A 125,445-nucleotide genomic window follows, 5' to 3' on the forward strand; every position below is an offset into this window, starting at 1 on the left:
CAGATATTTTAAAGGTTCTACATTTGGGTATTTTGGTCAGATAGTCATTTAGACTGACTTGTTCTAATACGAAAATATACCAGAATTATTGTTAGGACACCATAAATATTGTTATTAAAATCGCATCCAGAAATATTTGACATTTTAAACCTAAGAAAACCGTACAGGTGTCTTAACACTACAATTACTCTCGTAAAAATCAAGCTGTAAATGCAGTACTTTCGAAGGACAGTACCTGTATCACACTATTAGCTTCAACAGCAACATATTTTCAAAGAGGGCTTCTTTTCAAGAAGTTTCAGCATAATCCAACAACAACCTGTATTACATGGTTTCATAATCAGTTAACAGAGGATCATAATTTTTTTAACATACATCAACAGCTATTAATGGGAAAGTGCTGAGAGAACTATACATCACTACACTATTATTATACAATCTATATTATAATACCAATAAAAATAGAACTTTTAACAATGAAAAGTTTTCAGCAAATTTCATTTTATACAAGAATATAAAGTTAACCAAGGGGTCAACACTACTGGATGAAAGCAGCAACCAGAAAACATCTACTGCAATGGCATTTATCATTAACATTTGCTGATTGTTTTGTTACATAATTTGAAATGTCAATATTTTAACTGATTGCTAAACTGTGAGAAATAAGAAACATCCAGCAAAGATAGTATTTATTTCAATGGGAAAATATATTTTTGTTTACATTTATCCTATTAAAATCAGCATGGGTTCAAAACTCAGCTTTGATAATAAAAAGTTAAAAGTTTGTTTCCAAGGTCCACAATTTTATTAGGGCAACTTGTTGAAAATGAAAACATTAGATAAAAAACTAGATAAAAGTCCTCAAAACAAAAGTGAGAAAGAATATTATTGTATGTCAACTATAAACTTTTACATGGATATTACTTTCATTTATTTTGGTAAAAGATGAATATAAGTATGAAATAAGGAAAATGCCTGCTAATAATATCCTGTTTAATATTTAACTGATATTGAGATATTGATATGAGAGAGCCAGTGGTTAAGGCATTAGACCACAAATCATGAGATCATGAGTTCTAGTCCCACCGTAAGATACAAAGCCAGCTGGATAACCTTGGGCCAGTCACTCTCTCAGCCTTAGGTAATGCCAAACCACTTCCAAAAAAACCTTATCCAGAAAATTGCATGAACTAGTTAATTGCATGGCAATTAATTTTTCCCTTATATTAGATGTATTAATTGTTTGGCTTAGATATAATTGCACCCACCACCAATAATATCTTCTTGTATATTTAATTTTTAAAAATAATCTTTCCTCAGAGATGCTGCAATGGATTCTGTATTGAACACTTCTAAGTTTCCTTCCAACTCTACGACTCATAAAACAGCAATAAAAACCACATCTTTCCTATTAAAACATCCACTAAATTTTATGTTCATATTACAGCCATACAAAAAAATCATTTGAAGAATTAAATATAATTTCTGACAACTAAAAAGGAATATTAAAAAAAATTGTTTAAAGAAAAATGAAAATGCTATTACTCCTGATAGTTATGTAGACTAACTAAAAACAATAAAGAGGAAAATGCTACCCATATAGGTATGTTTTCATATTTGTCTGGTACATATTTCTATGTAACTATAAAGTATGCATTGGTACAACTGCTCTATTTCTGTAGTCTTAACAGGTTCTATATGCAATACAAGATTTCAGATAGCACATTTATATTAGGTTCCTGAGTGTAATGCTGTAACACAATACCCTTGATGAAAAAAGGAAAGCCAAATCAGTTCAAATATTCAAAGTTATCTGCTTAATGTAAAAAATAAAAACTTCAAAGTTGTGCTTGATTTCTGGTGATTTCATGCACATGTAGCTTTCTTATTAACATGAAAGTGGTCTCCTCTTGCCACATTCTGAAGGTTTTTTTTGTTCAGATTTGCAGCCCATTCTAAACTGACAGATCCCTATGATAGAACTAACCCAACCAAGCTGTTTAGCTTCAAAGCCTAGACAAGATTAGCCAACTTTGCCAGATAATTATAAGGCTTTTATCTTCAATATTTCTGAAATAGGATCAAGATACCAATGTAACAAAACATACACTAATTAATACAGTCAAAAGCATTGGCTTGGAAGAGGAGAGGCACAGAAAGTTAAACTGTTTCTGAGACACTTTTATCACTCTTCTCCTAAGAAAATATTAAGAAGCTCAGTGAGTACTGCCTCATTGTACTGATGAGTACTGTCCCAAATAAATGATTTGGTTTTCCATACTGAGGAAATTGCCTACTCATTGGCAATTGGTTTATTGCTGACATTATGTTCTCTGATGATTCATTAAAATTGATATAGACAGTAGCTTTTATTACCTGTTAAATTATCAGAATAAAAAGCTATAATTGTCTACAGAAAACATGGTGCAGGTTTTTCCATTACAATTTAAAAGTAATGCTACCGTACATATAGTCTTCAACTTACAACCACAATTGGAACCTAAATTTCATCATTAAGCAATGCACTCATAAAGCAAGATATCATGTGACTGCATCACTTAGCAACTGTAATCCCAGCACTTTATTAACCGAGAAACACAGGTTAAGCAGAGGAAATCCGAGATAAGGAGTGGGATGGGGGTGGCCTGGCACAAGCCACACAAAAGTTGGAGGGGGAGCCTGTAGTGTGGGGCAAAACTGAAGTTGCTCCTAGAAGTTTCAGCAGCATGACACCAAGCTATTGTACCCCGGGAAGCCTTAGGTGCTCCACTTGGCCCAGCAGCACTTATGATAACAGGGGTATTGCAACTTCTCTCACCCACATCTCTCCCCCCCCTCCCATCTATTCATTTTGGGCTACACTGGACAGCACATGGCAGCAACGGGGCTGAGACTGAAGCAGAGGCATGGGTTTTTCAAGTCTCAGCCGGCTGCCATCAATTCCAGGTCTCTACTTCAACCCAGAACCACAGCTGCAATTGATAAATGTTGCCTCAAGCCCCACTCCATGGCCAGCCAGCCCAGCACCATTGCTCAAAGTTCCAGTTGCCCCCACAATCCTGTGCTTCACAGGTTCTGCCATGCCCAATTGATCTTCCCCATTTTATTCCTGCTAATGAGGCATGCCCTAACTGTACTGCTAATGAGGCATGCCCTAACTGTACTATATGCAAGGCTGGTGCTGGCAGTTCGAGGCCTTCTTCCTGTAGTCATACACCATATTCTCATGATTTTTTGGAAATCTACCCCAGGTCTCACAAGAATGGATGCATTATTTGAAGAAAGGCAGGAACCTCATTTTTCCCCATATCACCTGTGATGGGAAGTACCACTGCACAGAACAACCAAGAGAGTATAAATGATGGGGAGACAGGTGGGCGGGGGAGTTGCAGCACAACTACAGTCATAAGTGTGGGTGGGCTGCCAAGCACCCTAATTTTGTTCCCATAACTATGGGAATGCTGCAACAATCATAATTTCAGGCATGGGCATCCATTTTTTTCAGTACCATAATTTTAAACAGTTGTTGAACAAATGGTTATAAATGAGAATTAGCTATGGTAGTATTAATAGTACTTATTACCGTCTGGGAATAGGAACCACCTCAATTAATTAAGGAAAAGCAATTATGTGGGTGTATTTAAACAACAAAGTGCACATATTCAAAGATATCTCAGTGCCACATAAGCAAATCCATTATTGAGAACTGAAATGATGTTCAAAAAATTTAAAAATAAGAAACAGGACTTGCTATTCAGAGAAAAGTAAAATGTCACAATAAACATCAAATTTTTGATACAGCTGTGTTATTTTCCTTCAAGGAAAGATTTCTTATTTCCCACAGTTTTATTTACCAAGATAGGCCACAGTCCCTAAACAGAATCTGAATTGCATGTGTGCTTAGTATTTTAAATAGTTATATTATCTGGCAATTCGAAACAAAGTTTAAATTTTACCATAGCGTTGTGGTTGAATAATCTGCTAACCAATAGCATAGCCCCCTTATTAACTTTTTACAAATACTTAATTCTTCATTCCAAAGCCTACATATTAATAGTACATTTCACAATCAAAGCACTATCTATAAAATGCAACTTTTAGATAATAGTTAAAAGGCAAGCCAAAGCCTAATATTAATAGTACATTTTCACAATCAAAATGATACCTAAAAAAATCCAACCATGTGGTAATTATTAAACAGTCAAATCTTGTTTCATATTTAAAATTTGCTAAATACTCTACCTTGGTAAGTTTCCCAACTTCCTGCCATTAATGCCTAAATTTTCAAAAAGTATACACAGCAAATTATACACGTCATTAGAAATTACAGAGAAGTACAGAGTAAGATTTTTGTACACTTTCATGCAGTTTCTTTTACTGATGCAAACAATATCCCTGTTAAGCTTTGCAGTTTAAAAAAAAAAAGAAATATATTTTGAGTAATGCCATGAAACCTGAGGAACTTGCCTGACAGGTTGCTGCAAAATTTCATTTTTTTAAGTTATGATCCTTTAGACAACATTTACATTGGAAAATCTATCTTACATACAACCCAAATACCACAATGTACAGGAGAGAAACAAGACTTGGAATCTTCCATATTATACTGTTTTGTTCTAGGGATATAAGACTGGAACCATATGCAAGCTGATTATAATGGGTACAGTCTACCATGGTATTCATGACATGAAATCAGAAGTATTGTAAGTATCCTTCTTGACATGCTTGTGGTGATGATGCATGCAGTATGCAGTCAAGGTGAATTGCAAGTCTGAGATTTTTCAGAGGGCCATTTGATGATGCCGATGTGGTGCATGATGAAGTGTAGAGTCAGCCTGCTGGAGTCCTCTATCGTTCTTAATGCCTTGTCCACCATATGGGAAAATTCCTTTCCATGGAGAAGCAGTGTGCAAGTTTGTAGTTTGTAAGGAAAAGTCTGCATCAGTGTCCTCTCCTCCAAAGAGTGAGAGCTGCTTGGAGAAATGCAAATCCTTGTACTGCAAACATGCTTGCATGTATGGGTTCCTTCTTGGCCTAAACAATTCAGTATACCACCAGGGGATACTAACGTTGAAAGTTATTATTTTCCAGGATTACAAAGCTTTAATGAAAGTTCCACCAGCAATATTTGGCTTGAAATGACTACTGAATTAAAGAAACTTTCTGTATATGTATATATATATATATAAATATAGATGTAGATACAATTACCCAAACACTTACCTCGTCTGCCCAGATATGGCTTAGTATAATCCCAACTATCATTGTCATTTCGAATTACATTAAGTCGAGTTGGCTGTTAAGATACAAGCAAAACAGCTAATTTTAATAATTGCTTTTTCTTCTAGAAAATAGAGAGGCTTAAGAAGATATAAACTTTACCCTTGCATATTCAATTTTCAATGTACAGCATCCTGCATATATATCCGCTCCATTGAGTGCAGCTTTTGCTTTCTGAGCACAAAGAACTGATTCAAACATAAGACATGTTAAGGATCTTTAGTTAGTCTTTAAAATAAAGTGATTACAAGACAAAATATTTCAGAAAAGAACTCTGTAGCTGTGCTAGAAGTCACTCAGAATCCATTTAATTGAGGTACTGACAACAGTAAATCTAGATTTGCTGGTAGATTTCTTGTTGATTGCCAGGGTTAAATAGTCTCAGTTGTTTTCAATACCAAGAATGAAATGACTTTCAGCCTACATTATATTGCTAAAGAAGAAAGTCTGGGGTGGTTTTCTTTTGTTTCTTTATGAACAAATTAAGAGCTATAGTCAGTGCTTTTTCACATTTCAGAATTCATAATTCTGTTTTAAACACGTTTTCTTTATTTAACTTTAATTAGATTTTAAGATTGCAGGGGGAAAATCTAATCAAGCCCTATATTCTTGAAGTCCTCTCTTTCTTATTTTATAGTTGGAGTAATTAGATAAACTTGGAGACAAATTTGAGGAAAGTCATAGTCTTTCTTCTAAGTTTAATTGTATACATTATTTTTTCATAAGCTGCACGGCTATCTACTTACTTTACTTTTACTTTATTGTCATTGCACCTCGTACAACAAAATCAAACACGATCTTCAGTGCACACCATGACCATGACCATGAAAATAAAACACACACACACACATCCTTCACCCTTCACACATTCAACCAGAAACCCCATTGAACCGGAAACCCCCCCAACACCACAGCAACACTATACAGCAGAATTCAAAAGAGCTACTGCCCTGGGATAGAAGCTATTTTTCAGCCTAATTTGTCCTTTATTGTTCTGAACCATCTGCAAGATGGTAACAGTTCAAAAAAAGGGTTCCCAGGATGAGATGGATCTTTGAGAAAGTTTTGAACTTTCTTAAGGCAGCAGGAGCGATAAAGCTGTTCCAAAGAGGGGAGAGGACAACCAATGATCCTCTGGACAATGTCATTAACCCTCTGGAGTGCTTTCCTATCTGCCACTGTGCAATTGGCAAACCATACAGAGGTGCAGTATGTTAAAATGCTCTCTATGGTGCAGCGGTAGAAGGTCACCAGCAGTTTCTCATTCAGTTGTTTTCTGAGAAGCCTCAGGTAGTATAATCTCTGCTGGGCCCTTTTGACCAGGGCTGCAATGTGGGCACCCCAGGTCAGGTCTTCTTTTAGGGTAACACCCAGAAACTTAAAACTGGCCGCTTGTTCCACTCGGTCTCCATTGATAAGCAAAGGCTGGATGTCTAATCTGTTCTTTCTATAATCCACTATAAGCTCCTTGGTCTTATTGGCGTTGAGGACCAAGTTGTTGTCTCCACACCACGAAAGCAACTGGTCCACCTCATCTCGGTAGGCAGACTCATCTCCCCCAGCGTAAGTCCCACCACTGTTGTATCATCCGCAAATTTAGCAGAAGTATTACTAACGTGAGTGGGAATGCAGTAATGCACATAAAGAGTATAAAGGACTCAACACGCAACCCTGTGGTGTACCAGTGTTAAGAATAAGGGCTGAAGAGATATGATTACCTAATCTGACCCTCTGTGAGCAGCCAGACAGGAAATCCATAATCCAAAGGCAGATTGAATTAGAAAGCCCAAGGTCCAGAAGTTTAGACACTAGTCTATGTGGAAGAACTGTGTTAAAACGCAGAACTAAAATCCACAAAAAGCATCCTCACATAGCCCTCCCGCTGTTCTAGGTGAGTCAGAGCAGTGTGAAGAGTGATGGCTATAGCATCCTCTGTAGATCTATTTTTTCTGTATGCAAACTGGTGTTTGTTTATCAAATGTATGCGGAAGACCAGAAATGATGTGCCGGCAGACCAATTTCTCAAAGCACTTCATGATGATAGGAGTGAGTGCCACTGGTCTGTAATTGTTGAGGTTATTGATAGGGAACTTCTTTGGTAGCAGAACAATGGTGGAAGCCTTCAAACAAGATGGACTGGGATAAAGACCAATTGAAGATCCTGGTAAAGACTCCAGCCAACTGATCAGCACAGTCTTTAAGCACTCTGCCAGAGATACCGTCAGGACCGGCAGCCTTTCTAGGGTCCACAGCCCTCAGAATACTCCTTACCTCCTATTCCTCCACAATGAGGTGGGGGCTACAATTGGCTGGTAGTTGTGTTTTATCTGTCTCTGATGTCTCAAAGCGAGCAAAGAAATGATTCGGTTCCTCTGTCAATGAAGCATCCCCCGCAGCAGGGATGACATTGGTCGGTTGATGGTTTGTAATTTGTTGAATCCCTCGCCATGCCTACCTGTTATTGCTATAAAAATTATCCTCAATCTTCCTCTTATAATCAGTCTTGGCCTTCCAAATACCTTTCTTTAGATTAGCTCTGGCAACACTGTATCTTGCCCCATCACCGGACCTAAAGGCCTTGGTCCTGTCATGCAAGAGGCGCTGGACTTCCTTGGTCATCCAGGGTTTCTGATTGGGATAGATCCTAATACATTTATCCACAGTGATAGTATCTGTGCAGTGTTTGATATAGCACAGAACAGTTGCAGTGTGCACCTCTAGGTCAGGGTGGTAAAAGATGTCCCAATTTGTGTTCTCAAAACAATCCTGAAGTTGTTGGGAAGCATCTTCTGGCCAAGATTTCACTGTCTTTATTATAGGCAGAGCCCGTCTCCTAAGAGGGATGTAAGCTGGTGCTAAAAGCAGTGACATATGGTCTGATTGTCCCAAATGTGGTAATTGTATAACCTTATAGCCATGTTTGATGTTGGTATATACTTTGTCCAATATGTTTGCTCCTCTAGTAGCACACTTAACATGCTGATAGAATTTAGGGAGCACTTCTTTTAAATCAGCTTGATTAAAGTCCCCCGCTATGATATGCACAACATCAGGATACTTATTCTGCTGATTACTAACAATGTTATACAAGAATCCCAAAGCTACGGTAGTATTGGCATCAGGTGGGATATAGACTGCACTAATCAAAACCACACTGAATTCCCGTGGAAGATATATGGGTCTACATTTAAGTGTCATATACACCAGATCCATGGAGCAGTGGCTGTCTACAGTCTTTGTATTGATACACCAGCTTTTGTTCACATAAAGGCTTAAACCTCCCCCTTTGATCTTGCCAGAATCTCTACTCCTGTCTTTCTATCTCTACTTAGTCAGGCCTTCAAAGGCCCAGATCCATCTTGATCTCACTGACAATAAATATCAAAATAAAACTGTTCTACAGAGCATTCAAGGAATAATTTATGGCAGTTATTTATATCTACAGAGATTTTTATTCATCCAGGTCATGGATGTCCCAAAGGTGCTTTTCCAAAAGGCAACTATATTTTCTTCTTGTTGTTTTTCTTTGAAAACATTTCACTTTTCATTCAAGAAGCTTCAGTTCAGTTCAGTTCAGTTCAAACACCAAGAAAGTTCAGTTGATTTTTGAAAAAACATCTTTGGGCTGTAATTTACATTGGGGTTGGTACTTGTATTTAAACTACTGCAAGTTATTCTAATTTAGTGGTTGCATAAATATAAATGCAGAACAAACAAACAAATAAGCGTTCTGGAAATTCCTATGCTATAGCATAACAATACACTAATAAAATTGGGTAACAAAACATCTGCAATAGGAGAACCAATCTCAGAAAACACCAAGGACTCCACAATTAAACATTAAGCTACAAATTTATATTGTATTAGAAGAGTAATAAAAGGATATTCAACCATGGCTTGTATTCCATTTCTCTTGAATATGACAATACGTTGTACTTTCCCAACAGGATTGCATACTGTATACAAGACATCCTACAAAACAAAGCAGCTGTTTTATCTTACAAGATTATTCAAAATGTTCAAATACACACACACACACACACACACACACACACAACTATTAAAAAGCCATTTTGACAAAATACTGTAATGCAATTCAGAAAAGAAAGCTTAAATTCAGTTTCACTACACACGCTTCAAATATTTTGTATGCTACACTAAGTATGCAAAGTTAGTATGTCCACTATTTGTACCATTTATAAAGTAGAACAGAACAAAATGAGGGGAAAATAATTGTTTCCCTTCCAAATTATGCTGAAAAACACTGAACTAATCTATTATGACTTTATCACTATTTATTTATTTTTTTATTTATTTAATATGCTGTCAATCTCACCTACAGCTCTAGGCAGCTTACAATAAATAAAAGCAACAAAACAAAATTTTAAAACATTAAAATAATAAATGCTAACATTAAAATTTAAAAAATAACAAAGGAGCAAGATGCGTATGGAAAGGATATGGGGTCTTATCCCAGTCCATTAATCACCTCCAGTATGATATATCCCATCAGGACCTTGTTTTGGCATGTGTTATGGGAATAGAGATATTACAGGACTGTTCTTAGAAAAGTTACAAGATCTAAGCGGCAATATGTTAAAAATATACACATTTATACTGAATATATTTATACTATCATGAGAACTGAATTCAACTCAAATTAAACAAAACCCTGTTTCCAAAAGTAGACTGTCTTGACCCCCTGGGAAATCTCTCCACAACTATCCTCACTTTACATATTGTGCTGTCCAGACAGTTATAGTTAATGGGATTTGGGATAGTTAGTTCGGAATTGAAAGCTGTCCCCTTAAGGGAATGCATCATGGTAAATGTAGTTAAGGTATCCTGGAAAATGTAGTACATGTCATGTGGTCACATCTGTAACCCTGATTGGTCACTGAATTGACCCTTGGTGGGTCGGGGGAGGTTTCTTCACTCTTGCCTGAACACAGCCTCGTGGTAGCAGCTACCCCCTGCCTCTACGATATGGGATGAAAGAGATAACCATCTTTTTACCCATAAAAACAGATATGCAAAGGATTGGACATTAAGAAGAACCTCGTCATAACTGTGAGTTGATGGGATGCCTGATGAATCAATAAAAGGCTTTGTATGGATGCTTTGTGGAGTTTATCTATCTGCCTTTGTACAGTATTTGTACAGGACAGGCAGAACACATATTATAATTGTATCCATTTTACACAAGAAAACTATGGTTCACAATTATTCATTTTAAATAATGCTAAAATGGGATTACATAATGGTTTTCATCCTCATGCTTCCTATATAGAAATGCAGTTAGTTATTGATGTATGGAACTTACATACTTTCATAACAGACAATGAATTCAGTAACGAGAAGGAAGTGTGCAGTCCTCAGTGCATTCTGAGCTCAGTTGTTTGCTTGCAGATATTTCACAACATCAAAGCTTTGATGATATTATCTAGTTGGGTAATGAAATGTCTGCCAGTAAACAACCAGGTTCAAAAAACATCAAAGACTCCACAGTTCTGAGTCACATATGTTCATTTCCATGAAAAGGAAGATAAGACAAAATGAAAAACAGTTTTCCATACTAAACCTGTATTAAATATTTACTTTTAAACCATTTAGCTTTGACTTTTGTAGAAAAAAATGTTACTTACAGAAACTTAAAACTATCTGATTCATTAAGACTACTAAAATTAGAGGACAGAATCTCAAAAGTAACGAACAAAAACAGGAAATGAAATCTGAATATAGAAAAGCATAAGATACTAAGAACTCTAATAAATAATATATTACAAGACACAATTACTTCATCACTATCTCTTTCCCCATAAGCTATGTATTGCTTAAGTGGCTTGGAAAAACTGTAACACAGGCAAAAAAAGAATTAAATGCTAATTTTATAGTTGAGCCAAATAATTTTCTATAACCAAAGTAATAGTTCTGCTGCATAAATGAGACCATACTTTCTCAGTTTTACACAACAAAATATATGAAAAGAACACATGCATATATATGAAGATGCCTTCACATTCAATATAAACCAGGAGGAACTATCAAAGATCTTGCCAATGTAAAGGTAGGCAGGGAAGCGCAAGCTTGCCACAAGCAAGCATAGCATAGGGCCATGTTGGCGAACCTGTGCCGCATGTGCCAGAAGTGGCACACAGAGCCATTTTCCCTAGCACACGAGAGGTCGCCCGGAAGAGCCCCACTGTGCATGCACACCACCGCCCGACAGATGATTGTCGGGTATCTGGTGCGCATGTGCAGGGATGGAGGGGGGTGCATGGGAGACTCGCAAGGGGATTGCGCATGCATGTGCAGGGACACACTGCACACGAGGGGATCACGCATGCATGCATGGGATGAGTCACGTGCGCATGCGCAAAGACGCGCGAGGGGGGAATTGTGTGCGCATGCGTAGACATGCAGCACGAGTCATGTGCGCATGTGCAGATGCGTGTCATATGAGGGGTGTTGCGCGCGCATGCACACGGGGCGTGGGAAGAGCCAGCACGCATAGCCTTCTGAGTGCTGGCACATGAGCGTGCGCAAGCAAGAGTGTGGCCAATTATCGGCACAGGAGTCGAAAAAGGTTAGCCACCACTAGTATAGAGGAATATAAAGCACCAAGTATTTGAGATTTATGCTGTAAAACAGACATACCACAGTAATTGGATATAAAGGATTCTGAATTGATAACAGCAGAACTTTATTCCCACCAGATGGGTCATCAGTGTTTCCTGGACGAGTTATTCTTTTGCTTGTAGAGTAATTGAAAAACGCTTGTTGTCCTGCTATGTATACTGGCTCATCTGCTGCAAAAGTAACACACTTTTTGGCACTTTCAATATCCTCAAATTCTACCAAAGCTTGGCGTTTAAATGGCATCATCATCACATAACTACAGGGAAAAAAGCATCAAAACAACTAATTAGTTATCATAATTTAATTTAGCAATTAAACTAAAGCAAAACTTATATAACTTCATATAAAATTCTTACTGCCAAATGCACAAAAAAGGCAATTTCATTTCTTAAGTCAATGACAACTCTGAGTACAACATAAACTATTAAATTTAAATGATACCTTTCAAATAACTTTAACTATAAATAGCCTATTAAAAATTTGATGATGAACAATTTAATATGTTGTTTTTAATTAGCTGCTATGAAACATAGTTATAAAAAACAATATATATAAAACATACATATATAAAATTATTTCACACAGCTTGTCATGGAATATTTTTCACTAATCTGAGAAAATCTGCATATGTCTGGGAACAAGGATCAGTGGACATGAATTAGATTGGTTCAACATTCAGAAGATGAAGAATCTTCCTAAACATATTGTTCCTTATTCGGTTTAGAAAAATAATTCAGTACGTTACAAGTTCCACAGTTTTACATTATATCCAAACATGCCTTGATTTTGTATATTGTTTAGAAATCATTAATCATAGCTTCATCATTCAAATCTATTGACTTGGTCTGTGGATAATGTTATATCATAAACATGATGAACTTCATTTAACAGCTTGAGCTATGAAGTAGATCATTTCAACAAGACATAAAAATTGTCTTAGCCTTTAATATAAATATAGCCACAGAAAAATGCAGTTCCCATTCATAACTTTTTAAAAAAATCATTAAACATACCATATGGTCCCAAATTTTTCAAGAGCTTCCACAAGGTCTGCCTCCACAACTGACTCACAAAGACCACGGACATGGACCACAGGAGAAACGGAAACTTTGTGATGACTGCCTCCAGCATCCTAATAAAAGCATGTTAAGTTTCTTTTTAAATCTTACTATAAGAAATATACTATTGTGAACTATGAAGTTACAAACTACTTTCATGTTTAACCTCATCTATTTATAACCTAAATATAAAATAGTATGTCTAAATTAACTTGTTATAATAGTAAATTTTTCTCAAGCTCTAGCTTGAATGTTGGATACTTTAAGATTTGTCTTTTTCACAAGCAATGGCAATTCTAAATGTCCTTGTGTATATTAAAAAGAAAATAGAGAAGAAAATAGAAAAGAATAGAAGAGAAGGGAAGAAACTATGGTATGAAAACCAATTTTAAACCACAACTTTAGATTCCAACAAACTTTACATTATTATTACTTTTCTAGTTTAACAATTACAATTAATTATAGATTACTTTATTATTTGGAAAGAACAACAAAGTTGTGAAAGACATAGGAAATTAATACATTGTAATTGCTAGAATACAGCCAGAATCTAAACAGATAATAGGAGCCATTCAAAGATAATTCTCTGCATTTCTTATTCAAAGATTATGTTTACAATAGTATCATCCTGGCCAACTTAAAATTATTACTGCCTGGAAGTCTATCACCAAAAATAAAATGGGTGATTTTATTGTAATACATTTTCCACTTTTATGAAACAATGTATTTATAAAATTAAGACGTTATCAGAAGTTTAATCAAAATATTCATATATATTAAATGAAAAAATAAGTTAGCAGATAGCTGTCTTTAGAATAGAACTATTAATGGACCCAACTCTTCTGAAAATAGTTTTCAATACATTTTTATTCTTTAAAATCTAAACGTGAGAGAAATTATATTTGTTTAAAATATGTACATTTCAAGCCAAGAAATAATATTGAATTAGTTTGACATTTGTTCTCTGAAACTAGAAAGGTTAGTTCAGATAATGGACTAAATAAGCCATGGATCGTGTTATTTTATTAGTTACATTTGCTCAACAAAAAAAGTGAATAGAAATAATGCTTAGTGTAGATAAGCTATATTAATTTTAATTATTTTTTAGATAAATAGATAAAGTTTTGGAATTAAAATCATTTGAATTATTACATATTTCATTACTATCGACTAAATTACACAGTGAAACAATTTTACATATGTAAGAAATAAATTTACATCAACATGTTTATGCTTTCAGACACTGCTGCTCTTATTATAAATGCTTGTCTAATTGAGCCCAAAATTTATGTTGCTAAGTGAAACATTTAAGTGAGTTTGCCCTATTTTACAACTTTTCTTGCCAGTTGCTAAGTGAATCACATTTGTTAATTTAGTAATACGGTTGTTAAGTGAACCTGGAGTCCCCACTGACTTTGCTCAGATCACAAAAGGGCCTTTTGATCCTGGAACACTGCAACCGTCATAAATATGAACCACTTGCAAAGCATATGAATTTTGATCATGTAACCACAGGGAATGCTACAACGGTCATAAATCTGAAAAACAGTCATAAATCACTGTTTTCAGTGTCATCGAAACTTTGAATTGTCACTGAATGAACAGTTGTAAGTCGAGGATTACCTGAGTACTGTTGTCTGCAGGATGGGCAAAACAGCATGATTTTTGCTTATGTGTGGAATTATGCAGTTACATATACTTGTTGTACCCCTGCAGTTTCTTCACTATAACAATATTGTACATGTCTGAAACTTAGTTGGTTATTGCTTGAATAATATGCAAATACTGTACCCCGCAATTCTATGATTCAAGCTAGTGCATATATCTCAATAAGAGGGCCATTTCTAACAGTGAGGCATTGAATTAATTCCCTATCCTACCCCTCCGTTTCTGGGATGGATCTGGATCATTTTCAAACTAGATATTACTCTTGCTGACTGCCTTGTTGCCAAATTAGGTCCTGTTTTACTTTGTTTTTGAGTAGTTTAGTTGATGGATCAAATTTCCAGCTCCTTTCTGCGGAGTGAAAAATTGTAAAAATGAAAAGTGATAAATTCTGTAGTCTAAACAAGATAATGAGGACCAAATTGTGAGAATTCAAGCTAACTGTAGTTCAAACAGTAACTCATAGATTAAAAAAAACAAACCCGTACATCAGAATGATGAACAGAACAAATCTATTGCAGACCACTGCTTAGATAAAATTTATTGCAAAATATTTTGCAGTTAAAATGCCTAATTTGAAACCTGAAATAGCCAATATCACTTGGACAATTTTAACATGATCCCAATTACTTCAGGTATTTTGTTTCTGGGCTCAGAGTACTTCCAATATTGTACTTTAAAGCCAAAACGGCATGGCTATAATGTAATGCATTTTGAAGTTGAATTGTTCTGCATAGCCACAGTTGTAGCTCATCTGAGCCACTGGCTTGAATGGCTCTGCTGTAAGCAGTATTATCCTAGATTTATTTATAACTATGACGTATATACAAACAAAACAAATATATATACTCTGTACAATACTGCAGGAAAAGATGAAGAACCCCAGACGACTGTAATATACTCTTGTCCTAATCTATTATTCTCCCATCCCACAAGAGCACAGAGTCCCACAACCCTCGGCCAAAGCTTAGTTAGAAGACTGAAAAATACAACTCCAACTAACAAAGGGGAAAAAGGGCTGCAACAATTATGCGCTTCCAATTCCCAACCCTCTTCCCTTCTCGAGATGAAGGATGATACACGGAGGTCCAGGATTAGTTGTCGGAACAAAGAAAAACCGCAACTTCCATCTCCTTAAAATTTGAAAGCCGGTAGCAAACACATTTATGCATAACGCAAGTTCCCAATTTGTGGGATGCCAAGAGACCGAAAAGGATTTAAATACGCTCGCCTTGTGAATATGCTTAGCCTAAGGATAATTCGGAAAGAAAGCCTCTCTGGAGTCACAAAAATGAAGATGGAACATATATACTTAAAGACAATACACGGCTTATTGGAGGTGAGGGGGGGGAGGTAGGTTGTATTTAAAAAACGAACAAACGAACAACCAGCCCTTTGCAAATGCGTTAAATCCCTGGCCAGGGTATCTACAGGCTCCTCAACGAACATCAACATCACCCCGCTCTTTCCCCTACTTGGGGCGGAGAGGCCCCCGAGGCGGCACCGGAGTAAACCCGTCCTGGACATCTGCCTCTATCCACCCCCCGCCCAGCCTGTGAGCGACGGGAACAACAACAACAACAAAAAAGAGGGTGCGCCGCGCCCGCTTTCCTTACCCCTCCGGAGAAGCCCCCCGCGCGAGGGGCGGCCTTTTCCCGGCGGCTCTCGCCCTCCTCTGCCCCATACTCGATCTCCCCCTCTTCGGCGGCGGCGCTGGGTTTCAGCCGCTTGGCCTGGCTCTCGTATGCGCCGTCCTCCTCCTCCTCATACTGTTCCCCAGAGGACGGGGAAGACATGGCGGCGGCGGCGTCTTTGGAGAAGGGATGCGTGTGCAGGGCGCACAATTGGCGCGCGGAAGGGGGGAAAAAAAAAAGCGAAAAGATCGGTAAAGTAAGGCCTGCCACAAAGAGAGAGAGACAGAGAGACAGAGAGAGAGAGAGAGATGCCCCGGCAGGATGAAAGACAAGACCGCAGCGACACACGCTTACCCACACAAATCGCAGCAACGCGGAGGAGGACCGGCAAAGGCCCCGCCTTAAGATAGGGTCGATTCTTAGATTGCACATCTTGATTGGCTGGAAGGGAAGCTTCTCAGAAGCGCCTCAAAATGCTAGTGGAGATCTGGAACGCTTATCACGCCCAGAATATAAAGACCTCCCCCCACTTTTTTTTTTTTCTTTTTCTCTAAGTTGGTTCTGTTCTGCGTCTCCGACCCGGCTGTCGCGATCGCATTCAAGGGAAGCGCGGTCAGGCGTGCTGATGTTATCGCCCCTCCCCCCCTCTTTTTGAGTGTGTGAATACATATAATGTGGTTTGCCAAATAGGAGAGGCTGGAGCAATACGATTTGTTTTTCAGAAAGGTCACTTGGAAGTCAAGGGTTTTCCTTTTTTTAAAATGCCTTCACCAGGCAGCGTTGGTGTTTTGCTTTTTTTTTTTTTTTAAGTGAGAGGGTCAAGAAAATGTTGCTGGCCAAAATTCGGGAATATCTGTCATGTTGAACATGGTTATATCCAGATAAACCCGAGTACTGTATGTAGGCTTACAATTTCAAATAAGGCCGAAAGGGTAACAAGCTAGGACTAGGTGCACACACAAAAAAAGGCTTCTGGTTCGTCATTGATTTCAGAACAAGCACTCTTAAAAATGGGCAAGCCACAGTTTTCTTGTAGCACTGGTTCTTGTTCTTTTCCTCCCTGCATTATTACCCCTTCAAAATTATTGTAAGTACTGATCCATATGTCCTATTTAATCTCAGTTCATATTATCCTCCGGTTGTCTCCAGCCAAAGGCAAAGGCAACTCTGGTCTTAGTTTAAGAGCAGTGCTTTCCTATTTCTGCTGGCCCAAGCAGTACTCTGTAGTCTGCCTGCTATTCTTCATTTCTTTAAGACAAAGGTTTCTTATTTCAATTGAATATAATGGCAGAACTACTCCAATCACTGATTTCTGCCCTCCATGTCCATTCCATTTTGGGCTACTGGGTTCCTGTTACTGTTTAAACAAGGCTGGTCTTCTCCACAGACCAATGAAACATTGGACCTTTTTCCTTTTAACAGGCTTATCCATGGGATGCTAAAAGGATAGACATTTTTTTAAACCAAGTGAAACTGACAAATATTCTGCCAATATATATCTTCTTTTAGACCAAGTAATAGAAACAAAGTAAATCTGACTCCACGCTCCCCAGTCTGGTCTATCAGAAGATGCTTCAAATGGAAAAATGTCAAATAAGTCAATAGATGGGGACTCCTACAATAGCTCCATCAATAAAATCATATGTCTTCAAAGAAACAACACCCCCCTGCCTACACACAAAGAAACATCACAGGTATTTACTTTTCTTATATGAGTGGAAAGTAAGAAACAGAGGATTCCATCAATCAGAGAATCATGGTAACTGTTATCAGGAAACTGCCCAGCATCATTGCCAGAACTGAAGAATTACTGAAATCTGGATAGCACTTTTCTTAAGCAAGCTTCGTTTCCAGTGGAGTGTTTGTGTGTCAAAATAATCAAGATGGTGAGTACAACTGAATGCAATTAAAGCCATATCCCTTTTTAAGAAGTATTGCACATATCACACAAACATAAATGGAAAGGAGATTCAAATGTGTGGCTGTAGTCTCCATCTTAACTTCTTTCACCACTTCCTTTCCATGGATGCTCCTGATTTCCATTTAACCCTAAGGAAGATAGATTATATAGAACTAAGGAATTCCCCATTAATTTTACACAGATTGGTTACTGATGATTGTTCAATCGTAAATGCTGTTCAATCGGTAATCACATATGACATTTTCAAAAGTTTACATTTTATATTATTATATCATAGTCCTTGACTTATGACTAGTCAATTAGCATCTGAAGTTACAATGGACCCCTACTGTCATGCCCCTGTCAGAGTCTGAATCTGAGGAGGAAGACGAATAGCTGACAGGAAGTGGGAGTGTGGCTTTGTTGGCTGTGGAGGACACTGGGGAAGAGCAAAGTCCGGCTGGGCAGAGCAGGAGAGAGATAGAACAAGGGAGAGGGAGTTTAGAGGAAGACCCAGGCTCATCCCCTCTTCATCCTAGGGAGATGCAGGGAGGAACGGAGAAGAGCAACGTGGGTTGCATGGCTTACGGGGGAGGAAATGGCCCTGATTCCCTTCATTAGCCACACTTGTTTAAAAGTTTAAAAGAACTGAATGCTGACTGCGGCAGCTGCTGGGAGCAAACATTACTTCATCCTGTGTTGTCTTTGCTTATCTGTGTTCCCGGCGTCTTCCCAACCATGTGAGTTTTGCCATATCTGCAAGTCTGGAATTCTTGCTCCTGCCCTGCCAAACTAATTACCTCAGTTTGGCTTGAGTGGATTTATAGTTACAGTTTTTGTTGACCATGTTTTGGACTTGATTCTCTGCAGTCAAAGCCTGTTCCTGGGAGAGTTTTTCTCCAGCCAGAAGGTAACCTGGACATTAGGGGCAAAGTTGGAGCTAATAAAGGGACTCTTATTGATTATCTGACTGTATTGCCTTTGTGCCACACCCCGGGTCATCACACCTCCCAAAAAAGGTACTTATGACTTGGTACTGAAGTTCCAATGGCCATCTCCACAGTTATATAATCACATTTTGGGTACTCAGCAACCAACCATGATTTACAATAATGTTGCCAAAAATTGGCATTTTCTTTTGGTTTCCGGCAAAAATGCCCCATAGCAAACAATGGGTTCACTTAATCACCATGGCATTCATTTAACAACTTCTGCAAAAAAGCTGGGTTGGTCATGTGAGTGACTTGCATAATTACTGTCATGACTTACAACAGCAGTTGGCAGAGTCAATTATGGGCATAAGTCAAGGACTTCTAGTAATGGGTATTCTGTTGAATCATGACAATCAGTAACAAAAGATTTATGCTGAAATGTCTGTATCCCACTCAAAGAAAGTATAATACAATTAGAATATCTTAATAATAAAAATCCAAATCTTATAAATATCAATTACTGATAGATTAGAATATTTGTAGCTCAGGATTGAACTGTGGAATTCTTGGAGGTTTCTGAGCTTGATTAGTTTCTTGCAGATGTTTCAATATTCAAAGGGAGTGGGGTTTGCTCTCTGTGTATATACTAACTAGTGACTTGTCTTGTCAGTATTGGTGGGACTGTTTGTGGTACCTTGATTGGGCTGTTGTTCCTTGACTGAAGTATTTTTTACTTTTTCATAGTTGGTCTAATATCATTCTTGGTATTAATCTCTACTTATTTGTTGATTGGTGGTGATGAGATGTTTTGGTTTTTTTTGGTTTCCTTTTTGGCTTTTTGATTATCACTTTGGAATGATATATAGATGTTTATTCACATGTATCAGTTATGGCTGATTTGTCTGAGCGTCAGTCTTCCCAGAATGCCCTAGTGTTTTTTTGGACTTGGCTTGGTCTTAGATGCTTATACTTTCCCGTTGAAATTATGGTTAAATCTGTCCATGTGTTGTGAAATTACAGAGTTTTCATCAAGTCTTCTGACTACTAGTAATTGGAATATACTAATTACAGTAGATTAAAAAAAAATCACTGATGCTGAACAGTCCCCGAATGCATACTGGAACAGTAAATTTTCACAGCAAAGTTGTCACTGAAGGAATTACTCTAATTGGCAGCCCTTTCTCACTTTAGCACCTTTCCTTCATAAAATTGAGAGACCAAGAATAGCTTCTCCAAGGAGGAGCTCCTTAGACATTATGTACTCAAGAAATTCTGCAGGAATCCTGGTGACAAACTCCCATTCAGTTTTATTAGTACAAACCAGCATTTAGAATTCCACCATGACACTTATTGCTAACCTACCAAGGCATGCAAGTATAAGATGTTCAACAACAAATGCCAGTCAACAAGTAGGCTGTTCAACAATCTGAACTAATTTCAGTTTCTAAGTGATTATCAAAAGCAGTCCTATGAAGTACTTGTTGCAAGTCAAATGAGTATAAAACATGAATAGCCAAATCTCCCTAGTTGAACAATTGATGCATCAGTTGAAATTGGGAAAATCGTCCTGCCATGATGTCCACCTGTGAGTCAAATGACCCAAATTATAAGCTTGCTCCTGCAGGGGTAGCACCATTCCTTCAAGTGGTAGTACTAGAGCTAACTTTGGTGTTCAAACAGCAATTGGTTTTAGGTTATTTTGTCCCACCCAGACTAAATACACATTAGGACCAAAATATGTAGAATAGTCCAAAATATAAGATTCTACTTCAGATAATTTTTGCTTAAAATTTAATATTTCTACATATGTTTTGGGGTTCTGTTTTGCTGCAACATAGCCTTTAATGACTTAATTATCACTGTATATCCTTGTAGATATTATATTTTTTTTAAAGTTCAATTATAAATCATTACTGAACACAGTGAATAAATACATCTAGTCCCAAAGAGTTTTACTGTGGCAGATTCTTAACTTTCACAGTTCTTAGGGAGGAAAAGAATAAAAGTTTATGCTACATACTTAAATATAAACTTAGGCATCTTTGAGAGTAAAGATTAATTCTGAATTATTAAATAACAGAGATATCTTGTATTTAAGAAGTGTTTCCATTATAACGATATTTTCCTGAATTGCATTATTCAAGTGGTTTGGGGTTTCACAAATGGTTTCACCTCATTACATGCTAGTTTAAAGGAAATGTCCGCACTCAAGCGTAACCACACACTTGCTCAAGCGATGTTTCCTCCAACAACCAGCACAACAAAATCTAAGAATCTGACAAACTTGAATTTTTGCAGTCTCCAAACTATACTGCTGCCCAGAGTTCTCTGGCTTGGGGCAGGTGAGAAATGCTATTAATAAATAAACACTGATAGTCAAGGTGATGATGATAAAAGTGCCCTCTATTTTTGGCAACTACATAAATACAATTTTGCAATTTTCTTGGCACCAAGACAAAAATGATTTGCCAATGCCTTTAGCATGTTATTTATTTCCAGAAGTGGCATATTGCTTTGGAGTTCTTCTTGTAGTTCTATCATACATGTGATTAACTTGTATCTGCTTAAAGTCTGCAAATTCCTTAAGGAGGCAGACAATTCTGTATCCTGTATATCAGGGGTGTCAAACTGGCGGCCCATGGCGGATGCATCACATGAAGGCCACGCTCATTCCAGCTCTGCAAAGGGAACAAATGTCACGATATGTCATGTGACAGCAATGTGACGCCGCGGGTTTGACACCTGTGCTGTACATTAATCTGCATGATACTATAGCATATTTTCTTATTGAGAAAATCGATATAGCTACCCAATTCACTCATGGTGACTCTGGCAGGCTTACAAAGGTAAAATCCCAATGCAGAAACCAACTCACCCCCAACAATCAGACAATCACTTAATGGACTCCACATTACTCAGAAGACCCCAGGCCCATTGTTAGAACATGTCGTCAGGGCCTTTAAAAAGACTGTTAAAGTGGAGGCCAATATTATTTCTGCAGGGATGATGTTCCACAAGGAGGCAGTCACCACAGAGAAGGTCGTCTTCTTGGTCTCACTAGATGGACCTCCTTAAAGAGAGTGGAACCAGAACATTCCCTGCATCTCTGCTCTGCTGCATCAGGTAGATACACCTGGGAAAATAACCTGGTCCCAGGCCAGGTAGGGCTTTGAAGGTGACAAAGCTCCTGCAAGAGAGGGAGCAAATCCAGGTTTGCACAAAATATGTGGGCTGCCACATTTTGAACCAACTGAAGCTTCTAAATATTTTTCAAGGGCAGCCCAACGCAGAGCACATTGTAATAATCAAAACAGGAGGTGACTTGGGCATGGTAACTCTGTAAGCAGGGATTGTTGGTCAGGAAAGGGTGTAAGTGATGCACAACCTGGATTTGCACAAAGGCCCTCCTGGCTATGATTGCCATTTGCTTCTTGAGCAGGAATTGTGAACCACCAGATTACATACTGGATCTGTCTGGGACGGTGCAACCCCTATAATGTTATTAGAATTGTAAGGGAGTGTGCTATTGAGTTATATGTAGCCATATAACTGATCCATTTGATAAATTAGAAAGAAAATTAAATACAGCTTGACTGAGTTATTGCATTTAAGAAACAATTTAAAATATGTTAAGTGATAGTTAATTATAAATTAAAAGATGTGGAGTAAAATGGTTTTTTACCAATTAAAAAGAAAATAACAATGCTCCATTCTTATGGATTAAAAAAAATATAGCTGGGAGATCTGCACACAAAAGACAAAGAAAGCGAACCATGTTCTTTTTCTATAAAGTTTAGCTATGCCTTTTTTAGCCATGCCTTTAAAATTTACCAAGTATTTTTTTAATGTAAGGGAGTACTTAACAATCACAATTTGCAATAATGCAGGCTTTTTGCTGAATATGCAGATTGCCCCCAAACTTTAATTCCACTGCAGGTGTTTCATTTTTGAACTCTGAAAGATGTCCTTATATGGGAAAAAACATCAGCATGAACAAGTACATCTATTATCTCCTTAGATCAAGAACAATCTGGTGAGAATCTTTTTGGAATGAACTAGAACTTCTGTCTTTAGGAGAAAGAAAATCTGCACAAATTCTGTATCATATTTTAAAATTACAAAATAAAGATGCTGATCAGCAAAACTATTTTTATTTTCAGCTGCTCATAAGTAATAGACTACAAGCCAATATGCAAACAGAATATAGCAACTGAATTTATTTTTAAATTATTTTCTGAGTGTTTAATACATGAGGAAGTTCTGTCATAAGCCATTTTCTGCATGTTACAACAAGTTCTTGAAAAAGTAAATGCAGTTCTTCAAGGTACATTAATTTATGGGAAGGGCCATTATCTCTGTTACTATGCAGCAAGGAGAATTTTAAGAAGATCGTTATCTTCTGCACTCCTGTTTGTATAACAATGTCATATACAAATTGAAATAGGCAATTATTTTTAACAGGGCTGAAATAGTTTTGGAAGAGATTTTATATCCAGTGACATACAGATATCTCCCTTCTCCCCTCTCATTTCATTAGACTTGCTATACTTGATTTTATAGTAAAGGTAAATATGTGACAAAATGAGCAAATCTTCAAGAGATAAATATGCAATTCCACTTGTGTGATTTACGAACGGTATACAAACATTTCAGTTTGTACATAGGAAGAACTAAGCCTAATGGCATAGAAGGCTTGGCTTAATTCCCAGAACTTTCCTTTCTGTAATAAGCAGGGTGGGAGATCTGGTTTGGTACAGTGCTTAAAACATAAGGCTAGAAATTGGGAGAATGTGAGTTCTAGTTTAGGCATCAAGCCAGCTGAGTGACCTTGCGCCAATCGTGATCTCTCAGCCCCAGAGGTGGTATTCAGCAGGTTCTGACCAGTTCTGGAGAACCGGTAGTGGAAATTTTGAGTAGTTTGGAGAACCAGCAAATACCACCTCTGACTGGAGATTTTACAGTATTGTTCCCCTGGCACGCCCACCAAGTCACACCCAAAGAACCAGTAGTAAAAAAAATTTGAATCCCATCACTGCGAAGGAACCATGGCAAATTACTTCCAAAATGTTGCCAAGAAAACTGTAGGACTTGTCCAACAAATAATCAGGAGTCAACACTGACTCAAAGGCACCAAAAGAAAATAGAAAAGAAAAATAACATAAAAATCAGATAAACAGGTACACCCATTATTATGGCCCACAAGTAAGATTTCAGTCAGGTTCAGCTAAAAGGGTACATCAACTCTATTTTCCAATTCAATATATTTCTTAAAGAATCCGGCAGAAAAACAGCATACATTGTCACTTGCTACAGTATTTTAAAATAGTTGCTAACTAAATATTTTAGAGAGAATTGTTTTAATCTGTCCCTGAGGCATTGTAGAAAACCAGTTTCCACCCTTGACTTGTCAGCTCTGGCAATGCTATGTTGTGACTATGAATTTAATCTTTTCATTTCTGAAGCATGAGACTAAAAATAGTAGTTGTTTTGTTTTTGTTGTCTTAGTTTTGCTTGATTGTTTTATATTTTTAATGGATTTCTACTTTGCTCATACAGCTAGACATGGAAACATCTAAAAAAGCAAAAAACAAAAATGACATAGAATAGAATTCTTTATTGGCCAAGTGTGATTGGACACACAAGGAATTTGTCTTTGGTGCATATGCTCTTAGTGGACATAAAGAAAAAATAAAATACATTCATCAAGAATCATAAGATACAACATTAGTGATAGTCATAGGTTACTAATAAGCAATCAAATCACACTAGGAAACAAATAAAACAATATAAATTGTAAAGATACAAGCAACACGGTTATAGTCATAAGTGGGAAGAGATACTGTAGGTACTAGGAAGGATGAGAAGAATAATAGTAATACAGTCAATTAATAATTTTGCAGTGTTGTGCGAATTAGTTGTTTAGCACAGTGATGGCATTCAGGAAAAAAATGGCCCTTGTGTCAAGTTATTCTGGTGTGCAGTGCCCTATGGTGTTGTTTTGAGGGTGGAAGTTGAAACAATTTATGTCCAGGATATGAGGGGTCTGTAGATATTTTCACAGTCCTCTTTTTGACTTGTATAGCACAGTGATCCCCAACCTTTTTGACGCCATGGCCCGGTACCAGCATCAGCTGGGTGCATGTCGGCACCGGCATCAGCTGGGCGCCGCCATCTTTTTGATGAAAAAGTGCTTCCGGTGACCTCACCGGAAGCATGTTTTCATCAAAAAGATAGCGGCATGCGCCCGGTGAGCTTTTCCGGGTAGAAATGGCTTTCTACCTGGAAAAGCTCATCGAAGCGCTTGGCGCCATCTTTTTGATGAAAACATGCTTCCGTGAGCTTTCTACCCGAAAAGCTCACCGGAAGCACTTTTTCATGAAAAAAGATGGCGGCGCCAGCAAGCCGGCCCGTGGTTGGGGACCCCTGGTATAGCATACAGGTCTTCAATCGAAGGCAGATGGGTAGCAATGGATTTTTCTGCAGTTCTAATTATCCCCTGAAGTCTGTGTCTGTCTTGTTTGGTTGCAGAGCCAAATCAGACCGTTATAGAAGTGCAGATGACAGACTCTGTAGAACTGAATCAGCAGCTCTTTGGGCAGTTTGAGCTTTCTGAGTTGGTGCAGAAAGAACATTCTTTGTTGTGCTTTTTTGATGAGGTTTTTGATGTTAGGTGTCCATTTTAAGTCTTGATATATGATAGAACCTAGAACCTTGAAGGTCTCTACTGTTGATAGTGTGTTGTCTAGTATTATAAGAGGTGGTAGTATAGGAGGGTTTCTCCTAAAATCTACCACCATTTCTACAGTTTTGGGTATGTTTAGTTCAAGATTGTTCCAGTCGCACCACAAGGCTAGTTGTTCAACCTCCCGTCTGTATGCAGATTCATCGTTGTCTCGAATGAGACCAATCACTGTTGTGTCATCTGCAAACTTCAGTACTTTAACAGAGGGATCTTTTGAGATGCAGTCATCGGTACATAGAGAGAAGTGGAGAGAGTACACAGCCCTGGGGAGCTCCTGTGATTTTGCCTAGCTTCACCTGCTGCTTCCTGTCTGTTAGGAAGCTTATGAGGTGTCAATTTATGATATCTCAATTTAGTGAGTTAAATCTAAATTTCTATATACTGTATTTAAAATAGACTGTTGTGATAAAGACCCTTTGGCTACTGTTTGGGCCAGATGGTCATTTTATCACAAGTATTCATTTTATTTATTTATAAATAAATCCAGAAAATCCACCTGCTGTATCTAGCTAAGAATTGATACAGACTTAATAACATATCCTCTTTATCATCACGCTTATTTTTTCTTAATTTTCTCCTCCTTGATCATATGACTGAAGGAGTGCAAATATTGGCTGAAGACCCAGAATGTCCGGACACCAGACGGAAGAACTGTTTGAATCTTTTGGAATTCAAAACATTAAAATAGCCCTTCCGCTCCCGATAAATGCAGTCCCAAACATTAAAATCCTATAATAAAATATTAAAAAATGTTTAATTTCGCACTCAATAACTATGCTACGTGATCTATATCCTTTCTCATTCTAAAGCGCATAACTATTTTATTCTACTTTTAAAATACCACTTTTTCATCTTTACAGCTTTAAGACTTGTGGACTTCAACTCCCAGAATTCGTCGTCCAGTCATGTTAGCTCAGGAATTCTGGGAGTTGAAGTCCACAAGTCTTAAAGCTGTAAAGATGAAAAAGTGGTATTTTAAAAGTAGAATAAAATAGTTATGCGCTTTAAACTTGCCAAGTTTGAAGACCCTTGAGACCTGGCTCTAACGTAGCAATCCGAAGGACCTACGAGTTCCATCTTTGCAATGCTTCAGTTTTTATCGCGACGTTCTCTCGGTTTTTCCACTCTCCACCCTGTAGTTGAATTCTCACCTCTGCGAATACTTCCGCATTAGTTTTCGAATTTTATATTTTGCATTGCAGAAGCGTAAGGAGAGGGGTGTGAACGTTTTGATGGAAAGTGGAAACAAAGGGATCTAGGAAACGTGGTGTGCGGATTGTTCTCTTCCTGTTTACTCTGGAGAACATCTCAGGGAATTAAGTGAATTTGCGCTAAATAACCGAGCGTAGGTTATGGAATTCTGTAGAAACGTCCTTGGAGCATAGTTTAGCAGCCTTCAGAAAACGTGCTTCTACATGCATCACAGTTGGCGGCAAGTCTTAACACGACTTTTCTTGCCTCTCCACGTCAGCTGATGGACAGTTAATTGTGAACGGAATCCGTTTGCCCCAAATCCGTCTCATTTCCCCTTCCCAGTACTGGCTGCTGATCGCCGTCTAGCGCAAACAATGCTTGAGGTGAAGAAAGAAGCCTTTGGTGAATTGCCTCTTGGCGGAGGAACCGTGGAAAAATTCCTGCTCACATCCGACACAGTCAAAGTGGAAATCATATCCTTAGGCTGCATAATCACCTCCTTGAAGACTAAAGACAGAGGCGGAAAGTTTTCAGACATTGTTCTAGGCTTTGATCATTTGGAAGGTGGGTTTGGTTGAACTTTATAAGATTATTTACAAAGGGGAATTCTAATCTGCTTTCAGTTAATTCAGGGGTCCCCAAACATGGCAACTTTAAGGTTTGTGGACTTCAACTTCCAGCTATGCTATGCTGGAGACTTCTGGGAGTTGAAGTCCACAAGTCTTAAAGTTGCCAAGTTTGGAGACCTAATGTGCTTTTTTGAGGTTCCTCCTAAAGACTTAAACCAAGAGGAGGCCTGGCACACAGATTTTAGCAGTTTCTGTAGAACCAGTGACACTTGATCTACAAGAGAAAGTTCCACCTATCTGTAGAGGCATAGGTAGAATTTGCAGCTTTGGTTACTAGATATATATTACAGTAGATGTGATCAAAGATATTTTTATGGTGGGGAAGGGAATTCATAAAATTGAGTCAAGTGTGATTGAATACTAGATATGAGTCTAAGTGGAAAGGAATGAAACAAAACAGGGAATCCTGATCTTTTCAGTTACATTTCATTCTCATTGCATTTAAATCATTGAAGTTTTTTCACAAGTAGCTGCCTAATTGAGTTTGTTTTCATTTATGGAAGGAACCCAGCCCCCAAACTGTTTTTGCTTCACAGATGAGTAATTCAGGCACTCAAGTTCTTGTTTTGAAATGTTTGACTTCACAAATTTAAGGAACACATAGCTGTGGTTTCTTTGTGCTTAATTTCATAAGCATGTAGTAACATAATTGAGAAATTGAATTCTTCCCCTTACACAGTTCTCTCTTCTGTATTAAACTTCTCTATTAAGCCACATTCAGGCAACCAGCTAAAGTTTAATAGTAGATTAAGCATAGTAGAAGTGTTCCACTGCTGGTTGTCTCTCTGATATGTGCTGCTCTTTTAACATTTTTTGCAAGCTTACCTGAGGCGGTGTATGCCATATTAATTCAGAGTAGTTCCAATATGGCACAGACTCTAACAGATAGTTAAGACTGCAGAAAGAATAATTCCAACCATAGAACACCTGTATATTGTGTAGGTCAGAAGGTGGGCTGAGGAGATACCTCCAGAATCCTCATATCTTGGACATAAACTGATTCAACTCCTCCTTTTGGGATGGTGCTACAAGGCATTGCAGGGCAAAACAACTAGACACAGGGATGTCCCAAAGGTGCTTTTTCAAAAGGCAACCGGACTTTCTTTGTTTTTCATTGAAGACATATTGCTTCTCATCCAAGAAGCTTCTTCAGTTCCTTTTGAAAAAGCACCTTTGGAACTACCCAAAGGCCTGGATGACTGAGAATCTCTGTAGACATTTAGACACAGGGACAGGTTTTTCCCTCAGACTGAGGGAAAAGTTTATGTCCAAGATATGAGGATTCTGGAGACACCTTCAGGCTTTGAAGAGTTTATATTTCTGCTGAATACCTAATTCTCACAGTGGTGTCTAATGTCTATGTATATTTACCCAAGTAGTATGGCTGTAGCATTATTATTTATCCTTGTTTTTATCCTTCTTACATCTCCCTTTATTACCCTGTTTCTCCAACAATACGGCCTCCCCAATAGGAAGTCCCAGCATGTTTTATAGGCATGAAATGAAATTAAGCCCCTCCCCCAAATTAAGGCCTATATTAAAACATGCGAAACGGGAAATGGCGGGGGCTTGCTATTAGGAAGCACTTTTGTTGCACACCCGGATATGGTGCTGCCTGCGTTGACCCCGATACAAAGTGCCCCACCAACGCCGAGGTCAACATCCAAGCTGTCGCCGCCCACCTGCCCGAAGATGCAAGGGGGGAGAATTAAGTCACCCCGAAAGACGGCCTAGCCATTTTTTCGGGCTCAAAAAAATAAGACCCGGCCTTATTATATGAGAAACACGGTATTATTATTGTGATTGTGATTATGATTGTCATTATTCTATTGCTTTGCACATACTCTGCACCTGAGACAAATTCCTAGTGTATCTAGTCACACTTGGCCAAATAAAGTATTCAGTTCAATATGTGATTTGAGGAAGTTGATATATGAAATCAAAGCCAGACACTAGTTTTACATTTTGGTTCCTGCAAGCTTAGAGTGGGAACTGCCCCAATTTAAAATGTAGTGACAGGTAAACCTTGAAGTTTGGTTGAAGTCCCATCAACAACAGGTGGTAAAACCACAACATATATTATCACATCAATTTACTTCAAAGACTATACGAAGAGAACAATTTGCATAAGAGCTGAGTTCTTCTGAGTCAACAACTTCCCTATGGATGAATTCAGTTCACAAATTGGTACAGTCCAGTTCTTTTAATTAACTATAGTAATTTTCACAAGTGTGTTTCATTTTTATAGGAAGGTAAAAGACTTCCCTGGTATCTTTAGCTGAGAGAATGCTGTTTCCCTTTGCATTCTAACTATCCTAAGCTTGAAAATTAGAGAAGGAAATCAAAGGTTTCAAATCAAATACAGTCAATTGTATTCACACTATTTGGGTAACATGGAAATTATAGCCCAATACATTTGGATGGCTGTAGTGATTCTGCCCATCCTGGAAGTATGTAGTTATCAATCAGCAGTTCCCATATTGTGTGTTAGAAATGGGAATATTTCAAAGCCTAGTAAAGACTGAAACATGTATTGGCTAACTGCTGTTTGGAGCTGTAGTGATTAAATCCATGATAAGCTACATACCAAGGTAAATATTTTTGAGGACCATAAGAAATGAAACATTATGAAAATAAGCTTCATTAATCATATCTGATGGAAGTAATCTAATCCATAAAAGCATATGCCAGAATCATGTAGTTAGCCTTTAAGACCCAATTAGATTGTTTTTCTTGAACCAGATTAACATAGCTACACTACTAGAAACAGAATTGTATTTTGATAATCTTTCTTTTGCAATGATTGTTTGGTAGCAACTATGGCTTTCCATTGCAAGAAAGACAGTTGCATTCTTTCATAATGATTAACAAATATACTTTTGTTTCCTATCATGTAAAAAGGAAGAAATTCCACTGTTTATTACACTCCAAAGTGAGTTTAATGCAGAAAAGGTGCTCATTACTGTTCTTAAAATTATCCTAGCATTATTTATAATTAATACATAAAAGGACATTTTCAAAGAGAAGATTTCAAATGCTTAAAGATACTATTAATCTTGTAGACACCATTTATCTATTTTTTATCATTTTTAGTTCTGATATGGTTTCATAAAATAGCTTATCACAAAAAGATGTTATTGTTGTTGCTGTTAATCTTCAATTCAGAGTCTGGAACTTACTATGAATATGATTGATATGATATCTCATGCGACTCCCAACAAATTTGGATTGTAGCCAGGCAATATTACTGAGAAGATGATAGATGGCATTTTTAATCAATAGAACCCAGAGTGTTCCAACCCTGCTAGACTAAAATGGCTGTGCAGACACTATAGGAGATGGATGTCAAACTAGCTGCGTCCGTTGCCATTCCAGTGTTTTTTCCCTTTGCGGAGCTGGGGTGGGCATGGCCTGCACGTGACGCATCTGGCCTGCAAGCTGCCAATTTGACCCCTGGATAGTCCCTCAAGTAACCAGGCCTCAAACTATCACCTTGCATCGCACCTGGAAGAAAACTGGAAACCAGAGCAGTTTATGAAACAGAGGTGTTACATGGACATACCAAGGCATGTCCTTCACTCCCACACTTCTACATTCCAAACACATGCAGTCTCCAGGCATTAGGATAAAACATGAAGAGTTTACTTGGGCAGTTGGGGTTGCAATATATAATTGGGCATCATCAACAGACAGATGATATCAAATCCCAAACCAGCAAAGGAACGCATCTAGAAGTTTCAGGTATCTATTGAAAAAGTGAGACAGAATACAACTCTGTAGTATCCCACTACAGAGTGATCTCTTCCCCTCCACCACACCACTGGAATCAGTTCTGGAGAAAGGAAGAGAATCCATTAAAAAAAAAAACTTCAAAACAAACTTGGGTAAATAAAAATGTGCTTTTTGAATAATTTATATTTTTTCTTGTTGCTTCTTTGACTTATGTTTATATATAGTATAGAGTTGCTCTTTGTCAAAAACATGCACTTCTATGTTTACCCCCCCCCCTTTTTTTTTTTTTTTTTTACAGAAGGGTACTAAATTAAGCTGAAAAAGAGTGGCTGGCCCAAATATGTGGATCTGAATTCAATACTACAGTACATTACCAGACAGCGGATTTCTCAATCATGACAGCCTTAAGCTGTATGGAGTTCAACTCCCAGAATTCCCTAGCCAGAATATTGGCTGAAGAATTCTGGGAGTTGAAGTCCACATGGCTTAAAACTGCCAAGGTTGACAAACGCTGCCAGTGTACAATCCAATAAGTATTAACTTCAGGGTAGAAGTTCTTTGCGCAGAGCTCTTTGCAGACATGGCACTGGCACCTCCATTGAAATAAATGGACATCTTAATAAAGAAGTACCTTCTTTCATAAGATATTGCTCAATTAAGATTTATTGGGTAACACACCAAGGAAAGAAATGCTCTCTCAAATGGTTTTTAATTTTGACTAGCTTTACACTAAATTCTAAAATGTATATTATCCTGCTCCCTTTTATTCTCTTTCTTAGGATACCTCAGCGAGCACCCCTATTTTGGAGCTGCCATTGGACGAGTTGCTAATAGAATTGCCAAAGGGAAATTTACAGTGGAAGGACATGAATACCAGCTGGCCATCAATGACGGCTCCAACAGTTTGCATGGAGGAGTCAAAGGGTTTGACAAGGTAGATCCGCTAGTGAAGTTAATGATAAATTAGACAGAAGGTATTATTCTGTTGTTTTTTTCATTGTGTGGAATAATCAAGCTGGATTTTACTTTGTTAGGCAATGGTGCCAGATACCAGTGTATACAGGCAACTCTAGCAATACAAGTTCCTACAAATCCTTTTGATCAAAATACACACAAAATTGACATGTAGTCTAAACTCTTCCATGTCTAGTAAGGAAGACTAGTGGGAAGTCTGAGCAAAAGCAACTTCTCTCCTCTTATGCAAAAGCAAGGGAGACTTTTGTTCTTAGAATCTTGCCAAGAGCAGCAGCTATTTGTGGGGTGAAATTTGTGGGGGTGGAATCCCAGTATCCCCATTTACTCCTATCTTACTCTTCTATTCTTTGGCCAGTTGCTTATCCTTGTCCTTTTGTTCCATAGTTCTTACATTCATTGAGAAGTCTTTGATAACAGACTTTATGAAAGGCCAGTTTATTCATTTCATGTCATTTTCACATTCTACATCATATCACCTTAAGGACTGGGTAGTTGAAAATCTAAGGAGATTTTCTTTTTTGAAAATTCCTAGGAGATGATGTCAATTCGCTTGTCCTTGTATACATGTTTATTAACATCGTCAACCGCCCCCCCCCCCGATTAATTAGATAGGGCCTTCCCTTAGTTAAGCCATGTTGTGTTATCCTTGAGCAAGCCCTGTCTGTGTCTTCAAATGTTTGGTAATTTTATCTTTAAGAGCAGTGTCCATTATTTTCCTCATAAATCTGGATTGCTATTACTGTTAATCTTCTCATCGTTCCTATCAGCCATCTCCTCCCACTTATGACTTTGTAACTTTGCTGCTTGTATCCTTATGATTTATATTGTTTCCTAGTATGATTTGATTGCTTAATTTTACCCTATGGCTATCATTAAGTGTTGTACCTTATGATTATTGACGAATGTATCTTTTCTTTTTATGTACATTGAGAGCATATGCACCAAAGACAAATTCCTTGTGTATCCAATCACACTTGGCCAATAAAGAATTCTATTCTGTTCTGTTCTGTTCTGTTCTGTTCTGTTCTGTTCTATTCTAGGTTATCTGGTTCCCTGAAATCCTACCAGATGGTGTCCGCTTTTTCAGAATAAGTCCAGATGGTGAAGAGGGATATCCTGGTGAGCTGAAAGTGTGGATATCATATACCCTCAAGGATGAGGAGTTAACAATTAATTACAGAGCTCAAACTAGTAAGGCTACACCGGTCAATCTAACAAACCATGCTTATTTCAATCTTGGAGGTCAGGTAAGTGACTTTCATAACCATTACGGATATTCCCTAACGCTAACCATTTGAAGTTATTCTGGTGCTGAAGGAAGGGATTTATGGCTGGTCCTCCAAATTTGATAACACTTTCTTTCTTATAAGTGGTTTTGGGTAATGTAAAAAAAAGGCTTGGGAAGCACTGGTATAGGGGGTGAAGAGTTACTACAAATCTGCCTCTACTTCTATGATGAAGGTTGGAAGTAACATATTTTTCTTTATTTTGTTCTTTTGTTCTTTTTTATTTTTAAGTTTAGATTGTATCAGATTTTACCATTGTAACAAACTTCATAATGAAAAATATATTAAAAATGAGATCCATGTCAGAACAATATTGTCTTTCTGTATCTAGTATTATAGTATTTTTTGTTTTTATAACTCAGGGCTCATCTAATATCTATGACCATGAATTTACAATAGAGGCAGATTGTTACTTGCCACTGGATGAAACTCTGATTCCAACAGGTTGGTTAATCTGAGTGCCTTTGAAAGTGAAGCTGTATTCTAGGGAGAAAAATACTGGGCTTGTTATAAATTAAAGATCCTGCTTCCAAATTACCATTTAACAGTTTATATAATATGCTAACTAAATTTATGGGGGAATTGTTGAGATAATGACTGTCAAATTTATTGTAACATTACAGAAATTAGAACACATATACGTATATGTGTATATATATTTTCTCTTTGCTGTGGATCTGCAGAACTAGGAATGCAGTCTTTGGTTCCCAGATGGGCAGATATTCAGCAGTTTTCCTTTTCAAAACAAATACAAAAAATGTTGTCACATTTTAGAGCAGGGCTCTCAAACTCACAGCCCATGGGCCAGATACGTCACATGTTGGCCATGCCTGGTTTAGTGAAGGGGGAAAAAGTCCCGATATGTCACAGTGTATTTAGTGCAGGGATTATTGTCTTTAACAGTAGCAACTGTGAAAAGCCAACAGTCACTGTATTTTTGTTTCATGTCCTTTCATGTTTTTATAACCATAATTATACACCTGAATATTTCAGTTCCTTTATATCCTCTTTTGACTTGTTCTCCTCTTGCCAATCAGGAAAGATCACGCCAGTGCAGGATACTCCCTTTGACCTGCGAAAGCCTAAAGAACTTGGGAAACATTTGCAGAAGTTTCAGCTGGATGGATTTGATCACAACTTTTGCTTGGTGCAGAGAAAAGAACCACATTTCTGTGCCAGGTAAACATTTGGTTTAATTCATTTATTCTCTATATGAATAGTTGTGAAAGTTTCATTCTAACTTTGCTTTATGCTTTTCTTTTTTGATTATTAATATACTGTTTTGTATTATAAAAAAGTACTAAATGCCAATTTAAATTCATTAAAATTAGAGTCCCTAACTCCAAAGGAAAAGAGGTAAGACAACAATACAGCAAAATCGTCAAGAGGATTAATTTTACTGTCAGAAAGCCAACAAGGTTATCAAGAGGTTAGAAGAATTATTTTTATCTGATAGAAGTCAGCAAAATCATAAATCTTGTATTTGCTATAATCACCACTATGACTTTATGTGAGAAAATGAGTATTCTGAACCAGATGTTAAATTTATCAAGAGCCGAGTCTGACATTATTCTGGTCCGCATTGAAATTGTCACCGGTGACAGCTCTGTCATATTACAATATAATTTGCTCCTGTTGGTTGAATGCTGTAAATGTACTGTAACATAGCCAAGACTATGTACTGAGAATGCTGTAAATGTACTGTAACATAGCCAAGCAATAGAGAGCTGCAGAGCTTTGGATTTCAAGGGGGAAAGGTATTTTGGAGGTTGCATGTGGATCCAGTCTGAATCCCTTAAACCAGTGGTGGCTAACCTTTTTGGGTTCCCATGCTGAAAATTGCGCGAGCTCACATACCAGCACCCAGAAGGCAATGTGCATGCCTCCACGCCCCCTGCGAATGCAAGACCCCCCCATGCACCTCCCACACACCACTGCCCCCCGTGCATGCGTACCAGATACCCGACAATCAGCTGTTGGGCAGGCAGCGCACACACATGCGCAGTGGGACTCTTCTGGGTGACCTCTCGTGTGCTGGCAGAAGTGGCTCTGCGGTGCCACTTCCGGCACGCGTGCCATAGGTTCGCCATCACAGCCTTAAACCAAATGCACTTTTCCTGCTTTTGAACAGCAGCCATCACATGAACCTCAGGAAAAGATGCCACTGTTTTAAGGAGTGCCAAGAAGTGCTATGCAAGGCTTTTATACTTTGAGCTCCGCCCCCCTTACATACAAAACATGGCAGTTCTAATCTGCTTCATTTCCCTTTAGAATGTGGATTTTTTAAAAATCAAGGAAGGTGGGAAACAGGTATTGTTTATTCTTATTTCTGTTCTTTTGATCACAATGATTTGGAATGTGTTAAAGCACTTTTTTTTAAAAAGATTCGGGATTTTGCTCATATTTTAACAATAAAACTAAGGATTATGTAAATAAGGCTCTCAACTGATTTTGAAAGAATAACTCCCATTTGATTCTGTTTGTGTATGAGATTCATACCTACTTTATAATGGCAACTTTGGCCTGTCTATTATTTAAGTAGAATGTAAGAATCATAGCCTGGAAGGGTCCCCAGAGGTTTTCTAGTCCAATTCCCTGCTGAAGGAAGGAGCCCCTTTTTTTTACACAAATATTTCTCCAGTCTGTTTTTGAAAACCTCTGGTGTTGGATCACCTATAGCTCTAAGAGGCAAGCTATTCCACTGATTGTTTGGACTGTCAGAAAATTTCTTACTTCTAGTATCTCTAAAAAGTTTCCACCAATAATTTCTTGTCTGCCCTCTGGTGTTTTGCAGAGTAAGTCAATCCCCTTTTCTCTTGCGACAGCTTCTGAAGTATTGGAAGATGTCCCTGCAGGGGTTTTCAAATTTGACCGCTGTAAGACTTGTGGACTTCAACTCCCAGAATTCCTCTTCCAGTCATGTTAGCTCAGGAATTCTGGGATTTGAAGTCCACAAGTCTTAAACTTGCCAAGTTTGAAGACCCGTAGACTAGACATACCTAGCTCCCTCAACCGTTCATTGTACTATTTAGCCTCAAGATCTTTATTGTCTTTGTTGCTTTTCTGTGCACTTTCCAGGATCTCAGCATCTTTTTTGTATTGTGGCAACCAAAACTGGACACAGTATTCCAAGTGTGGTATCACCAGTGTAGTATAAAGCGATACTATCACATCATTTATTTAAAATGAATATACAGCTGTATTTTTGAAGAAAATTTAATTCTTAAATAAATTTTATGATCTCTTAAAATTATGCAATATGGCAATGTTTGTGGCAACAAATCTAAGGTTGCAATCTTATATCAACTTATCTGAAAATAAGGTTCATAGATTATATTTTAAAGGGCAACTTTTATTTGAATTAGCACATCTTTCTCTAAAATTCAAGTATGAAGGAGTGACCTCATTTTATCCCCCCCAAAATAAAAGTTTTAACTAAGACTAAGGCAGTTAATATTTCTATTTAAAAAGTGTAACATTGAAGAATGTAGAAATGGAGTTTCTACAAGTAGGAGTATACGGAAAATATCGTAACCATCTACTGTCTTTTTTCAGAGCTTATCATCCCCCTAGTGGCCGAATGATAGAAGTTTATGCAACTCAACCTGGCATTCAGTTTTATACAGGAAATTTCCTGGATGGGACTCTAAAGGGTAAAGAGGGCCGTGTGTACTTCAAGCATTCTGGTTTCTGCCTTGAAACACAAAATTGGCCAAATGCCATGAATCAGGTACATTTTCTTAGATGTTACAAGACAATACATAAGTCTTGGACACCAGTATATTGAAACCTTTGCCATTGGGGTATAATGGGTTGAGCTAATGAAGTATTGTTCCATTTGGAGCTAAGAGAAATCTTACATTGTCATATAGAATAATCTTTATATGCTACTACTCCCCCCAATTTTAAATTGCATTCAAAAAGTGATCCCTCCAGTTGAAATTTGATACAACCTCCAAAGGAGAACCAGGATTTCTCTATATCCTGACTAGCTCTTAATGCCAACAAATAGTAGATAGCCATCAAGCACTTATCCATTAAATGTGTCCATTTAGCCAATCTTTCCATGCAATTCAAGTTTGTTATTAAAAATGTAAAAAAATAAGGTTTTGTAAGAGATTACAAATATTCCAATCATGTAGGAAATGTTTTTCACTTCAGACAATAGAAAGATTGGAAAGATTTCTGAGCTCTGATCACAAGTATTCTGAAGCTGTTTTTAAATACAGATAATTGAGTACAAGTATGGTTTTTTTAAAGTGTTTTTTTTTCTTTATAGCCTAATTTTCCAGATGTCCTGCTGTACCCAGGAGATGAATACAATACCACAACATGTTTCAAGTTTTCTATATCTTAAATGAAATCTTGCTACAAGTTAATTTTGCAAAAATATTTTAAGTGATCAAAGAAGATTCTGAATATCCTAATTATAGCACAAATTTCATCAAAGAAAACCATTAAAAAGGTAGTATTTGGATAAGTCCCCGCTTCATAGTAGACAAGTAGCAACACTTAAGTTCACTCAACAAATTATCATCTCTATCTGCTGTTTCCACCTTTTGATAGATTTTATGTAATACTACACCATGTAAATAAGAAGTAAAGTCCTAATTTAAAATCATGAAGACTTTCATTAAGATGGTCTGTGGCAGTGTTCCTTGACGATGCAGGTATTACTGAGACATAATAATCTGATCGATTCCAAATATGGACTTCTGTTGAGCACTCTGGATAGTTAACATTGTCATCACTTCTTTAATTCAACCATTTTCTGGGACCACAAGGATGCCATACAGACTTAGGAAGAGGCAGAGCCAAAGATGTAATGTGAATATACTGATACAGTTCTGAATGGTTGCATATATCCTTAATGCACTGCTAGATTCTATGGCTAGATGTAAGTCAGCTCAAAACAGTTCAATACTACATTATAAACAATTTGCTTGCCATTTAACAGCTTATATCTGTTTTCCACGCAATCTATCCTGGGATAATTAGGAACAGTGATACTATAATGGTATATCTCACAAATTCATTTTTCCCTTTAAGATAGTTAAGGTAATTTAAATATGGCTTAATTTTCTACTTATAAATGGAACACAGTTCATATGGTGAATAGATACGCTGTAATATTACCTAGTATGCTTAAAGGGGCTTGAGTCTGATTTCTCATTAGACTTGCAATGAATCTTACAAAGCATATCAAATTCCAGCCATCAATGCATGATTAGGCCAGACCGCTTCCACAATAATCTCTAATCTTTTAAATGGTATTTCATAGATGGCATATCCCCAGAAGGGTTCAATATAAAGGCTGAGGGGAGAGAATCTACTACTTAAAAAGACCAATGGAATTCAGTCTCAATGCCAATCTTAAAATTGACTGAAGCCAATCTTGCCTTTCCCAAATTGGTAAATTGGCACTTTAAATTGAATTTATTTTGGCATACAATACTGAGGTCCAGATTTATCAATAGTGAGACTCCCATGGATTTTGCATCAGAAAGGGTGAGGCAGACCACTCTCACTTCAAGTGATTTATGAAGCAATTCATTTTTTAAGTTGAGATTTGCAGAACTCTTTTACATTAAAAAAAAAGCTTGATAGATATGGCAATATATATTCTATCACTATATGAATGTAGTATGAAATACTAGATTAAGTCTGCAATTAATGGCAGTTTTTAGGAACAAAGCTAAAATGGTCTATGCAATTAATAAAAGAAATGAATTTGTGCCAAAGTAACTAAAGCAGCTTTATTTCAATAAAAAAGTTTGTTCTCAACACAGAAGGGTACTTCACCTTTTATAATTTATTCAGCTTATAGGAATACAGTGGCCAATAGGAAGGACTATAAAAATGGCAAGGAAATGCAGTCAGACAACTGGGGAGATACTGTAGCCATGCTAAGCATTAAACTATACAGCATCCCTTAAAAGCATTGCAACTTATTTAATTCCCTTGCAAATTCCTGCCTTTTGCTGCAGAACCCCTGCAATCCTAAAAATGTATGAAATGTAGCTGAAGCCATGTGTCTCTCTGTAGAAATACTTGAATCAAAACATTGACACTGGGAGCATGCAGCATTTTGCCTTTAAACTCCAAAAGGTGCTTTGAGGCATATTGCTCCTTAAAGCAGATACAAGCAATCAAGGGAAACAGTATAGCTGTACTAAGATGTTGCATAATGTTACATGAATTGTTTTTAAATTTCTTCCACCAAGTAATACAAAATAATTTTAGTAATCTGGGTTTATTCCTCATGTTAAGAGGCTGTGTGTGTGTGGTACAGTGTGTGTAAGACTAGATCAGACTCAGATTTAAGTTTTCCCTTAGCCATAGAATCTCTCTGAGTGATTTTGGATCAATCACTTTCTTATTCCATTTATTTTACAAGGTTAATCTAGGGATGGGAGGCACCAATTTCATAATGAATTTCATGAAAAAAGGATACAAAGAAAATAAAATGTGGAATAATACTTGAGCCTATGTTTTTTCTGTAAAAGCAGTGTTTAACTGCTTAAATTCCTTACAATTTTGACATAACAGCAAAATTTCTCAGTGAATTCTGTACAAGGGACTAAATCTATTGTGTCTCAATATTTTGTTTTGGAGAATAATACTGCTCTTGCCCAAATTTCAAGATACCTTATCTGACAGAGAACAAGTACTTCATTAAATAATTCCAAACTGTAGCCAAGTTGCCATCTGAATTTATCTTGGGCTTGTCTTTAAATAATTAACTGTGCCTGGATAAGACACAATAGTATCCTGCAGTATGAATTAACAGACCAAATCAATCTATATTACAAAATCAGACAAGCAGCTTCCTTGACCCACCATTTCAAGTCGTTAGGATTGTGCCTAAACCACATAAGTCTTCTGCAGGCAGCTTAATAATAACGTTAATATACCCTTGCACAGCATTTGGATAACACTAAGTATCTGTTTGGAGTTTGCTTTTAACATGCACTTGAAATATTAACAGAAGCAAATAACATTATAACAAAGTTAGAAACACATTTTATTTCAAGTGCCCATAAAAAGACACTTTTCAGATCATAGGATGTTGTTACATACAAGAAATTGTGCACTATAGTCTACTGTAGCAGCTTTTACAGATTTTACTAAAAGATCCAGGTCCTTGCTGCATTAACCCTAGAAAAGATTTTCTTCAGCGAACTAAATCCTTTTATTTCTCAATAAAGAAATCCCTTAAAATTACATAAACAATACTTTTCCTAACACGTTCTTTGCCATTCTAATCCATTCTTTCAGGACTGATACTTCTTCGAGGGCTTCCTGATGGCGAACGACTGGAAAAAAGAAAAAGAAAAAAAAGAGGGGGCAAGGAGAAACCAAGTCACAAGAAGTTAATTTAATAAAAAGTTTGACTAGATTAATGGATTAGTGTTATAATCAGGCCCATTACTACTACATCTAGGGCAATAATAAATTTAATCCTAATGCTTAAATTATTTGGGTTATTCTTGTGAAAGAACATGTTAGAAATCAAGTGGAAACCATGTAAATTTTAATGTGAAGTACCAAAACAAAATTTTCACAATTCATGCACCCCCTTTCCCACGAGAAAGTATTGCCAAGCTTTCAAAGCATTCAAGAAGCAGCATACTTACCGTGAGTTAATGGAGAATGGATATAAATGGCTCATATCAAAACTGAAAAAGCAAGACTAAAGATTAAATCAAGTAAAATGCTTTTAAATACATTTCTAATTTGGATAAAACATCTAGATTTATTTTGCTTGGATAACTGTCATTCAAAACAGAGATTTGATTATTCTGCACTATAGCAGACTTACCCGCAAAGTTTATTCAGGGCCAGTTATTAACTCTATACCTTCTCAGTCTGACTATGAGCCATTTAAGTTTATTGTCCATTAAAACAATCAAGATGTGCTCAATGATTTAACATATGTAAGAACTTCCTATTTTGGAATGAGGCTCTGAATACTAATTCACACTAATAAAACTTGCAAAATGTTACTGTTATGTATCTATAACTTTTTTTTTTAGATCAGGGGTATCAAACATGTGGGCCATGCCCAGCGCGGCCCTGCTAAGGCAAAAACAATTCTGATACATCATGTTATACAGCCCACAGTGCGATCAGGTTTGACACCCCTGAATTAGATGAAGAACCTCACAATACAATATTCTGTATTCTCCACAGATCTATGCAGAGACCATTATAAATTACTTTTTCTTAGTTAACTGTAACAATATAAATAATTCAACCTATAGACTCAACTTACCTTCTCTTTAAAGATGGTGATCGTGATTTAGAGCGGCTGTTGAAATATCAATTAATCTTGATTAACATTTAACATACTAATTTACTTTACAGTCATGAGCCCTATTTTACAAAATGCAGGTTTGATCTGACTGTAAATATTTTGCAATGGTTTCTATATCAAACATTTGGAACAAAAATGACACTCCACAAATACAAAGTTCATAATACAGTTGTCTTCATATTATAAATTGTGTGCATGTGCACATATACAAAGACAGGCAATTTTTTTTTTCAAATACAGCAAGATAAATGAAGAATCTGTTATTTTCAATTAAACTAAACTGTCTAGCAGTGGTTCAGGGTTAGCTACCCAGAACAAATTTCGCATTTAATTGCTTTGAATGTCCACAAACGGAAATTTACCTGCTTCTGGGCCGTGAAATGGACCTGGACCTGGACCTGGATCTTGATCGAGACCTGGATTTAAAAAAAAAAAAAAAGGAATTCAATATTAGTGTTCCAGTTCCTGAATATTCATATAGGTAAAAAATGTCATTATTCCAGATTGCTACTTGGGTAAATAGAAATATGCCATTAAAGCAAGATTCTACAGAGGCAGCTATAATATACAGGCAACTATTTTCCAGGAGCTCTTTTAGTTTAAAACAGCAAGAAACTGCAAATTTTAAGACTCCAAATCTATAGAACTCTCTATATGGTGCCCCCCCCCCAAGAAGTAATTTGGCAACAAAAGTATTTAATTCTCCTCACTCTGTCACAACAGATCTAGTTGCTGTGATGATCCCGGACGTATCACAAAGGTAACCCAGTCAGATAAGCAATAAGAGTCCCTTTATTATCTCCAACTTTGCCCCCAATGCCCAGGTTACCTTCAGGCTGGAGATAAACTCTCCCAGTAACAGCCTGACTAGAAAATTCAGTCCAAAACAAGGTACACACAAACTAACTTAAAGTCCAAACAAACCAAACTGAAGCAATTAGTTTGGCAGGGCAGGAGCAGGAATTTCAAACTTGAAAGCATGGCAAAACTCAGTTGGGAAGATGCCATGAACACAGATAAGCCACGACAACACAGGAAAAAGTAATGTTTGCTCCCAACAGCTTGCTGCACACAGCTTGCACTGTTCCCAGCTGCAGCTAATGAAGGGAATCAGGGCCCTTTGCTCCCCCATAAGCCATGCAATCCATGTTGCTCTCTTCTGTTCCTCCCTAGGATGAAGAGGGGGTGGGCCTAGGTCTTCCTCTGAATTCACTCTCCCTTGGACTTTGCCCTTCCTCACTTTCTTCCACAGCAACATAGCCACACTCCCACTCCCTGCCAACTGTTTGGCTTCCTTCTCCGAATCTGATTCAGACAGGGGCATGACAGTTGCAAGGCTTCATATGGCTTGTTTTCTTGAGTGACAGGCTCACTAATCCTTATTTTTATGCTCCATTATCTTTCACTGTATCAGTGAAGAGCTTCTCACACCACTGGATGCTAGTACTCCCTGCACCTACTGATGATGGGTAATCTCTCAATGTGGTAATGGATGCTACTGATTTCCAGAGTATCTGGCAATTCATTCTCATTATAAGCAATCTGGTGAATAGTATAGTTCAGTACACTAAGAGCATTCAAAGCAGGAAAGCCAGCATGAATTATATAACGTGAGCATTCTTAATCACCAAATTACTCCAAAAGCAAGCCACCACTTGGCTGAGCCAGAGATTCATCCTAACATTGCATAAATGACTTAATCCTTAACAAATGCATTTTGCACAAGATGCAAAAAGATCATCCACTAGTGGTAGAATCCTCAACCTATGACCACAATTGAGCCCAAACTTTCTGATCACATGACCCCAGGACACTGGATCATAAATGAGTCAGTTACCAAGCATCTAAATTTTGATCATGTGACCATGAGAGTGCTACAATGGCCATTAAGTGTGAAAGAGAATCATAATTCCTTTTTCCAGTGATATTGTAACTTCAAACAACCATTAAATGAATGGTTGTAAGTTGAGGACTCCCTGTACTATACACATAAAATTCACAATACTGACAGCTATTAACCTGATTTGCACGCATAGAAACATTTCAGAATTCAAAAACTTAAGAACTGCCTATTTTACAATCATATTAGCCAAATTACCTTGATCTCTTTAAAGAACCTGAACGGGATCTACGTGGCGATATAGATCTGGATCTACGAGGAGACAGAGATCTAGATCTGCGAGCTGAGATAGATCTGGATCTAAATGGAAATAAGACTTGGTTATACTATTCTTTGCCTACTAAAGATAGACTGTTCCACATATGTAAATGCTTACCTCCTGCCACGACTTCGGCTGCGTGAGCGAGAGTATCTTCTTCCTCTGGACCTTGAATGAGACCGAGATCGTGACCTAATTTTTGTTAGAGGAATAAAATTAGATTATATATTCAACAATTAGCATGTGAGCCCTCGCTGAAGCCAAAACATCAGCTATCTAAAAATTAGTGTCCGTCAGTTGAAAAATTTAGGGCCTATTTGTCTTGAGTATTTTTACTACCTAATAAAGATGTTAAAATGTATAACATTTAGAATTACATAATAATATAAAACACTGTAATGTGTATTTAAAATAAACCTTGCAAGTTTGCAGGTCGACCCTCTTTGGCCCAAGGTCTAGCAGATCTAGACGATCTAGAAGTATCTATAGCCGATCGCTGCATCTAGGTGTTTTCTTCAATCTAACGACGATCAAACTGACAGCCAAATGAGCCAGGTGAGGCTTGATTGACGCAAGAAGATTTTTCTAGGTGGGAATGTGGTCAATCTGGTGTTCCTCTTTTTAAACCGGAGGGGGGCCCAATTGAAAGCCAAATTTACTGTTACGGCGGTCACCGTCTCAATTTTTCTGCCCTTTAAGAATAAGGTGAAGCTAGGTGTAGATGGCTCGAGGGGATCTGGCCTCTTATGCTGATCACCTCAAGGTCTAGGAGGATCTTAATTGTCGGATTTGCAAGGCGCCTCAGCATGAAATCATAAGGCTCGTGACATTCTGAATCAAGGCGACTGACTCAAACGAAGAAACCTGAAAGGTTTTGACCAGGTTGATTATTAACATATTAACATTTTAATACAAAATATAAACAAATGTAACATACCAATATTAATTAAAACATTTTAAAAAATTGTGATTTTATTTTAACCAAAACTACATACAATTTAAAAACAAATTACTCGTATCTTACATACCTGCTTCTCCGACGACGACTATAGCGATGACAATCATAAGCATAATGACCTTTCTCGCCACATTCATAACATCTATCATTAGGATCAAATGGTCGTCGTGCTGGAGGTCTATCATAGCGAGACCTACGAGGCATACCAGTTGATAACTCCACTCTAACCCTGGAACCACAGATCACCCTAACAACAACAAAACATTTCAGTCAACATACTAATCCCACTACAAAAATGGAACTTATTTCACAAATAAAATTTGTATTCCTACGTACTTTCCATCTAGACCACGAACAGCATCTTCAGCATCCCTTGGGTCTTCAAATTCAACAAATGCAAATCCGGGAGGGTTTCGTGCAATCCACACGGTACGTAAGGGTCCATAGTAGCTAAAAGCCCTTTCAAGTTCTCCTTTACCAGCACCTGTTCCTAAGTTGCCAACGTATACTTTTGTTTCTGCAAAAAATAGAAAACAGTAATTTCCCAAACTTTTAAGTCATCTTTAGGTTATAGTTCAAGGAGAACAAACATGCTGAATGGTTCCACTATAGTCGAGGACCCTTCTTTTACAAGAAGGCTTCCAGATGAACTTAACCATGTTATCTGCTTCCTGTAAAGCAGGGGTCTCCAACCTTGGCAACTTTAAGCCTGGAGGACTTCAACTCCCAGAATGCCCCAGCCAGCTTTGCTGGCTGGGGCATTCTGGGAGTTGAAGTCCTCCAGGCTTAAAGTTGCCAAGGTTGGAGACCCCTGCTGTAAAGTGTTTCCTAGCACAGTAGAGTGGTGGTTTATTTTTTAGCTTTTGTGATCACCGCTGTGCTATCGCCACAGTCTATTTTACAGCAGTTTATTCGCCGTGCATTTGGCTTTATTTCCACCAAAAAGCAGAAGTAGCTGTCCTCCACTCACACACGGCGCTCCAGCCAACTACTCCACCCACTGCGGCCCGGGAAGCCGCTGAATCACAAGGCCAAGAGGGCGTAACGGCACTCATGCTCCATCGCGCGCGTGCGCACTAGGCCACCACCGCTTCCTGGCGGCGGACACACACGCGGCTACTCCGTTGCAAGTTCGCCCGATGCCGCCGTTTCCCCCACCGTCTTCCTGCCCCGCCGATCACGGGCGCCGCCATCTTTAGCACCGCCTCCATTTTACCCGTACACCGATAGTAGCATTAGCAAAATAAAAGGAGAAAAAAAAATATCAATGAAATCATCAACTGCCTGCCTGCCTGCCTGCCTCCACTAAAATAGTTCCTCAAGCAAACCAGCAGCGTATTTACGCCGTTAGGCTTAGCAATTCCAACTCGAAGGAAGTTCGCCTCGGTACATCCAGCGAGTAGAACATGTGCAAAATGGCGCCGGGTCATTTCCTAACGGGCCTTAACTTGATTATCGACACAGCTTGGTGTCGTCAAAAAAGTGAAGCTACACCGCCTGATACGGAGAATAGATACAGACCTTCCTCGTACCGCGCTTGAACCCGCATAACATACCTCCGGCATAACGGCTGTAACGCGACATCCTTCCACCATCGGAAAAGAAAAAAAACCAACTGTCGCCAAGCGCATGCGGGTTGCAGTCCTTAAATAGATCGCGCCGTTATTGCGCACGCGCACTATAATTGTGAGACCATCGCGGACTGGCAAGGCGGGAAAGAGAGTTTGTGTTTCCATAGTAACGTTAGGCTGAAAAAGGGGAGGAGGAGAAGATGGGAAATAGGACGTGACGCTATTTTGAGCGACGTTAGGGCCTCACAAAGAGGCGTGTTTAAAATATCGCCTGTTTTAATGTTAAAAGCGTTTGAGATGTACGGCTGCTATTTTTCAGTACTTAATATGTATTTCAAAAATCGTTTGAGGATCATTCGGGATTCTAGCAGACTGTAGAGCGCTAGAAAAACCAAACTTAATGATTTTTTTTTCAAATTCTCTAATATTTATCAAAACACTTACCTATGTTTAATTATTTGTTATCAGTGCCTCAAAAACAACACAACCCCGCACATAGTACCTGGAAGGGCGATCGCTAAACACTCTAAAACTGCGGACCAAACCCGGAAGAATTGAAGAAGAAAGCCAACCAAAGCTACTTCCTGCTCTTGTCAAAACAATATCCATGAAGCCGCCAAAACTCGAGAGCCAGCGACGGGAAACGTAATTTCTACCTTTAAAAGCAATTGTCCTTTCGAAGCAGCTTATACAACTCACATTCATCCAAAACAAGATAGCCAATTTATAATGAGGCCCAGAAGATAAACCTTTTAAAAGCTGGATCCTAAAAATCCGGGGCAGAAAGAGAGGAATCAAAAAAGGTAACCATGGAAACGGAAAGGCTTCTTAAATTCCTAATTGTGTTCTAAAACAGATGAAACGTGAAGTCCGCCGTGAACCAGCTTTTCAAAACTTTTTTTTTTTTAAACCATAGAGCGATTCTACGATTCTAATCTGCTAAAGGGCTTCTTCCCGTCAGTTCCGTCCTTTTTGAAAGACTCCTCGGAAAGATCCGGCTACGGAAGGAGAATAAAGTGGGCCCTGAACGCAGTGCCTTCTGGGTCCCAGAAAGGACGGCTGGGCTGGAGCGAGGTGGCTTCGCGCTATCTTTAAAGGCCTTTCTGATTGAGTGGTGGCTGCCGAAGCTGAATATCCGGATTGTAATTTATTTTCGAGGATGTATATGAGTGCTGCCTCTACTTAAATGACAAGAACAACTGCAATCTTGCAGTCCAGCTTTTTTTTTTTTTTAATCAGCGCGCTGTATTTTTATGGAGTTGACTATGCCGTAAGAACCGCGAGGGATTATTAAACGGTGCGTTCGTAAACTGCAGGTTTTTCCGAACCTGAAATGAATGTATGTATTGGGGTTCATTCTTTTAGGAACATTGCTGAGTTCAGTACTAACGGACATTATTTTAGGAACAACTCACCAAGTTTGCTGGCTGGGAGTTCAGTAACACAAAGCGACAAGTAGCCTAGCGGAAAGATTATTCGGTGGAATGATATTGCAACCATATCTTCGATACGGAAGAGCGATTAGCAAAAAGATTTCGATAATACGGATTGCTAAAATCATAATTATTATGACTTTATTATAGTATACGTGTTGTCACCGGGGTAGGGTGGGTAGGGGTTACTATTTTTGTTTTTATTTCTTTTATATGTTTTTAATATACTTGTAAGCTGCCTGGAGTCGCCATTTGAGAGTAGGCGGCTATATAAATTTTCTAAATAAGGTTATGCCCGACTTTCCTTGGAGCAAAGTATGTGCAGCATTCTGGACATATTTTCCAAAAAGAAATATGTGAGGTGAATTGCTGATAAATAGCGACTGACCAACATTAACTGTGAATCTTGATCACTATACCTTCGGTATAAAAGCTGTATGTTAAAACATAACCTAATGTCAAGAATATTGAAATTAGATTTATTAATATTATGAAATTAGAGGCCATGTGCTGCTGTTTATAACTTAATAAGAGTTTTAAATGTTCACACTCCAGTTGCTTTAATTTAGGGTAAAAAGTCAGCTTCAGTTGATACTAATATTCCTCCTTCAGCTTCTGAGGTTTATAGCATTTCAGGCCCATCTTGTTGCTGTTCCTGTGATCAAGAGTGAAAAAGTGCAATCAAATTAGTTTAATTTGAGATAGCAGGTTGGATGAAGGTTACAATCCAATACACATTTGCCTGGGAATAAGTTAAGGTGAACTCTCACCCCACTTATAGATATGTATTGGTTGTACTTTTACCTTATAATAATGTGCTTATATTTCTGATTAATGAAAAATAAGTAGGTAAAATAAGTATTTTTGTGATCAAAACTTGGGGTTAGCAGCTAAAGGCATCTGTCAAGAAATGACAGATTACTCTACCTTACTCTACCAAAAAAGAACCCTTTTGGAAGGAGAAAAATGGATTCATTAATAAGGAATGTAAAATAAAAATTGAGCTTATGTCAAAAATTATACATATGCTAATATGGTAATGGTGTTGGGCTACAAATGAGGAAGCCCCTGTTTTGCTTGGGTAAATTTTTGAAGTGCTGGTCTACCAAGACCTATTAAATCTTGAGATTCAATGTTACAACTAGACTTCAGCATTCCAACTATCAATGTCAGGGGAACGATAGCCAGAGATGGATATAACCGCTGTTTGTGAGCATTTCATAGACAGTTATTAGCCACTCTGATAAACAATCCTGGATTAATATGAATCTTGACTAGATTCAACAGGGCCATTTTATTCTTAGTCATGGAAATAGGCAAGTTTTCCTAATACAGAGGATATTGCTAGCAATGATGTTTTCTTTTCTCATTAGGTTCAGTAAAAAGAAAATATGACTGAATGGCAGAGGAAAACTCCTTTGGAATGGCAGGCTTTTGTGGATAAAGAAGTCAAAGTACTGGCTGCTGAGAAACACCAATACAAAGGATGGGTTTTAACAGTTGACCCAGTTTCTGCCAAGTATGTAGTGAATTCTATATAGATTTTTTTTTTTGAGAAATGTGTGCTAAGGGAAAATGAAGGGGATGAATGATTATATTGTATAAAATGAAAAGCAAATTACATTGGGAGATTGTACGCCTAAACAGAATACAAATGAATTCTTAATAAAAATATTAAATGTTTCTCTGTGGATAGTCATTTGAAAATATGTAGGTAATTTCAGGAAAAGTGCATGTGCATGCACAGAGAGGGAGGGAGAGAGAGAAAGAAAGAAATCAGTTCCCCAAAACTGCAAAGTAGCTGAGTCAAGGACCCTCCTGTTAACTGGCAATTGTGTGCATGCACTGAAGGACATCCTTTGGGATAGCTGATGAAGTAATCACTTCATGGCACACACAATGAAAATGACTTGAAACAACTTCTTGATGACTTTAAGGACCAAAGCTGGGGGATATTTTGCTCATGATCAAAATGCTTCAAGTGATTTGCACAGTATTAGCATTTGGTATAAGAATATTTAGAGTATATGTAAAATGGGTGGTAATCGACTTTACATCTTAGCATGATGTCAATTGAAAATGTAAGTCTGATGAAAAATAATTCCACCAAAATGCAACATGCATTATGTATATGATGTGACTGAAATATTTTATGTCTAACTGGAAAGTCCTCACTTATTCCGGCTTTTGATCTTGATCTAGTTATTACAAACTTCAGGGATTGCTAATGCAAACTGAAGCCCCAGGTTTATTGGGTAACTTGTGGGACAGCTTGTAATGCCATACAATTTCAGTTTTTTTTTTCATTGGGAGAGCAGCTGTTTCATTCTGATTTAAACTTTTTTGATACAACATCAGGATCAAGAGACTGATAGAAAGGCCTAGCATGCATGAAAAAGCCAACTAGCAATGTGATCATTTAACATAGCCTCATATGAACCTTTTACTTTTGACAGCATTCTTCTGGCAAATCCCCTTGAGAATGGAAGAGTGTCTGTTGTAGTTGTTTTAGGACATGCTGTGCAGAATATTGAAATAGTGACTGAAAAAGATGATGAAATCAAAGAAAAACTTGCACATCTCTTTATGGCTGGAAAAAGTCAAACTTATAATCAAGAAGAGCTGGACAGAAAGAAAAACTCCTTGAAGAGTTGGCTGGAGAAAAACCACATCCCTGTAAAAGAACAGGGAGAATCACAACCAATGCTGTGTGTGGCAGGTGTATTAACCATTGATCCCCCATATGGACCAGAAAATTGCAATAGCTCTAATGAAATAATTTTGTGTAGAGTTCAAGGATTGATTCAAAACTATCTTGCGCTTCAGCAGTGAGGCATATAGATTTCATTACACTTAAAACACTTTCCAGCTTAATAAAAAGTAGGAATGCTTAATGGTTAATGCTCAGCCATTGTTTCCAAATGTTGTTTTGTTTTGTATTGTATACAAATAGCAATTGTAGTTGTGATAATTATATTTTATATAAAAATAATTTGACTTTTTTTCTCACCAAATTCCTGCAAAGTTGATTTTATATAAAATAAAGTTAAAAATAAAGTCATTCTTATTCTTTCCAGTCTCTTAATTTGAAACCAAAATATTAACATTTCTGAAGAACATGGGACAGTAGTATAAGCAATATTTTGGACAGTTCCTCCTATGAATATGCAGCCTGTTTCCCAATTGAAAGTACTGTATAGTAAATTTTAGAAGTCCATTTTCTGTACATACCCAAGTCCTTTTAAAATATTGAAAATGGGCATTTTCCTATGTAAGACTTTTTCAGATGCAATATAGCAATATTTTCCTTGACTTTATTATCTACTATCACAAAACCACTTATGTGCACATGTATGTTCCTTTGACTGGTCAGACCATTGATAGAAATCTAAAACATGTTTTGGTCACATCTGTTGGGATTTGTAGTTCAGCATGGCATCATGTTGAAAAAGGCTGAGTAGACAATTGTCTTTCCAAATGTGGCATTTGGGAATGATTTTATATGTGAAGACCCAATGCTCACTATCTACAAAGTCCTTGATCATTCATGAAACTTACTGGTCACTACATTTTCAAATAATTGTCACCTATTAAAATGACACTAACTGAAGCCATAAAAGTTTCTTGTTTCTTGCTTAGTGGGGAGGGAGCTTTGTGGAATGTAGAATGTTTCCTTTCAGAGTGCCAGACATAACACTGATGAAGCTCCTAAGAGCTGAAGCTGACCCAGAGTATCCAGGCAGGAGGGGAGTACTAAGAGGCTCATCACCTGCTTGGTTGGCTAACATGATCTGGGACACAAGGGGGTGGCCAGTATCTTTTAATAATGCCAAAGCATAGGAACCATTCAGAGTTGGCTTGACTTTGAACGTGCCTATATGATGTACCCAATAAACAAGATATTTGAAAAAGCAAGAGCCTCTGAGTCTTGAACTAATTGGTAGCATAACTTGGAACCATGACAGTAATAAGTAGTTGAGGTGAAATACTGTAAAAATATAAATTCAGTATTAATAGGCATCCTAAATATTTATTTTTAAACTCTGAGAAATTCATAAGGAACTTTATTGACGTATTTCCAAAATGTTGTTTGACTGAAATTCATAAGATTTTCCTTATTCTGACAGAAGTCTGCAAAAACTTTGGGCTTTGTTAATAAGGTGCCAGATGAAATTCGTAAGTCAATCAGTTGATTATAAAATAAGTTTTCTCATACTTAAGTTTGTCAATCACTTTTCTGTCCTGGATAGAATCAAGCTCAAAAAATCAGGAGTTTCCCAATATAAAATGTTTACTTTCATCATCAATTTTGCAAAACTTCCCTCCCTCTTACTATATCCACAAATCAAACCACAATGCTTTGAGCAGTTTCAAACAGACTATAGTTTTCTTAAAAGGAATGACAGCTATTAGTTTTGAGAATGCCTTTATTTATTACAATATTTATATAAAGTATATAGCCTACATCAGGCTCCAAAACTATATTATTTGAGAATAATGAGTAATACAGCTTAGGCCAATTTTATGCTAAAATTATTCCATAATTTGTATTGCTATATTTGAATTCTAGCAGCCAACACTGATTATTTGACTAAATGAAAATAGATGTACATTTACTGAAATTGGACAGGAATCATTTTTGGATGCAAAGCAATGTAGAAACCATGATTATGGTATGTTTCATGCACTGCCTTTTTGGGAAAGGAAGAACAAATTAACATCCTGCCAGATTATCATAGACTATTGGACACAAAAAGGGAATGGTGAATCATTAAACATCAAATGTATGTGTGATCTGTTCATAAATTATTTTCTGAATGCTTACCTCTTATTCAAAAGGGGAAAAAACCCTTAAATTTTATTTTAAATATGCAAGCTCCTTATGTAAACTTGTATCCATTTCTATTGTAATTATAAACTTGTTTATTTTGAGCTACAGTGCTTAAAAAGGCTTTAAAATTTGATATTTAGGCTTTCAAATAGCTATACAAGAGCCAGTTCTACATTTTATCATTCTGTCATTAACATTAGAAGACAGCCATCCTCAGTAGCTAATGCTATTGTGTGGTCACAAGTTTTACAATCAAGCTGATAATCCGAGATCCTCGAGGGCAAGTGCACAGATCCATGCTGGGGTTTTTAATTTTTTCCTGGAGTAACTGGTCAAGTTCATTGCGAAGTTCTTTCACTAGTTCAGCAACCTGAAATCACAAATATGCACTTAAAATAAACTTCTTCTGGATAAGGTTTCTAATAACAGCCACTCAAAACACTTCATAAACGCAGTGTGAAGGACATAGCCATTCTTTTATGCTGCCTCTGACTCTGGAAGGTCTATTCACTATTTCCTCTTTCTGAATAGCTATACCATACATTGCATCAGCAAATATTCAGTTTTTTTGTGTGGCAGGGGGATAATGATTCAAGAAAGACACCTTGTTTGATTCTTAGTGTGCTTGTAACTAGATCTTTGAACAAGTCCCACTGAATAGAGTATTACATGAAACTATGATAATTACATTGTCCTTACGTGTATCCCAATGTTCCAAATTAGGATAGAAAGAGAATGAAATGCAAAACACAGACATGGAAGGCTATGTATATAGCCTCGGTGCTTAAGTTTTCTATATATTAACTTGGAATTTTTATGCTCTGCACAGAAATGTTAAACACACTTATTTAGTCTTGAGTATTTTTCTTTATGTGGTTTACAGGGTTAGTTTATCTACCTGCACAAGTTATTGCATCATACAATCAAAATACCACAAGAAATTAATTTTTCAGAAGGTGAAAAGTTGTTTTTCACACCGGCAACATGTTTTCCTTCTATCTTTAAATGGGAGGAAAGTATGTCACTTGGGAAATGGCTGACCCTACAGAGTTCTTTTTGCCACACCAGAAATGAGGTGGCAAAGCTGTTCCCCTCATATGAAGTAAACGACAGCAGTTCTGGGAGCGAGCAGGAGAAAAGTGGAAAGAGATTCTACCTGCCACTCTTCTGGCCTCTCACTGAAGATCACCTACGCCTATGCGGAAATATCTGGAATGTGTGAAGCAATAATAGCTGCATGGTTGAAGGAGGCAGTCACACTGGCAATCTACAGCAGCAGTGGCTGCTGCTGCTGCTAACACAGGCAGAAAGGCCAGGTGCAGTAGGCTGGAGGGAAGGGTAGGGATTATCATAATAGGAGCAGAGATTACCAAGAGGAATCCATTCCTCAATGTCATTCGTCCTATGAGACCCCCTCCTCCCGGCCAAATGTCTCTGGATGCAGGGCAAAACTTGGTTTTCTCTGGCAGCTAAACCACAAATGACTATGAAAGCCCAGAATCCACAACCAAATGTGAGAGGGTAATTCTGTAGCAGGCAAATAATGACCTTTCTCGGGCCTCTCTTTCATGTGACACTTCAAAAACATACCTCTATACTGGCCTGCTACTTTTATCCAGCCTAAGCCTATCTGAAAGACGCTGGCCATAAGATGATAATTCTATCAGGAGGATAGGCATATATTATCATGATAGGCATACTTCATTGATACAATTTATCTTACTGTATAAGGTTGCAACTTCATGAGACATATACACAGTACCATATTGGTCTGTATTATACCAGTGAACTGCGAAACAATGGTTTTCAAGCAATGAAGGCATCTATATTCACGAAGGAGGCGTTGTCCTTAAATCACCCATCCCATAGAGTTTGATTTGAGGCCATAAAGCCATAAGAAAGAAAGTGGTCCTTTTCAATTTAGGAAATTTAAAAAATTAGATAAAGTGCTGCTCATTGTATTGTAAGTGCCTTCTAGAACAGATACATTTTTCCATTTCAGCCTCAGGGACCAAAGTGTCCAGAAGGGGGTTTTCTTTAAGGAACAGAACCTGTTCTTTATATTGATATAGAAAGTTGTACAAGACAACATCATCCAATACTGCAAATGAAAGTACATATAGTCCTTGACTTACAACCATACATTTAGTGATTGTTCTAAGGTTCCGGAGAGCTGAAATTTTTTTTAATTTATGAGCAGTTCTCACATTTATTACGGATGCATCCTCTCAATGGTCACATTATCAAAATTCAGGTGTTTGCCAACTGGCATGTATTTCTCACAGTTGCACTGTCCAGGGGTCATGTGATTACCATCTGTAACCTTCCCAGCCAGCCCCTGATAAGCAAAATCAATAGGATAAGCCAGATTGGCTTAATGACTGCATGATTCACTTAACAACTGCAGTGATTTGTTTAGCAACTGTGGCAAAAATATTGTAAAATGGGACAAAACTCACTTAACAACTCTCCTGCCTAGCAATGGAAAAATTGGGTTCAATTGCGATTGTGAGTCATGGACTAACTGTAATTTTATTATGAGAACTATTTATATCAACCATTTTTAAGATGTTGTCCTTTAAGTGTATAGGGGTTACAACATTTATAATCCAACAGATTTGGAGAACAGCTTGAAAAAACATAATGGATCTGCTGAGTTGCTTAATTCGTTACCTGACGTGAAGCTGCAACAAAGTTAATCCACCCATCATCCAAGGAAACAACATATGCCCCATTCTGGAGGTGCATGTTCACACGGCCTCCCCCAAACAAGATCAGTGGATATACTGACACCATGCTGCAGTCTCGAATAAAAATCCGGCTGGTTTTTACCATTTCATGGTATACCAAGTAGGGGCTATCAAACCGCTTTATCTGAAATACAGAATTCCAAAGAAGAATTATGGAACATTTAAAACAAGAACAACAACTTTGGTTGTATAAATATCATCTGTATCATACTATACACCTGCCACCTAGATTTTGCTAACAAAAATGGGTACTCTGCCAGCATAAAATGGCCAGACCTGAAGAGGACATGGAGATGATATTCGAAACCTCTAGGCAGGCTTCATATGAATCTAGTAAGCTGGAGGAGAAAGGAGAGAAAGACATATCCTTGTATTGGTGTCTATAGAAATATTCAATGTTTCAACAAGGCTTATAGTATATAAGCAGGCAACTATTGTCTAATGTTGTGCATGCTATTCCTTCCATAAAGAAGACTATATGTGCTAGAATAAATTGGAGTAGAATACTTTACTGACTGGAGGTTAGAAATTACCTGATAATTTACAGAGGATGGATGAATGTGAACGTAACCCTGGCTTTTTGTAGCAAACATCAGTGTTTCAGGTTTTGGATTAAATTTAGCAGCTCCTTTAATAATCGTCAGACACTTCTTTTCTGGTACTTTTATCTAAAATGGTAAATAAAAATTATGAATTGAATATCCACAAACAATCCCCATTTATTTCAACAGATATGCATAGAAAGAGACATTTCTACTAAACTGCTTCCCTCTAACAAATCAACATGGTGATATTGTGGAATTTAAAAGAAAAGAAAGAATTGGGAAGGGGGGGGAGAACCCAGAGAGACTACCTCATTCCTCAAATCTATTCCAAACTTAGTAGTAGCACATATTACAAAGCCATAGCCCGGATGTTTTTGTTTGACAAGATAACTGGAGCGTCATGTTTGTGAACATGATCAATGTATGTGAAATCAGTGCAAATCCAACCCAACCCTGAAGTCATTAGCTGGTGTTTGGAAAGCACATTGTTTTAAGCACCAGCTTTCATTTCTAACACTATGTATTTCCAGGCAGGTTACCATTTTTCCCTTCTCCCCAAGAAATCCTTATTGTGTCAGTAACCACTTCTCTTGTTGCTACAGTACTTTTCTCTGAGCCTTAGCCAAGTCCTCTAAACCCAAACGTGCCTAGAACCAAGCAGCTATAAACACAGACTGGTTTTGCAAAACAACTACTGTTAAGTCATTCACCAACTAAATAATGTCCCCATCTCAAGCCAGTGCAATAAAACTCCAGGAAACTTTACAATGCTAGTTTCTGCAAATATGTTTTAAGTCCTAGTGTAGGACTTTGGGATAGGGTGAGGAAAAATAGCTCTGCTGTGTATTAAAAGCAGAGTTAAGCTATCAGTAATACTATGCCTACAGTGGAGGATTGGAGCAATAGGTTCCAGGCAGAAAGAAAATGGGTTTTTTTTTTTAAATTTGTTTATTCAAAATTTCAAAAAAGATTTAAAAAGAGAAACATGTTTTCACATTTTGCAGCGTTATCATAACAGTGTATATATATCTATTAGTGTCAATTACATTCATTTACTACAAATATATCTATAACTTGCAGAAAGGAAATGGTTTTAATGCTTAAGGAAGTTCTTGTATAAATTTCCCCCTTAAAATGTCCTAGTATTGCAATCAATTCTATTTCACAGACCAGAGTCAGGGAAATAGATATTAATACAAGCAGATGATGATTACTTTTATATGCTTACCTGAACCACATTTGGATACATAGCGGCACATAATATGGCTGATATCAACTTGACATTCTCTGCATTTGCATTTGCCTGTGACATAGATGACAAGTTAAAGAGTATGAAGACTATCCCTTATGCAGGCATTGCCAAAGAACTATGTAGCATGCAGCAGCAACTGGGAAGAAATCCTGAATATTTTTGGTGTCAGGTTTCTTTTAAAAGAAATTTCTCAATCTTATGTTTGAGAAATATGATTGAAAATAAGGTAATGCATACTGGTATCATCAGAAGTTTTAGGATGAAGGGGAAATATTTGGGCCTCTATCTTCTGCCTGAAATACATGTGACAGCCTTATTGCAAATCAGACCCCAAGCCAATGAAATCTTGTGTGACCCGCAGTAGGTTTTTAAAAGTTTTCTATTGCTTCTTTCTTTTCTATTGGAGGTAGCACTGACTGAAGTTGTGACTTTCTGAACACAAAGTCCCAGGTGTAATCTGCTGTTGCTATACACCTTCCTGAGAAATAAGTTATTATAAATGCTATTTCCATTTTAGCACTTTTAAAACACACACATAAAAAACCCAAGGAACAAATCATTAAAATTTCTAATTTTAAATTTAAATTCTAATTTTAAAAATATCCAAGTGGAAGGATAAAAAAAATTATCTCCAGTCCCTTGAAATACATCAACAGATTTTCATAGAAACTACTTTTAAGTGAGCTGTTTTCCTATTAGATACATCTTGGAATGAGTTATCTACAAATGAATTCAATATTATAATTTTTGTTTTTGAATTTTCTGTGTTTTTTATGCTGCCCAAAAACACATGTCAGCACCCACTTTAATAAAGTTAGAATTACAATAAAGTTACAATTACAATGAAAAATTTTTTTATATTAATACATCACTAATATTTAACTATGTAATATATATAAATCATAGGTTTTGTTTTCAAATAACTCTGCTTCATCAATCTACCAGCTGGACTAAACAGACAAACAGTTCACACCTGGCTAAGATAATTTTCCAGTATGTAAGAAAGTCAAAAATGACTTTTCATAACACTGAAAGCAACTTGAAAAGCATCTTCAATCTACTAGATCTTAACAAGAAAGGGAGTATTCCAGAAATAATCAGCATTAGTATTATAATATGGGAATTAGGTAAAATGTAACCATCTTTACTTAAGAATGTCGCTGAGGAAGAAAGGAAACATGCAAGAGGTGGGTAGAAAAGTTAACAGATTAAAAAACTTGCCGTCCAGTTACCTCTTCTCCTGTAGCTTCAAGAACACCATCCCCCCTTTGAGAAAATCTCTGTTCTATGTCTCTGGCTCGGAGTCCTTCTTTCACAAATCCAATATCAGACAATAGTTCAGTAAACTGCCTTTTTAAACGTGCCATTTCCTAAAAAAAATGGGAAAGACTTTTTAAAATAATGAATAGAATTTGAAAACAGCATTCTAAAGAGCAACTAGTAGTTTATTAATGTTACTCTTTTATTCCCATTTGGCATATACCAATATATGAACTGGTGATATACAGCAGTAGATCAGCCCCAGAAGACTGATAGAATAGGTCTGGCCTGCTCATGCCTTCGTTTTGCTCACTCTGACCATAATAAATCTGATATTGAAAGAGAATATTGTGGTTGGAAGATATGGAGAAAATATATCTATCTGGTATAAAAATAACTATATAGTGAATATAGTTATTGGGTTCTTGGTATGTTAATTCCCAACTATAACCATATGTGCTTAAGGGTGGTGATTTCTGAATTATTTCTGGTAAATCTTAATGATCTTCAACTGTTTCCTCAATGTGAAGATCAATAACAGCAACCAAAATGTATTACTTGTATTACAGGTAGTCCTTAACTTATCACTGATTGCTTAGCGACCATTTGAAGTTATGATAGACCTACCTTGGGGTTACTTAAGACCTGGACTTCAAGTTTGATGGTCAGCTCTCCCATGTGGTCCCCCATGTGGCTGAACTTCAGGCACTTGGCAACACAGCTGCATTTATTACTATTTGCAGCGTTCTGTGTCACATGATTGCATTTTAGGACAGTTTTGGCAAAAACTGGCACATACTTCTGGTTTTTGGCAAAACCGCACATGTAGTGAACCAGTGGTTCACTAAATGACTGTGGAGTTTGCTGAATGACTGCGGATTTGCTTAACTTGTGTGGTGATTTGCTTAACAACCTACACAAAAAGGTCATAAAATCAGGTCAGTCATGTGACGGTGTTATGACCATCACAAATTACAATCACAATGATCTGGCTCATTGACAGCTATAAGTCATCTTGCCTCTTCCCAGCACCTTCCTTTACAACATGCACCACATTGGGTGCTTTTTGAGAATATAGTCTCAAACGGGGCAACAATGTGGTGGTGCAAAGGAGGAGGATGATCAGCTGTATGAATTCAAAATGACTTCTACATAAATGCAAATTATCTACCTTTTTTCCCCCTGGAACCATGAGGTCCACCATCCAGAGCAGAGGCATAATGAAATGAAATAGAATAATAGCATAAACAAACCTGATCTAAAATTGTGCAGGTGAAAAAGATATGGCACAACAAGAGGTAGGTATTGGAACAAATTATTTTACAAGGTCAGTAAAACACTTTTAAAGGTAAAAATACAAACTAAAAATATTATGTTACCTGAAGAACATTTTCTGATAAAAAGTTTTGTCTGCAAAATGCGGAACTTGCTTGAAAGCCCTCTTTTGAAGACTGGCGCCACCCCTAAAAAGTGGAAATTTAAAATATCACTTTACTATTTAATCCCCAAAGTTTAAAAGGATCTTAACATGATCAAAGTGAACTTATCAACTCTTACCTTATATGCTTGGATGAGAGCCAGATAATCACTGTTTCCTATGGAAAACTCAAGCTTTTTCTTGTATGCCACCTCTCTTTTGTCCCACGGAGAAATCTTAATAATTAATACAAAAGTTCCATTACATAGCTAATATATTTAAAATTAAAATTCAGCCTCAGCTGTATAGAATTTATCTAAAATCTGTGTATACATAGGAATGAATTACAGTAGAACTTCTCAAAAGTGGTGGTGTTACAACCCTGTAAAATAATAGATTAATTGACTGCCTCCCTCATTAAAAAAACTGTCAGGCTATACTTGACCTCAGCAAAGATCAAGTAGCATAGTCCTATGCAGATATTTAAAAAAAAAACTCTCTTCAGCAGCCTACAGATCCATGTGGAGATGGTTTCTATACAGAGACTCTCAGAAGACATTCATCTACAGGTAGTCTTCACTTAATGACTACTTGTTCAACTATTTTTGAAAGTTGCAACACTGCTGAATGAGTGATACCTATAACCTGTACCCGTAGTTTCAGCTATCACACCAACCCCTGTGGTCATGACATAACAATCTGGCTTGACAACTGGCTCACACAGGTAGGAGTATCCCATGACCAAGTAATGTCACAACATCACATTGATCATGTCACATTGTTTCACCTAGCAACAGAAAGTCTGGTCCCAATTACTGATGTTAAGCAAGGAGTACCATTAAAGATGAAATTTGAAAGAACTATACCGGCAGTGTCATGCCCCTGGTGGAGACTGACTCTGAGGGAGAGGAGGAACAGCTGACAGGAAGTGGAAGTATGGCTCCGGAGGTTGTGGAGGAGGCTAGGGAAGGGCAGAGGGCCGGCTGGGCAGTCAGAGGAGGACCCAGGCCCATCCCCTCTCCAACCTAGGGCACGCAGGGAGGAGAGGATAAGGGAGAGTTGTGGTCTACTGGGGAGGAGAGGGGTTTGATCCTCTTCATGGCTGCAGCTGTGACAACTGGATAAGATGATGGACCTGCGTACGGGCAAGTGCTGGAAACAAAGTGTGGAAATATCTCTAGTTTATTGTTCCTCTTTGAGTTTGGCTTCCTTCCCAGTGTGTGTTCTGATATCTGTGGACATCTTCAAGCCCTTATCTTGCCTGGTTTGTGTTGTTTTTTACTCTTTATCATTTAAACGGCATTTCCTCCTTTTTGTAACTGCTTGTGTGGGAGTTTTTGTCTCCAGTCAAGGATATTTGGAGCTTGGAAGCAAAGTGAAGGAATAAAAGGGCCTTCACCTGTTTTTTGTGACAGTGTTTATTTTGTATCCCACCCTGGGTCATCACAGGCAGAGAGAACCATAGTTATCTATCATTTTTTAAAAATTTGACCAGCATTTCCATATAACTTTTTAGGTTCCCCTCTTATGGACTTCTACTGGCTCTATTTATCCCACCTATGACTAACGTTTAGTGTTAATACTGGTGATCATCACTGATATTTGTATTATTGTTATATTCATTTCATTGTTAGGTAATTTTAATATTTTATACTAACATTTTAGTCTTATCAATAAATTTAGGTGTATATACTGTATATCTATGTACCAGTGTGTTCTGTCCTAAATGAGATAATAAAGATTTGTTGTTATTATCAGGCTGCATTTTGCCAGGGCTTTCCAAATAAATAGGCACCCAAGCACAGCACCTCTTCTATTTCTTGTAAGATAACACAATCCATCATTTCAAAAGGCAAGCATGAACTGTCTACAGATGCACAGGCTCAGTGCCAGAACCTAGTGTGATGCCTCCCAAGAAAATATCCAGAAAGAACCACCCTTGAAAGAAGGAGAAAGTGAAACTAGGCACAAACACCTTAATCTTAGCTGAGTTGGTGCTTAGGAGCATGTTGCGTCTGGAACTGCTGCTGTAAGTGCAAAGACTGTTGAAGGACGATGCCAACACCTACATCCAGTGGCTCAGTGACAGTCCAAGTAAAAGGGAACCAAGAATTGTTATCTCTTGAAACTGTAACAACCCATAGTCTGGGAATCCTAGATTATCATAATAATACTTACAAAAGGTGACTTGTGAGCTCTGCTCGCTGCTATTGTTAGTGCAGGATCCAGACAGCGAAAGATGGTGCCAAGAAGCATTAATTTCCCAATTCTCACATCAACAGGCAAAGAGGCCAAATGATGCCCCAAGGGAGTAAGCTTTTCTTCTGATGTTAAGGCTCCTACATCCTGCAACCGCTTCTTTGATGCATTTATAGATTCAGCTGCTGGTGGCTCAATAAGTTGTGATAACACTGATTGAAGTTTATGTGTGGAAAACATTTCCAAAATCTTTATTCTGGAAAAAAAAACATTGTTCAGCCAAAGAAAATTACCAATCCTCTGCTATATGGGGCATGCAAAGAAGTACAGAATTGTGGAAAGTACAAAAATGGCCCTGATGCAGATATACAAGATCCATACACAAGATTTTGTGAAACATCTTTTATAGCCATATGAGACAGAAAATATTTGGAAGTGGCTCAGACACATTTTTAATTCACTGAACTATAAGAAGGAGAGAAGGTATAGCACAATCAGACTTGCAATCTTCTGTTATTATAGCTAATCTGAATAAAAATAGTTTTAGCTTTCTTGTGGAGTTCAATTCTTAATCTAACGAGGCTGACAAGAATTCAGCATTCAATTTCTCCAATGATTTTCAATGTCCTTACTTTGTTCAAAGTTCAAAAAGTACAGTATACAATACTTATTTCTGATTGCTTCTTGTATTTGAGATATTTTTTCCATGTTTCAATGTTCCAGAATCTAAACCTACCTCCATAAGTTAAAAATCCTATTACCTGTGATTTTATTATCCTTGGTTATATGTTCAAATGTTGCTTTCACAGATAACAAGATCCTGGCCATAGTAGGGGATGGGTGGAGGTGCTTTTACCATCTCTTTAAGTTACTACCGAATTTGCTCCTGTCCTCCAAGCTGTACCCTCAATTTAGCTCCAGGTTTCTGAAAACCTAATTTTAGCCAACCCCACCTCCCCCAAATAGTGATTTCCAGGAACAGTTCCCTTTTCAGGCAAAATTGATGCAGTTAAAGCACTAAAAGTATCTGGCAGACATAGCTACAGTATTTGGGGGAAAGACTTTAGCTCAGGAAAAAAGAGGGTTGACTTCTATACAGCAATTGCCCTTTCCAAACTATTTTCCCCAGAAACAGATGAACAGGATGGAACCTGGCAAAAAATATTGAAAATCATGGTCACATGGACAATGGAACACAACTAGTCATAAAGGTGAGCTGGTTACCAAGTGCCTGAAATGAAGTCATGTGATCCCAGGGTTGCGTGGAGCCGTTGGACGTGTAGAACTGGGTTGTAAATAGCTTTTAGCTTGGGATGCGTGTGTCTGTCATAACTTTGAATGGTCACTAAGCAAGGACTACCTGTACTGAACATGGGGTAAAGTGGATAGATTCTTGAAACCTTTCCCTTTTTATACCACTTTCTCAATACCAGCTTCATCTTTTTCTCATTAAATGGAACATGCTACTCTGAACCTCTTGCCTTTCTTGCAATGAACTGAGTACTGTAATAAACTAAATTGTCATAAATTACTGCCTTTATTTGCTTTGTCTGCTAGCTTCATATAACTCATTGTAATATATTCCCCCACAAATTGTCAATTGCTTATTATCTGATTGTTCTTATAAATGTTGTCTTATCGATTGGTTATGATATAAATTAGAATTATGATATCATTTGGGAATGAATAAACCTATTTGACCTATAGAATGAAGGACCTATAGTATTAACATCCCAACAAAATTAGGGACTGCAGGAGACTAATTTCTAATATATAAGTATTATGAGAGCTCAGAAAAAGTACTTTACTGCTTCTTTAAGGGATTGTTGCTGAGTACAGTGGGAGTACCCTTCATTGATACGAAGCATATTTGCCTGCTTTGGATCTAAATATTGCACATCTCTAGATAGAGGCTGCTTCTAACATTACTACTCAATCCATTTAATTGGAAATCCCAGGCACTGAATTTGTGGCACTTGCACACAAACAAGTGCTACCTAAAGAGGAGATGCTTCTGCCAGCTTAGAGTTAGAAATGTTTTGATACGGCTACTTACAGTGAGCTAATCAGGACAAATCAGGCAATTAGTTTGCACATTTGCCAAGAATCAAGCCATTAAGGGACAAAAGTAAGAAAACAGGAGGAAAAGGAAGTAAGAACAGAAGAAGATTTGTATTTACATATAAGGTATTGAAGTTTACTTGGAAAACATGCAATATCTGGCAAAAGAATAATCTACCTGAGACAAAGCTGTTCCAGAGGCACTCGTTGTATCTCGGGCAACTGGTGCTTTAAAAGGTGATGATTATAATGATGACTACTGAAAAGATGAAAGCAAACCCCAGAAGCTACACGACCTGCTCGTCCTTTTCTTTGCAAGGCATTGGCTTTGGACACGTATGAATCCTCCAGGCTTTCCATGCCCTTGCTTGGATCATATCTACCAAAGGGAAAATATAGAACTGTGTTTGCAGTATTAAAATACATGATAGGTATAGTATAACATTGAGAAAGTATGATGCTTATGGACATTTATGTGGCTCTAGAATCCCTCCTTGTGGTCCTCAGACTTGTATACTTCTTGTCTCTATCCTTCACTTAATATGGAGTGTAACAGATGTTGCAGAATTGCCTTGATTTTTGTAATCAAAATCCTGTTTCTCAAAACCAGAATGTGAATACAGGTCATTTCTACATGGCCTATTGTTTTGAGTTTTTATTCGCTACTTCTTCCAGATTCTTTAAATACCTTTTTTCTTTCATTTTTCCTGAGTCAATCACATAGACCACATCATTGATGGTTATGGAAGTTTCCGCAATGTTTGTAGATATGATGATCTTGGTGATACCAAGAGGAGGCTGGGAGAATACGGACTGCTGATCTTCACTGGAAAGAGTTGAATGGAGACGATACACAACACAGCTAAAAGATTAGAGAACGGGTTTGAAAAAAAAATTATGTAAGCATTTGTTCCATCTCCAGTTCCAATACTTCAAAAGTTTGACTTGGAAGTATAGAATATTAGTAAACAAGTATTCACTGTGGCTATATTCCAGGGCAGAAAATTCATGTCCGGGGAAGAAATGTTATATAACTATTAAATAAAATGCCTAAATTCATTGACAAGATTAAAACATGTTTCTATTTTTTTAAAAAAAAGTTTATTAAAAAGACATACCGTTTGCTGTGCCGGTTGTTGAACATGGCATTAGACTGCAACCGATTATATAATGCTTGGATTTCTGCTAAGCCTGGCAAAAATATCAGTACTGCACCTAAACATGAATTAAAACAATAAAATGAGTAGAACAGCGGTGGGTTGCAAAGTAGATTTCCACCAGTTCAGTGGGTGTGGCTTGGTGGGCGCATTTTGAACACGCACACACTTTGCGTGCATGTGCATGCCAAATACACACTTTGCGGACACACAGAGGCTTTCCTACTGACCTCCTGCAATCCTGCACTCTCCCTGTAGCTTCAGCAGCTGACACGCGGCAATCTGCTATGCCGCGCAAAGCAGCTGTGCTTCAAAAGCAGGGAATAAAGGTCAGTATGAGAGGCCGGGCGGGCGGGCCCAAAAGCAGCTCCTCAGAGAGAACTGGTTCGGTCTCTGCTGATCTTCGGCACTACCAGTATGCCAGAACCGGGCCGAACTGGTAGAATAGCACCACTGGAGTAGAAGCTATTCTGTCTCCTTCACTGCCATATTTATCTTTGTTTTTCTCAGTTCCTCTCTGCTGCTTCATATTTTACATTTTCCAATGCAGAAAGCAAAGCATGCGGGTTATTACACCGGTTGGATCCCACCCCTGGTTGGAACTATTCAGTTTAATCAATTTGTAAAAAAGATCAGAGATTTAAACTGTTTTAAAGTTACCTGGTGGATATAAATGTTTGCCGCTGACAATCCATTCCAGTAAGGCCTCAATTAATTCAAGATTTACTTTGTCTAAATCCATATTTGCCATGGTTTTTAATACTGATTTGCTAACACCTACAAAAAAAGAACAAAGAAATATGCATAAGCAAAAAAAGAAACAATCCCAGCAGTAAAATGTAGTAAAGTTAATTTAGTCAGTAAAAATGCAAACCACCAAGATATATCAAAACTGACAAGAGAAATAGATGTATTTCCTATGTAGCAAAACTTTCTCTGACACTTTTAAAGTATTACATACATTTTCAACCTTTTAAAAATAAAATTTTGTCCTTCTGTCCCTCACAGACTCTTTGCAATGTCCTAAAATCTCAAACAACAGACATTTCAATTAGGGCATTAGAGTACAAATCATGGCACTTATTTAAAATAAATAAAATCCTGACTTTCCACTTGGACATACAATAGCTTTATTGCTAAAAGTTAACCTGAGTCACACTGTTGGGCTACATATAAAGTTCTGTTATCTCTTATAGCAGATTGCTTGTTCACTCACCTATTTATCCCTAGTATACATTTCATTCAGTACCATGTCCTCTATCCAATGTGAGAGCATGAATTTACTGAATTTAAAATTTTGATTTTTTTTCTTCCTGCCCAGAAAATATTGAAAAATAAATTAAGACGGACACATTTCCAAACTGCTCACCACCAATCATATTCCAAGGGAAATCATTTTAACTATTATTCAGTATTCCTACTAGCATACCTTAAATTCTTATTTTATGAAAGATAATGGCCAGGATTTGGAATCTCTCTGTTGAAAATTCCAAAAAGACCTGAAAAATTTTGCACAAATATAGCTTAGTACAGATAGATATGCAAAAAATTCTTACAATTTTTGAATACAACTTTCAGGTAATAAACCAAATATTTTTCATATATAAAGAATGCCTGGAAACCAATGACTATATCATGTTCATCAGAGGGATACCTTTGTAACGTATCAGCAATTGTTGGAAAGTCAGTGTTTGATCTGGGGCAGAATCCTGGACTGTAATTTTCACCAAACCAGTATACTTTAGAGTCTCTTCTACTTCTTCTGCAGCAGTCCGTGTGTGCCTTCCTGTCTTGTGTGCAGTTGGTTTTACTTTGCGCATATATGGACTGCTATGCTCCAAAACATACCTGAATACATGCCGAGAGAGGTCATGGGGAAAAAAGCAAGCAGTTATCTTTGCTTTTCAAACAGTTTTCCCAGCTTATACTTTATGGATGGTGCTGTGTAAACTACTAGACTATTGGCCAGAAAGCATTTTTGGGTAAGGCTGTGTATATATTTTGCAACGCTATTGCACAAATGTCAACATTTGGAATTTGATAAAGAGCACTGTATCTTAAGAATGGGCTTTTTATAAATTAAATTTTAACATCTATAAAGAAAGCATTTGGGAATCAAATAGATCATAGATTTCATTGCACTTGGCAAAGCTTGCCAGAGTTACTTGAAATCTTCTGACGCGTGGACTCTCTGACACATTTGTTGGTTGACTTGAGCTCAGCTCAAGACCAGGCTGGACAGTGAGTCTAGCAGAGCAGGGATCCCCAACCTTTCGACGCCGCGGCCCGGTTCCGCGCCAGCTGGCGCCGGCGCCCGGTTCCGGGTCAGCTGGGCGCCGCCATCTTTTTGACGAAAAATCACTCCGTGACGTCACGGAAGTGATTTTTCGCCAAAAATGAGCGGCGCCAGCGCTTGGTGAGCTTTTTCGGGTAGAAATGGCTTTCTACCCGAAAAAGCTCACCAACGCTGGCGCCGCCATCTTTTTGATTTAAAAATTGCTTTTTTACCAAAAAGATGGCGGCGCCCAGCAACCAGCTGCCCGGTAAGGCTTGTTCCGGCCCGGTACCGGTCCGCGAACCGGCGGTTGAGGACCCCTGTAGCAGAGTATGCCAAGCCTTTATCCTATCTCAAATATAGAACTCAAAGTGATCCATTCGGTGTGCAGTCAAAAAGGTAAAAGATCTGGAGATGTGATGATGGGGAAATTTAGCAGAGAAACTAACACATTTTTAAGAAAAAATGAAATGAATGCAGTACTTAGCACCCTTTCCAGTTTTAAGAGTGCTTTGTTACTTTGTCAAATGTATTATATATAACTTGAGTTTTTAATTACATTTCACATGTTTTATTTACATTACACAGATCCAGGAATGAAATTAATTCAGAAAACTGACACCAATTTATATAACTTCAGTTAAAAATATCAACATTTTAAAAAGGCCTTCCTTTCATGTGCTCAATTTGTATGCCTAACTTTTCTTTCTGATACAAATAAATATATGGCAATTCAATATTAAACATTCAGAAATGTAGCATCTCTTTCTCTCTGTGTACGTGCGCACACACACACACACATACAAACACACAGAGTCCTAGAACACAGTCCCAGAATTTGAGATGTATTTTGGGTGTAGATGTAAAAACATCTGCTGCAGCAGTTAGAGCCGAATTGGGAATTCATACAATTCATGCACTATCCAAAATTAGAGCATGTAACTACTAGTACAAAGTCAATGAAATGGAGACTGATAGACTCCCCAAATTATGTCTACTAGAGCAAATAAAATCACAATCACAAATTTCCTGGATCACCAAACTAATAAATTTTGTAAGAAGCTGTGGCCTTCCTATTTCTTGCATAACAGCAGAATGATTTAAAAAAAGAGCTGCCCAAAGAATTAAGGATATAGAGACACAAAATGACATAGCTATCTTTAGAAAGGTGGGTAAGTTGAAATGGCTGAGCAAATACAAACATATTTTTCAAATAGACTGCTATTAGAAGTTACAACTGCCAAAACATCTAAGGGAGATATTTATGCGAGCAAGATTCGAACAGCTCGACACAATTGTCAGATATGGGAGATTCTATTCTATACCCTACAAAGAACATATCTGCATTTGCAGAGCGGCAGAGATAGAAGACCTGGCTCACATCCTATTTGATTGTTGCCTGAATAAGAGGGTGAGAGACAGGTACTTCGGTCTATATGCCAAATGAATGACCTATTAGACTCCCCATATCAAAACAACTTACCTTATGTGGGGCCAGAATCTGAAAATAACACACATCACAGCATTTAAGCAAAATGGTTCAGCTGGGATCTGCATATGTGAGACTGGTTGGGGTAGATTGCAGAGGTGACACCAAAATATAATTTTATCATATTTTATCTATATCTTAAATTATTGTATTTTATTCCAATTTCATTTTAAATCATATTTTATTCAAATTTTCATTTTAAATTCTATTTTATCCAATTCCATTTTAAATTGCTTTTATCAAATTTTAGTAATAATTTGTTTTTGGAACTTTGCACTTTGATATGGCCCAAGGGCTAATCAATAAAGAAAGTAAAAGAAAAAAATTAAGAGATATTTGTAAGCATCAGGCTAGAAAGAAAGAAACATTAATTTCTGTCATTGTTGCTAGTGGTTACTCATGGTCTAAATATCCAATTTAGAAAATAGTAATTCCTCAATTAAAGTATGTCAAAAATTAGGTTGAAATGGATGAAGACTCAGTGCTTATCCCCATCTTTCATATCACCAATACAAGGATTGCTTGACTTAAAAATGTTCAAAGTTCCAGCATCCCTACTTGGGAGTCATTACGACCTGGACTTAAAGTTCTGAGGGTTGTCCCCCCAGTGACATGATTGTGTTTTACTTCCAGTTTTTGGAAAAAGCAGTCGATAGCAAACCATGGTTTCGCTTAACAACCATGGCATTCGCTTAACAGCCACAAAACAGATCGTAAAATAGTTATGACCATGGTGGTCAGCTCCATTCTGGTTGTAACTCTATAATTACTTATAAAAGGTTATATATACTGAAAGGGACAGGTGTTTTTTCCCTCACAAAATTACATAGGATTATACCTGTACATTTTACCATTTATTTCAATTCTGCAATGACTGGATACTTATTCTTTTTTATTGGATTCTGGGAAAATGGACTAGATAAATATAGGCAGTCCTTAACTTATGACCACAAATGAGCCCAAAATTTCCATCGCTAAGTAACACAATTGTTAAGTGAGTTTTGCCCATTTTACTTTTTTTTTGCCATAGTTAGGCAAATCACTGAAATTGTTGAGTGAATCATGTGGTTGTTCAGCAAACATGGCTTTCGCCTTTGACTTTGCTTGTTGGAAGTCCCTGGGAAGGTTAAAAATGGTGACCTCATGACCCGAGGACAGTGCAACTGTCATGAATGCATAAATACAGTTACCAACTGCCTGAAATTTGATTATGTGACCATGGGGATATTGCAATGGTTGTAAAGGTGAAAACTGCTCATAAATCACTTTTTTCAGTGCGGTTGTAACTTTTAGCACTCACTAAACAAATGGTTGTGTAAGTTGAGGATTCCTGTAGACTTGCTATGTGGTTGGCAGAAAGCTGCAGCCCTTTTAAATCCAGTGATTAATCTGAGATTGCACTCCATTTCATACTTTCTAATTTTCTCTTAAACTTCTTGCTCTTATGTACATTAATGCTCATCTAATAAATATTAAAACTCACACTACAAAACAAATGAAAGTACCTCAACATAAACATACTGTACTATGTTTTCCCTAGTCTTTAGATTCTAAATGATATAAAGTTTATGAGTCTGACAGATTCTTGAAATATACTAAGATTTTAGTAATACTTGGTTTTATTTTTTCTCTTATGAGCCTAGTTTAAAATCCTATTTGATACAGTGCAGTAGTGCTGTCTACATCATTAGCTGCGGTTTAACTGTGTTATTCTGCAAAGATGATCCAAAAAACAGTCTGAATTTTCAGTCTAAAAAAGAAACTTATATTATGTAAAATGGTTGCTGATGCTAGACTTGTTTCAGAGACTTCTTACCCAGTCATTGCAATTGCATCTTCTAGAAAAAACTGCTCTACAGGGAATGTGCTTCCTAGAGATGTAAAAAATAATAAACAGATAGGAAAATAGTTTTAGTGAAATAGACCCAAAATATGTGCACAACAGAGCAAAGAATTGGAAGCTTTATTCCAACAAATTTGGAGTGCTGTTGTACAGTTATAGCCTGAATTTTACTGCAAAATGGGCATCAAGTAAAAATCTTTTTTAAATAAAGTATTATTTTAATCCATTTAAAGAACAAACTACATAAAAGAAAAAAGAAAAAAAATGAAAAAGGACATTGTGGTTGAAAAATAAAATATCAGTAAATAAACAGGGAATCTACAATTGTCATAACGTTTCATATAATTATTACATTGAATATTATGAAATATATTGAACTAGACATATCTTTTAAAATAATTTAAAAACACTATAAAACTATAAACATTAATATTCACACTGATATCATCATCATTATTATTTAAAATAAATGCACATTATTTTGTATTAAAAAAACAGAAAAAATAGATAAAATTGGTAAAACAAATATGTTCTAGATTGCTTTTTTGTACTTGAAAGGCAATTGCATCAAACTATTGATAAATATTAAAATTGCTTTTTACTATGGTTACTATGTCTTTCAAATTTTTAAGACTGGTATAGTTTCTTCAGCTCAAATATTTTACTATCAATACAATATGATGCAAATATATAGAAGCTTATAATGGAGATATTTGCTGTAAAATCAGCAGAAAGTAAAACAGTGAAGGAATTAATAGTAAAAGAAGCTGTTTTCACCTGGTATATTGACAATAGGGCAGGAATTAAAATACTGTGAAAAGATGTTTGAATTCAGAGTAGCACTCATTAGTACAACACGTAGCTCTGGTCTTTGTAACATTAAGTCCTTCATAATCAATAACAAGAAGTCACTAAAAAAAAGGGAAAAATTAAAATTCTTCCAATAATTGCATCTTTTTGCATCCTCTTTCAGTATTAGAAGTGATTCTTGGGTATCCACTCCCTATTTAGTTCTTAATGTTCTAGTCCCGAAGCTGTAAATATATTACATATTATGGCAGAAACTGAAAAATGAACAATATACTTCTTCTGTTATTCTGGAGGGGGGATAATAATTTGTCCTCATCGCTGAAAAGCAAATGTTAAGTCCATGAGAAAGCAAAAAATGAAAATAAAAATAAATCACTGGAAGACTGAATAGTAGTTTATTTTATTCATCTTCTCCAATGCCTGGTATATGATTATATAAATGCTGGGAATCATGATTTGAACCCTGATTAATTGTTAAAGAAGCTAGGAATAATCCTTAGATTGTTTTGCTGACTTGATCAACAGTGCAGTTTAAAACAGAATGTGGATGCATATTCTGTTGTTGAAATGGAATGGGCGGCAAACAAATCTAATAAATAAATTCTTCCTTCTGCATACAACAAAGACGGGGGAAAAGGAAATGTACAAATTTACAACCTTTGGACTTCTGGGACTGAAGATGACTTCACTTTTAACAGAGCTGATAACCACAGCAAAAGTGGAACCGGTGAATGAATCAGTTCCCCAAACCCCAAAATCTATTGTTCAAGGAATTCAGTTGTTTCCAGTTTGAAGAAAAATGCTGGTCCACCTCTGGATAGGCCAGATTAGCAGAGCAAAAATGGAATATTAAAATAAAAAATGGAATTCTAATTCAACAGAAGCATTTGCATATAAATAGAATAAATTTAGAGAAAGGTTATAAAATACAATAATGAAAAATTGCCCACTTTTAAAGGTTTGATTACCTTTCTTCTGTTCTCTCATGTATTTCATCAATAATAATGTGAGTTATTCCTTGTAATTTTTTATCCCCTTCTAGTCTTCTCAGAAGCACTCCAGTAGTACAGTACAATAGCCGTGTTGATGAAGACTTGCATAAAAAAGATAAAATATTAAAATGGCCAAGAAAATTATTGTTCTGTCAGATTATTTTGTTTTCCATGGATCATAAAATGGCAGTCTGTTTATAATTATAGAGTTGGCATGTATCTTGGAGATCTAGTCCAATCTCCCGCTCAATTCAAGAACCACCAGAACACATTTGATTATCAGTTCTGTTTGATGGCCTTTTCTAGAAGCGAACTCATAAAGTTTGGTTTCCAGACCCTTCACCATCTTTGTAGCCCTGCATGTATTTGCTCAATTTTGTCATGCCCTTTTAGAATTGTGATACCTATAAACCAAATGATGGACCAGAATACAGCTGAGTGGAACATATACTTCCCATGATCTGGGCTCATAATACCTCCTAATATAGCATTTACCTTTTCAGTGATACCACAATGCTGGCTCATGTTCATCTTATAGTAGAAAAGAACTCAAAAAAGAACTCAGGTTCAACCAGGTTTCCTTATGCTATATTTGTGTTTTACATTTTTCCTATCCAGATGCACGGTAGAACTTTATACTTCTCCCTATTAAATTCTATCCTATCTATTTCAATTCACTATTGTTCATGACTAATGAAGCAATAGATCTTTCAGTATTGCAAATTGGACTCTGGGTGGTAAAGGACAGTGAAAGCCAATGTCTAATATAATTATAAGTAAGCAACCTGGGACCTATTAGTATTGTTTCAGAAGTATTTCCTTAAACAGAGGAAAAAAGAATGTCTGTACTTGGGCAAAAAAACCCAATGGAGTTTAATTTTATTTAATTATTTGTTTTAATTTAATTTGTTGCCTATAATTCTGGGAGTTGCACAACAAAATATATTATAGCATTATATATTACATATTGGCCAAAATGTGTTCAAATGACTGGTTAATGATCAAATGATTAGATCCTTAGATCTAATAAGGAATATGTAGGGGAAATTAAAATAGTAAATCTTTACTAAAAAGAGTTATATTGAAACACATTATCACTGTTACCACTTCAACAAATGTAAAATGAAAAAAACAAACCATGACACTTTCTAGCCGGATTTGGTATCCAACAGTAATTCCAACTCTTTCTGTTCGTTCCTTGGCCACACGTTCAGCAACAGAAATGGCAGCAATCCTACGAGGCTGGGTACAAACGATGTTGGCTACTTTATTAGAAGGGCCTTCCAGAGAGGAATCCAAGATAAACTGAGGTACCTGAGTGGTCTTTCCACATCTGCAAGGAAAAAAATGTGTGTGGGAAAATCACCCCATCCCTTAAATAGCACATAATCAATCATTGCATTCTAAGCTGCACTTTATGGATAATATCTTTTCTTTTAAAGAATTGTGTATGTCTCAAGACTGAGCACAAATCAATGAAATATAAAAGTATCAAAATCTAAGTTAAAATAAAGTTTCTTTGGCCTCAAACCTCTCCTTTATAGTTATACATATTCACTGAAATAAAAACACATTTTCCTATTTGCTAATATTGATTCAGAAGTTAGAAAAAAGAAGACTGAATCTAAGCCTCATGAAAGATTTTCTGCTGAGGACTACAACTTGAACTGTACAAAACAGATGGGACTATTACAAATTCCAATACAATTTGAGGCCAAAAAATATATGCAGAAATTTCTCTTGCATTGCCAAAATGGAGCCTTCTTTTTGAGGGTCAGATTTTGTCAGGCTTCTACAAAGCAGACAAACAAACAAGGGCCTTCCCATTGGGAAAGTATGGGGTTCCTTTACACCAGTGGTCCCCAACACAGACCACTACTAGGCCGTGAGCTGTTTGGAACCCGCCCACAGAAGTGGCAGGCGAGCATGCACGCATCCCTACTTGCATGAGCAACGGCAGACGTGCACACCCACTACTCATGCAAATGAAGCTGCACGTGCACGCTTGCTGGCTGCTTGCGTGGAACCATTTCTCCCTGCCAATCTGCAAAGGCAGAAAAGTTGAGAAACTCTGCTTTACACAATTCCAACATAGAGGCTATAGAAAACTGAATCCGACTTTTTAATTTTAAAATGTTCTAAAAAATGTTAGAATTTTATATTTGTGTTTGTACTTGAAGTTTTAAACTGTAATTACTACTAAAGTTATATTATAATTTGAATTAACAGAAATATGTAAAGATTGTATGATTAATATTTCATTTGATCCTACAGCAGTTGCATTGCTGGCAGGTTACAACCTAACAACTAAATAAATCTCATATTCTTATTTTTATTTTTTAGCTTGATCTCTTGGTCTGTCTAGACTTAACTAGAAATGGGAGACTTGATAAATCATAAACACAGAGAAAGAGACACTGGTCTGGCTTTTTTCTTTCTTCCCATTTGTTTTTCAACTAAGCTTAAACCAAGAAGAAAACTGATCAGTCTAAATGAGAATCTTAATCTAAGAAAAACGGTAAAAGTATCCCTCCTTTGTTGTGAATATGATTTTGGGCTTCTCTCCTTTTTGTTTATAATTAATTATGAAAAGCAATACTGGCCTACTGATACATCATGCATAATGTGGAATGCAGCCTCTATTCAAGTTTGTGTATAGATTGTACACTTACCCAGTCATACCACTTATAACTAGGACTTGATATTTCCTCAGCAAGCTGAGAATGTTGTTTTTCTCTTCCCATGCTGGAAGTTTTTGTCGTTCTTGTAACATGGTCTGGTAACGCCTAGAAGACTGACAAAAACATACATAAAGTTACCAGCAACCATGATTAGCCTCAAATATGTGAATAACAATGATTTAACAATATATTTACTGTTCACTAAAGTAGGTAATGAACATGAATAAAAGTATGTGAAGCATTTTATAAACAAAATCATGCTTTTTAAGGAACTCACAAAAGTAGAACAAATTCCAATTAGGATCCAACTGCTAATTATCACAAGTTTGGGCTGCAACATTTAATTAGTAATTAAAGTAATTTTGGCTAATGGCTGATTTTTAAAATCACAACCCAGGCTCATTACATGAATATAAATATGCCTGATTTTTTTTAATAGAAAGTTACAATATACCAGACTACATTCCCACACATATTCACAGTTAAAATAATTTAAAAGCTAACTATACCTTTTTTATGCTGAATTGTTTGCAAATTTTAAGATTTTCTTTGGTGATGGAGTGCTCTGATGGAGTGCTGCTTTTCAATAAAAGTTTCTTTTTGAGATTCACATAACTTTCTTTCTCTATATTAACTGTTTGCAGGCCTCTTTGGTCATTCTCATCCTCCTCAGCTTCTACTTCTGTTGATGCTTTTAAAAAAAATCTTAACAATTAGTATGATCCTTCTACAGCAGGGGTGTCAAACTCACATGTGTCATCACAGGACATATCATAACTTTCCCCCCCTTCCCTAAACTGGGAGGGGCGTGGCCAGAATGTGATGCATTCGGCACCGGGCCGGGAGTTTGACACCTCTGTTCTACAACACTGATTTAACTTGGGGTGAAAGGGGAAGGCATGAATACTGTTGATACAGGGATCACCATACCAATGGCTAGTTTATTTATTTGACAGATTTCTTCTCAGGAATCCTGCCCACCATTCCTTGAATTCATACTGATATACATGGGAGAAATACATCATACATTAAATAAATTCAGGTTAAGAATTCTATTAAATTATGGATTCCATCGTGTTTCAGAAGATTTTCCCTACCAAATACCTTTTTAATTTCCTCATGATCAGAATTATGTTTGCCCATTTTAGCATTTTAAACATCCTAGTATTGATTTCTCTCTTAAAAGAGGCTTATACAGATTAAAACAACACTATTATAATATGGATTTTCCTGTCAGGTGCTGGGTAATGATAATGGAACTTGAAGTTCTATTCATTAGGAGAATATCATGCTGTATTTATTTCTGTAATTAGATGTATCATGCTTTTCTCAAATAAAGTCAGGCAAAAGTTATTGTTATTGAGTAGATATTGTCATTCTAACATCTATTTTATTCCAGTGCTCTTTGTGATGAAAACAAAGTTTTTACCAATTTTCTTAAATTATGCTTTTTCAGGTTTATAATGGTGATTTTATTAGATATAATTTTCTTATGTTTTGTTGAAGATACATGTTCATGCCCCTGCCCACCCAGCACGCACAAGTGGTAGCAAGCATGTGAGCGCACAAAGATGAATTTGTGCAAGCAGTACACACACATCCATGAAACCATTCCCTCTCCCCCCCCACCCCCCACTGGTTCTCAGAGCTGGAAAGATCGGGGACCAATGTTGTAGGGTATTTGAAGGCATCAATTAAAGGGTATAGTACACTTTCCATAAGTACTGTAAATGAGATTTGGATTAATGAGCAACAAAGGCTAAAGTGCTAATCCAAATAAAATGATAATTGAAGGATTAGATTAAAGGTTCATTCTCCAATGCAAGTTTTAATGGGAAAATATGTCCTCTTGGGTTGGTCTCTTTCAATTCTACAGTTCCAAACTGGGAACTCAATACATTAGAAAGACTCCAGATTATATAATATGACATTAAAAATAGTTATATCTTTTTGACATTTGGTGGTATTTGATGTTATTTGGTGTTATCTGACATTTCTGTACTTACACACAATTCATTCCTTGAAGCACAATTCTCTCTAACTGAAAATTGCCTAGTTCTATCCATGTTAGCAAATTACTAAAAAAACAAAAACAAAGATCCAATCAGTTACAAAGTTTCTTCCGGGGTGGGATTCTACCGGTTCGGCCCAGTTCTATAGAACCGGTAGCTCCGAAGAGCAGCTGACACCAACCTGATTCGCTGCGACAACCGTCTGGTTGTCTGTTTGGCCCACCCACCTGCCCGGCAGTGCTCTAGGTTGTTCTTTATCCTATGCTTTTACCTCAGCTGCTTTGTGCAACACAGTTGAGTGCCGCTCGTCAGCTGGAGAAATGCTCGCTGGAGCTGGTAGCGTGCATGCACATGCAATGTGCATTTGGCGCGCATGCGCATACTCTCCAAACTGGTTGTTATGCCGGTAGGATCCCACCCCTGGTTTCTTATTGAAACTTATTCATAATATAATATTCTTCAAGCCCACAGAGTAGGAATAATACCTAAATAATGTAATATATAAAATAATTTTGGAATCAAAATGGAGGCATTCAACATTGATTTTCAAGATCCCAATAAAGAGTTATAAAAATGAACATACCTACAGAAGTCTGATATGGATTATTACAGCTACTTGGAAACTTTTGTTTTGGAGGCAGTGGACGAACACTGTATTTGTGGGATGTCTTATTAAGCAATTTCAGGACCTGAGCTTCATCCCTTAAGCATGTTACAAAATCATATACTACAGGTTTATTAGACTCAGATGAAATTAAGGCCTTTTCATAAAGGAATTCTGCTAAGTGCAATCGACAAGATAAGGGCAAGTTCTCATTAGTAGAATAGAAGGCCACAAGAGGTGGTTGATATGGGTATTTATTATCTTCTGGAAATCTTACTTCAAGTTCATACACAGGAGCATTAAGTTTAAGATGAGCATCGTCTCGAATGGGGGGAAGTGATTTCTCATTGTGTGAAGTTTCATGCTTGAATCTGCATCTTGATCCAAATTTGCAATCTCCTCGAAGGTAAAATTTACAGATACCCTGGGAATTTGTATTAACTATGTTACTGGTGATACTATTTCCTTGTTTTGTTTTGCTGAGAATATTTGTTAGATAGGTCAATTCTAATGTAATAGTCCAAACTCGATTTTGAATTCGTTCAACAAATTTGTCTCCACAGATTGAATGGAGGGCTAAAGCTTCTTCTTGCCTTTGTTCAAAACAATCTTTAATATTTGCTTGAACAGAAGCTTCTGTGAGCTGCGTTCTCTTTCCAAACTTTTCTGTGAAGCACTGCAAAAGTAAATGTTCCAAAGATGCTCCAATGTTACCATTGTAAGATTTCAGTACTGCTTGGCAATGCTCAGAATCAAAGCCATACCTAGGAGGAAGAAAAACAGGGTATACAAGTGCCATCTAGGCAAGAGCAAGTAGTTCTACTACTTCTAAAATGAATATTTTAGCCTATTTTATCATATGAGAAGAAGCTACTCTGGATTGCATAATACACTTTAATTCTGCAACTAGAATGTGCATTGTTATCTGAGTCAGCAGTTGTTTTTAGAATATGAAATTTTGCATTCTATGAAGATACACCAATGGCTTGAATGATTGTTGAAGCAAAGCTGAATTCCTAAAAATCTCCGCGGGCAGAATAAAAGAGCCAGGAAGGGATTTGGGTTGATAGGAAATTGACTTGAATGAAGAACTTGTTTCTTTTCCCCTGCCCCCGCTTAATAATAACATAAAGAATTGGAATTACTAAAAAAAAAGCCACCCATTGACAATAATTTGATAATTAAACAGCCTGAAATGTGTTTTTTTAAATCAAAGCAAAAATTGTCTTACTATTGAGTTGCTAGATTCTGAGGTCAGTGTGTTACTCCTTCAAGTAATTGCAACTATCCATTCCAATCAACATTTCTAAATTATGCAGTGGTTTTGACATTTTAGAATAGATGCAAAAATAATTACCTGGAAAGCTTATGCACAGCAAAAGATGATACTTCCGTTTCTAGCACATGGTTCACTGTTGCTTGAGAAGCAGCTCTTGAATCGGTTTTAGTGAATGCATTGTCATCTGACCAGGACTGCTCATCGTCTGACTCACTGCAATCAGCTATGCCTGACATTACTGTCCTGAAAGCATAAGATATTTCTAGGACTACAACCAATAAATTAATTTGGAGGATTAGGATTATACAAAGTTATTTTATACTTTTCTCTCTCAGTCCGGAAGTAGTTTTATTTAATTGTTCAAAGGTAGAAATTAACTGTCTTTGTTATGTAAAACATGCAGACACTTTGAATTAAACAAACACTTTGCTTCTTCTTCTAGAATGGGTACAAAATCTTGTTTGCTAAATCAATCAACAGTCTAGATATGCTAAATTTTATTCCATAATTACATACTGTGAAAAGCCTATTCAGTTATGAAAATATACAATTTTGTGGCATGTCATATTTAAAGAATAAGTACATTGTGTTTTTTTAAAAACTCACTTCGAACCAGAAGCCAATTCCTGCCCCTGGAGCTCACAAAGAAGTTCTTTTACTCTCTTCTGATTTTCTGAAGTCATATGAAGAGTATGCAGAGATGTTTTGATCTTGGATGCATGTTTGGTCTGTCCATTTCCTCTATTAACAGAACTTGATGTACAAAAAAGAAAGAAGTATATTATTTACAAATACAGTCAAGTAGTGTAAAATGCATATTCAAATACATAAAAATTCATTAGTTAAAATTATGATTAAAATGACAATTGTACAGGATCCATCTTCTGTTGTTAGCAAATGTTCAGACAGAGCGGAGAAAGTAAGGAAGAATATGGAGATCTCTTGCCAAAGCAACGAAGAGAAAAACATATGCAAGTAGTCCTTGACCTACAAGGTCTCAATTTTTGGTTATAAATTGTTAAGGTTAAGCAAAGTACCCACATGTAATAACCGCAACACCTTTTTACCATCCTCCTAGGTACGGTCGCCAAGAGACTGAGTTGGTCATTAAGCAGACAGAGCAAAAGAGTTGCCTGTTAAAGGCAAGCACCTCTTCTCCCTGCACAGAAAAAAATGTATGTGCTGGACCCGAAAAATAAAGTTTAGATCCCATTATCTCATAAACTCAAAATGAAACTCAAATCTCCTTAATTTATTTGGTCTCCAGCTAAATACTCATTCCTAACTCTATGATGCTACATTCAGTTCATATTCTAAAGAATAATTCATTTTGCTAACCTGTATGCATCTTCTGTTTCATCAAAAACGCAGAAATCATCATCCCACATTTCGTCCAATCCTTTTTTGCTGCCACTGCTTTGATGTTTGCTGCCACTGCCTTGATGTTTGCTTCCACTACCTCCTCCTTTTCCTCCTCTACTTTTGGGTCTCCCTCTTCTCTTTGCTGAACTCATTTTTTAGCTAAAGGGGAAAAAACATGAAACAAAATGCTCAAGAGTTAAGTATAGCACTAGGTTTATTATGTAAACACACAGTAAAAGGTATCCATTGACATCATTCATTGATCAGCTCTCACCTACAACCCATAACAAATACAGTGGAATTTATTTTCTAGTAAATTTGCTTTGGTCACAGTATTTGTATGTTATCTCTAAGAGTATAGTTATCAATAAGGATCCACTTATGACATGGGCAACAGTATATCATACTCCATTGGATCAAGTTTAAATCAATAAAATTAATTAAATTATATCTGTAGAGGTATATATACAATATAATTGCACTGCATGCTATGCGTTACATTCAATGTCACCATAAGAGCAGCAACAATTGTTTGGGTGAATTATACTTTGCTGAATTTGGTAACTAAACTTTTGGAGATTTTTATATCTGTCTGTTTCTCCTTTTCTATCTCTTTTCCTGTTATGGAAAGCCTTGCAAATATGGTTATTTTCTTATTCAAATTGCAAGGAACTTTGGGATTGGTGGGGCAAAACGCAAGGTAAAAAAGATTTTTTAAAAAACCATACATTTTGTACAAGTGTATTATAAATTATAATGTACATTATATACTATATTAAATACATCACCCTAGTATAAGTTATAATAAATCACAATAAATTATGTTTTCCCTAACTGAACATATCAATGCTCACTATTGGGGGTGGGATGGGGGAGAACCTCAGTATTCACAGTGAAATTATGAAAAACCATATAGAGAATTATAGTTGGTGACCAGCACACAGTGTATTCAACTAACGTAGCATAAGCTTGTTAATTTAAGTCAGATCTACAATTAAGTGCCACTAATTTAAGGGGCCAAGCCTGAGATATCCTTCTGCAAAGAACACTCCACTACAATTATTATAAAAAGCCACATTGCATCACTTAAACACTATATGCTGGATTGAAATTCCTCGTCTCCCTCAATACTTGCAGGCATCTCATTTTCAGCGTTTCCAAAGACATTTTTAGAAAACTCACAGCCTCCCTGCATATGTATTATAAAACACCCTTCTCCGTCCCTAAACTCTTCGTACATTTACTAGGAACTAGTAAGCCAACGGAAGGTTACCGCCTTAGAAAAGATCGCCCGAAAGGCACTGTAAATATCACCACTCCCTCCCCATAATAACAAACCTCTGTCTTTCCTGCTAGTTATCCTTAGCACATACATCCGCTCCCGCCCGGAATCTCAGTCTAAGCCAAAGCTCGACGATCCCCTGGAAGTAAAAAAGCTTTCGCTTCCTGTAAATCTTGTCGCCATAGCAACCGCGGATGCACCTTCCGAGTTATGTCCGGTGAGTAGTGATTCCGGTGGAATGATTGTTTAAAAACAAAAACGGGAAAGTATTTCGTGATCGAAAAGTGATAGCAAATTGACACGAAGAATTTGCACCTCTCCAGTGAAATGTTGATGTGTCTGTTAACGTATAAAGTGGTTTTGCACTCAAAAGATCAATTAAGTGTAGAATACTTTATGGGTGACAGATGGAAGGATGAACTAAGCTTGTGCAGATGATGATGATGATTCTCTCTCTCTCTCTCCCTGTGTGTGTGTGTGTGTGTTGGTATATATGTTTGTGTGTGTGTGTAACAACAACCCTGTGAGGCTGGACTGATAAGAAGCAACTAAGAATGAAAGCAACAAAAGCCCAAAGTTCAGTCTAGCCGGTTTTCATGCTTAAGGAAAAACCTAGAACTCAAGAATTTCCTCGTTTCTATGCCAGTACCTTAACCACTACATTAAACTCACTCTATATTTTATATTTAGATTGGAGGATACTTTTAAAGATTAGTAAAAATATATATTCTTTTCTCAACAGGGTCTGAAGTTTATAAAATATCATTTACATTTCCAAATCAAGATAAGTATGGTAAATATTTACAGATACTATATTATAATGTGTTGGTGAAAGATTATTAAAATGTATACAAATTATTTCCAATTCAGGTTGTATTGCACTTATTTGCAATAACATAAATTCAACAGTTCTTATTTTTGGAAAAAAAGGTTTATGCTGTAAATGACACAATAGCCTGGGCATTACAATGCAAATAATTTAGTTTAGAATATAATCTACTATGCTTGCCTATGCTAGTAAGATAACCTGAGATGAGTTTGTTTTTAAATATCAGGAATGTTTAGAGTTGGATTTCCTCAATTTTCTCTCAATTATAATCTCATTCTGTTTGGGGAAGATAGGAAAGTTGAAGAAGAAATTTCCAGCTAGTGAACATTTAGCTGCATTTAATTGTATATCCTAAAGTATGACATTTCTTGACTGATATTATCAAATCATGTTGCACTGTGAATACTACAATTGTTGAAAGCAGTATTGAAAATAAAATATAGCATTATCATAAGCCATGTCTATATGACGTGCTGAATTTAACTCAGCAGTATGATTAATGTCAGGTTCAGCAGTAAAATTTTGTCAAGGGTTTCCTAAAACTTAAGTTTGTACCATCTGCAGGGCTAATTGGTTCATAACCTGAGCTAGCTGATTCATCTGGATAGCCACCTAATTCTGATATTATTACCAAGGACGAACTATTTATAATCACTCAGTTCCAAAAGGATTCAATGACCATTGTTCTGATCCTGTGTTATGGTTCTCCTTTTGTAGTGGAGGAATTATGGAGAGGGCAATCAAACAAACTTTCTGTCAAGAGTTTCCCAGAGACTTAGTTCAGCATGTATTCTTTAGGTTGTCAGTTCAAATTTAGCTCAAGACTCTCAAGACACATGATACCATATGGCCTGATTTAAAAAAAATTATAGCATAGTAAAAACACACCATTAATACTATTGAGTAACTTGTTACTGAGTTTCCCCCTCCTGCATTGCCTTTTGATTCATTAGATGGTGACTGTACAAGAACACCTGATGGAATTCTTGAGAGAAATGGATATGGAGTTCATACAACCGCAGGTGGAATTATTTATCGTGGAACATGGAAGAATGATAAGGTATATTTGTTTTTAAAAAATATCTAAAACATGCAAATAATTAAAGATCTTCTATTACAGTAATATTAAGTCAGTTCTGAAAAAAAATCTGACTGTTCCAATGAATTATGGACTGTTCCATAATTAGTGAGCAGAAACTCACATACTTTGAGTGATATAAATAAATAATCAATTGGGGGAAATGATTGTGTATATCAGGGTTGAAAGAAGTAGAAAGAAAAGATCAGAAATACAGTTGGGATTACCTGGAAGTGTGGTACTGAAGAAAAATATAGATAACAAAACATTCAGTGAACAGAATTTGGAGTTGATGGCAAATAATTGACTTAAGAAACCTCAGTGAATAAATAAAACTTGGAACTACAGCCAATGATAGCTTCATTTTACTGAAAGTGCCTCCATTTGAACATCTTGGAACCCTCCATGCTGTATCTTATTTGATCTCACTGATTTCCTCTCAGCCTTCCATAGCAATTTCATATGGGGATTTAAGTAAGTAGCAATGGAGAATCTAAAAAACAGATGTCCACATTTATGAAAATGTGTATATACACAAATATACTCCCTTGCTATAAAGTAAACTATAAGCTGAACTTTATTCAGCTAAACTTGTCCTGAGTTAATTATGTGTAGGATGGCTCTTTTAAATTTACTAAAATTAGGAAAATAATAATGGAGTAATTTTATTAATACATTTGCTAATACCACTTTTTGTTAAATTAGATGAATGGTTTAGGAAGGCTAGAACATCCTTCAGGTGCAGTTTATGAAGGTGAATTCAAGAACAACATGTTACATGGAACAGGAACTTATGTATTTTCTAATGGATCCAAGTATACTGGACAATTCAATGAAAACAAGTAAGTTGAAAAAAATTACTGCAAAACATCTTAGTATCTTTACTACAGTAATATGCCTAGTTTGTATTAGAAATTTAGTCTTGGTTTATGTAACTTGGTTTCTGTTTGTAATCCAAAATATAGTTAATTTGTTTCTGGCTTACTGTGTTGTGTCAATCTCGAAAAGTCTGGCTTAATTTACAGGCCATGGCCTAGCATTCTGTGTTAACCGATCTTTGTAGGTGAGTATGATCTCTTCAGTTAATATTTCTAGAGTTAGTAAATTTGCTGTTGAAACTCCTTATAATGTTTTATTACTATATTTCTTCTATCATTGTTTGGATAATTTTATTGTAGTGGTGGTATTATCTTTCTTAATTTGTTGCATCTCATCTTACTGTTTTATACAGAAAGACAGTATAAAGAAACTAACTAAAATAAGTCAATATTACTATTTTAGCAAATTGTGTCTCAAAACACCTTTAGATTGTACATGATTATGGGTAGTTTATTGCTTCTGTTTAACCTGCTATTTTTGTTTTTATCTCAGGCTGGAAGGGAAAGGAGAATTTACAGACACACAAGGGCTGGAATGGGATGGCACCTTTCACTATACAGCAGCACCAGGGCTGAAGCTAAAGTTAGAAATGTAGAATGGTTTGGACTGATAGAGTGAAATCAAATCTCCGTTATAGAGTTTTCAAGCAAATAGTTTTTTATATAGTTTAATGGAAACAAATTACTGTTTTTAAAAATAAAAAATAAAGGTCTATTTATTTCTTTAGCTTTCAGAAATTCTTCATCTTTTTCTCTTTATTTAATTGTACATATCATACATATATAATTGTAAATATACTTGTACATATAACATACTAATGTTTAAAATGTTTCTAATCTTTATAAAAATATGAATAGTTCAATATTAGTAGTTTAGATATTTGGGAAGAATAGGAAGTTTGCAAACCAAGGTAAAATTTAACTGAATCAATCTAACACATGTATATAAATAAGTAAAGTCTGCCATTTTTATCAGTCTATTTTCCATTAATACATTAAACATGAATTGAACTTACACCAATGCTTCTAGTGGATTACTAATCTTCAATTTTGCATAAATCTGAGGTAAAGTGTAGGCCAGACCTTCACTGAGATAATTGGATTTACATTGGAAGTTTGCTAATATACAATTTATTTCAGAATTAACAGAATTAAACTATTCCAATATTTTAGCAACATAATTTCTGAACGCAATGAGTTTAACTTTCCAGCAGCCTATGGAACCTATATGTTAGTATCATCTGCTATTCACTTTCATTTCTGGTTATATATTAAAATAATTCCAATAACAATGATGGGAAGAATAATTGTGTTACCACTGATATGAACAGATTTAAAATTCGTACTGTAATTTCATTCTTTAAATATCCTTAAACAATAGATAATTATGGGGCAGGATGAGCAAGTACATACTAGGCTGGATGCACATTTGCTGTGATATTCCTTGTGTGTCCAATCATACTTAGCCAATAAAGAATTATATTCTATTCTAATGCTGGATTTCAACACTTCATTGTTGGTACTTGATCAACAGTGCACTATGGTAAAAAGAACCCTGATGACTGAGACTTCCACAAAGCAATTTCCATTTAGAAATTAAACACACTGTATAAGTGCCATTTTTAGTGGAATACTTAGATTATTTTAATATTACTGGATCACTCAATAAAAAATAAACTCTAAATTAAGTGCTCCTTCCATTACCACCTGAGGTATCTCATGGTCCAATGCCTCCTAGTCTTACCAGGTTTGCCTAGCCATACAGACTTCCCAAAATAGCATTTTCTGGCTATATTACAGGGAAGCTTTCATTATGTCAAGTCAACATGGACAGGTGATGTTGTCCATTAAATAGAGCACAACCAGATTGGGGGAAGGTTAGTAAATTGAACTGATTCATGGTCACATTTGCTGGATAAAAAATACTGGAGAAGTGCATGTTCTGCTTCCTTCTAGCTCGATCCTTTACTTTCCCATTTATGAAACACCAGCAGCATTGCTTTGAAGTACAATTAATGCATACATTTTTGTTGCTACTAAAAAGTAAAAAAAAATGAAGTAGAATTTTATAATTGAGCCAGCTTTTCTCAACTGGGGTCCTGCATTACCTTAAGGTTCCATGAGAGATTGCTAGGAGTTTCCACAAGAGATTGTGACTGAAAAATATCAAACTTCATTTCTTAATTTTCATAGTGTACAGTGCTAATATTTAAAGTTGTGTAGGTTAAAGATGAATTGTATTATAAAGATTTAGCTTTTTTTGCGATTTTTATAGAGATTCCTTGCAACCTGTACATTATTTTAAGGTTCCTCTAGGGTTAAATAGTGAAAACATTGGTTTAAGAAATGTAGCTGCTGTTTTTAACCAGCAGGGAGAATGTGACCTGAGGATTGCATAATTAGAAAGTTTAGATTAGACATGCCTGGATTTTAAATGAATAATTACTGTGTGAAAGACCTACTTCAGAAATCATCAGCTTCTATAGCTACCTTTTCCCTTCATTTGAGACAGTAATTGTTTCAATGTCATAAAGGACCTGATAGATACTGTGAGAGAGAAAGAGAGCACAGCCAATGGTAAGTTTAAAATTGACTGTATTTCCATGTTTAAATAATTAATAATTAAATGTAATATTAACTGAGAATCAACTTGTTCCTTATGTGACACATACGAACAGCAAAAGATTGTAAGAGATCTGCTCTGATACATTAGGTAAATGTTCAGCATCATTTTAAAGCTGAAACTATATATTTCACTTATTGGAAATACTTATATGAGCAATTGACAGATCATTGTCAAGCTTTGTTCATTTATCTTTCTTAATGTATGGAAAAGTGCTGGGAATTAATAATCAAAGCACCTGGAACTACAGTAGTGTTTAGCATGCCAGCTGATGCTTCTCCTCTGGTCTCCTAAAAATGCTGTTGAGGACTAAAATGGGCAAATAATAAAACATGAAAAAATAGTATTTCCTTTCTTTTAGAATTGGTATAATTAGAGATCTTTATATGGCAAAGTATCGTAGCCATGCTTGCTCTGAATGTGGATTGAAGTTCCAATCTTAATGATATACCCTTCCATTTGGATTACTGCAATGTGTTACATATAGAGCTGCTATTAGAATATGGATGTTTGAATACAAAAACAAGAATTTAAACTGAGTTTTGTACTAGGCATGTATTATACAGATATCACCTTCCTTGGCTCTTAATTGTTTCCAGGCTCAGACCAATATATTGCCTTCATTCATCAAAATATTCACGTCTACCTACCTATTGATATGTACCTATTTTCTCCATAATATAAACCATTTCTGAGAGATTCTAGAAGTAAGGTCATAGGACTCTTATTCTTGCACTTGCATCTGGAGGATTTAGGTTGTACAGTAAAGAATATAAAGATAAACAGACCCAAGAAACCATGTCCCTCCAGACATCTAGGTGGCCTCAGCCCTGTTAGCCTTTCTTAAGCCTCTGAAGATCAGGCATTATTCTAGGTGTTTTGGTTAGAAAGTTAAGCAACCTCTGCTGGTAATGCCACTTTTATGATTTGGGTCTATTGTTTTAATTTTGGGTGTCATGGTTTAGAATGATAAAATTTTGTTTTGATTTTGTATACCACCCAGTTACTCTTGTGAGATGAGTATCCATCAAAGTCATGTATATAAATAATTAATCAAACAGGTAGCACAACGATTATACTATGGACAGTACAGAGTCTTGTTGAGCTATAAGTAAAAACAATGACGATTTAATAATTTAAGCAGGTTGGTTCTTGGTTTGAAGAGATTCATTGAGACCAGAAGCATCTTGGCTTTCTCTTCTCAATAAAAGTTTTCATAGATGAGCCAAATACAATATACTTCACTGGTAATCAATAACCTCATATTTTTTCTTCTGCTAAAATTAGGAATTCTTTCATCTAATTTATATATAAAAGTTATTTAAAACAATGGGATGGATTTTTCCCCTCAGTAAAATTTCAAAGTGGGAAATATATTGACTGAACTTGAAGCAATATCCAACATATTTAAGAAACATGGACTCAAATAGAAGAGAAGGTAACTAATATATTTAAATTGTTTAAATTCTTCTTTATTCTTACATAATATTGTATTTAGAAAATTGTAGAAAACATTCAAAATATGAGACATAGAGATTAAAAACAATGATGCTTAAGGAATCTGTGATGGAAAATGCTAGCAAAAAACCATGACTTTGGCATATGGGAGCAAAATGCTGTGCATGTAGAGGCCAATTGATTCCTGAGCAAAAGCTCATTTGAAGAGATTGCTAACATGAACCCACAAATTTTGGCTAACATCCAATTTGATATAAATGTTATTAGAGGTATGTTGTAGCCCTTGTTTAATGAGAGGAGAAACAGTAAGCTTAAATTGCAAATTATAATTGAAGATAGTGATATAAATTTTGTATTCCTGTATCTGTTGTTCAAATGTTGGGAGATTGAATAGACAAATAACAATGAACCATGCATTGGCGAGCCAATTTCTGTTGCAGTTCTAAGAGTTAAATGAGGACCTGTACTTCTAGACATAGGACTTTTGTGTATCCTTATTAGACAGGCTTTTCCCCCCTGTTCCAAGGCCTCTTTAGTAGGAATGGGATGAGGAAGCTGATTAACAGGAGAAACAAGTCATCTCATTAATCAGAAGCACTAATCCTAGGAAGAGAAGGAACTCAGTTTTTTAGGTAGGATTCAAGTTTTTTTGTGTATTATTACTTCATTGATGCCAGCATCAAACTTCTTTGTCTACTGAAAATGATTACAAAAACAAGTTATTGACTTGTGAAGATTATGCATGTTACAATTGAAAAAAACACCCTTCTCCAATAAATTAAAAAAATATTGATTGGTATATAAAATGTTAACATCTCTAATGACACATCAGACAAACAACCAAACTGTTGCAAATAGTACCTTTAAAAGCATCAACAAGTAACATGAAAAACAGTAAAAATTATGGGCTGTTATGGTAAAGAAACATACAAAAAGATAAAGGCATGAGTGTTGGAGGGCATGGTACATATAGAATCAAAGATAGAATCAAAGATATGCAATTATGTAATTCCACAAATGTAAAATTCAGAATTAAAACAAAAATATTTCATGATAAATAAGACTAAAGTGTGATATCTGTGAAAAAGGGTAGTATGTATTACATATTTTTACTGCTAACCTATCCCAAGTAATTTTGAATCTGCTTATAGTCTTCATTTTAAGTGAGAGAAAGCTGTCACAGTTCATAATTTAAAAACTCTTTCTCCAGGTAGTTTCTGATCATTGTGGTAAATCCCCAAACAATCAGAAGAGCTGAAGCAGGTTAAGTGCCTTGTGTTTATTAATTTGAGTGGAATCCTAGATTTCAAAGATGCCATCAAAACCTGGATTTTTCTACAGGCTTTTAAGATGGAACTGTTGTGAGCATCTTTCTCCTGTAATTTGGAGATTAATGGTTGCCAGGTTTTTACTTTAGTCCTAGGGTTATGCTTTGTACTGTACTGATACATGTTTTAGATTTTGTGTGTTATTTTAATTAGGATATTTTGGAAGATATTTTACATTAGTGGGTAGATGGATATTATATAAAAACTGTGCCTGCAAATCCCATTTGCTAGTATGGGCTGAAGTGGCAATTAATTTTAGGATGTTTTCAATTAACTGAGGTCCCAATGGGAAGTAAGACATGGGATTTATATTAAAATTATAACTATCTCTGTATATTTTGATGTGTTGATTTTTTAAAAAGTCAGACGCTTTCTGGGATGCTGCACATATTTACGATGTTGTAACTATGCATGTATCCATATTGGGCATTTAATGAAAAATGACTAAATTGTGAGATTGGCACATTAATAAAATGGCTGACATGATGGTCATGGCTATCCTTTTCTTTCCTATCCCGCCCTGCCCTGCCTCCAGATGCTCCTATTAAACTCTCTTTTTTCTGGTTAGTTGGGTATATTTTTAAAGCAATCCTACTATGACCCATGTTTATATTTTTGAAAAGTAATAAGTAATAATGATGTTACAACTTCATTAAATTTATTTACTTAGATTTCTAAAAATAATTCTGAGGTCAATGGCGAGTCATATTCCTGAAAAAAATAAAAATAAAGTGGTGGTTTATTTTATGATCCCCACAGGAACCAGGCTTAATCATTGTAGAGTGTAATAAAAGATGTAGATTTCCAAATAGTCATTTCCAGTTTTCTAAAGTTTATCATGCAGCACAGTATTTAGAATTATTTTACATACAATGTATCTTGTAAAACTATTGCACGAATATCTAATAACATTTGTGCATCAGTTTTTGTCTTCTACATGGATAGAAAAATTGTATTTTTAAATATATTAAACCAGTAGGCTTGTCAGTCCATATCTTAGCAGGAAGGTTTTGGAAAGTGAAAAACATGGGAAAGGGATTTTAGGTGCATGTTTAGGCATCTGGGAATAAATAATCCCAGAAAGGAATTAGAACTAAATTTAAAGTGTTTGGAAATCTAGTAAATTGTAACTTTTCTGGGGCAATTTCTAGATCATCCTAATATGGAAACATCTCACATGGAATATCATTACTTATAGTTATCTTCAGAAAACTGGGTTCATTAATTTAATATCTGATCTTTGGTAGCAAAAACATGGAGTTGTTTTTTTGCCACAGAGGCACTACTTGGTGCTAACCCTACAATCAGGGGTGGGATCCTACCGGCATAACAACTGGTTTGCTGAACTGCATGCGCGTGCGCAATACTTGTAAATCAACTTCTCCTTCTGTTGATGTGCAGCACTCAGCTGTGCCATGCAAAGCAACTAAGGTTGCTTTAGCAGGGAATAAAGGACAGCCTAGAGCCCGGACGGGTGGGTGGGCCCAACCAAAGAAAAGAGGATCTTCGGAGCGAACCAGTTCAGTGTCAGCTGCTCTTCGGAGTTACCGGTTCTATAGAACAGGGCCAAACCAGTAGAATCCCACCCCTGCCTACAATATAACTGAGATAAGAAAAGTAAATTGGAATAAATGAGGGGAAAAAACTGCCATTCGTTTTCCATGTATTTACAAAAAATTAACTGGAGTAAGTGAGCACTGGAAACAATTACGTACTCCATTGCATGTTCATAGCCATAAGTCTTCCATCACAATACTGGCCATTTCTGCACAGCTGCAGGGATATCCACAGGGTGTTTAAAAAATTCAAAATGGAGGGGGTGAGCTCACTATTGAAACCCTGCTACTTTTTTGGTGCAACACACCATAGAAAAGGTATAAGGTTTTGATCGTGTGGTTGCCATCTTGATTATTATAGCATCTGTATATGTATATTGTACACACACATACAAAAAAATCCTGTAATGGTGATAGATTGTATAGAAAGGTATCAGAGGTTCAAAGAACAGGACTGTGTGTTCTACAAAAAAGAGAACTTTGCATTTGAACAAATTGCAAATCACTCTGTTCCCTTTTATATATATATTTATAGTAAGTCTAATAAGTCAGGTTAATTGACTGAAGTTCTTTATTCCCACAGGAGAAACTGAAAGTGTGCCAGTGATTAACCCTGCAACGCAGATTGCCCAGGTAAAAAAAGAGCAAAATGCTGTAAAGAATCCCAGCTATATAAGAATTAGCGAGGCTTTTGAAACCTCAAAGTATAATTCAAACTAAATTTAAAAAATCAACACAAAATAAACTAATCATAATCATTTGATATGTTAATTATACTAATAAGAAATAATTTTTATATTCAAAATATCGTCCTTTCTCATTCTGTTTTATGGAGCTTACCTAGACTGTAACTTCACTTTTTAGGGTATATTGCCCTTTTCCTATAATACCGAGTAGGAAGGGATTCTGATGCATATACACAAAGCTACCCCGTTGGATATCTGCCAGAGCAAGGTGGTTCACAAAGCACAGAAATCTCAAGAAAGGGTAATGTTTAAAATCCACTATTTTCAATTGGATTTAAGGCTATTAAAATCATGACGAGATTATTGAAGCGGAGGCAGTAAAAGGGAAGACTAGAATCAGGAGATACCTAAACTACAGCTTTCAGCAGAGAATGTCTGTCCACCCTCTTCTTGAATACATTTGACAAATAGAACCCAATACCTCTATAAACATAGGTGATAACCCTAAATGCATGTGCCCTCAAAATAATCTTGAGCGCCAAGCCTCACATTACAAGTTTGTTGTTGCAGGACTTTGTGTAGGGTGGTTTAAGATTCTAGGTTTCCCTGGCACATTTTTCAGGGGTTTGTAATTAAAAAGAAACAGAGGGATGGATAAAGAAACAAGTAGAATGAACAGGGGGAGAATATTTATTAATTTTTTTTTTCATAAATCACAGTAGGCTTGGTCTGGGAAAATGATGGATGACATGTAATATATATGTATCTGTACTTATTAATGGACTTCCCCATTAACTATGCTGTCCTGAATGGAGTTTAGGAACAATTAGTGAAGTTCAGTATATGTTGATTATTCCTTGCACTAGGAATGGTTTTAAATGCTTTTCAAGAAAGTTGTAAGAAATAAGGGAAAATATGTGTTTAGGAGGGTACATTTTAGCTGAGTTTATGTGGCAAAGAGAAAAGGGTTTCTTTCTTTCTTTCTTTTTGAGGATTTGGGTTCCTATTGCATAAAAAACAACTGATTTTAATTAAGAAATAGTTAAAACTGTCATTTTAAAAAAATACAGTAAAACCAACCACCACCACCTTTGACTTATTCACCTACTTTTCTGCTATCTAAGGGCCAAAGTTGAAACACTTTAAAGCCAAATCAACTTTCCCCTCAAAAGAAGGGGATGAGGAAAACCTGGCAACTGTACTGTAGCATTATTGAAGTATTAGTAGCTTGTGATAAATGGCAACCTTCAATATATGAGGTAGAGCAGGGGTCCCCAACCACGGTCCGCGGACCGGTACGGTCCGCGGAACAAGTCCTACCGGGCCGCTGGTTGCTGGGCGCCGCCATCTTTTGATGAAAAAGTGCTTCCGGTGAGCTTTTCCGGGTAGAAAGCTCACCGGAAGCACTTTTTCATCAAAAAGATGGTGGCGCCAGCGCTTCGGTGAGCTTTTCCGGGTAGAAAGCCATTTCTACCGGAAAAGCTCACCGAGCGCTACGCCGCCATCTTTTTGATGAAAAAGTGCTTCCGGTGAGGTCACCGAAGCACTTTGTCATCAAAAAAGATGGCGGCACCCAGCTGATGCCGGTACCGGGCCGTGGCGCCCAGCTGATGCCGGTACCGGGCGCGGCATAAAAAGGTTGGGGATCACTGAGGTAGAGGATTACTTTTATACAGGGGCATAGTAGATTTCAATTGTTTCATTCTGCTCAAGCTTGGTCAATTTTTTTAGCTTCCTGATTGGATGACTGAAGACACCTGGGGTGTGTGGCAGTTTACATGCATTATTTTCTACATTAACACACAAGAGTTCTGGATACTAGAGAGAGGATTGTACTGTAGGATGGATGTTTACTAATTTCTGAAGAGTGATTGATTTAAGGTGAGGAACCTTGCTAGAATTTGGAGTCATCAAATCTGTCTGATGCTGAGATTGCAATAACTAGTAGAAAAACAATAATATTGTAGAAAGAATGCAGCACTTCAATGCAATCCCAAGAAAGGCTGCTGCTTCTAGAATAGAAGCAGTTTCTAGTGTGAATTTTAACTGAATAGGTAAAACTGATGTTAACCCTTCCACCTAAGAGTATTGTGGCATGGTAAAAGAGTCAAGATTGAAGCTCCATCACTTTTTATTTATTTATTTATGTTTGTGTATGTGTGTGTGATATATGCAACACACCTAAAAAGAGATCTTGTGATTGCAACAGCCACACTGATTTTTTTCATCCTCTTGTAGATATCCCAGCTTTTCCCATCTCACCCTTTTCATTTATTTCAATGTGTTTATAGTCTGATAAATGTTATAAGAAAGAGTCTTCGTGATAATAAATCGGACAAATTGATATCAAATATGTAAAATCATTTTTGCATTGAGTGTAGCCATACTAATTCTTGGTTGCTCAAAATCTGACTGCTAATTTATGTTTCGATATATTAAAACATATAATTCTATATGTGTATGTCTATCTGTCAGATATGTGCACATTTCACTCAGGATTTAAATTATGTAAAGGAAAGCATCAGGTGGCTGTTCTGAACATTCACAAATGTTGCCTATTCAGTCTTTACTTTCAGTATAGCCACCAGTAGGCTGATAAAAACTGTGAATAAAAGTCATATTGCAATAGATAGTTGTGTCATCCTGTCTGTAATTCAAGGCCATCAACTTGTTTTGAATCTACTAGCCTGGACTATGCATTACTTGTTACAAGTGTAGACCTGTACAGTTTATTCCCTGTAAATTGAACCCAGCTGAGCAACTTTTAACTGCAGCCTCCTAAGGACATGATGAAAACCAGTTTGGTGTGGTAGTTAAAGCATCAGGCTAGAAACTGGGAGACCATAAATTCTAGTTCCCTTGGCCATGAAACCAGCTGGGTGACCTTGGGCCAGTCACTTTCTCTCAGCCCTAGCAAGGAAGCAATGGCAAACTACTTCTGAAAAACCTGCCAAGAATACTGCAGTGTTCAGGCAGTTTCCAAGAATTGGGCATAATTGAATGGAATATTTTTTAAAAGGACATGATAATCTACATCCTGATTAGACTTTCACACCATTTTTGTTCCATGATTAGAAGTCCACTATGCATGGCTGATGAGCTGCTATGCCGCCTGGTTAGGTATGAAACTAGCTAGTGTACTGTAGTAGTTAAGATGTTGGACCAGTAATTGAAAGATCCTGTTATATATTAACATACTTACCTGCAATTGGTCGGTCCGTGGTGGCGGGAAATTTGAAGAGCCGTCACTGGCCACAGCCACGAGCAGCCTGACTGTAAAAGGGCTGCCATGGTTTCTTTGGCGCTCAGTCCTAGAAGGAAGTAAAGACAACTGATTATCATGCTAGTGTCCTGAGTTTCATTCCCATGATTTAACACTGGCGACGAGGATGGGATTCTGAGACAAAGGGAACCAGCAAGCACGTGGTGACTGACAAACACCGGCAACGCATCGAGACGAAATGGCCGGAAACAACACGCCACTCGCACTGTTCGATCCAGCAATCGAAGACTGGGAATCGTACATCGACCGATTCCTCATGTTCCTTGAAGGGAGCAACCTCAATAATATATCCAAACACAGGAAGAGCCGTCTTCCTCACACATTGCAGTCCTGCAGTATTCAAGATGGCCAAAGCGTTAGCGGCACCCACCGATGTGAAAACGATGGCCTGGCCAGACCTTGAAAGAATACTGAGGGCTCACTACACACCAACCGTTTCCTGCCTCATCAATCGACACCAATTTTATCGGTGCGACCAAAAAGAAGGCAAGAGCATTGCCGATTTTGTTGCAACTCTGAGCGAGATTGCCGGAGCGTGCGAATTCCTAAACATGGATGAAGCCATGAGAGACCGAGTGGTCCTGAGGGTGAGAGATCTTACACTACAGGGTCGATTATTAACAAAACCCAAAATAGCACTCAAAGAAGCAATAGAAGAGGCTACTGCAGCAGAAGCAATGCAGAAATCAGCAGCCGCCATGCGAAAATTAATAAAGCACCATCGGAAACCCCTAAAAAGACCACCACGACCCACCATGAGGACATCGAGTCCACATTGGAAGGCAAGGATGAAGAAGGGGTAAATCAATTCAGTTTGGAACAGGGCAGAAGGGACTGGAACAGAAGAAGAAAGGAATTTCATTGTGCCGGCTGCAAGGGGAACCATCCACGTTCCGAATGCCGTTTCCTAGATGCAATCTGCAAACATTGTGAACAGCAGGGACATATTGCTAGGGCATGCTGAGCAAGAAAAAACTACGACCCTAGACAAAGATGGATACACCCCCCCCCCAAGAGAGGGAGAGACAAACAGGGAGCCGTTGGAACCAAGACAACAGAAACAGGCGAGGGAAAGAGACAAGCAACAGAAGAGATGAAACACACCAGACAGTGACCATTGGACACTCCAACACAACAAATGCCAGGAAAGTATATGTCCAGGTACAATAGAGAGGCAACCCTGTCGGATGGAAGTGGATTCCAGGTCATATTTATCAATGGTATCATGGGACACTACAAAAAGATTGATACCCAATATAAACCGGGAAGAGTTTGAAAGACAAACACTGACGCTGAAAGACTACCAAGGGAACAAAATACCCATAGTGGGCACTGGACAATTCAAGGTAACATTCAACAAATACACCAGAGTCCTCCCACTAACCATAGTCGACTGGAATCGGCCAAGCCTACTGGGACTCGAATGGTTTGCACCATTAGGAATCAAAGTCACAGGGATAAACAGCATCACTAAGACAGAGTGGGAAGAGGACCTAATGGAAGAATCCTGAGATGTGTTCAACAGAGAGCTGGGCAAGTACTGGGGGTCCCCAATTTCCTTTTACCTAAACCCAACCATAGCCCCTATAGGGTTAAAGGCGAGGTGGGTTCCTTTTGCATTAAAACCAAAGATCGATGAGCAATTGGATAAACTCATCACACAAGGGGCTCTAGAACCAATTGACCACGCAAAGTGGGAAACCCCAATTGTTACACCAATTAAACCAGATGGGTCTGTGCGCATCTGTGGGGACTACAAAGCAACCCTTAACCACGCGCTCCAACAAAGCACGTACCCTGTCCCAGTGGTACAGCATCTATTACATTCCCTAGGGGGGGGGGGGAAATCTTCATGAAACTAGAACTCACCCAGGCCTACCAACAATTACCCATTGACCCCGAAACAGCAGAAGCCCAGACAATCGTGATGCACAGGGGGGTATTCAAATGCAACAGATTACAATTTGGCATCAGCATTGCCCCAGGGGTGTTCCAGATTACAATTTGGCATCAGCGTTGCCCCAGGGGTGTTCCACCAGCCTATTGCAAGGAATAAAAGGGGTGGTGCCATACTTTGACGATGTCCTCGTATCAGCCAAGGACAAAGAACAATTGCAAGACCACCTAAGGGAAGTCCTAAGTAAATTCAAGGAGGCGGGACTAAAAGTAAAAAAGGAGAAGTGCCAATTAGCTGTTGGCAAAGTTGAATTCCTAGGATACCTTATAGACAGAGAAGGAATCCACCCCACAGAAAATAAAATCAGAGCAATCAAGGAAGCCCCCAGACCCACGAATAAAATTGATCTGCAAGATTTCATAGGACTCATTAACTTTTATAATATATTCCTACCACAGAAAGCAACCATTGCGGAACCACTATACAAAAAAGCAACCTGGGCCTGGGGCCAACGGGAAGAAATGGCATTCCAGGAAATAAAAAACTTGATCACATCAGACCGCGTACTAATACAATACAGCGAAACACTCCCAATAACCCTAACCTGCGATCCATCACCTTTCAACGTTAGCACTATCCTCAGCCACGTATTACAAGATGGGAAAGAAGCACCCATAGCATTCTATTAAAAAACCCTGTCAAAACCGGAGCGGAACTACAGCCAACTAGACAAAGAGGCATTGGCCTCTGTCACCGGAATAAAGCGTTTCCACGAATATATCTATGGGAGAACTTTCACACTAGTCACAGACCACAAGCCACTCCTGGGCGTCATCTCAGGAAACAAGGCTACACCTAACATACTGTCACCACGAATGACCTGGTGGTCAGAATTCTTGGTTGCCTACAACTACAAATTAACATACCAACCTGGAAAGGACATAAATCATGCTGACACGCTTAGCCGTTGCCCTCTACCTGACATAGAAGACGACCCAGCACCAACCACATTGACCCTCCAAATAGAGACATTAGAAAACCTACCCATAACAGCAGCAGACATCGCTAGGGAAACAACTAGAGACAAAACCCTGACGCAAATTTTAAATTGGGTAGGAAAAGGATGGCCAGAAACTGAGATCGACGAGACCGCCAAACCATTCCGGAATAGACAAACAGAACTCTCAATGCTGAAGGGGTGCGTACTATGGGGGGATTTGGTGGTCATACCGGACATTTTAAGGAAAAGCATACTAGAGATGTTACATGAGGGACACCCGGGTATTGTAAAAATGAAATCCCTGGCAAGGTGTTATGTATGGTGGCCAGGGATGGATAAGGAAATAGGGGACTGGGTGGCAACATGTAAACGCTGCCAGGAATCTAGGCCAACACCCCCCATACCACCAAAACACGAATGGGAAACACCAAGGGGACCATGGTCAAGATTACACATTGATTTTGAGGGCCCAACCAAAGGACACACATTTCTAATAGTTGTACATGCTTACTCTAAATGGCTAGAGGTAAGCATCATGCACTCCACCACAACAGAAGCCATCATTAGACAGCTCAGGAAACTTTTTACAACACATGGATTGCCAGATTTAATTGTATCTGACAACGGGCCACAATTCATGGCAACAACATTCGAGGGATTTCTAGCACAACATGGGATAAGGCATGCACTGACAACGCCAGGACACCCATCCACGAACGGACAGGCGGAACGCATGGTACGTTACACAAAGGAAACATTACAAAAGCTGCGGCCTGGGGACACACAAGAAAAGATAGATAAGCTACTAAGCATATAGCACATGACACCCAGTGCCACAACAAATAAAAGCCCAGCGGAGTTACTAATGGGGAGGAAACTAAGATCACACCTAGACAGACTACACCCCACATATAGCCCAGAAAAACCAGCAGACTCCTCCAGTAATTGCTGCACATTTCAAACAGGGGACCCAGTATACGCAAAAAATCTTACGAGGGAACCATTGTGACCCAGATAACTGGAGGGAACTGGCGAACGTGACCCAGATAACTGGACCCAATTCATACAGGGTAGACACCACGGATGGGAGGAGCTGGAAGAGGCACATAGACCAGCTCAGATCTAGAGTTATGAACGGTGACCCAAACCAACCCACGGAAGAGGGGGGGAGACCCCTCAAACAAAACAAATCCAGGGAAGAAGGGGGAGGCCCCTCAAACATGACCATAGGGGAGGGGGGAGATCCCTCAAGCAAACAAAACACAACCAGAGAAGAGGGGTGAGACCCCTCAAACAGACAAAACACAAGTAGAGAGGGAGGGGGAGACCCTCCATGAGCAAGAAAAACAACAGAACAAACCCTGACAACTATACAACAACCACTACTAACATTAGCCCCGGTTGGAAAATGCAAACACGTACCTGAGACCAGGGAAGAAGGTAGATCAGGGAGACAGGAACAGGTCCAGAAGGATAGTGGGAAAGCAGCCTCTGGCGGGAGTGGCATGGCCGACTCAACCTTCCAGGAGGTTCCAAGAAGACGGACGGGAGAAACAACAGATCTGCCTGAACAGTCCAGAAGCCAAACCGTGACTGAGCTGCGCAGGTCCAGTCAGACCCATAAAAGCCCCACCTACCTACGTGATTACATATGGTAGGCGAGGCTCAGATTGGTTGGACCGGACCAGGTGGGGAGGGGTGTTATGTATTAACATACTTACCTGCAATTGGTCGGTCCGTGGCAGCAGGAAATTTGAAGAGCCGTCACTGGCCACAGCCGCGAGCAGCCCAACTGTAAAAGGGCTGCCATGGTTTCTTCAGTGCTCAGTCCTAGAAGGAAGTAAAGACAACTGATTATCATGCTGGTGTCCCGAGTCTCATTCCCACGATTTAACAGATCCCAGTTCAAGTCTGCTCTTGGTCACAGAAGTTCACTTGATGGCTTTGCGCCAGTCATGCACTCTTAACCATACCTACTTTGCAGGATTGCTATGGGGAAAATATTGGAAGAAGGATTGCTATGTATATTGCCTTAAGTTCCTGAAGGAAAGGTGGAATAGAAATTTAACAAATAATGATTTAAAGTAATGTTGTCTTTTAATGACCCTGTAATCCCTTGCATCAGGGTGGAGTTGGGGCAACTGAATGGAGTTGAATGTTTACTGGCCGGATGCCCTTCCTGTCTCCAATGCAGAGTTCACAGCTGATATTTACTCATTGTGCCCAGAGAGTGAGAGATATCTGCCGCTACCTAGGATCGAACTCACAGCCTCCTTATTGTGAGGCAAGAGCTCTGCCTCTAAACCGCTGCACCACTCTAATGATTTAAAGTAATATCAGATTTAAAAGAAGAAAACAATATTTTTTCAGGATATTTCCTAGTTCTTATAGCTATAAAGAAAAAATGCATATATTTTAAAATATAAAAACACAAAATGATTTTTCAAGGATCACTCTAGAATTTTTTTTTTTTACTGGGAACACCTGAAATATATAGATGCTGATCAGGCAAACAGGTTGTCTTACACAGTGTTCTGCTTCCTACATCTGTTCATATATTGCTGCTTCCTAAAAGCTATGGAATACTTTATAGTTGAGAGATGATGACAGCGCATACCACATCCTAGAGTGCAATAAGCCCAGCCTTTTATTATTTATTGCTATTTATTAAATTATTATGCCATCCGTCTCCCCTATAAGATGACTCTTTTCTTCCATATTGCTTTCATTTAGAATAGAATAGAATAAAACATTATTGTCACTTTAAATGTATACTAATCAGCATGCATTAAAAATGAAATTTCACTGCATTCAGCTCTCAAAAGATAACCATTATGCATGTACCCACATACACACATATATATGACATAGAGGAATATCACAGTCTAGTTCTAATGTGTACATATATATGGTGGAAAAAAAAAACAATTCTGCAAATTTACAAGATGGATGGCATAAGGAACAAAGCTGTTACAGAATCTAGTAGTCTTGCTACATTTGGTACAGATTGTAATCTGTGGGTTGGAAGTTTTTGAGACATGGTAGAAAATTATCTTTTCCATCTGGAGAATGAAGAGTGGAAGGCATATATATGCATTTCTCCTGAAATAGAAGCATGATTATGGGAAGATACCTTTTTCCTGTGATTTGCAGGGTGCTTAACTTTTTTGGTTACGACTAAGACACCATCATTGAATTGCAGGTGGTGGTAATGAGAGTGCAAGGAGTGTGTTTAGAGGCAGATCTGGAAATCTCTCCATTTTGATCGGCCTTTGCAAACCTCCCTCTTCAGAGTGAAAACTATTTCTAATATACTTAAATGACTGGTTGAAGTTAAACACTGAAATACATTTTGCTGGAGGGATTATAGATAGAGATAAGATTGGCTACGGAGGACCGCCTACCCCGGTGATGGCGAACCTATGGCACACGTACCACAGGTTGCACGCAGAGCCATTTGTGCGGGCATGCGAGCCCCAGCCAAACTTACCTGCACTTCGCATGCGCGTGCCTCCCAGCTGATTTTCAGCTCGTTTGAGGCCTTTTTCGGCCTCCCAGAGGCTCAAGGAAAGCCTCTGCTGCTTTTGGAGGCCAAAAAACAGGCCAGTTTCGTCACTTCTGGTATTTCCTCAAACGAGTCGAAAATCAGCTGGGAGACATGTGCATGTACAGTGCAGGTAAGGGGGTGGCAAGGGGGGATTGTGCACCCATGCGCAGGGGGTGGGGGGTCCTCACACGCATTGCCTTCTGGGTGCTGGCACATGAGCGCGTGTGCAATTTTCGGCACAGGAACCCAAAAAGGTTAGTCACCGCTGCCCTACCCCCATCAGGGGGAAAAGAAAAGCCAAGATGTCTTAGCAGGTAATTGACTAGAAAAACAGGTAGGATAGTAAAAACTTGCACCTCAGTAAGATTAGTACCGTTTGTAAGAAATGTCTAATTCTGTGGGAGAAGACATGCTGTAGAAATCAGATTCACTTCCTGATATGTCAAATAGAAAAATTGGATAGAAGATAACGGATAAGATCTTTCTCTGTAGAGATTCTAGAATATCACAGATCAGTCTTTTTTACTCTGCCTGAAAATTTGTTTTGGTTGTAACACCCGTAAACCACAAGTGGCCTACTAGTGTTCTTGCTGGAGTTAATGAAATTGTAAGCCAGTATTTGCGGAAGAATAATGGTGGAAATAATTATAGACTTGATGAACTCCTGGATTATAGCTCTCCACCCACATTTCTATAACCCCCAAAGCTACTTCTGTTATTAATTAAACAGAACATTAAATGTTGTTATTTTGACATGAGAAACAAAAGGGCTTATGGAAGACCCAAAATAGGTTTAAGGCAATGTTTTTAAATGAAAGAACAAAATAAAAGCCATGCCACCTTAACACTTTTAATGGTTGCCTTCACCCTCCCAAAATATTATATCAAGCCCCTTGTCGCTAGTTGCACATTATGGAGGAAATGTCATAATTAAGAGAAGACTATATGAGTTAAATAATAGAATTCATCTTGTTTTCCAAGTCACTGAGAATTTATATGGGTTTTAACTCATCAGTTGCAGGCTCTGGCTTCTGAACTTAAAAGTAGCTTCACTGAAGCAATGCAGGAACTTTCAAGAATTCAACATGGAGAGTATGCTCTTGAGGAGAAAGTTCAAAGCTGCCGGTGTGCAATGGAGGAAAAAGTGGCCGAGATGAAAAATTCTCTAAATGATTTCAAGGTAGGCATGCAAGTATTCTGGGGCACTAGTTTTTGAAGGTCAAAAACAGATGGTCTGCTACATGATACAATGAAAAAGGAGAATTGAAAACCAGATCAGAACTAATAGCATAAGGGGTAGAACTGGAGTGTTGGTCATATCTACATATCTACATAAATACAGTCGTGATACACACAGGATGTGAAAACATGGGGCATCAATAGAGAATTAACAGCATTAGATAAAACTATTAGTAGGCATTGATGATAAATTGATTAAGGTGATATATACTTATATATTAAACTATTAAACTATAAAATGGAGGAAGAAGGGGTTAAAGAAACTGGTGGTATGGGCCAAAAATTTTGGATATAATATTGAATTGGCTAGATGACAGAATCTTTGGGAAAATAATAGGAAATTAACATTGGCCACATCATATAAGGAAAATTTACACAAAATATTTTATAGGTGACATCTTCCTCTGGCAAGGCTGGCCAAAATGTCTAGAAATTTATCACCAGAATGTTGGAAATGCAAGGATCTACCAGGCATATACTATCATATGTGGTGGACATGCAATCACGCAAGGAAATATCGGCGACAGATTCAGAAATGGTTAGAGCAAATGGTGGGAGAACATATACAATTTAAGCCAGAATTATTCCTATTAGGAATAATAACAGAAGGTTACAGTAAAGGCTCAACATATTTAATGCTACATAAATTGACAATGGCAAGAATGGTTTATGCACAACAATGAAAGAATGAAAATATGCTATCAGAAAGACAGATAATAAGAAAAAAACTGGCTTATGCAGAACTTGATAGACTAACTTTAGAATTGAAAAATAAGGGGGAAACAGAATACCATGATACTTGGAATAAGTTCTATCAATGGTTGCAAAAGAGAGGTGGAGGTCGGAATAAAAAGCAGTCAGGATAAATAGATCTAGAATGTGATATGATAGAGGATTTAATCGAATAGGATGGTCAAAACAACTATAACAAAACCAATATTGTACAAATAATATGAATGTTAATTGTTTAACAGTACCCTAGTATGTATGGCAGAGTAATGCCAGCACGGCTGCACTGCGTTTGATATTTACATTTGTAAGCATGGCGATGCAGAAAGTTGAAAAAGTACAAAAGGACTACTTACTGACAAGGAGATGGCCTGGTGTGTGTTGAACAATTGTTATTAACAATTAGTGTAGCAAACAATAGACTAATTTACCTTTGTGTTTAATTAAAGCAGTATTCTATGCTATCCCTAGATAAATTAGCTTCTCTCAGCCTTCTTCACATAACATGAACCATTTGAAAAAGGAGTGGACAGATTTATTGCAAAGTGGGCTATGTTTTCCTTCTCTTTCTCCTATGATTCATAGTTCTGAGTTTTCTTAGTTATCCATAACTCAGGCAGTCTCTTTCATTTTTTATCAACTCAATTATTTGCAACTAAGAAAATGTTTCAATATACAGCTTAGTAATATTTGGGTAATTTAAGATCCCAATGATTGCATAATGCTGCTGATGAGAGAAACTATTTTTTTCTTGTCTCTTTCATTAAAAAAAATAATTCCAAAAATAATAGTGGAGAAAGAGGTGGTACATGGCTGCTGCATCTACTGTATTTTATTTTCTTCTTCTACAACACAACACACACAAAAGTGAAAGAAGGAAAGGAAATTGACCCACTAGCCACAGAGAAAACAAAGTGGTCTCTGTCCTGCCAACCCTTCATCTTCCATTTGAATTCCTGTCATCTTCTATCTCATGCTGACTTCACCTTCCTTTTTCAAATGGGACAAATGCAAAACAAACTAAATATTGGGCACACCCCTATTTTTAAAAACCTTTTAGGATATGCTAGGATAGATGACGTTATCATTTATACCACAAGTAGACGGACCATGGAACCCAGACCATTATTAAAAAACAATAGTTCAGCTTTTCAGTACAATTCCAAAATGGGAGCTGAGGAAGGATGTTGTATAGGTGTTTCTATTGTAGTAATTAGATTTACTACTGAAATGATATATATTTATAAATACTTCTTTCTGACTTGGTGTAAATAATTACAAATCTGTATTGCTTTTCCTGTAAGAAAGAGTTTAAATACAAAGCTGCAACCTTTTTCATGTCACCCATCAAAAGTTGCTATTTTTTGAAAAGGAGGAGCTTAATGATGCCAAATCTATGATTGAGGAAATTAGCGCCAAACAAGAAGAGATGCAGCAAAAAATTGAGCAGCTGCAACAAGAGAAACGGAAGGAATCTCGGAAGCTCAAAGTAAAGTAAGTGACCAATATTTTTCAAAGCCCTTTATAATTTCACAACAGCTTTGGTTTACAGCTCTTCTTTTCTCTTATCTAATGTACTAGAACCAGACTTTTCAGGAGCTTGGGGGGAGAGATAGAATATAAGAAAAAGTAAGTATTTAATGTAATATTTAACTTTATTCCACTGAACCCCAGCTCCTACAAAATCTGATTCCAATATATTCTATAAGAGAAAAGAAGGGGGGTCCATCTAGCTGGTTGAACACAAGGGGTGTTGTTTAATAGGGTGGGTACCATATTGATGAAGTTATATATTTAATTTAGCACATTTATTCAGCTAAATTGACAAGAGGACTGGCAACATGTTCAAGAAAGTGGCTGAGGGATCATTGTGGCTCCTGGCCTCCAATTAGATGCTGTGCTGCATGAAGAAAGCAGTGCAATACCAAGTTAGCCATAATCAATGGATTTAATTTTCTAGTTTCATATGGAACATTACTATTAATATACTGTAACATATAAGGAGCCAAAATTGTGTTGATTGATATTGCTACAACTTTTAGAGTACTACAGTGTCATTGATCTGAGGTCCAAGGCAGCCATTGTATCTTCTCAGAGAAATCTCTTGGCTTTCCTGCTTTTTAATATATTTTTTTTCCCTCAGAAGGATTCAAAAAGAGGAGCATGGTTCCCAGACTGTGCCTACTCCTCTGCAAGGAAGCCCTTTTCGAGCCCTGAAACTTCCAGAGCCAGTTTTAATTAATGAAGATTTTGTCAAGCTGTTGCACAATGCAACGTATGAGAAAGGTATTGGTTTTATTGGCTTATATATCCTGTTCTATTATGTATACTAGAGAGCGATTTACAGTATACAAAAGGGCCTTCCTCCCTTATTTCTGTTCTCCTGAGCCTTTGTTTATCTGGAGGAACTATACACTAGGCATGGTAATCTTGAGACAGCAAATTGCCCAGTATTTTTGTTTATTATTGGAGCTTAACCTTCGGGGAAACAAAGGGCCATTTTAATGCTTTGATATGTGTAATAAAGAAAAACATTTTATATCCCCACTGCTTCGAAAAGATGCCTATCTGTCTCTTCTCTTCAATGAGAGGTGCATAGCATGAAGTATGGTATGTTGCAATAAAGGAGAATATTTGTAGGTCAGGGTTGAAATGAGGGGAACTTTGGTGCTCTCTGAGCTTGTTTTCTTGCAGATGTTTCACATTGCAATGTTTGCTTAGGATGCATACTTCTATATCCATCTGTTCATGGTGTACAATTCTTTTCATACACATTTGCTCCTCTTTGGGAACTCTTTTCCCTAACAATTTTGGCTAATATTTGCTGGAGGACAGGCTGTTGTTAAACCGAGTACAGCTGCCATCAAAACATGTTTTAGTATAGTACAATGTGTACTTTCTAACACAGGAGCATTTAATTCAGACTACAGAGGTTGCCTTGCATGTATAGGGGATTGTGGGAGGGGGAATGACAAACAGTGAAAAATATAGCCTTTTTTGATAGAGACTTCTTTTCCTAGATAAATATAACAAAAACAAAAGTCTAGATAGTTAGACTACCGAGGGAGGAGGGAAGAAATACTAAGAAATGTACAACAGAGAAAGTATTGCTTTGGCTTTGGAGAGTGCATATGGAAGAGGAACTATAACAACAACAGGAAATCTGATAGGAAAGTAAAATAAAGAGAGCAAAATTAACAAAGGACTCCTCAAAAGAAGAAGAATGTAGTTCCTAGTTCTGTATTGGTGAATACCTGTGCTGAACCAAGATTCACAAAAGGGAGTAGTGTTGTTAAAAAGGGAATTTCCAAGTGTGCCAAAATATTAAAAAAGAAAATAGCAATAGCACTTAACAATAGTTCTTAGACTTATATACCACTTCACAGTACTTTCCAGCCCTCTCTAAGTGGTTTACAGAGTCAATATATTGCCCTCAACAATCTGGGTCCTCATTTTACTGACCTGGGAGGACGGAAGGCTGAGTCAACCTTGAGCCAGTGAGAATTGAACTGCTGAACTGCTGACAATTGGCAGTCAGCAAATTTGCCTGCAGTGCTGCATTTTAACCATTGTGTCATCATGGCTCTCTTTACTAAAAAGGAATAAAAGCTTATTTCCTTTTAGTAAAGATAGAGAAATTTAAGTACAGTTTAAAGTCCTTTTGCAGGAAATCACTCAACATTTCCAGAGTAGTAGTTACCATCTGTATATAATAGTGTCACTATTCACAAAACAGAAGACGTTTGGGTATTGATGCTTTGAAAAAGTCCTGCATTATTGGATAATAGGACAATTGTGACCTTGTCCCTTATCTCTTTATTAATTAACTTTCTAATTATTTTCCCAAGCAGATTAATATATTATTCTTTTAATTAGACAATATCTGAATTGCCCAGCAAAAAGATTACAGTAATAGAGCCTTGAGCCTTGTATCATTCCTTGAAATGAAGTGAGTTTAAGGGTATCAATAGCAATATAATTTAATATAAGTGAGTTTAAGGGTATCAGTAGCAGCTTGGATACAACCTTATGCAAGTCTTTATAAACCATGCAAGTCTTTATAAACTATACAACCATACAAGTCTTTATAAAGGAGCAGCCATTCTAGGAAATAGAATTTTCCATTCATTCAGAGTTTCTCAACCTTAGCAACTTTACAATGTACAGACTTCAACTGCCAGAATTCCCCAGTTAGCACTGAAGTTGAGAAATGCTGTACTAGATACATAATAGGTGTTAGTGTAAAATGTATTGCAGTAATAACTTTTAGAACACATTACTATAACAAATTTTATCGGGTATTTTGATGAGCTGGACTTAAGCAACTAATTTGGAATGATTAGAGTTAGGATCCAAGATTCCTGGATAACATCAATTTGGCAGATATTTTTCAAGTGCATTTGTTCTACTTTTTGTCCAAATTTTGTCCACATTTGCACTTTCTTAATTTAGATACATTATTTCCAATTGGTCTTTTCACACAAGCAATCAGTAATGAGGAGTCAAGACAGGAGTCAAATTCACAGAAACAAATTCTAGAAACCAAAATTTTGAAATGATTTTTCTCAGTTTAAATCTAAGCCTTTGTAAAAAAAAAAATGTTTTACTGATCTTTCCTTGCATGTAACCTAATAATCTCCTGTTTTTGCTCAGTTTCTGATTGCATGCCTAGAACACTAGGAGAAAGCAATATGAGAGGTGAGTAGATATGCATTTTTTAATAATAATGTTCTCTGATAACTATTTTCAAGAAACCTGTAAAACACCAACATCATTGATGAATAGTGTTGTATAATTCTGTATGTTCTGCCTATTAAACAAAGGCAGCAAACTTCATAGGATGCAGGCCCAGGAACTGGGGTTTCAAAGTTTTCCTGCTGAGATAGAGAAACAAGTTTTCTTAGCATCTGTAGAACTATTTCCAAATACCATCATCTAGGTAAGTCCTGCCAGTCTATGATGTAATTTGGCTTATTAATAATTAGTAGATATTTTTCAGTGGGTTTGCTTATGAAATTATTTTTCTTTAGGAAGCTTCTTAGACTAATTGCTGATTCTTCAAGTCTTGAGTTTCAGTCATTTGGGTTCAAGGGACTTATGATGGATTCTGCTGCCAGATCTGTCATCTAGCTACTTTCCTTGATGGCTTCCTTATAAGGAAAAATTACAATTATTGAAATTTTGCAGTTTAGAGTGAGGTTGTCTTGTATTTTCTGACTGCTAGTTAGTGTTCATCAATGCTGCTAGTCTCCTGTCTGTCTTACATAGTGGCTGTTATAGTCTTTACATTGTATTTTGTCATGGAATATTTCTTCTTCTTGGGTTACTGGGTCTTTTGGTTTACTAAAGATGTTTCAGAGGGCTTTAATTGGTTTGTGTGCCTTCTGGTTGTAATAGTCTGTTGGTTGTTTCTGATATATATTTTGATATATATTTTGATGTATTTCAATAGCTTGTATTGGTTGTGCTGTAGTGGGTTGTGTGGTCAGGCACATTTTGATAAAGTTGTGTGGATATCAGTTTTTAGATAATATTGTATAGACAGTCTTTCAGTTGTTCCTTTTTCTGGTGTTCTGGGTTGTTGTGCTTCTCTAAATTAGGGTTTCTTTTAATTTGTATGCAGATGTAGCTTTTTTATGTAGATACTAGCATTTAAACAAAGGACAGGTACAGGAGTTGTTCAAAGATAAAATAGGAAAGACTGTGTGAAAATCATAAACTGAATCTTGATTGTAAGTTACAATTGTTCTACACAAACTCCTTTCAGAACTTTTACAAAAAGCAAGAAATGCTGTGAAAATGGCACAACTCTCACAGGGCCTTCCAAATGTCATAATAAAATATATTGGTTTTGGCATAGGCAACCTGTTTAGCTTTCTCTTTTCCTGGAGAAATTTAGATAGATTGAGAGCTGTGAAATAGGTACGTATTTAAAGTTCTTGCACCCCAAAGGTTGACATGGCTTCAAGGGTTTGCACAGTAGCTTTTAGACTAGTTTAACAGGCCAAATGGCCAGTAAAATTATCCCCGCTAACACCGTGTTCTAATTTTAGCTGTAACCAGTACGAATCTGGACAGAGAAGAGAACCTCACAGTTTCCTCTTCAGGCAATGCTCCATCAAAGGGCCAGCCATCGTCAACAATATGGAAACAGGCCAAAGACAGTAAAGAGAGAAATGATGAACATATTTTAAAGAACCTCAGTGATCGGCAGAGGGATGTGGCTCCAAGTAGATATAGCTCAGTAGAGAATTTGATGTGGGACTCTTCTGTTGCAGGTGAGAAAAATAGAGATGGCCAGGAGACCGAAGAATTCTCTCTGGTGTCAATTGTGTGTGTGTGTGTGTGTGTGTATGATTTACAGTTCAGTTTCAGTTCCAGATACCAAGGTACATATTTCTCTGTATGGAATTGACTCATTTGGCACGTTCTTGCTAACCATATCAATGAAGGGTCCCCCTGCCACTGCCAAGAAATTATAGAGGGCAAGGGGCTTTGAGAACATTTTTTGTTTCCGTTGTGGCCCCCTACATTATGGAACAATCTCCTCCCTTAGGTAAGATCAGCACTCACTCTAATGGAAGCTCATACAGCTGAGAATTTGGGGGAAAGATGATGTATGCCATAGCATTACTATATTATTATATCCTTGTCTTGGTTTTAATTTTTGTTTTATTGTTATAAATAACTGAAGGTCCATGCAGGGGTGGGATCCGACCGGTGTAACTACTGATTCGGTGATTTTACGTTTTGCGCTGCGTGCATGTGTACATCATAATCAGCTAGCTGCCTGGACAGCTGAGCAGCGCTGTGCGCGGGTGTGCAGCGGTTGAAAAAGCACTTTTTTCCTGTTTTTTCAACCGCAGCTGTGTCGCACAAAGCAACTGCGGTTGAAAAAGCAGGAAATAAAGGTCAGGTAAGAGCCCGGGCGGGCAGGGGGGCAAAACAGCAGCAGACATAGAACTGGTTCTATGTATGCTCTCTGTCTGCTGCTCTTCAGAGCTACCAGTTCTACAGAGGTGGACACAACCAGTAGAATCCCACCCCTGGGTCCATGCAGACTATTGTAGTATATAAGAGATAGAAGCAAGAAGCAAACAGATACATACCTTATATTTGAATTGCAGGTCTGTGTAGACAATAGTTTCTTTCCTAATTAAAAATACAAGTATTCCTCAACTTATCACCACAATTGAGCCCTAAATATCTGTTGGTATAGACATTTGTTAAGTGAGTTCTGCCCCATTTGACTTCCCCATTGCCTTTCTTGTCAGAAGGTCACAAAAAGTGATTCAAATGACACTGAGACATTGCAACTGTCATAAACTCATGCCAGTTAGCAAGCATCCAAATTTTGATCACCTGACCATGGGGGTGCTGCAGTGGGAGTAAGTGTGAAAAATGGTCCTCAGTCACTTTTTTCAGTGCCATTGTAACTTTGAGTGGTCACTAAATGAACTATCTGTAATGCAGATCTCAGTGTTCTGAAAGAAGTTGCAATGGCAACTGGTTAAGTCTTTGATTTTCCTGTTTGCTAATATTCTCTTATATTGAGAATCTGTTTAAAGTGGCATGATAATGTGTATTAATCTAGCAAACCAAAATTATCTTTGTTCTGTCATAGCTAAAAGGCAAAATATTGCTTTGGATTTACTAGAATCTGAAAGAAAGTATGTTGTCAGCCTCTCAATTATTCTGAAAGTTAAATCCACATTGCAAGGAACAGAAGTGAAAAGAAATACAAAGGAAAGGTACAGTATTCCTTGTACTTTCTTATATACTATGAGTTTTGGGGGGTATCCGAATCACATTTTCTTTTAAAATATCAGCATTTCATTCTCTCTAGACTTCTCTTCACTGGCCATCTGTACCTACCTGTTGGGACCCATCTTATTGCTAATATTATTATAGAGATGGGCCCACATGGCTTTTCAGAGTTCCCAACTACATTTATGAGCAGTAGAATTGGGGGAGGATTTTTCAGTATTTCTCTAAATTACCAACAGTTTCTCGTGGACAGGATTCCCCTTTGTGGCAACAGCAATGCCACAATTTAAAAAGGAATTCCACGAAGAAGAGCTTTCTCCCATGGCTGTATTTAATGCTGCTGTTTCCCCACTTTTCTTTAATAAAAACTCAGAACAACTCTGGGATCTGGATCCTACCGCATACCTGCCACTGGCTTACATAATCTTTAATTGTACCACTATGAAATGAGCGTTGCCCCTTCTTATCCTGATACAAAAATTGCATTTTGCCAAAAATGCAATCTGATGCACTTCATCAAATATTCCAACTGTAATACAGTCAGAGGACACCTAAAGAATCAAACCCAAATGATACCCTGAGGGTAGAGAGCCTATTGGCTATTCTAGGCTAGTGTGGGCATGTCCTCTTCCTTCTCTAGTTTCTCTACCTTCTAGGGCAGCGATCCCCAACCTTTCTGGGTTGGCCTGGCATGGGGTGGGATGGGGAAAGAGGGGATGGTTTTGTGTGAGGGGCAGGTTTGCACAAGTGGGGACACCAGTGCCAGCATCCGCTGCTCACATGAGTGGGGTTGCCAGTGCCAGCCACAAATTGGGCTGTGTGCATGCGCTGGCCCACTACTCACATGGCCCAGTTGAGAATAGGCTACGGTCCAGTAGTGGGCCATAGCCCACGGGTTGGGGACCCCTGTTCTAGGGCTATTCTGTTTTGCAGGACCTGATAGTTCTGCTCCTTCAAACCAGGTTATGCTTCTGTATCTACTAAATCTCTGAGCTGATACTTACTGGGCTTCGATAGAGTGATCAGCTTAAATAGCAACTGACTGATGGTGTTGATTGTGGTTGGGCTTGAGAAATGCTTTCAAAATAATACTAAATCTTCTTTCAAAGGACCTGATAAGAGGTGAGAATATTGCACTGTGAAATGGCAGGGAGATTTCTGGCATTGGCCAGCTATTACCTGGGCTCAAAAGCAGCACAGTTATCAGCTACAAAGAGCACCAAACGTGTGTTCGAAGAAGGTGGAGAATAACAGGACACAAAGATGAGAGTATCCATCCAGTTATGACTGGCTGATGATATAAAACGCTGTATAGTAAACCACTACTGAGGAAATGGCCTTAGATTAAAAAAAAAGATTTTTTGAATGGGGAGAAAGATTAATAACAGATTAAGGTAAAGGTTCCCCTCGCACATATGTGCTGGTCGTTTCCGACTCTAGGGGGCAGTGCTCATCTTTGTTACAAAGCCGAAGAGCCAGTGCTGTCCTAAGATGTCTCCGTGGTCATGTAGCCAGCATAACTAAACAACAGATTAGTTTGTTCTTAATTTTTGCCATTTTAATATTTTATAATTTTTTACATATGGTTTGTTACATTGAAACCTCCGAAAGTAACCACAAGAAGGGCAGTATATAAATGTAATAAATTTAAATAAAATTTAAATTAATTTAAGCCACTGTAGCTTTGAATGGTCACCATATGAACTATTGTAAGTCGAGGACTATCTGTACTATCTCAGTTCATATACTTTTTGCACAGTGGTGGGATTCAATTTTTTTTACTACCGGTTCTGTGGGCGTGGCTTGGTGGGTGTGGCAGGGAAAGGATACTGTAAAATCTCCAGTCAGAGGTGGTATTTGCCGATTCTCTGAACTACACAAAATTTATGCAACCAGTTCTCCAGAACTGGTCAGAACCTGCTGAATATTATCTCTGCTTTTGCAGCTTTCCTACTGGATATTATTTTAGCTATGTTATTCTGTGTTTTTGTTAATATATCTGTGAAAAAAACCCATTTTTCCTGTTTTCTGATTGCAGTTTGTTTCCCAATTCTTTGCGATACTTGGTCCAACAACATGTAGAGTTACTTCATGCCTTGCAGGAAAGAGTGTTGAGTTGGCCTCAACAAGGAATCCTAGGAGACATATTTCTCAGACTGACCAATGATGAGGTATATTTTGAAGGAAAATAAATAATACCTGTTCAAGGAATTATTGTACTGTGAATGACTCAAATCAAGTTCAAGAAAAGTTACAATCTTTGTGAGATAAGCTTGGAAGGTGCTTCTGATTTTATTTGCCATATGCTCCTTCAAGTCTCCCCCCCACTCCCCGCCTCTTTCTCATGGCAACTTGGAAACAGGCATAGGAATGTTTTACAAGTTGACACTTCAGTATTTCTCAAACTTGGACATATATTTTATATTTCCTAAGAGGTTTAATTTGTTTGCATTTTGAAACTTCCTTGTATAGTGTTATAATGCATATGTAGTTCCTGTTTGGAGCAGAAAAGCACACAGGTAGTGCTTGACTTACAACCATTTGTTTACTGACTGAAGTTATAACAGCACTGAAAAAAGTGACATGATCATTCTTCACACTGTTGCAGCGTCCCTGCAGTCACACGATCAAAATTTGAATGCTTGGCAACTGGCGTGTATTAATCATGGTTGCAATATACTTCTGTTAAGCAAAATCAATGGGAAAGCCAGATTAATTTAACAGCTGCAGTTATTCACTTAACATGGCAACAAAGGTGATAAAATCAGGCAAAACTTATAACATCTATCTTGCTTAGCAATGGAAATTTGGGATCCAACTGTGGTTGTAAATCAAGTCAAATGCAAGCTGTTTTTCATTTTAGATATGTTTTAAAAATGAATACTGTTAATCCAGATGAATGTGGATTTTTTATTATCTTGCTGCTTGTAGAGGCCAGAAATTAGATAATAGAACAGTTTCATATGAATGTGGCATTGGTTTCTGTACCTAAAATCCAGAGAAACAGAATCCAATCGTTGACCTGTATTTGTAGATTTAAGGACAATCAGCAAATTGGTATCAGGCACATGCCTAAGAATTCTGAGGAACCTTTTTTAATTTCTCTTCTCAGAACAGTTTTTTGGACTATTATATTGCTTACTTGAGGGACTTGCCAGAATATATCTCTTTGATACATGTGGTGATTTTGAAAAAGGTGAGTTTTGGTTTGTTAAATAATTTGTGTTGTGTTTTTTTTGCAATTCTATCATTTAAGAGAAAACACTGCAGTTGTTTCTGATCCAGGCCCCTTTCTGCATGAATAATGCGGAAATTTTTCATGAATTTCAGAGAAAGACCAGTCCTAGAGACCCATAGGAGCATATGGGTATGTTTCTGCCATTTCCAGCAAGAGAATGAGGAATATGTCCATCAGAGTTTTGCTGGTTTGGGAAAAATAGCTTAAATTTGTTAATGATCTCATTCCTATAGCAATCTTAAGAAAGTGGGCTGTGGATGGATCTCTATCATCGCAAGGGTTATAACCTTTACATTATTTTTATTTGGTTCTAAAATACAATATTCATATCATGTTTTTTGTTTTTCTATTTCCACATTCACAGTTATAAATTACAGGCATTTAGAACAGTTCTTTTAAGCATAGAGATTTAGAAATAATTAAACAGTGATTGATCTGCTAATTGTTACAGATATTAAATCCACATGTTTTCAAGCATTAATTTAATAACTGTTGTTTAGAAAAAAAATAGGCATCTATTTCTGCAATTAACAGAACATCTCTAATTTATAAATGATTTTAAATTTATTTTCTCTCATCAACAGGTTGAGGAAGAAACCAAGTCTGATCTTTATCTATTTTTCTTCCATATTGTCCAACGCATCCCAGAATATCTTCTTCATTTGCAAGTAAGTTCTAATAACTTTCTTTGACCTTTCTTTAATTAAAATGTGAAAAAGCTTTAGCCCTTCCAGATGCAGTTGTATCATATCACAGTTCATATCATGGTCAGTAGCTAGAAATAGTGGGAGAGTTGTCTCATCATTTGAAGAGTCACAAGTTTCCCATCCCTGTGTTAATGGTTATACATTAGGAAATATCTCCATTCCTCATAGATAATGTGGGTTTTAGAATACAGGAATCTACAGTATGTTGTCTTGCTACAGTGTTTTGGAAGAGGGTCTATTTCATCATACAACTCTCCATACATCTTTGGCCCTTTCAGAAGACTGTAGACTGCTGCCTTATATTGAGTCAGAACATGGATCCCTCTAGCTTGGAACTGTTTGCAGGCTGCCCCCCAACCCCATTCTTGTTTTTCCTAGCATCACAAGGCTTCAGATTATAGCACCAAACTTCAGTAGCAAAACTGCTGTTTTTGATAATAAAGTTATTATGTAAAAACAAAACAGCAAACTATATATTTTGCTCCCTCACCCATACCATAAGCAAAACAATAGGCCAAATAATCTCTATTTGGCCTATGACTCTATCACTGGACAATCAGTGTCCATTTCTCCTGTAACTTCTAGACATTGAAAGAATGGAAATTGTGACTTCCAGCCAGCTCTGATGTACAATATAGCAACTGGCATTACATGCCCAAGGTTTCATTCAAAGCAAGTGCTATACCAGTACATTACAGCCCAAACTCCGGGAGAAAAAGGGGGCTTTGACCTGATAATCAATGTAAGGTGAATATCATGATTTATCGTTTCCTCCTTTTGTACTAGAACATCCTGAAGTATACTGAGCAAGAGCACCCAGATTATTATCTTCTACTTGTCTGTGTTCAGCGCCTGCGAGTATTCATTTCTCATTACAGTCTTCTCTTCCAGTGCAATGAAGATCTGCTCATACAGAAACGAAAGAAACTGAGAAAGTGAGTTTGATGCCGAACTGTAGCCTTTTTGCACATTTTATGAAGCTTTCTTTCCAAGAGCAAAGGATGTTTATATAACATCTCTCTTCTCTTTTGAGCTCCTCAACTAGTCTGAAAGAGAGGTTGACTGAATGACTAGACCAGGATCATCCTGAGAGTTTCAGGGTGGATTTTAACCTGATCTTCCCAGCTCCTAGTTGATCGCTACATCACAGAATATGAGAGTGCTTTGTTGGCTATGCCCAGTAGAGTACACAAAGTAGTGGGGGAAGCATTAGTACTCCTGTGGGTAATCACAGTCCCCTTTAAAAAGACATAAAAATATTTCATAACCTGACTGTGTAAAGACATGTGAATAGCCTGGCCATTGCTGTCTTTGTTATTTCCAATCCTTCCCCATGCTCTTGCTCCCAATACACAAGGAGTGGAGGCCCAGAATAATGGGACTAATGATGACACAGCTCTTTTGTAATATCAGACATATGGAGCAGTTTTGTTTTCAGCATCATTGCTGTACCTGCTGCTGCTACCTTCATTTGCCTGTCTGGAGGGAACTGGTAGAGGCTCCTCAAATATAGTAAGTCATCTTTTCCCAGACTTACCTCAGAGATAATGTTAGCTCCAAATGAGTTCTGTGAGGTTGTGCCTTTCCATGGAGGATTCCTTCTGTTTCTTTCTGCTCCTGCTTTGAAAATTGCCCAATTCTAAGAAAAGCCTGGGGCATGTTCTGCATGGATAATGAAAATTAAAAAGTGCCACTACTATTCCCTACTGCTGGGATTATTTCCACAGCCAAAATTGTTAAAAAATGTAAATGAAGAATCAGGTGGATCTGCTCACTACTTTGCAAGAACTGAATCCTTGTTTAGATTTTTTTTACACAATCTTAAATTCCATTTGGAGATGCATTGGGTTGCCTCAGTTATACTTGTGACATTTCTTGAAAAAGCACCACCAGTTCTTGAACTTCCAAAAGAGTTTGTTAAATATCAGTCTGAGTTTCATTTCTGTTTGTTTTGCTGTTATAATATAGGTACTACTGGTATTTACATAGTTTTGTTAATGAACATGAAGTATTTTAGTGGTAGATTGATATGGGACCTGGGAATATAAAGTAAACCTACCTGTAGATTTCTTAGAAGAATATAATAATTTGCAGTAGTAATCTAGAAGGAAGTTCAAAATATATTCATAATCCTTTAATTCTTTATGTGGTTCTTTTGCACCAGGCTCTGGTTGGTGAAACTTGGTATTCTAGTACCAAACATCAATCCTATAAGCCTGTTTCCTCTCTATGATATATGCAGTGTATTTTCCTTAGTTGTTTGGCCTACGTAAGGGCCAAAAATGTATTTCTGTTAATAAAAGCAGAAGTTGCTTATCATACTTCTAAACCTTACATGAGACTTTAGATCAGTGATAATGGTATTCAAGCACTATAGATATGAAATATCTGTTGTTGAAGTTAATGCAAGGCTAGTTCCCTGCATTAAGAAAATCTGGTGTGGCTGCATTCTTGTTGAACTCACAGTAGTATTACATTTCTGTTTTCCTAGATCTTCCTTCATAAGGTTATATAAAGGTCTAGCCACTCAGTGTCCCAGCAGTGGACAAGCAGCATCTCCAACACCAAGTGCAACTTCCTTTCACAATAGTGGAATCCATTCTGAAGAGACAGTGCATCTATTCCCATCAGCCTCTGTTCCTGGAACAACTCCTATGTGAGTACAAAGATAGCATCAGAAGATACTAATTCAGGAATGTACATTATAGCATCAGTGGCGCAGTGATTAGAGTGCAGTACTGCAAGCTACTTCTGCTGCAGCCAGCTGCCTGTAATTTGGCAGATTAAATCTCACCAGGGTCAAGGTTGACTCAGCCTTCCATCCTTCCGAGGTGGGTAAAATGAGGACCCAAATTGTTGGGGGCAATATGCTGACTCTGTAAACTGCTTAGAGAGGACTGTCAAGCACTATAAAGCGGTATATAGGTCTAAGTGCTATTGCTATTCAGCTTGTTCTTGTCTATTCTTATGTTTTGCAAACTTTTTGGTGCAATATATTTCACAAATATTTCAGATTTTGTTCACATTGATAACTCAATCTAAGATAGTAAAAAGAAATGTATTCTCCAATTCCTTGTGAATTATTCATATTAGAAAATAAATATTAGCAACTTGCTTGGGGGGAAGCACTTAATTTACTTGAATGGCAAGGGGTTCCCACAAAATTGGTACCCCAATCATCCAAAGTGGAGCTTTCATTTCTGTTGGGACAGAGGGGGAACACTGTATTTACTTAATCTTGTTTACCTGTATTCTCTTACCACTATTTTAAGGCATTTGATGTCACACATAAAAAAGGGTCAGCAAGAAATGGCAAATATCCCAGGGAAACCATGTGAGTGGGAAGCTGATGGAAGAAAGCATGACAGACCAGAGGGTGCTTTAATTCCATCTCAGTTCAACGAAGAGGACTTGAAGGCTCTGGAGGCTTCTCTGCAGCCTGTTCCAGATATGGAGTTCAATGCTGCCTCATCAGATATGAAAGAAAACCTGGAAAAGCCTCACAAAGCTACTGTGGAGCTTCTGCAAGACAGCAGAAGCTTTACTCCCGATTTTGAAGACTTTGAATACCAAGGGAATATATATTCCATTCCTGGACTCTATGAGAAAGAACCTCTGGCTATCCATCAGACTTGCTCACCAGCCTCTTCTGAATCTAGCATTGACATCTGCTTCTTGCGACCTGTGAACTTCACAAAGGAACCAGAGAAGGCACAGCGCACTTTGCAACCGCTTCCTAAGAGCAGTGATCTAGAACACGTCGGTAGCAGCACCTCCAAGCGTGAAGCTTTTCGGAGCAAGGGCAAACAACTGAGTCAGTCCTTGAAGGAGTTTCCCCGGAGCGGGTCTGAAGGCATCATCAGCACAAGGCTATATAGCACAAGGAGCAGCAGTGGGAGTCGGCTATCCAACTTGCCGGAGAGAGGCTTCCAGCCCCACGAGGCCTCTGCCACCTCCAGGAGCTCCCATTGGAACTACTTTCCTCCACAGCGAGGAGTGGGTGAAAAGCAAAGCTTTGTAGAAGTAAGGAGAGCAAAAGGCCAGGGCAAACCCACTTCCCACCAGGGTCTGAGAAACACGTAAGCGGGCTACTGACTCAAAGGCAAAGACGGGAGGGGTCAGGGCTGTGTCCCACAGGGATATCATTCAGTTAGTCCTTTTTGGCTAGTAGTTGCATGTACCCTGCATTTGGAGTGCTAGTTGAAAGCAGTCTCCAGAGTATCTTCTTGCCTCGGTCTAAATCAGAGGCGTCCAATCATAACAACTTTAAGACTTAAGGATTTCAACCCAAAGAAAAACCCATCTCCCTCATGCTGGTTGGGGAATTCTAGGAATTGGATGTCCACAAGTCTTAAAGTTGCCAAGGTTGAACACCCATTTTTTAGAAGAATATGCTTCATTTTTAAAAAGTTTATTTTAAAATGATGCCAAATTAAAGAATGTTTCTAATTTTTTGAATGGTACGGACAGTAATGGAGGGAGTACTTCACACAACACCCTTACACATGATAAACTGTGGTTTAGTGACTTAATCTAATGGTTTGCATCTTCATGACAAAGTTAACCATGATTGAATGCACATAATGTAGGATGAGAAAATACGATTGGCCAATTTGTATCGGTATGTGTCTTGAATACAGACTGGGACACCATGACAATCGAGAATTAGCATTAAAAAGAATTAAGAATTCATGAGATGGCTGCAAATTAGTTGTACTGTTCAATTTTAGGTAGACTCTTTTAAAGATTTGCCGCTTTAAGATTGATTTTGCAGTCTGCTACAAATATCAGCCATGCCTTGAAAAAAAATCATTTGCCTTAGCTTAGATGCTCCTTGCTGCTGAGCCAGGTATTTACTGTGACAGTGAGGTGAGCCTTTCTAAACCAGATGATTAGGTTATAAAGATGAATAGTTAATAATAGTAGTAACTATTATTAGTAATAACTATTAACTATCAAGGAACTATTAAGTAATAATTCCAGGGTAGTGCAGGCCTTTGGAGAATATACGTGCAGATACACCTGGCTGATTCTTGCCTGCCTTCCTGCTAGAAATGCAGGAAGGACTTTTGAGAAGCAATTCCTAGTCTTTAAAATGGATTTGGTTCCTATGACCTCTTTTAGGAACATTGACAATTGCAGTTACACTAGTCTGTAACAGAATGTTCTTCAGCCCATCTTATCCAAATCCTCACATTCCCCCCAAATATTGGTTTCTTGTGATGTGTAGCAGTCTTCACTGTGCCAAGTGGGCTCCTGGGAACTGTGACTGGTTAGCATTTATAAAAGTTTCCTACTCTTACTTCATAAGTCTCAAAACAAACATTAAAGATTTGCTACAGAGGTTTATTTTCTCAACTGCTTTTGTTCCACAGAATGAGCATATATTTTTTCCTTTTTCAGGATATGCATTTAGAAGATATCCGATTCTCTTGCAGAGATGACAATGAGCAAACATCTTTCAGCAGTCATCCACCACGGCAAGAACAAAAAAGGAGCTTTCGCAGTTCCTTTCGCAAACTTTTCAAAAAGAAATGAGTTATTCAAAGACAAATAAATTTGCCAACATTTATTTACTCCCATTATGCAGAAGTAAGGGCTTCCTACCATTGCATTTATATCCATGCTAGTTTATTGGTTATGAATTGTTAATGCAAAATCTTAGAGAATTGTGGGTTATCACAACTTTTGGCAACTAAACTTCAGGCAGGATTTACCTTGCATGCTATACAAAAGCTAGTGTGTAAAAGTACATGTTATATAGATTTGGTTCTATATCATCTTTAAATCAAGCATTCAAGATGGTTATTCAGTGCTCCTATATGAACTGGTTCTATAGGAAACTTTCCATGTCTTCAAATATTCACCAGCTCATCAATGGACATCTCCTTCCATTACCCATTTTTAATAGTGTGAAAATGTAGCATAATTCTTGATTGATCTATCTCTAAAAGAGCAGTTTGTCTCTTAAGAGTAGCTTAAGATACTATTTAATCATTTTACCCAGAATATTGTATAATAGAAAAGTTTATAATTTATTTAAGTATCTCAAAATAAAAAGTATTTAGATCATAAGATTCTAAACCAAATGATTAGGTTCCCCACCTCCCAAAAAAACACAGGAAAATGGTGCTACTCTCATATATACATTTTAAATTGGTAGATTATATGTTACTTCAAAGTATGTTTTAGGTGATTATTGCTTGTATTTTGCTTTCAAATGAAATTGGCCCTAAAATACATGGTTCATTTGGTCAGTAAATTCAACTGAGTATTGTTTGTGTGATTAAGTTATAAAAGACTAATAATGAGACAAAAATCCAAACCACCTAATTATGATTGAAAACTTATACAATGGCTAGTGAAAACTGGAGTAGTTTTAAAAAAAGTGGGAAATGTGGAAAAAACAGTTCAATATTTTTCTGGAGCTAATAACCAATAGTATATTCACCAGAAACATTTAATCAGGAAGAAGTAATTTGCTGCTCATCTAGAAAATTGGGGTAATAAACAATCAATTACCCTTTCAAGATATAATATTAAAACTCCAAATCAAAGATGGAAGAAATTCTCTACTGGAATGAAAATGCCTAATGCTGAGAGACAACTTATTTAATATTTAAATACTAAGATTGTGGTAGTAAGTGCAAAGCAAACAAAAGTACAACAGCTTGTTTGAATTATTTAACTGCATTTTTACATTGAGTAGTGGTCTTTAGTTCTGCAGATGTCACATTTGGTTTTCATATAATTAAAATGTAGCACATTTTCCTATAGCCCTGGGTGTCAAACTCACAGACATGGCGGCGTCACATATCAGGACTTCCCCCCCTTCGCTAAACTGGGTGTGGGTGTGGCCAGTGCCTGATGAATCCAGCCCACAGGCTGCGAGTTTGACAGCCCTGCTATAGCCCAATTTAATTTCACTGCTTGAATTGGATTTGATATCAACAAAAGCTAAATACCCAAGCTCTCGTCAAATTGAGACCAAATTCGAAAGAACGAATGGACGAATTGGACTATGTATTAGGTCTGGGACAATAGGCTGTATTCAACTGCAGAATTCACATCTAACAGATTCTGTATTAGATAGATCAGAGTACCTTAACCTTTTGGGCTTTGTGGACTGGGGGGGAGAGGAGAGGGAACTGTTCTGCGTGAGTGATGGGTGAATGTGCATGCGTGCAGCTGCATTTGCCTGAGTGGCAGGCACGTGCGCCCATCGTTCACACAAATGGGGTGTGTGTGTAGGTGCTTGCCTGCTGCTTACACAAGTTGGGATGCACATGCGCATGTGCTCATCCACCCCTTCCACGGCCCGGTTCTGAATGGCTCCAGGCCTGAAAGTGGGCCGCGACCTGGGGACCACTGATATAGTTCCCCTTTATAATGTATGCATTCTCACATGATGCTAAAACAACAGTGCTTGCTTGCTTTTGGCTTAGCCAATTGTGTGAATATACTAATAAGTTGTAACATTCTCTATCCATTCTAATATTATATACTCTTTATTAAACAACACTATAAGTTGAATTAAAAAAATACAGGTAGTCCTTGATTTACAACGCTTCATTTAGTGACCATTCAAAGTTACAATGCCATTGAAATATGTGACTTATGACCATTTTTCACATAACCTTTGCAGCATCCTTGGACTCACATGATCAAAATTCAGGCGCCAGATTTGGCAACTGATACATATTTACACTGGTTGCAGTGTCTCAGGGTCATGTGATCACTTTTGGTGATTTTCTGACAAGCAGAGTTAATGGGGAAGCCAGATTCACTTAACAACTGTTATTAACGACTGCAGTGATTCACTTAACTGTGGCAAGAAAAATCATAAAATGGGACAAAATTCACTTAACAATTGTTTCAGCAACAGAAATCTTGGGCTCAATTGTGGTCATAAGTTGAGGACCACCTGTATGGTAGCTTGATAAACCTAAATTATTATATATAGAGAAATATAGCACTTATGGGATATGGAAGGCCTTTTTATTGAAGAACAGATCTCTTGAGTGCCAAAAAATAACAGCCACTATTAATTTTTAGTTTAAATGCAATCTGAATACCATTGCAGACATAGCATAACAAAGCACCTATAGACATGAAAAGGTACACAGACTCAAAAAATTTACCAGTTTAGCATTTCAACCGTACAGAGCTGAATTGGACTGCCATTGTCTTTTAACAATTTAGCAATCCATCCACAGCATTTTTAAAAAGGCAATACATTTTCAAATATATTAAGTTACCAGAATTAATAAAAAACTGTACATAGGGAACAAGAACTGGCCAAATTAAAAATGTAACCTGAAAAATTAGATCCTGTCCAATGAGAATCTATTTTTAGAAAGAAAAAAAACTTTTAAAAGGCACATTTGGCAGCTACTGAAAGTTGCATACATCTGGCACAAGATTCATTTTTCATTTCAGTTGTCTAGACAGTGGAATTTACAAAGACCGTTCATTTTTACAGCATCTAATTCCTTAACTAATTTTGCATTCAAAGACAAAGGGAATGGACTTCAACTTTAAAACCTTACCCATCATTTCTTTTAGAAAGCACCGTTTTTGATTTTGAATCATAATCAGTGACCTTACAATTTGCCTTATTTTTTTAAAAAAATGGGATTGATGATTAGTGTTTTGAAAAGCGATTTATAACAATTGTGTGAAAGTTAATTCTTATGACAGGCCAGCATCCGAACTAGGACTTACAGTGTGTTGAGAAGATCCCTGGAGTCAGTTAATTGAGCTTTCCCCCTTATTAAAAATAAAACTTCAGAAAAAGTCTTCCCTAATTAAAATGTTAGAACAAGGATTTCATGCATTTGTTTCTGTCCCCATTAGTGTGGTATAATTTATGAGGGAACAATGATAGGCTAATTCCCCAAGCCATACTAAATGTAACAGGAGCAGCCAACTCACTAGCCCCGTTAGCAGAATTTCCACAGGTACTAATTCTATCTTCTCCTACTGATGTTGTTTTTAAGGAACTGGCGGGGAAAGTAGGCTACAGAATCCACGTGTGTATGCATTGAGTACTGGGTGTTGTAAAGTATAACAGAAGAGAAGCTGATGAATTATAAAAATGAAATTTTCAATCAAAACCCCAATTCCGGGAAAAGCAGCCTGACTTAAAGATGGCAAAAGTATACAAAAGCAAACAATACCATGCATAAAAACAACAAACACATTTATAGCATGCTTGATGAAACATGGCAACAGATTGCTTAGATTTGTAGGATTTCTTTCCATTTTGTACTGATCAATCATGGCACATAAATCCCAGATTTCCCTTCTGACAAATTTGGTGAAACAGCTTTCTCTGATCAGAAAAATATACCTGAACTTGATCTAGATAACAAGTACTTGCTTATGTTCATTTTCC

General features: G+C 37.3%; 7 protein-coding genes across 19 annotated transcripts in view; 4 read left to right on the top strand and 3 right to left on the bottom strand.

Annotated features, from left to right (window-relative positions):
* The window catches only part of HNRNPLL (heterogeneous nuclear ribonucleoprotein L like), a 26,025-nt gene extending 9,371 nt beyond the window's left edge, over positions 1–16,654 (bottom strand). The window contains exons 1-7 of the mRNA XM_087961633.1: positions 16,631–16,654; positions 16,259–16,452; positions 12,933–13,051; positions 11,938–12,175; positions 9,167–9,252; positions 5,383–5,479; positions 5,224–5,296 (exon numbers count right to left, since the gene is read on the bottom strand). Coding sequence (XP_087817759.1) covers positions 5,224–5,296; positions 5,383–5,479; positions 9,167–9,252; positions 11,938–12,175; positions 12,933–13,051; positions 16,259–16,438 — 793 coding nt within the window. The 5' untranslated portion in view covers positions 16,439–16,452; positions 16,631–16,654. The remainder of the gene's footprint in view (positions 1–5,223; positions 5,297–5,382; positions 5,480–9,166; positions 9,253–11,937; positions 12,176–12,932; positions 13,052–16,258; positions 16,453–16,630) is intronic.
* Positions 16,655–26,854: 10,200 nt separating this feature from the next.
* GALM (galactose mutarotase) lies at positions 26,855–40,145 on the top strand. The gene is made up of 7 exons (XM_026684474.2): positions 26,855–27,608; positions 32,185–32,339; positions 33,421–33,627; positions 34,029–34,110; positions 34,704–34,845; positions 37,222–37,396; positions 37,946–40,145. Exons 1-7 carry the CDS (start codon positions 27,419–27,421, stop codon positions 38,021–38,023), a joined length of 1,029 nt encoding a protein of 342 aa, XP_026540259.1. The 5' UTR covers positions 26,855–27,418; the 3' UTR covers positions 38,024–40,145.
* A 524-nt stretch (positions 40,146–40,669) lies between these two features.
* On the bottom strand, positions 40,670–46,723 carry SRSF7 (serine and arginine rich splicing factor 7). Of its 3 annotated transcripts, none has more exons than XM_087961725.1 (9): positions 46,657–46,723; positions 45,437–45,617; positions 45,171–45,347; positions 44,260–44,334; positions 44,082–44,183; positions 42,346–42,399; positions 41,942–41,977; positions 41,304–41,345; positions 40,670–40,982 (listed from the first exon to the last, which is right to left on the bottom strand). In XM_087961725.1, the coding sequence occupies exons 1-9, from the start codon at positions 46,682–46,684 to the stop codon at positions 40,928–40,930; spliced, it is 750 nt and encodes a 249-aa protein (XP_087817851.1). In that variant the 5' UTR covers positions 46,685–46,723; the 3' UTR covers positions 40,670–40,927. The 3 variants fall into 3 exon arrangements, with proteins under 3 accessions (XP_087817851.1, XP_087817858.1, XP_087817861.1); XM_087961732.1 differs by having other exon boundaries at positions 46,622–46,723; XM_087961735.1 differs by lacking the exon at positions 41,304–41,345.
* A 1,108-nt stretch (positions 46,724–47,831) lies between these two features.
* On the top strand, positions 47,832–52,017 carry GEMIN6 (gem nuclear organelle associated protein 6). Its single transcript, XM_026684453.2, has 3 exons — positions 47,832–47,968; positions 49,478–49,623; positions 50,561–52,017. The coding sequence occupies exons 2-3, from the start codon at positions 49,496–49,498 to the stop codon at positions 50,934–50,936; spliced, it is 504 nt and encodes a 167-aa protein (XP_026540238.2). The 5' UTR covers positions 47,832–47,968; positions 49,478–49,495; the 3' UTR covers positions 50,937–52,017.
* Positions 52,018–52,513: 496 nt separating this feature from the next.
* DHX57 (DExH-box helicase 57) lies at positions 52,514–82,339 on the bottom strand. The gene is made up of 24 exons (XM_026684408.2): positions 82,262–82,339; positions 80,900–81,082; positions 80,168–80,314; positions 79,640–79,804; positions 78,262–79,046; positions 76,176–76,357; positions 75,658–75,779; positions 74,123–74,318; positions 72,962–73,086; positions 71,961–72,094; positions 71,157–71,211; positions 67,231–67,424; positions 66,237–66,353; positions 65,538–65,634; positions 65,108–65,281; positions 64,598–64,798; positions 62,338–62,614; positions 60,300–60,395; positions 60,122–60,205; positions 58,715–58,852; positions 57,459–57,533; positions 56,219–56,353; positions 55,609–55,809; positions 52,514–53,305 (listed from the first exon to the last, which is right to left on the bottom strand). Exons 2-24 carry the CDS (start codon positions 81,073–81,075, stop codon positions 53,162–53,164), a joined length of 4,020 nt encoding a protein of 1,339 aa, XP_026540193.2. The 5' UTR covers positions 81,076–81,082; positions 82,262–82,339; the 3' UTR covers positions 52,514–53,161.
* Positions 82,340–82,379: 40 nt separating this feature from the next.
* MORN2 (MORN repeat containing 2) lies at positions 82,380–85,717 on the top strand. The gene is made up of 5 exons (XM_026684462.2): positions 82,380–82,422; positions 82,948–82,998; positions 83,988–84,094; positions 84,818–84,954; positions 85,484–85,717. The coding sequence occupies exons 1-5, from the start codon at positions 82,416–82,418 to the stop codon at positions 85,584–85,586; spliced, it is 405 nt and encodes a 134-aa protein (XP_026540247.1). The 5' UTR covers positions 82,380–82,415; the 3' UTR covers positions 85,587–85,717.
* A 1,640-nt stretch (positions 85,718–87,357) lies between these two features.
* On the top strand, positions 87,358–121,625 carry ARHGEF33 (Rho guanine nucleotide exchange factor 33). Of its 11 annotated transcripts, XM_087961708.1 has the most exons (18): positions 87,386–87,567; positions 88,901–89,051; positions 92,539–92,588; positions 92,820–92,942; positions 94,373–94,522; positions 103,384–103,548; positions 105,709–105,830; positions 106,483–106,622; positions 108,990–109,034; positions 110,390–110,614; positions 111,961–112,087; positions 114,142–114,274; positions 115,216–115,299; positions 115,926–116,009; positions 116,940–116,983; positions 118,540–118,704; positions 119,321–120,071; positions 121,452–121,625. In XM_087961708.1, the coding sequence occupies exons 6-18, from the start codon at positions 103,429–103,431 to the stop codon at positions 121,584–121,586; spliced, it is 2,175 nt and encodes a 724-aa protein (XP_087817834.1). In that variant the 5' UTR covers positions 87,386–87,567; positions 88,901–89,051; positions 92,539–92,588; positions 92,820–92,942; positions 94,373–94,522; positions 103,384–103,428; the 3' UTR covers positions 121,587–121,625. The 11 variants fall into 11 exon arrangements, with proteins under 11 accessions (XP_087817788.1, XP_087817783.1, XP_087817824.1 ...); XM_087961662.1 differs by lacking the exons at positions 92,820–92,942; positions 94,373–94,522 and having other exon boundaries at positions 87,358–87,567; positions 106,480–106,622; positions 116,835–116,983; positions 119,321–120,127; XM_087961657.1 differs by lacking the exons at positions 92,820–92,942; positions 94,373–94,522 and having other exon boundaries at positions 87,358–87,567; positions 106,480–106,622; positions 116,835–116,983.
* Positions 121,626–125,445: the final 3,820 nt, after the last annotated feature.

Source organism: Notechis scutatus, chromosome 1, assembly GCF_049901735.1.
Source record: "Notechis scutatus isolate UNSWTSFEM ecotype Mainland chromosome 1, rNotScu1.2, whole genome shotgun sequence".
In the NCBI taxonomy this organism is placed as follows: Eukaryota; Metazoa; Chordata; class Lepidosauria; order Squamata; family Elapidae; genus Notechis; species Notechis scutatus.

Bases quoted from the DNA above. Each gene is read 5' to 3' on its own strand.
- GALM (XM_026684474.2), top strand. From the start codon at position 27,419: ATGCTTGAGGTGAAGAAAGAAGCCTTTGGTGAATTGCCTCTTGGCGGA. The intron at 27,609-32,184 runs GTGGGTTTGGTT...TCTCTTTCTTAG, and splicing joins AGGCTTTGATCATTTGGAAG to GATACCTCAGCGAGCACCCC. The intron at 34,111-34,703 runs GTTGGTTAATCT...CTTGCCAATCAG, and splicing joins TGAAACTCTGATTCCAACAG to GAAAGATCACGCCAGTGCAG.
- SRSF7 (XM_087961725.1), bottom strand. From the start codon at position 46,684: ATGTCGCGTTACAGCCGTTATGCCGGAG. The intron at 44,335-45,170 runs GTATGTAAGATA...AACAAAAATTAG, and splicing joins AGTCGTCGTCGGAGAAGCAG to GTCACGATCTCGGTCTCATT. The intron at 42,400-44,081 runs GTAATTTGGCTA...TTTTAAATCCAG, and splicing joins GGTTCTTTAAAGAGATCAAG to GTCTCGATCAAGATCCAGGT.
- GEMIN6 (XM_026684453.2), top strand. From the start codon at position 49,496: ATGACTGAATGGCAGAGGAAAACTCCTTTGGAATGGCAGGCTTTTGTG. The intron at 49,624-50,560 runs GTATGTAGTGAA...TACTTTTGACAG, and splicing joins GTTGACCCAGTTTCTGCCAA to CATTCTTCTGGCAAATCCCC.
- DHX57 (XM_026684408.2), bottom strand. From the start codon at position 81,075: ATGAGTTCAGCAAAGAGAAGAGGGAGACCCAAAAGTAGAGGAGGAAAA. The intron at 65,282-65,537 runs GTATGTCTTTTT...CTAATCTTTTAG, and splicing joins AACAACCGGCACAGCAAACG to CTGTGTTGTGTATCGTCTCC. The intron at 60,396-62,337 runs GTAAGTATTATT...TTAATTATTAAG, and splicing joins GAGCTCACAAGTCACCTTTT to ATTTCTCCGTGGGACAAAAG.
- MORN2 (XM_026684462.2), top strand. The intron at 84,095-84,817 runs GTATATTTGTTT...TTGTTAAATTAG, and splicing joins GAACATGGAAGAATGATAAG to ATGAATGGTTTAGGAAGGCT. The intron at 84,955-85,483 runs GTAAGTTGAAAA...TTTTTATCTCAG, and splicing joins GGACAATTCAATGAAAACAA to GCTGGAAGGGAAAGGAGAAT.
- ARHGEF33 (XM_087961657.1), top strand. From the start codon at position 89,030: ATGGACTCAAATAGAAGAGAAG. The intron at 109,035-110,389 runs GTGAGTAGATAT...TTCTAATTTTAG, and splicing joins AGGAGAAAGCAATATGAGAG to CTGTAACCAGTACGAATCTG. The intron at 112,088-114,141 runs GTACAGTATTCC...TTCTGATTGCAG, and splicing joins AAAAGAAATACAAAGGAAAG to TTTGTTTCCCAATTCTTTGC.